Source organism: Mustela lutreola, chromosome 6, assembly GCF_030435805.1.
Source record: "Mustela lutreola isolate mMusLut2 chromosome 6, mMusLut2.pri, whole genome shotgun sequence".
Lineage (NCBI taxonomy): Eukaryota > Metazoa > Chordata > Mammalia > Carnivora > Mustelidae > Mustela > Mustela lutreola.
Window position 1 is genome coordinate 151,097,987 of NC_081295.1, and position 143,491 is coordinate 151,241,477.

Below are 143,491 nucleotides of genomic sequence, written 5' to 3' on the forward strand. Positions count from 1 at the left end.
TACCATAGCAAATGCATTGCATTTTTGAAAGTTGCTAAGAGAGTTGATCATAAAGGTTCTACCCCAAGACAAAAATCTGTAGCTAAGTGTGGTGATGGATCACTTCACAATATATACAAATACCAAATCACTATGGTGTACCTCTGAAACTAATATAATGTTATAGGTCAATTATATATTAATGAAAAAAAAATTGTCCATTTTCTGCCCATGATCTATTGGATAAATTTATGTGGGCCTCCCATCATCCAACCCCTGCCTCCCTCTTCAATACGGTCTTGATGCTCCCTTCCCCAAACGCAGCAATGAACTCCATGGGATTCCAATCACACTATTTTATTTCTCCATATCTCGGCTCTTGCCCCCTCCCTAAACCAAGCCTTGGCCCAACTATCTCACACCTGTACTCTAGGGCCCATCTCCACTTTGTTTTCTCTAAAAAACTTATCTGATCCTTCCCGAGTAGTTTCCCTCCCCGGTTAGGTACTAGTTTCCCCTCCCCAGTTAGGTACTGGTCTCCTCAAAGACCCACAGGATACCTTTAATTTGTCCATCCAGGTCCGCTCTACCCTCCTCCTTCCTGCTCTGTTCCAGGAGGCCCATGTGTAGACGGCATCCACTGACTTCCTCTTCCACTGGTTTCCAGTTGGTTGGGAAAGGGCATTACAGGGTGAGGAGAGTGAAGTCAAGGTGTTTATTCCCCAGCTTCCTCCTTGCCAGGTTGCTATCCGCTGACCGTGCCCTTGAACTAAGGCCGCACTGTCCCTGCACAGCTTGCTGGTACTTCTCTGTTTCCCGTGTTCCAGCAGCTATGCCTCCCATCCTCCCCTCATTTCAGGTCTAAGGATGGTCATTCGCACTATTATTAGCCTTAGGGGACTACACTACCCCATGCTGTTTCCCTAAACTCGACATTCTCCTCAGATGACCCAATACGCAGTGCCATCTCTTTTCTGCTGGGATTCTAACTGCTACAAGGACAAAGAATGCCTCTTATCTATCTCTGGAGCCTCAAATTCAGTATAGAGCTTGGCATACAGTAGGTGCTTGGTAATGGTAGAATGAAAGACTGTGTCATCTTGCTGGAGTTTACCAAGTCGTGCCCAACCCAGCTGTGTTTGAGGAAACAGAAAGTAGTGGTAATGAATGAAATCCTTGAACATAGGTTCAAGGGAAGACAGAATAAGGTGCTTCCAAAAGCACCAGAAGGGGGTGAGCCTCAACAATTGGTTAGGACTAGAGGAAAGAGGGGAAGGTCCGAATCTTCTGGTAAATTTAGAACAGAAGTTCGCCTTTGGAATGTGAGGGAGTTTGTGAAAGATAGACAGAGAAAAAACAAGTGTCCGTTCACAGGGAAAGTGGAGTTAATGTTAGAATTTTTTTCTTTTGCATCTGCATATATTTATAGTAGGTCAGGACAGCAATTCTCTGGCTTGGATGCAGGAACAGAATTCAAATAAACATTGTACTGAACACTCCCACGTGGCCGGCATTGTGGCAGGATCTGGAGTCACAGACATGAATGAGACAGTTTCTATCCTTGTAGAGAGAGGGAGACAAACACATAAACAGATCTTTAAGGCCACCTGGTGAGTATGGCAGTCTGTGGAGAGCACAGACAGACTCAGGAAGGGTTATCCAACCCAGCCTGGAGAAGGAGGCAGCGTGACAGAAATCCAGAAAGTCTTCCTGAGCAGGTGAGCTTGGAGAGGCGTCTTGAGTCAGCCAGGCGAAGAAGGGTGGCCTAGATTGGGGCATAAAAAGAATGAGCAGAGGAGAAGATCAAAGGGGTGAGAAGCACAGGACCCACACACCCGACATCCGCCTCGAGATCTAAACACTGTGACCTGAGTGGAAAACTGTTGTGTTTTATCATTAGTTTTAATTATGAAGATATCTTTTTTTTTTTTTTGAGAGGTGGGGGAGAGCAGGGAGGGCAGAGGGAGAGAGAGGATCTTAAGCACGTTCCATGCCAAGCGTGGAACCTGACGTGGGACTCGACCCCACCACCCTGAGATCATGACTTAAGCTGAAACCAAGACTTGGATGTTTAACCAACTGAACCACCCAGACGCCCCCAAAAGATATCATTAAAATATGTCCATAAAAAAATCTAAAGAAACCAAAACAAGCTTTCAGAGCGAAAGTCGTCTGCTTTCTCCTCACTATCAATCCCCCTCCATTCCTCACAGGTAAATCCCACTAACACCCAGGCAGGTTTCCTGGATTTTCTTCTGTGGGTATTGAAATAATATTTTGGTATATTAATCAATGTGGTTTTGTCCTTAATATTTGTAGTAGTTTCTGTTTTTTTTTTTAAATTCCTGGGATTTTTTTACTCTTTCGGTCTACTCCCCATATACACTCAGCGTGAAAGCAGGACTAAAAGGCAGGGAGGTTGCAGGAATCAAGATGACACATGATCAAAGCTGTGAATCCCAAAGACCTGAAATAAAGTTCCCAATACCCAAATCTTGATGTTGTGTGTCTAAATCAAATCCCTGAAATATTTGCAGCACAAACAGGGGTTCAGATATAAAATGCATGAAGAGGCCAACTTCTTTGCCACCAGAGACTGGTTAGGAATTGGGGGGACAGAAGGGACAGGACGTGACAGGGGGTCTGTGGGAGTCAGGATGAGGGCAGGACCTGAAGCCACCACATCCATCCAAGAGGAGAGATTCCATCTTCCTCCCTTGTGAGCAACAGAAAGTTCCTGGGGGCCATGGAGGGTCTCCACGTCTGCAGAGGATTCAGCAACCCTTCAAGTAAATGGAGCCAACAAACACTCTAGTTGTTCTTCTGGTTGTCCTGTGGCAAGGGCTTTCTATAAACAACAGCCAGCTGGACAGCCACCAACTATGGTGGCTGTTTGTGCCTTAGAACTTTGCCCTTTCCAAAGGTTCAGGCCATTTATAGACCTCCAAGATGGAGCCAGGATACATAAGGAATGGTGATGTCAGAAAGCAAGCCCTCGCTTCCATACAAGGTGGCCTGAGGACAGCCAGCTTGAGACCCCTTTACCACCTGACAGAGGCGACCACAGCCCAGGAGATATCCGCACACAAGTCCGGATAATTGTCTAACATAATTGTCTAATGCATGGGTCATCCTACGCAGACAATCCCATATTTTAATAGTTTTAACTTTCAGCACCTGGAACAGTTTAGGCAAAGTCAAGTCCTCAATAAATATTTGTTGAGTCAATGGACCATATATGGGTGATCTTTCCAAGTAGAGTGTACAGACTTCCATGATATTTTAACTGGCGGCCCCATGCTCTATGATATGATACCATCTATTCAACTATTTTCCCCCACTGAAGAACGTTCTGGCAGGTGTATTTCTGTAGGTACAAAGTACAATGGCTTAGCCAAAGTACATAGACATTTTGAAAGATACTGCCAAACTGTCCTCTGAGAAGGATACACTGATTTACACTCAGCAAAGGTAAATGATATGATAGCCAATGTTGACTGAGAGTTTATTGTACTCAAGGTAACTTCCCAAATATTCTACACGGATTGCTTAGTTTACTCCTTAAAACAGCCCTTTGAGATAGGTACTTCTGTCTTCTTTTTACATTTTATGTAGAGATGGAAGCATAAACAAGTCAAACAGCTTGACCAAAGTCATGGATTAGTAAATTGGACTCCAGACCATGTGTCCTTATGCATGTGTTTCTCTAAGGAAGGTTGTCTGCTATCCTACATCTTCAAATAATCCTCAGATTATGTACTTCTGTCCATCTTTTAGGAGACAATGTGGGTGAACAGACCATATGAGTTCAAATGTGGATGTGAAGGATAAAAGATTAGAAAGCTGATTCCATGCAGCTATGTCTCCACTAGACTGAAGCTTTAATATTTTTGTGATGAAAGAAAAAGTTCTAATGTTCTTGCTGACAAGGTAGAGTATCAGTCAAGGATCTGAGTGGCCAACTGCGGAGTCCAGTTTTTTGAGCTAGTTTCAACAGAAATGGATTTATTGTTTGCTCTCTGGACTTGCTGAATTTCTGAGAGGGTCAGAAAGAAGTTGGTGGGCACACAGCCAGGAACAATTCCACCAGGAGGAATAGCCAACCACCCTTGGAGCCCGTCCGACACCAGAGAACCTCTTGGCTGCTATTGAAGACTTGGGACAACGGAGTTGTGACCATCAGTCCCCACCGCAAGCTCCTAGCTCCCGATGGGCTGCTAGTTCATCTTGTTCATACCACCTTCCAAGTTTCTGGTGGAAGCTATTTGCAAAGGAGCCTGAGAAATGGATGTTTAGCTTGCTTGCCTTGGCAGTACAGTCCAGAAGGGTTTGGAGTATGTCCTACATGAACGGTAAATTCTGCTACAAGCATACACACTTTTATCCCTAGGGATTCAATAAAGTTTTGCCCTCTGTGGATAAGGGGACAGGGAGTAGATGTGATCTAGAAGTATCTTTATTTTTCCTTGATTTTCCCTCTTGCACTTTGTCCTAAACATGGGGGCAGGATGGGAACTAGAGGGTCACGCTGTAGAGGGAATAAAGAGAAGAATGGGACCAGTAAAGATTTCACATTCTCAAAGCAAGATAATTGATCACGTCCTCATATCGATGACTTCTCTGCTCCTGACAAGTACACTCCCCACCACCCTTCCCATTTGCACGACTTCTATCTAGGACCTTTCTTACTCACTTATTCTCCTGATGATTCTTTCACAACTACATATCCCCAGCCAAATGTGGCTGTCTCAGGACAGGTACCTGACCCGACAGGTACCTTGAAGACAAGGAGTGCCTCTCCTAGTAGTTTGGAATTTGTGTCTCAGTCTGCAGAGCCCGGAAGATACAAAACTTAGAAGCTATTGGTAGCCCCGTGTCTCCCATGCCAAGGAAGCCAGTGTGCAGTGAAGGAAATGTAGCCAATCCAAATGAGGGAAGACATTTGGACAGAGAGTTCCAGTAGAGTTTGGGCTTCTGGTTCAAGTAGTTCCTGAGATTCAAGTGCCTTGCACTCTCCTGGTGACTTGCCCCTATCTGATCAAGTTGAAGACGCCATCAATTAAAAGATGTACCAGTTCATTAGTATGTATGTTATGTAAATACAGTTGCAGTTAACCATAATAGGCTATCGAGTGGTAGACTCATTTTATTGCAGAGATATTTAAAAAAATTGTCAGGCAAATTTTAGAACCAATGAAGTAGCTATTCGACTCCTCCTTGGAGTTTAAGCAAATACAAGTTGGCTTGCTTGAGTCACAATCACAGCAAGTACGGGCGGATGCCATGGAAAGAGAGGTTCTGACCTGGGAACAGGATCATGTGAAAAAGACATGGCAGTGAGGGAGAGGAAGAGAGAATCTCAAGCAAGCTTCACACCTGGCGTGGAGCCCAACGCGGGGCTCGATCTCACGACCCTGAGACCATGACCCGAGCTGAAATCAAGAGTCAGGGGCTTAACTGACTGAGCTACCCAGGTGCCCCTGCAATAAGTACTTCTTCAGGGAAGAATGATACCATGCAAGAATTACAAAGAGCATACATCTCCTCGAAAATACTGGAAATTGCCACTGCCCTCCTTTATTCCACCGCTGTTACTAGAAGGAGCGACCCACCTGGAGGTGAAGGAAGACTGACAGTGATGATGGTGTCAAGCAAGTCCATTAAGGTGCTTTCCTATAATTATTATTCATAATTACAATTTTGAACATTGGTTAATATACAGGGGCATCTTCTCAAGCTAGAAGTTAGCAAGTCCTCAGAATCCACCCTCCTAATGTAACTAAATTGTTTTCTAATTAGTGATAAGTGAGTGCTTTAAATGGAAGAAAGCTTCGAAAGTTCACAAATAAGCAAACTTTTCTTGGGTAAACCAAATGTAAGCGCAGATTTACCTTTGTCAGTGCAGGTGAAGGACCCTATCTGAAGGCTATGGAAATGTACACACACTTTACAAACGGTTGTCCCACTGCAAAGTTTCCGGAGTTTACATGAGAATTTTTCCTACAGACTCAACTGTCCTGTAGCCCACTTCTACTTTAAATTTGGCTTGTGGTATTGCTTCTGCCGTAGTGTGAGCTGTGAACTTACATAGTCTGCCAGATGGCAGTGGGAAGCCCATTAGTTATGCATCACACATCCTGATCAAAACTGAAAGAAATTATGCTCAGATTGAGGAGAGATGCTTGAGAGTAAGGCAATGATTAGAATTTTCTGTATTTTTACAGAAGATTTCACATAATCATTGTCCATAAATAAACTCATTCTTATGATCCCGCAGACCCAAATCTGGGATAACTTCCAAAGGAGCTCCTCTCGTGCTTTGGGTCAAAACACGCACGTTCCCATGATATTCATTAGAGAACACTATAGAGCAGATGCCCTTTCAAGGTTATCTCAAGAAGTCTGAGAATCAGAGTGTAAACTAATACATTAAATGTTGTGCCTTCCAGAGGAGGTCTGTTCTTTACTAGGTCCTGGAAAGGAAATAGAGGAATTCAGTTACAAAGGAAGCTTATTAGAATCTTTGAGAGAACAGGCTTGATGAAAATAAATGGGAAATGCAGTATATAAATACTGTTGACAGGAAAAGTCTAAGTAGTATTTTGAAAGGGGCTGAGGGGCCCGAAGTGTATAAAATAACATTATCTGATTGTAAAGTTTATCATCTCTGAAATAAAATATAAGATGGTGTTTGTTGCTGAACAAAATCACGAGATCGTATCATAACCATACATTACCAGCTATCTGTGGAGTAGAAGACATTTATATTAGGGCTGATTCTAATGTACTCTTATGAGAAAAGATCTTCGTTTTTATGGCTCAAGAGAGCCAATCACTGTAAATATGTCCACGGAAGCCAGTCCCAGCTCTGCTTTGAATTGTCTTTTTGGCAAGGGGTAAACTGATCTATTTTTCTAGTTCTTGGTTTCCCCATCTATTAAATAAGGGAAAGAAATACTTGTCTTTCCCCATCGACTAGAATGCTGGGAAGAAAAATGTCGGAAAGAGACGTTTCAAAGGGGGAAAGTTCTATCTTGGATGAAGAAAAGAAAAAACCTTTCTGCCCTGTCCCCAAATTTTCTGAGAATGCTAGACTACATCAATAGACATTCACTGGGCATCTCTGTGACTCTCACAATCCTTGGAATCCAAAATCAGCTCTGAGGGAAGCTTGGAAGACCATGAACCTATAGCAGCAGTAGAAGAAACAGGGGACACAGTGTAGGGAGCTCCAGTGAACGTGGCCCTGGAGTTGTGAGGGATAAAAGGTGTAGACTCCCTGCTCTCAAGGTGCATCCAGTCTAGCACCCAGGGGAGTCTTGGAGCCGCACCTTCCCAACCTGCCTCTCCATCCCCTCCAAACACCTAGATCTGCCTCTCCCCAGGTCTAGCGAACTGGAGCGTCTGGAAAGAAGAGGACAGAGCGGGAGAGGAGCTTGGATGACAGCATTGAAGGTCCCATTTGAACTTGTATTCGAGTGTGATTCTGCCATTATTTACATTCAGCAAGATGTTGTTTGAAAAGAGAATTCTACATCTAAAACAACAAAACAAAACAACCCTTTGATTTAAAAAAAACAAAAACAAAACAAAACGTGGGTCTAACGGGTTTCCTCACAAGCAGGAAATCATTTCCAGAGTTTCTTCTGTTCCTTCCACAAATATTTATCGTATGCCTGTTGTGGCACTAGGGTCTAAGAAGAGTGTACATCCACTTCCAACATGGAGGGAGACCGGGTTCGGTCCCACAAGGCTGCCCCCACACCGCACCTCAGATGCCCATCACACACCCAGGTTTTCCCCTTTGCCTCTGACCAACAACTTCCTCCTTCGGTTTCATTAATTTGCTAGAGTGGCTCACAAAACTCAGGGAGACAATTTACTTACTAGAATCCTGGTTAATTATAAAAGGAGGCAACCCAGAACAAGCCAGATGGAAGAGATCCATAGCGCAACGTGTGGGGAAAGGGCACGGAGCTTCCATGCCCTGTCCAGGCCTCCCACTCCTCCCAAATCTCCACGTGCCCACCAGCCCAGAAGCTCACCAAAGCCCATCCTTGTGGGTTTCTACTGGATACTTTGTTACTTAGCCGGGATTGATTAAATCATTGACCACTGGTGATTGATTCAACCCACAGCCAAGGGGTAGGGCTGAGTAGGAGCTCTGTGCCAGGAACAGAGACAGAGACCAAATACACATTTCTGGTGATAAATATCACCAGATAGCCCAGGTCTCAGCTGTGACAAAGGACAAAGTCCCAGCTCTCACGAAGCTATCATCCACAGAAACCGAACCTCCGGGCCCCGAGGTTTTGTTTTTCTAGGTTTTATTCTTGAAGAGAACCAGATGTTCCTCCCATAATTCACATTCTTTCTTACTCCACCCCCCTTTCCACCACCCTCTTCTCCCTCCAGAAAGTCATTTCTATTTCTTTGCAAACACAGATTTTAACGTTTGCTCATCTGAAGGATATTAGTCCCTGCATATCTGTGCCATTGGTTCTGAAGCCGGCGGTGCATGAAACAAGGACTTGTGCTTGTTGCCTGGCTTGATTTCCTTCTGTTTTATATTCAACATGACATGTCAGAAATGGGTCTAAGAGCAGGATGTTTATATGTACATACGTTGGGTGGATTTGACCTGATGGGCTGTGTAGACATAATCAATCCATCGGCAGACATTTCTGGAGATGTTCCTGAATGTATAAAACAAGGCCCTCCTTCTCAACAAGCCCCTCCACTTCTTGTGAGGATCCCACAGGTCTACCCCCTCCCTGTGGTCGACTGAAAAGAGAAGGAAGGATGTTAAAGGTGACAGGCAGATTATCTCCTCTTGTAGTTCACAGTCAAAAGGATGACTACCTCAGAGTGAACAGTTTTGTAGGGGGTCCTGTGTGTGTGTGTGTGTGTGTGTGTGTGTGTGTTGCAAGAACAGGACTAATGGGTACCTAGAGAGATCAACTCTTCACTCTTCCTGGTGGATATCTCACCAGCTTTGGGCAGGATGAAAAAAGTTAACTCTAGATAAAACCAACTACAGGGAAGGTGGTTCTCTGAGGGTCTCTTTCTCCTTTGTTCTCCCTGTCCCCTCTCTGCTGACCTCGCTCATCAACACCAACTCCCATCTTTCTGCTCCTAGAATACGGTTACTCAAGGCCCCACTCACTGTGTGTCCTGCCTCCTTACTACGGTATGAAGACAGCATTCGTAGCCATCCCCACCGTCATTCATCAATGGCATGGCTCCACCTGCTCTTTGACGGGTGGACCTCCATTTTTACTTGTTCTGGAACATCATTCCTAAAGCTGGTTAGCCCGAGGGAGGGGATGACCTTTCCAGATAGTGAAGGACCACTGTGCAGGTAAGAATGTCGTCCAGGTAAGAATGTCATCTGTCGAAGGACATTATCCACATGAAGGACGTTGTCCAAATGAGGAGTCTACTGGTCTCTCCAACAACCCTCCATGCTCTTATTATTGTGCCTTCTCCACCACCAAAATGAGTCTCTCCCCAATCCAGATTCTTTGACATTGCTGGTAAATTTTAGCAGATCAAGTAAATTATTCCATGCTCACCAGTTAATGACACAAGAGCCATGGAGAATCGAAGCCCTCATCTTTTACCTCTCTCAGGAGTCCTAATTATTACAGTCTCTGCAGAGAATCCCCTCATCTTTGTTCTCTAGCCCAAAGAAATGACTCTAAGGGAAGGAATATTAGGCCACAGTTGTTAAGATAGGAGATACATTAAAACTAGAAGGACCTTTCCCTCATACTATTACGTACAGGTCATTCCCAGCACAAAACTAGCTCAATGAAAAAAATTCAGTGACCTTCTTACAAGCCCTCTTCTGCAAGGAGGGAAAAAAATTAATACACACTTCAAGTAGCATTCATGTTTTGTAAATTTTCTGCCGTGGCTCAAGTTGAAAATGTTCTCATACAACAATAATGTGTACATATTTCTTTATATGTTTTCAACAAAATAACTGCAGAGTTAAAAAATTTTTATAATAAGATGTTGAGGAAAATAACCTCAGGGATTAAAGATCGACTATTTTCTCTTAAACCAAGGATGTATTCTTTTTCTTTGACCTCTTAAATTCTCGTTGAGTACTGAAGAGATAAGAATCATACCATTTCTGGCCTCTTAATGAGCTTTTGCTTTGTTTTGAGCAACTTAAGATATAAACAGGAAATGTCACCCTTACCAAGAGAATATGATCAATTTTTGTAAGTTGTTAGCAAAGCTTTTACCTCTGTTACGTAGAATTTACCTGGTGTAGTGGTATCTAGAGACACTGTAGCTTGACGGGTTAAAAACAACAGAAACTTATTGTCTCACAGTTCTGGAGGCTAGAAGTCTGAAATCAGACTTTTAAAGAGGACCACACTCCTCTTTAAAACTGAAGGGAAATCCTCTGTTGTCTCTTCTACCTTCTGGTAGTCAGCAGGCAAGCTTTGGCATTCCTTGACTTGTAGTTACATGCCCCAATCTCTGCCTTCATCATCAGAGGACATTTTTCCTCTGTGTCTTCATATGGCCATTTTCTTAAAAGGATACCAGTTGTATTGAATTAAGGGCTCACTGTCCTCCCGTATGACCTCATCGAATTTAATTAATTCTATCTGCAGTGACCCCATTTCCAGATGGAGTCACATTCTGAGGCTTTAGGGGTTAGAACTTGACACATCTTTTTTAGGGGGACACAATTCAACCCATGATATTTGGGATCTGTGATTTTATTAGAGAATGATTTGGAAACCAGGCCTTGCTCTCTAGAGAAGCTGGCCTCTCAGGTTAGACTAGTGTTCCACTTTCAGAGCATGTCTATAGGCCACTGGGCTCCCCTTTAGAGTGTCACGGTGTGTAGAAGGATCACTGAATCAAGAGTATGAACCCCTGGGGGCACCTGGGTGGCTCAGTGGGCTAAAGCCTCTGCCTTTGGCTCAGGTCATGATCCCGAGGTCCGGGGATCGAGCCCCGCATCTGGCTCTCTGCTCAGCAGGGAGCCTGCTTCCTTTCCTCTCTCTCTGCCTCTCTGCCTCCCTGTGATTTCTGTCTTGTCGGAGGCAGGCCCCTGGCCAGGGCGGCCTCCGTCATTAAAAGATGGCGCCTGGCTAGTTGCCAGGTTAGGATTGCCTCGAGAGACTAAGCAGAATGCCCAAAGAGGAAGTAAACAGCATTGGTTGCTAGCGAAGTTGTTTGTTTAGGTGCGCAGCCTGATTCGCTCCCTCCTGTACCCTGCTCGCTGATTGGTCATGTAAGCGTATATAAGTGTGTAGACTTGCGGAAATAGAGAGAAGAGAGAGAAGATGCATCTGAACCAGGGTGTCTTGTCGTCCTTGCGGGGCGAGGGCGATACGGTCTGTCAAAATAAATAAAATCTTTAAAAAAAAAAAAAAAAGAGTATGAACCCCCGAATCAGAAACATTGCCATCTAGCACATATGACGCTTTGTGCTTGACATAATAGATCTGTCATCCGCTGTGTTAGAGAGGGTAAAAACCTTAGGTTTTTAGAGGATAGAAGCACCTAGCCTTGCTGTTTATTATGAATATATATTTGTTTAAGCTTTAAACAAGAATGTATCTGTATATTGCTTGTAAAATAAGAATATTTTAATGTAAAAGCATAAGGCTTTATCATTGTAAAGTGCTCACAAATTAAGATATTTTTATATTTGATAAATCATAACCAATGTCTTAAAAATATTGAGATTCCTTCCAAAGTACCTACTGCTTATCTTAGATTTTGCTTGTGCAAATAAATGGCATTTGAGACAATTGTCCAGAGCACTGTCATAGGTCCACATTCTACCTCTTTCTTTTCTTCCTCTTGGCTTCCACTTGTTGCATTTGCTCTTCTTTTCCTTTTCCTGTTTCTTTCTCTTAGAGCTCCTTCTCCACCCAATGGCATTCCAAAGAGCACACAGGATGCTCCAACCCACCTGCTCACCCTTGACATTGGGTGTTACACGTGTGTGTGCATACCACTTAAGAACAAGACTAGTGAGTACCCAGAGGGATAAACCTTCGCTTTTCCTCATGGATATTCTTCCAATTTGGAAGGATGAAAGTTAAGGTCAGCTCTAGGCAACACTCAGTTAAGGGAAAGATGTCCCCATGAGTTTCCAAGCGTTGAAAGCAAAGACCTGAAAAAGACTTGCTGGACAGGCTTGGATTACATTCCTACCCCTGGAGAAACTAAATCACATGGTTTCTGGCAGTGAGGACTAGGGGTCAGCAAGCAAAAGCAGTGAATGCTTTCCGATATCTACAAGCCACACCCATATAAATCTACATATATCTATTTCTCCAGCAAACACTGACCGAGCAAGTACAGTGTGGTGAGTACCAAAAGTCAAAGTTAACTGAAGAAAAAATATCATCTCTCAAGATGTTCACAGTTCAGGGGTGCCTGGGTGGCTCAGTGGGTTAAAGCCACTACTTTCGGCTCAGGTCATGATCCCAGGGTCCTGGGATTGAGCCCCGCATCGGGCTCTCTGCTCAGCAGGAGGCCTGCTTCTCTTCCTCTCTCTCTGCCTACTTGTGATCTCTGTCTGTCAAATGAATAAATAAAATCTTAAAAAAAAAAAAAAAAGATGTTCACAGTTCAGTGGAAAAGAAAAAAGAAATCAACGGATTATCATTTTAAGTCATATGTTATGGAAAAGAGAAGACATCTCCATCTGCCTGGGTGGTCTGGTCTAGTTCACTATGATGTCTCACTTAGATCAGAGGTTGGCCAACTCTTTCTGTGAAGGGCCAGACAAATATTTTCAGCTCTGTGGGTTAAATTATATTGCAACTATACTCAACACTGCCCTTGGAGCTCCAAAGCAGCCATAGACAATATGTAAACAAATGGGCTTGGTGATGCTCTAATCAAACTTTATTAACAAAAACCGAACTTCGAATTCCATTTAATTTCTCATGTGTCATAGGATATATTCTTTTGATATGGAATATACTCTTTTGATTTTTTTCAACCATTCAAAAATAGAAAAAGCTAAAATATCATTCTTTGATTGCAGGGTGTATAAAATCAGACCTAGGCCAGATTCGACCCGGAGCCAGGGTTCGCTGACCTAAATTATTGCCAAAGTCCTGGTTCCTCCAATACATTCCCCATAATGCAACCAGAGGGGCCCTGTTTAGACCAGATCTTCTCATGTCACACATTGTCTCAGTAACTAGTCATTGCCCTTGGGATAAACTCCAAATGTCTTGATACTGGTTTATAAATGTCCTCCACAATCCCCTGCTGAACCCCTCCCATTCCCTTTAAGAAGCCATGCATTCACGTTCTCTGCTCCCATTCTATATTACCTAATTAATTCTTACTCATTCCTCTATTTCCTCCTCCAGGAAGCCTTCCCTAAGTTCTCCCTTAAGTGTTTGGAAAGCACCATGTACTGCCTTACATTACAGACTTATAATGTATTATTACATATAGTTATAATGACATCATTATTATTCTGTATTAGCTAGCCTCTATCTTCAAGCCTGGAGAAGACACGTTTAAGTCTGTTTCTCACAGTCATAGTTTCTAAATTGGAGTCTGGCACAAAGTAGATGCTTGATAAACATTTATTGGCTGGATGAAAAACATTGGATCTGAGCAGAGGAGGTGTTCCTTGAGCTGAGTCTTCAAAGATGAGTAACAGTGTATAACTTTGACAGGAAGGGACAGGCATTTCCAAAGAGACAGCTGTAGCCGTCATGGAAGAGGAAAAGAGCATTTGAGGAACTCCAGGTCGTTTGGTTTGGCCGGAGTGCTGGTCACCAGTGGGGGAAATGATGTGGGGTGGGACTAGAGAGAGAACCTGAGAACTTGTAGGCTGAGATAAGAAATTCAGTCTTGCTTAATTCCTCAGGTAATGGGGAGCCCCAGAAAGACAAAGTTGGTCAGACTGACATTTTAAAAACTTCACTTAGATCTCATTGCCCGTGGAGGTAGTCTAGATCCAATTAAAGTGTCTGAGATAAAGTAGACAAGATCATCTTGGCAGTAGAACTGACTGGAGTCTGGTGCCAGGTTCACGTTAGGAACTGAATTTGGAGTCTGCAGTAAGAGTTCACAAAAGTAAAGACCATGCAAATTAAGGAACACATTCGTGGAAACCCAGTGGAAGTTTCATACTTGAAACTCAAGGAAAATGGCCAGGTTGGAAATAGAGAATTGGGAAAAGCCACAGCCTATAAGTATGTGCCCACTCACTAGCCTATACTAGATTTACTAGCCCATGCATGGCTATTTAAATTTGTATTTAGGGGTGCCTGGGTGGCTCAGTTGGTTAAGCAACGTCCTGCGGCTCAGTCCTGGGATCGAGTCCCGAATAGGGCTCCCTGCTTGGTGGGGAGTCTGCTTCTCCCTCTGACCTTCCCTCTCATGCTCTCTCTCATTCTCTCAAATAAATAAATAAAATTCTTATTAAAAAAAAAAAAAAAGAAAGGAAGAAAGAAAAACTCTTAATCCTAGAGAACAAACTGGTGGTTACCAGAGGGCAGGAGGATGGAAGATGGGTGGCGTAGGTGATGGGGATTGTTGAATCACTATATGGTGCACCTGAAACTAATATAACACTGTATGTTAACTAAAATTAAAATATAAACTTAAAAAGAAAGAAAAGGAAAGGTAAATCAGAAGATGGTGAGGAGGCAGCATTGTTCTTCAATCTCCCCTTTACGCCTGTATGAAAAGAGAAAGGACATCTACAGAGGAAAACCAGAACCCCATGAGCAATGTTGATGACAAAATTTGGTGACAGAGTAACCCCCTGAGTCCCAAAACAGAAATGAGAGGGAACAGACCACCAAGTGCCATTGAGAGCTGCATGGTATCAGCGCCTGTGTCTGGGAAAGGAAGAAAGAACAGGGTAGTGCCTGTTGGACCTTTGAACAACACCCAAAGAGCCATCAGAACTTCACAGAAATGTGAGCAAAGTGGCATGGTAACAGTGGCTGAAATTGGGGGGGAGGTTCTGCCCCCCCAAGAGCAGGTGAGAGCAAGGGCCGTGGTAGGATGGTCTGGTAGGAACAGTCTAGTTTCTGCCTCTCAAAACCGTCGGGATTCTCTTTCAAGACGGAGAGACACCAAATAGGGCGGGCTAGGATGGATACAAAACTGACCAGGAAAGGGGTCTCTGGGTGGCTCGGTTGGTTAAGCGTCCAGCTCTTGATTTCGGCTCCTGTCATGATTTCAGGGTCATGAGATCAAGCCCCAAGTTGGGTTCAGCACTGGGCGTGGAGGCTGCTTAAAATTCTCTCCCTCTCCCACAACCCCCTTCACAGGCTTGATCTCTCCTAAAAACAAAACAAAACAAAAACTGACCAGGACAGGCACAAGGCAGAAGAAGGAAAGGGAAGGTTTACACTAGACTGGAATAGGGGTGGACAGGTCGCCAAAGGAAATCTCAGAAAGTAAGCCTCCTTCCTCATGACAACATGGAAGATGGAGCTCTGTGAAGACAGACAAGCTTATCTGAACGCTTCTCACTCAAGTCTGAGAAAACAAATTTCACAGACAGAAAAGTACTGAGGACAAATACGGTGGGAAAAAGAACATAAGAAGCATGAATGATGGCTAACAGGACGAAACAAGGGCTCAGATGGCCTTGGGCGCCTCAGATTTGCCAAAGGAATCAAACTTGAGTCCAGTCCATACTATGGATCCAGCTGCAAAATCTGCAGGAAATGCGGAAGACAGAGCAGAGGGGGTAACTGCACCGGGAGGGCGCATTCTGCCGAATTCAGGCCTTGAGGTTAAATGGCCCAAAGTCCTTGAATGAGTTCCTGGAGCTGATATAACAAATGCCCACAAACTAGGAGTCTTAAAACAATAGAAATTTATTCTCTCCCAGTTCAGGAAGCCCAAAGTTTGAAATCAAGATGGCGACAGGGCTGTTTCCTTCTGGAGGCTCCTGAGGGAGAATCTGCTCCATGCCCGTCTCCCAGCTGCCGGTGACTACGGGCAGTCCTTGGTGTGCCTTGGTTTGTGGACACATCCCTTCGTTCTCTGCCTCTGCTCCTGTATCTCCTCTGCGTGCTCTTCTCCCCTCCTCTTCTAAACTAACTGACCTTGGATTTAGGGCTCATCCTAATCCAAGGTCATCTCCTCTTGAGATCCTTACTTTCATTATTCTGCAAAGACCACTTTTCTAAATGAGGTCAAAGGTCAAAATCAAAGGTCCCAGAGGACATATCTTGTGGGAGGGGCCACCATTCAACCCACTCCACACGCCCAGATAAATCCTAAGGAAAATAAAAGGATGGTTGTGGAACCATAGATCAAAAGAGACTTAAAAGACATACCAGCATTTTCTTTAAATGGGCAAGATGAAACTATCATTTCTAAAGATGCATATTTAAATGATGAAAGTTTAAAAAACATAAAGGGAAGTAAAGACTAAAAACATCAGGCTGGGGACTCCTGGGTGGCTCAGTCGGTTAAGCGTCTGCCTTTGGCTCAGGCCATGATCCTAGGGTCCTGGGATGGAGTCCCACATTGGGCTCCTTGCTCGGCAGGGAGCCTGCTTCTCTCACTGCCTCTGCCTGCCTCTCTGCCTGCTTGTGTGCACTCTCTCTCTCTCTGACAAATAAATAAAATAAAATCTTCAAAAACATCAGGCTGATGGTTAAGTTTTGGTGGGAGGCCGGGAGCTGTGGTCAGGATGGAGCATATGAAAGGGACTGCAGGTCGATGTCACAGTTGCCTAAGAAGCCAATTTATAAGGCAAGAGATTGCTAGGTCATGGATGGACGTCTGTGGGAGTTTCTCCAATTGCGTCCTGAGGACTGCCCGCACCCCAATTAGCCTGTTTATAATAAGGCACATCCCTGGGCTCCAGCTGGAGAGGCAGATTCACCAGAGGGGACTGAGAGCCACGCTCTGTGACGAAGCTCATCCCAGATTTATTTAAAAACACAAGGGTCGGCTGGGTGGGTCCGTCCATTAAGCATCCGACTCTTGGTTTCCCCTGAAGTCATGCCCTCCGGGTTGTGGAATCCAGCCCAGAGCTGGGCTCTGCACTCAGTGCAGAATCTGCTTCTGCTTCTGCTCCCCCTCTTCCTCTGTCCCTCCCCATTCACACACACTGTCTCTCAAGATTAAATAAAACCTTCAATAAATAAACAATAAAAACACAAGAGCTCAATCCAAACAGTACCTTCCTGAACAAAGAGCTGAAGACAAGAAACTCGATGCTGATATCTAACCCACAATCTGTAATAACCATAATGGTCGATTTTCTAGGATAAACACCTAGAAATTTTGTTATTAGTGTGGGATGTGGTGATGGCTTACGGACAGGCTCTTCCTAACCAGGAAGAGAAAACGGAGAATATTATTTCTATGTGGGCAACTAACCGAACTGCACTACAAAATCCCTAAATTCTTAAACTAGTCTTCTCCAGACCCTCAAATTTTAAAGCCGTATACTGTAAACCCAATGTGGCGACCGCGTTTGGAAGAACTGGGATTAGAGGCACAATTTAAACCTCCCACTGTTCCAAAGACTTTCTGGGCTTAGGAGCTGTTCCTTTTGTTTCCTGAGCCTACGGTTTTTCTATCTGAAGATTCAATATCGAATTGCCACAAAACTGTTTAATGGTACTGTTTCTTGGGAATTACTTCTATCGGTCTGAGGGATGCGGGCAAAACTGTATTTTGAAAATGAGGGCTTTTATAATCAGAGAAAGACAATTATCATATGATCTCTCTGATAATGAGGAAGTGGTGATGCAACATGGGGGGTTTGGGGGGGTAGGAGAAGAATCAATGAAATAAGATGGGATTGGGAGGGAGACAAACCATAAGAGACTCTTAATCTCACAAAACAAACTGAGGGTTGCTGGGGGGGAGGGGGGAAGGGGAGGGGGTGGGGCTATGGACATGGGGAAGGTTTGTGCTATGGTGAGTGCTGTGAAGTGTGTAAACCTGGCGATTCACAGACCTGTACCTCTGGGGCTAATAATATATTATATGTTTATTTAAAAATTTTAAAATTACAAAAAAGAAAATGAGGACTTTTAGAGAGGATTAAACATCCAGCTTTATAGATAGATAGATAGATAGAAACATATCTATCTATATAGTATGTGTGTGTGTTTGTGTGTGTACGTGAGTGACTAGGAATTCCGAACTTGTTCCATTAACTGGCAGGATGAGAAGGGGCAGGAGGATGAGAAAGCCCCCCTCAAGGCATTTGGGCACAGGAATGGCAACTCCAGCTGTAGCCAGAATAGGAAATCAGGGGAAGAAGGCCAAGGTCACACAGCTGACTCGGGCTCTCATCCTCTAATACCTGAAGATATTAACCTGGAGGGACTTGTTAAATAAGATTCTTGGGCCCTGATTCAAAGGATTCCAGCTCATTAGGACTGGGGAGAGCTCAGGAACCTGCATTTGGACGAACTCCTGCAACAAGTCTGCAACAAGTCTACTTTGGAAAGTCTTCAGCAGGGGCTCGAGCCCCGGCTGACAATTAGTGTCACTGGTATCCAGCAAGGAATGGTCCCTTGGCAGCAGCACAAAACAACGTGAGTAGTGGCGAAGAGGTTGGAGATTCGGGTAGGCAGGCTAACAGGTTGAATTAGTCCCCCAGGGCTGCCATAATAAATTATCACAAACTGTGTAGCTCAGAACAACAGAAATTTATTCTCTCACTGGTCCAGAGGGCAGAAGTCCTAAATCTGGGTGTCGGCAGGGCTCTGCTTCCGCCACAGGCTCTGTGGAAGATTCTATCCCTTGCCTCTCATGGCTTCTGGTTGCTGCTGGCATTTCTTGACTTGGAGCTGCTCATTCCGGTCTCTGCCTCCACCTTCTCAAAGTCTCTCCTCCTCTGTGTCTTTCCACTGGGTGTCTCTTCCAGGGACATTGGTCACTGGATTTATTTGTCACGGGACTTTGGGCTCGCCCAAAAGGATCTTGAGATTCTTGACTTAATTAGATCTGCAAAGATCCTTTTTCCAACTATGTTCACACTATGGGTTCTGGGGGTAAGGATAAAGACATGATTTTTGGAGGGGCCACCATTCAAACCAACTATGCAGGCCCATTTTGTAACAGCTAGCTGCCTGGGCCACTGTCGAAGCAAGAGAAAGGGGGTGCTGATTGGCAAAAGCAGTTTGGCTCTAGTCCAGATCGGTCTGACCTTCCAGAGAAGGATAGGAAGGCTCAGACTTAGGAGCCAGCCAGGAGCCACTGAGATGGGAGTGGGACAGGCAGCAGAGATGACTTTATTTTATTACCCTGAACTTCTGCGTCAGGATTCCGGAATCCCTACTAACCAGAACATGCCAGTGCTCCTACTCTGGGACAAAGCTAAGCTGCGTGGCCAGTGAACATCCAAGGGCAAAAGGGAAGATTTGAGGCTGGGAGTCAGATTGGACAACACAGAGCTACAAAGCATAGTCACACAAATAAACAGAATCATAAATAGCTCCCACTTATCGAACGCCTGCTATGCTATACGCCCGGTGCTTAACATTTATTATTGCCTCTTTCATCATGACCTTGTAATATGGGCACTGCAATAGGAGTTCCCAGAGAACATATGAGAAAACAGGCTTTTAGAGATTAAAGTTATGTAACTAGTAAGTGGCTCCAAAGCCCATTATCTTTCTACCAAAACATGCTCCCTGTCCACAAATCAATAGCCTACCTCAAATTTTAGCATCTTATTTTCTGCCGCAAGACCTAAAAGGACAAAACGTTTGCTTTCGACCAAATACCCTACATTAAAAATATAGCTTGGCTAAAGGAGAAGGGTGTCAGAGCTTTCTAAACCAGAATCACCAGTGTGGATCTGGATTGTGTGAACACAGCCCTCTGTGGATGTCATCGTAATCCCTCGCTGGGCGCTCTAGCTGGGATTTTGCATACAGTTCCAAACCCTGGGCTTGTCTCTCATCATAAAAATGCAGGTCCGTCACGACTCCCCCACAACCCTCACTGCCACCACCACAAGCACGCCGCCAGCCATGTACCACAGCGGGTAATATCCACCTAGTGACAGTACTAGGGTTCTTTTCCCACCCATGGTGGAAAGCAGCATCCATGGGACAGAATCAGGGAAACTAATACATTACACCTCTAGTCCAAAAGAATTGATGCCCTCTGAGTACCATCTAATCTGCCCTAAAGAGAGTGTCAGTTTTATGATAGGTGTCAGTAAATGTTTGGGGACTAGGCCACGTGTCCTCAACTAGCCGGCATGCAAGCGCAAAACCTTCCTGAGCCAGAGGCCAGGTTTGACCAGGTAATAGGACTGAAGTATTTAGGAGTCTGAGCCTCCCTCCACTGACCTATCTGTCCAGGCCTTTCATAATACTGAGTATATGCGTTTTTGGAAATTACTATTAATAATAAGAATCATAACCATAATAAAGTTTTGGGTCGGGACACGAAGAATCGCAACCCTCATCACCCCGTGAACACCAGCTTAGCGGCTGTTTTGTACAATTCTCAGCGACTGGAATGGTAAATGACGACTGACACGTACACCTTTCCCCACACTCCTGCAGGGGTCCCTTTTCCTGTGCAGTCTCACAGGGGCAATCTTCGATTTTAAGACCCATGAACAGTTGCATCCATGCAGAAGTCCATTCGGCCATATAGACTTTGGGTGACCACTTATGGTATGCTAAAATTAAAAAAAAAAAAAAGTCTTTAAAAATGTTTTGGAATGAGTCTCGATCGCCGCGTTTGCTTTCTGACGGAGAACTTGGTAGGAAACCGAGATTGTCAAGCGCCGGTGTCTGGGCGCGCAGCGTTGGCTGGGAGCAAGACGTCACCGTGCGAAGCGTGCACTTCTTCGGGTTCCTGCCTGGCGGATTAGAAACCCGCAGATCAGCCCTAGGTTAGCCCTGATTAAATGCCCTGGGTGCTCCCGGACCGGGAGGGGTCGGGGGGGAGGGGCATCCGCGGGACTCAAACCAACACTCGTGGTAAGCTTTCGCTCCAGACCTTGCAGAGTTAATTGTCACTTCGACCCCATCCAGGCTCCTAACGAAGCCACCAGGAAGGATCTGGAATGCTAACTCAAGTGGTGCCCGCAATAGCGTCAGCCCAACCTTCTGCCCCCACGATCCCGTCTGCCCACATGCTTCTGTCGATCAGCCTGGGCCTCGGGATCAGCTCTCGCCGCGGCATTGGTTGGAATTCAGGAAAAGAGAAACCCACGATTTAAAGGGCTCCGAGCCCACCTGCCGGGCATCGTCCGCGTGGTCCAACTTTGCCTTTGGAACGTATTTGGGAAAACCTCCAGCTCGTGCACATCTACTACACTGACTGGCCAGAGGAAAGAGAATTCCAGCGAGTGTCCCCTTGGTCACCTTGACGATTTCTAAAAGCGAAACTTGCGCTCCAGACCGGATCCTCACTGAGTCTGCGGGGCGCTGAGCGCCTGCCCAGGTCAGCAGCCCCCGCCCGACGCGCGGGCGGGGACCGGGCGGAGCTTGGACAAGGCGTGGTTTTCCGTGGGAGAGAAGGGAAGGCTTGGCCCCACCTCCTAAAAAACCCTGCTCTCCCCCGACCAATCAAGGAGGCCTATGCAAATAGAGCCTCTGTAGCCCCGGTAACCATGATGCACGGTGGCCAACGGAAACCGGCAAGTCGCGGCCCTGCGCCTCGATTGGGAGTTAAGTGAGGAGGCAGCGGCCCAATGGGCTGTGGGAACGGGCCTCGCCGGGTTGGAGGGCGGGGATATGCAAATATGGTTTGAAAAGCCGGCGGGAAATCTGAGTTTCGCGGGAGGACCTTGGCGCGTAAACCGTATCCCTTCATTCATTGTCAGCAGCAGCTTCCTGGAGCCATTTTTCAGCTGCCGGCCGCAGCACCCGGGCTGCCGCCGCCGCCTCGCAATCCGTTGCATCGGCCGCCCCCGACGCCTCCATCCCCCCTCGGGGCCCGATATCCGTGCGGCCGGGACCCTCCTCTCTCCAGAGCCCCGATTATTTTTGGCCCCCGGGGCCCGTGCGGTGCGGAAAAATAAAAAGAAAAGAGAGAGAAGGGGCTCGGAAGCGCCGGGCGGGGAGGAGAGAAGGAGGAGAGACTTGGAAACTCCGACTGCAAATAATAAAGAAATTGAAAACAATACATTAATATACCATAGCAATAAAAAGAGCAGGAGCGAGAGATGAGAAAGGGGATCCAGCCCGCCCTGGAGCAGTACCTGGTGACCGCCGGGGGTGGGGAGGGGGCGGCTGTCGTCGCCGCCGCCGCTGCAGCCTCCATGGACAAAAGGGCACTGCTAGCCAGCCCCGGCTTCCCCGCCGCCGCCGCCGCCGCCGCCGCCCCGGGCGCGTACATCCAGATCCTCACCACGAACACTTCCACCACCTCCTGTACCTCCTCCCTCCACAGCGGCGCCGTCGCCGCCGGCCCCCTCCTCCCCAGTGCCCCCGGCGCGGAGCAGACCGCCGGCAGCCTCCTCTACACCACGCCGCACGGACCCTCCAGCAGAGCCGGGCTGCTGCAGCAGCCACCAGCGCTGGGACGCGGCGGCAGCGACGGCGGCGGCGGCCCTCCGGTAATGCCCTCCCGTTCCCACCGTCCCCAGCCCGGGCGGGAGGTGGGCTCGCAGGGCGCGGGGTGGTGGGCGCGCTGCGGGCCGCCCCGGGACAGCGCGGGGCCGAGCGTCGCGGGCCTCGGCGGCTGCCCCTCCGGCTGGGTTTTATTGTTCGACTTGTGCACTCCCCTCCGCGCCCGGAGGGTCGGGGGGCTCCGCCGGGCGCGCGGGGCGGCGGGGAGCGCGTTGGCGCGGACCACGTCAAACACTCCGAAACTTTTGGCGGCCCCCCCGTTCTTTTCCTGCACTTTTCCCTACCCCCACCCTCCCCTCCCCTCCAACTCGAAGCTTCCTCTTTCTCGGGCGTAGGAAGGGGTCACGCCCCGGATGGAGAAGGGGGTGGGGGAGGGAGTCGTGAACTGGGGAGTGGGGGACTCTGGGGGCTGGAAACTGGGAGACTGTGGGGGTGATGGCCCCCCGCCGGCCTCGGAGGCCCGTTGGCTGCCGGGGGTCCCCAAAGCGTGCTCGGGGCGCAGGGGCTCTGCCATGCGGCGCTTGACACATTTGGGGATCTGTAACTCCCGGCAACAAAGGGGCTGGGGGAGGCGGAGAGAGGTGGCGAGGGAGGTGGGTCTGGAAGCCGGGTGCGAGCTGGGGCGTGGGCTGTCCGGGGGTGAGGGACTCGCGGCCAGGCGCCCCGGCCTGGGCGCATCCTGGCGGCGTCCGCGGCGGCGCCCGCGTGGCCCGAGCGCCCGGGCCTTCCTCGCCGGGCCCCGGGCCTGCCCTTGACCCGCCTCTCCCCCTGCCCCTTCCTTCCCCGCCCTGTCCCCCTCCCCGCCCCCCGGCGACGGAGGGCGGGGGCAGCCGTGTTCCCGTCCCGCCGCCTGGGTCTGTCCCTCTCCCCGGGACCCGCCGGTGACGTTTCGCACACGTGCGCGGAGGACGCGCCTGTGACTGGGGAGGAGGCGGCGGCGGGAGGGGGCGCTGGAGGGGGAGAGGGGGGCACCCACTTCCTCCTGCTTGCCGGCTCCCTGGCCTGGGACGGTCCCGGCGCCCTCGCACCCGCCCCCGGCACGGCCACCCTCCCTCCGCTCGCCCTAACCACCCCCCCACCCCCCGGCCACGGGCGCCCGCCCTCGCCCGGCGCCGCCGGTCTGTTCGGCCCTCCGGGCCCCCTCTCCAGCCGGCCCCCCCCCCACCTCCCCCGGAGCCAGGCTGGTTTCGGAAATGCCCTTACAGCAGCAGGTTAGTGACCGGGACGGCTCGGGGGGCTGCGGCCGCCGCGGGGGCACCGGATTCTGTTGGGGGCTGAAGCCGTGGGGGTAGGCGGTTGAGCGGGGTTTTGGAGTGGGAACGGGGGGTTGGGTGCTTGAGGGAAATGAGTAAGCAAGAAAAATCTAACTAAGTAAATGCCCCGGCCTCCGGTCTCGGGCCGGGAGTGTCCGCCCCGGGGGGTGGGTATGGTGTTTACGTGTGTTATTTTCTTAGGGGTCGATGGATGGGCGATCGAGAAGCGGAGGGGGGGCTGCTCGCCAATGGCCGAGTTGAGCTCTGTTTTCTGTCTTGCTTCCCTTGTGCTGGAGGGGGAGGGGGGCGGGTCAGAGGGTAGGGTGTCTGTAGGATTCCCAGGCCACCCGCCGCCCCCTCCCTTTGTCCCTGTAATTTATAAAGCGCCTTTGAGAGATGATTTAGGTCAGTATGCGGCTTCTCTTTTTGTTGATACTAGAAAGAAGTGTGGCCTGGAGCTCTCTCCCCTTTCTCCCTTTCTCTCTCTATCATTCCCCTCCTCCATGCCTCCTGTCTTCACCCTCGTGGTGAGGCTGGGACCCCACGAGGCTAGAAACGAACCCGAGTCGCCTGTGGTTGAGAATACCAGTCGTTGACCTCACCTTGTCTCAGTTCCAAATGGGTGTATTATTATTATTATTATTATTATTTTTTTTTTTTTGGAGAATCGGGATTTTGCAGAGCTCTTTAAGGAAGTCAGCACCTAGGCAGCACTTTGGGAAATGAGATGGGCTGTGGAATAATGAAAATTTTGTAATTCCCTTACTCTTTCCAATTTCTCCCATGGTTGGATCCTAACTGCGTTCCAGTCCGGCAGATACTTGCTGAGGATGTGTGATATAGTCTCATATAGTCTCAAAGAAGCTCATCGTTTTTTAGTGACAAGGGTCTGCCAGCAGGGGGGAGATAGAGTGCGGTGCCTGCTCACATATTGTATCCAGGATGCTGGATCTCAGGCACAAGAATATTCCATGCTTTTAGCATCAAGTACTGTTAACTTCGTCTGACCACCTCAACACGTTTAGCATATTTTTTCAAGCTTACTGACCCCTTACACAGTTCTCCTACTATATCATAAACCTAATCTGAGACAGCCAGCTTTTGACATGTTTCTTGGATTGCATTCAGATTTATGGAAGAATAGTTTTGATAAGGAGAAATTATGAGACCACCAGATTGCTGGGTTTTTTGTTTTTGTTTTTGTTTTTTTGAATCTTAGCCTGCTTGTCAAGACTCCAAAACTGTCTAGCCAAACTTACATGTAGTTCATTGTCTTTAAAGTATAAAAATGATCCTGTCTTCCAAGTTATTTCAAAACTTTTACTTTCTTTCCATGAGATTATTACTCCACAGTCAGGAGCGCTGAAGATAAGGTTTGAGTTTCTTATCAAAATTATATTAGACTTTTATTTAAGTCTTGAAATTTTGTTCATCTTCTTTCCCTGAGGCAGAACATAGCTTGGGGATAGCTAAGTGATTGGCTGAGCACAGAAACCATTTAAACACTTTGTGTCCAAGAAGAGGTTGAGAACTCTGTTCTGCTGGCCAGATTTGTAGACCCACCTGGTTCCAATTCTCAAGGATGTGTAACAACTTTTTACAGGAACAGATCCTGTTCCTTTAGTGGGAGAAAATATATGAGTACTCCTTACTAGCTATCTTACTGCTATTATTTACAAGTTTTATGATCTTAGGCAAATCAGTTAATTTCTGCAAAGCTTTCCTCTTCTGTAAAATAGGAACAATAGCAAGGTTTAGACTGAGGTTCTTTTTTCTTTTGAAGGGTTCAGTATGATATGCATGTAAAACTCTTCCCACAGTGCCAGGCAAATAGATATCCAACAAAATCAGCATTCAAAAATGTTATTTCTTTTATAACTTAGAGAAACAGTGCAAGACTTTGCATACATGCCCTTCTTTCCATATGAGAGTAAAAGGGTTGAAAGTTTTCTAAGGTGATATGTAATTAATGATACCGAATTCATTTGGGTTTTTCTTTTTTTTAAGATTTTATTTATTTGACAGAGACCACAAGTAGGCAGAGAGGCAGGCAGAGAGGGGGAAGCAGGCTCCCCGCTGAGCGAGAGCACGATGTGGGGCTCCATCCCAGGACCCTGAGATCATGACCTGAGCTGAAGGCAGAGGCTTAACCCACTGAGCCACCCAGGCGCCCCTCAAGCAGAACCTGGCTCTTGAACCATGGGTAAAACAGGGACATGTCCTTAGGACAGGACTATATAGAGATAGTGTTGAACGGCCTGTACATGTTCTTGTGCCCCAAGCAGTGATCAATTTAGATCAACTCATCCTCACATTTTCGCCGGGCCTCCACCTCTCCCCTGACCCCACGGACCTGCTCCCTTGTGGGTGCCGTCTGTGCCCCCTGGCTTTCAGCTGTCAGCAAGGCCGAGGCGTGCTCTAGGTAACCTCCTTTTCAGCGGGTGGACTATGGGAGATGGGAGCGCTGTCGAGGACCGCAGCCAGAGTGCTATTTCCTGAAGCAGAAGGGGCTTCCTCATTTCCCACCTCTTCTAAAAAAGCAGGTGCAATTTATTTCATCCTCCTTCTAGAAAATTTGGGATCTATTCATGCGAGAGACTAGTAGCCTTTCACATCTGATTTAATTTAATGCAGTCACAGCAGCCTCCTGATTATACTTGGGGAAAGAACCCACAGCACTTGAAATCTCGGTGCGAGAATGGGCAAACCAGAGATGCTATAGCTGGGTCTGCTTTTTCCTGTGCAAGTATGAAAGAAAAACGCCGGGTTCCTGTGGTTCTATACTCAATAATCTTGTTTCTGCTGAGATATATGGTTGGTGCCAAGTTTAAACTAGGAGAGAATTTTTAGTCACTACATACCCCAAAAGGGAAGTTTTAACATAATGCAGTGCTCAGACTTGGGCAGTACAAATAGCTCCTCTATAATCAGTACCAAGGGTGCCCCTCTAATCATCCTCTGAAACAAAGCACCCTTAACTGTGCCACTGTGAGCCAAGGAACCCAAGCTCGCGAACAGGAAAGGATTTTTTTTTTCCCTATAAGTCGTCACTTGTGTAACTCTTGGAAGAGTAGATTCTGAGATTAATGTTGTGCCGTGTAAAGCTAACTTGAAAACAGAAAATAATACTCAAAGCTTAGGCGTGAATAAACAGCAGCACCTGGAGATTTAAAGGCTGGAGGGGGGTGGAGGTGGGGGAGTTGCTGTTTTCTCCTTTCTCAGAGATCTCACGCAGTAGTTTTCTTTAACCTTTTGTGTCTTGGGGCGCCGGGGTGGCTCAGTTGGTTAAGCGTCCCACTCTTGATCTCAGCTCAGGTCTTGATCTCCAGGTCGCGCGTTCAGGCCCTGTGTTGGGCTCCACGCTGGGCTGGGCATGGAGCCTACTTTAAAAACAAGACAAATGAAACCTCCTCTGTCTTGATTGCCTTCCCCGAAGGTATCCCACCTGTGCCTTCGACCCCCTTTCCATAGGACTGGGACCCATTTGGCAAAGCTTCAGATATCCATCGTTTTGTTTTTCTGATTTCCCAAGATTTACTTGTCCTCCATCTGTCCCCTTCGCCAGGGTCACCAGCTCCCACTTCTTTGCATCCACCTTGTTTCTCGCTAACGTTGTTGAACCCAAGATGAGAGAAAGCCAGCAATGGGCCTGTGCTTGGGATATCGAGTTCCGTCTCCGTGCGCATGAAACCGCCCCAAAGAGTGCAAAGCGTAGAAGCAGATTTCAGTTCTTATCAGATCCTCTGTTTCCATTTGGTTTTTAAAGAGAGGAACTTTCCTGAATTCTTGGAGGTACTAAGCATGTGGTTTAATGCGTATTTTCATGCTTGTTAGCAGCTTAAAAATAGTGTTTTAGGGACTATATTTACAATTACTAAGAACCATTTTTTTTTTTTTACTAATCATTTTTCATGAGACTAAGAAGGGAAGATAAACTAGGAAAGCAGTAAATATAGGAAACCACTAATGCTATCTCTTTCCTCCGACTCTGATCCGCTCTTTTGGCTTATAGAGTGACTTGGAAAATGTATCTTACGCAAAGAAAAGTTAGACAACAGAAAGCTTAGAAAAGCAACAGCTGAGGTGGGGACAGGAAACCCAGGAGGGGGGTTAATGTCGATGCATAAGGCACAGCGCTTTTCTCTAATAAAAAGGAAATTGGTTCATTTTCTGTTGTCACTTTGGTTTCAAACACTCTCCCCTACCCCCATAAAGCAGTGTGTCTTGAGAACTCCAGGAATGTACGAGTTGCAAGAATGCATTCTTAGCCTTCCCTGGACCTTAACTGGGGGGTCAGTCTTGTGGCCATGGCGGCCACAATCACCTGCAGTATCGCTTTGAACAAGAGGAAATAAAGCCCACTGGCTGCCAGATTGTATCACCAAGGCCATGCCCTTTGCTTTGCTGGAGAGAACCTGAGCAAAGCAGACCATGACTTAGATTTGAGAGCTAAGGCAGGGGTCTGTGCCCACTGGAGGCTGATGGGGAGGATCGACAGCTGATGGGATAGGGAAGGAATGGAAAGGAAACTATGGTTGACCCTTGAACAGTGCGCACACACGCACACGGACACGCACACGCAGTCAGAAATCTGAGTAGAGCTTTCGACTCCTCCCCCCAAAACTTAACTACCAATAGTTAATAACTGATTCCTAGTAACACAGTTTAAGCTTTGCGCAGTGGCAGCATCGTAGCCAGTGCGGTTTATCCGAGGCACGATTGTTGCTCATTGAAAACTTTTCCCTAATAACACAGTTTACATGGATTTTGCCCGTGTATTACATACAGTGTTAAAATAAGGCCGAGGAAGGAAAATGTTGTTAAGAAAGCCCAAGGAACAGAAAAAGACACTGCAAGCACTGCAAAGAAGAAATAAGTAAAAACTCGTAGAAGTGGACCCTTGTGCTTCAAACCTGGATTGTTCAAGGGTCAACTATAAGTGACTATGGCCCAACTGTCCGGGGCTAGCTGTGGGGTCCAGGGAATATTCTTTCTGATAACGCCACAGTCCCAAAGAATAAGGCTCCAGGTGAGCTCAGGCAACAATCGATGCTTCCCATGGTCTTCGTGCGACTCGTGGCGTTCAGAGCCGTAACGCGACCAGAGTCCTTCTCTGACCCGGTCCCCTTCATTTTGCAGGTGAAGAAATTCAGCCCCAGTGGAGTTCAGTTACTTGCCCAAGGTCACAAGCTAGCTCATGGCCAAGCCAGGACTGAAACTGGAGACTTGAATTCTTAGAGGAAGCCTCATTCACCAAGAAAAAGTTAACGATGTCTCTATGGGAAAAATTGGATGTATAGAGTACATTTTAGGTGGCCTTCAGGAGGGGTTACTTTTTTTTTTTTTTTTTTTGGGTAAACGTGCACATATGGAAGTATCCTTTGAACAGTTGGTCTTGGAGTAACAACTTATTGTCAACTATTCGGAGTAAGCGAAGTGACTTTAGATGTTCAGTGAAAGGGAATTTTTTTAAATGGAAGGAATGACGGACTCTTACAACAACGTGATAGTGTTTTTAAAGCTTTGTTACTGACAAGCGCGTTCTTCGTGTATCTGACATTTCTGGTCTGGAAAGGGGAAACTTGTACAGAGACGAGAAGCTAAGAGGACTTTTGAAAGTTTCTTCAGGGCAGGGGCACCAGATGGCTCTGGTGCTGGAAGTTTCGTCCGGGGCCGTCCACGTCCAGAGTAACTGGACAGGTTTTCGGAGGCGTCTGCTCGGTCACGCGGGACTAGAGGCTCTTCCCGCAGGAGACACTCCTGATTGAACCGAGTGGCTGGTCAGTTAACGCTTTCGGAGGAAGTCCCCATCCCCTAAAACCCAGAACCCGTTTCATTAAAATGTCTTCTTTTACGGGTGGAACTGAGGAAACTTAAAAATAGAATCACTTCAAGCCCTGGAGCCTAAAAGTGAAACCTGATCTGAGGTGAGGCTGTAGTTCATCCCGTCGTTAGGGGCTGGGATCTGTGGCCTGTGTGTCCCCCACAGACCCGCGGGGGCCGCGTGCAGAGATGGCCGAGAGGCCAGGAGTGCTCAGGAGCACCGAGACCGCAGTTCTGCTTGTCAGGGAAACTTTTTCCCAGAAGATATTTTGGTAAACGGAGTCCGTCTTCCAGGCAGGGAGAAGCCGAATGCCCTTGGTCCGCCGGGCCAGCCCATGCCTGGCTGTCCCGGAAGCCTTCTGGCTCCGTGGGCATGCTCTAATTTTCGTGACCCCAGTGGCTGTGGCTCTGGACACTGGGGTCACTGGAAGGGAACTCAGCCCGGAAGGCTCACCCCCTCTGCCCACTGCTGTTTCTGATGCTCCGAGGCTCTAGAGCTAGGAAATCAGAGCTGTAGCCCTGGGGGCCCAAACCCCATCCCCTTTGAGCCCTGCTGGGTCCAGTAGGCCTTAGGAGAGAGGGAGGGGGAGGCTCGTGTGTACCACAGGGTACCCTCACCTTGAATCCAGGCCAGAAGGGAAGGTATGAGGGTCAGATGGTGGAAGCCAGAGCGCCTGGGTTCTCACTCTGGCTCTGCACACCAGCTCTGTGACTTGGGACTTAGAACCAACCCCTGCATCTCAGTTTCCTCACCTGTAAAATGGGAAGATCATAGTACCTAGTACAGAGTTCCTAACCCCTGGGGGTTTAGGAAGACTGCATGAGTTTCTATTTGTGAAGTGCTTAGGGCAAGGCCTGGTGCGTGGGTGCGCTGCTGAGAGTGTCCCTAGCTACACGGCAGGACCCGGCTCCCCTTTCACGGCCATCCCCTGCACTGTCCTTTGTGGCCTGTTTTCTTAACTAGCCCGGTGTTCCCTTAAACCCAGTTACAGCTCTACAAAAGTGGTGACGAGGAGGAGGCGTGATGCGCGGGGCGGTTTTCTCCTGACCTGGTCATTAGGGTCTGTGTCTTTATAAGCCGTGCATCAACTTGGATTGAATAATAAGCTTCTTACTATAAGAGCAGTAATCGTGACTACTCTACTACTATCCTAGTAGCATCATGACGAAAATCTTCATTTCTCCAATTAAATGTGTTAATAAAGTTGCTCTGCTAACATGAATTGCGCCGTGAGCGTGATTTCGCTTCTGCACGGTAAGCCATGGCTTGAGACTGAATGGCAAAAATCGGGGGTCTGAGCACCGCGGACCCCGGCCAGCGTGGAGGCCCTGTCCGGTGGCGGGAGGAGGGCCGCATTGCTCTCCAGAGTCAGGCAGCCTGCCCTCTGGGCCTCCCTGTCCCCTCCCCAGCTCGCTCTCACCTCTCACCTCTCCCTCTGGCAGGCTTCTAGAAGGATGCCAGTATTGAGCCTTCCCTGGCTGCTCCTGTGACTTACCAGGTTAATTGCAACCTTTTTTCCCCCCGGCGTTTGAGGTCCAGTGAAATCTCGCCTTTCCCGTTCTGCCTCCCGGCTGGCCCCGCACAGCGTTTCAGCTGGCTGCAGGGTCCCCTCGGGTGCCTTCGTCTGCTCGTGGGTTCCGTGTCCTCCCAGTCCACCCCGCTTCTCTGCTGCCCTCGTGCCCTGCGGCCCCAGGAAACCGGTCGGTGGCGTCGTCCCCACAGTGCCTACCACCCCGTAGACCCAGATTGCGGTGACGCGTTTGCAGTGGACACTCTGGTGCTCTCGGCACCCCCGCTGTTCTGCTGGGGATGCCGAAGTCCGAGGCGTGACCTGCCTGCTCTGGAGTTGACGGTCTATTTGGGGAGACGGGCTTTAAACACAAGGTGCTCTCGCGAGCAGGATGGAACAGGAGGAAAACAAGACTCATCTGGTCCTCAGTGGCGCAGTGTCCACGGGAGGGGCTGGCCGGCCCGGGAGACGGGGAGCTCTTGGGCCATCAGCCCCGGAGGACGGAGGGTGCACGTTCCGTTCATCTGGGCACTTTCAAAAAATGCCAGAACTTGCCCCCCGGCCCCCATTAATTAGAATCCCTGAAGGTGCGATTCGGACATGGGAACTTTCCTCTTTTTTTTTCAAAGTGCCCCAGCTCGTTTCACTGCGCGCTGTCCGTCGGAACCGCGGAGCTCGGTGGAGAGGCAGGATTGAGGAGGCTGTTGGTGGCTGGGGACGCATCCTGAGGCAAAAGGCAGGGAGTGGAATATAGGTCACATAAGGAGAGACCAGCTGGGCTGAAATGAATATGGCGGAGTAACAGGACCTAACCTTGGCCGTGTTGGTAGTCCTGGTCCAGCCTAGGGACCTGCCTTCCTACGAGGGTCAGGCAGGGAGGTCGTTGCGGGGGGGTGGGGTGCAGGATGAGTGATGGGGGGGGGGGCTGGGCTTGAACACAGAAGAAATGCCCTATCCAAAGGGGGGCCCCGGGACCCAGCCCTAGGCAGTGTCTGCCGGAGGGGAAGGCAGGCCCTGGCGTGTTGTCGTATCTGCAACCTTCTTAAAATGCCAGAAATCTACAGTTTTAAAATGTTGGCTCGATTAAATAGGAAAATGTGCAGGCCAAACAAAATAGGTCTCTAGGACAGATTTGGCTTAAGGGCTGCCACTCAGCAGTCTCTGGTCTTTGGGATAATAATAGCTAATGTTTATTGAGTGCCCGCGTGTGTGGAGGGCGCTGAACTAAGTGCTTTCCCCACATTAGCACATTATCCGCATAACAGCCTGTGAAGTGGGTATTATCATCAGGCTCGTTCTGCACAGGGAGAGACCGTGAGGGGTTAATGAGGGGAGCCGTGGAAACGGAACCCGAAGGGCCTGCCTGCAAAGTCTCAGCTCATTCTTGGCTTTTATCCTCCACGGTCTCCGACGTGGTTTTCATTCTATAGCAGAAACTCAAGATGCCTGTCCCTGAGAAATCGCCCGGTGTTTTTCCAAGCTTACCTGATAGTAGGAACTGCCTGTAGCACTTGTTCCAGGCTTTTCCCTCTGCCCTCTTCAATTAGAGAAAAATACCAAGATCTCCTGATCTTCTGAGATGTTTGGCAAAGACCGCTGCAAGTAGGGGAGCACAGGCAAAGGTTCTGGAAGCTGGAATGGCCAGGCGAGGGCTAAAGCTGCCTGCAGAACCTATGTCGGGTGTTCTAGGGTTCTCTCCACTCCTTCCGCATTCAGAGGGAATAGGCCAGCAGATCCCGGAAACCTGGGCCAGGTGCACTGGATCCCAGGCCCGCCCCTTGTGGTTCCTTCACCTGTATTTCCAGGTCTTTGCGGAGGCAGACCATCTGGATGACCCAAACCCCAAAGTGGGTGAAACCAGAAGGGGCTCCAAAGCATTGAGAACCTTGGCTTGGGAGGTCAGAGTGGGTATGATTGCTGCACGCTGGGTACCAGCGCAGGCTAGGAGCATGGTGTACCATGTGATAGGCTGCATGTCGTGCCCTCGGAGGATTTACTTGACCCTGTAGTAGGAAGGCTTTTTTGGGTCTAGGCTGCCTGGAATAGGTTACCAAGGGAACCCAAAGCCAAGAAGCTTCCCTGGGAAGGGAACCAGGTCACACCATTTAGGGCAGGGGCGCCGTAGATCTCATGCGTCTGGGAGCAGGACAGCAACAGTGACCATTTCAAGAGACAGGATGAAAGTGAGGGCGATTCTTAAAAAAAGAAGGAAAAGGACTGTAGACGGCCCTGAGGTTTCGCTCCTGGGACTGTGGAATGGATGCGGCTGTGCGGGTCTTCCATCGCGCCGCACGCCGTGGGGAGGGAATGGTTATCTGTGCGTGACGCCACAGGCCATCCAGTTTCCTACGAGGCTAGGGCCACGCACTGCAAACGTGGCTTCGGAAAAGAGGCCACGATGGGCGTCTTGAAGAACAATGACGATCTAAGAGCTGGTCTCCCTCACTTAAAAACAAACATACAAATAACAACAACAACCAAAATGAATATGGTGCCACAAACACCTTTCTCTGTTTTCACTTCTCCCTGTGTAATATGAAAACAAGACAGATCCATCAGGTTGGTTCGGGGATCAATACTGTCAGGGCTCCCAGAGACCAGCCATCAGACGTTATTTATCCTGTGCTCTACATGGTCTGGGCCTGGCTCCTGGCTGCTTTGAGAAAGCCCCCAGTTTGCACCCTCTCGAGGGCGAGACCCAGCTAGAGAGTGCTGCGCATAAAAAGATGCCTCTTTGGACGGTCATTTCCCAGGCTCTCTGATTTTGCTGATTAAAAAAAAGGAAAAAAAGAAAATCTTGAACTTTCTTAAGCTCTAGCACATTAGCATTTAAAAATGAGTCTTTGAGTACTCTTCTGAAGGAAAGACTCCTGTAAATTCCAAGTATCTTTATAATTAATTTTTAAATATGTAACGTGCACTTAAGCCCATTTGCAGCACTCCATGAACTGACCAATTTAGTGGCTATGTCGGGCAGCCACACTGGTGACGATCACGCTGATCATGTAAAGTTTCCAACCTTTCACGTTGCTGTTTTCCCTGTTAGCATCTCCGACACCCTAAAAATGAGGGACTCTGTAGGAGACAAGGCTCTCGGCCCCAGAGCCCGGGGCCGTGGCGGTGGGGCAGGGAAGGAGCACAGGCTGGAAGATGTGGCCTCAGAAACAGGCTCTGTCACTTACCAGCATGTGACCTTTTACAAATTAGACATCTGAGCTGAAGGTACCTAAAATAGTGTTTCCTGTCTCCTTCAGTGGTTTGAAGGATTAAATGAGATAGCGTTTATAGGAAACGTGTGTTCCTGATTTAGTCAGTGCCCTGCCTCCGCCTCCACATTAGGAACTCCTGAGTGTTGGTGAGTCTGAAGTCTCAGTATCTTTACCCGCCTCCAGGGAAACCATGGTGTTGGACAGATACACACCCTCACTTTGTGCAGAATGCAGTCCCCTGTGTTCTGAGGCATTCAGAGGCAACCAGGATACCCTTGCCCTCATCAGGAGAAAGGCAAGATGGAACATGTTCTTCAGTCATAAAGGCAAGATAAAAGACAGTGAAGGCCGGATGATGGTATCGGTGGAGTTTCTTAGGCATCCAAACTTGGAAGACGACAGAAAGCTTTGAGGGTATTTGAAAATGGAGCAGGATGTCAGGCACCACTGATGTTTTGGTGGGAGACTGCCTCCCTCACTTGAAGCCAGCAGCCCCTCCAGTTATGATGGTCAAGGTTGTCTCTGGACATTGCCAGGGTCTCCTGGGGGCAAACTCGACCCCACCCCCATTGAGAACTGTTGTACTAGAGCTTGAAGGTAGGGCAGAAATGGAATCGCGCAGATAGATACGTCTTCTATATATTAACGCTCTAAAATATGGTAGAGATTTTCAAAGCAAATGGTTTCTCATAGCTTGATTTTAATTTCGGGATGCCTGCCCTCCCGTGGAACCCCAGAGCTTGTGCTCCTACCCTCGGGAGATGGTATAGAGAAAAGACGGTGTGCGTAGCCTGCAGAAACCCTGCCTGGTTTCTCGCCCGGTGTACGGTGAATTGGCCCCTCGAAGCCTCCCCATAACTTGGAGAAGAAATTTCGGATCAAAATCTGCCACTCAGGGAAGGCCGAGGAAGTTTTGCATTTATCATGTACTGACCGGGGTCATCAAGACAGACCTCAGGACCTCCTTCGCAGCGTGGTTTTTGGTCCCTATGCAACCGCACCATTCTTTGATGATCTGGGCGCATAATTTCCCCTCTCACTCCCATCTCCCTCACCCAAACTGGGGTTCCTACCTCATGGGGCTCTTGTGAATGAAGGTCAAATGCCTTGATGTGTGTCAAGTGCTGGTCAGGGCCGGCCACCTGGTCAGCTCAGGATTGGTGGCCGTCATTGTATGACTGTTGGTAGCGGTACCTTCGTTAAGTAGTAGGCTTCCTTCCAGCCTAGACCAGCTGTTAGCAAATAAGGTGAAGTGGATTGAGAGGTACAAACTTGCAGTTATAAAATAAGTTAGTCAGAAGGAGGAGAAGTACAGCTTGGGGAATAGTCAGTGATACTGTAACCACTTCATGCGGTGAAGGTAGCTACACTTTTTGGTGGTGAGCATTTCCCAGCGCTGGTAACCCTTGAGTCACTGTGTTGGACACCTGAAACTATCATCATATGCACCAACTGTATTCAATTAAATACAAAAATAACAGGTCGCCCAGGTGGCTCGGTCAGTGAGGCGTCTTAACTCCTGGTTTTTGCTCAGGTCATGATCTCCGTGCTCAGCATGGATCCGCTTGCGATTCTCTGCCTTTCCCTCACCTGCCTCTCTAAAAAAAACAAATAAATAAAAATAAACGCTCAAAATAAAATAATCCTAAATGTGCATATCGAAAAAGAAATTAGAAAGGTAAAACTTTTGGAAAAAAGAATTAGGAGTCTAGAGATTTAAGAAACATCTGTTCGTGTGTTATTAATAAGCCAGCAGATGTGAATCAATGTCAACTGAGAAATATTAATTTGCATCAAATACTTAATAAGAAAAAAATGCACAATATACATTTTTCATCATATATAGTAACTGCAATCCAAACACTGAAATATATGAGCCAACCAGGAAATTTACACATTGCTGAAGACAAGATTACATTTGTAAATGAAGAGAAAAACCTGGTGGTTTTTCTTTTTAACATCTTGTTTATTATATGTTGCATGGGACAGCATTAACTGTGGTGCACACGGGAGCTGATAACAGAAATGAGTCAAGCTCTCCATCCCCTAGAAGTGACCCAATTTTCCCTTCTACTAATAAAAAAAAAAAAAAAATGATACAGCTCAGTCTTCCGTTCAGACTTGCTCGCTGAAACATGCAAAATCTGAGTTCTGGGTTTTCAGAATTAGATGCTTTAGCAAGAATATGCATATCAATCACCTCACATTCTGAAGTAGTATTGGGCTGCGGGGCTGGAAGGACGGGAACACGCCGAGAAGAGTGCACTGGGCGGCCTGGCATGGGCTCCGCACAGCACTGGTACCCCGGGGGTGCTCACCCCTCCCGACTCCGTGTCGGGCGACTCCACACAGGTGGCTGGTAATTGACCGTGGTGGAAGGATTTAGGCCGGGGAACACGGCACATGCCACAAATTCAGGCTTTTTTTTTTTTTTTTTTTTTTTTCCTGGAGAGCTGGTTGTGAAATATTTTAAAATGTATACTGTTGTGACCATGGAAAAAAAACCAAGCCGAAAACAGTTAGCAGCCATTCCCTTTGTAGCTGGCACGTCTGCAGCCTCTTTCTCGGACTCACTCGCACCCACCATGGAGCCTACTGACTGCTTTGACTTCCCGGGGTGGGGTCTGTAGGGCACCCGCTGTAGGCCAGCCCCTGTTCTAGGTGCTAGGCATACAGCAACAGACAAAATCCCCTGCCCTTGGGTGGCTCAGATCAGACCTGATCAAGATTTTGCCACATCATAAATAGCCTATTCCCATCTTTGATGGATTCTGGTCTTTAAAAACAAACAAACAAACCAACAAACCGTGGTCCTTGGGTTCTAGGATGTCAGACCAGGGCAAACACTTGGGAGCATGTTAGACCTGCAGGCTTTCCGGTCACAGCCGAGACCTCCCGTGTCAAAAACTCTGGGGTGGGACCCGCAGTGTGGGGTTAAACGGCACCCCCTCTGCCCCTCCCCCCCCAATCATTCTGGGGCACCAAGTTTGAAAGGCACCGTTAGAGAAAAGCCAGCTCTGAGCTGTCAGCAAGAACGGGCCGGGGAATACTAGGGTCTTGTTTGTGCCGCAGCGTCGCTCACGAAGTGCCAGTCTCCCGGCAGCCGAGCTTACAAACCATACTCTTGGGTGTATCAAGACCGTTCGAAACTGGCAGTACCCCTTGATCTCTCCCTGGGCCTGGCATCCCTCCCTGAAACCGGAGGACTCCGAGAGGATCCTGCCCGCCGCAGCCCAGAACGCTGCAACAGAAATTCTTAGCCTTCTTTGGGCTTTTCATCATTCAGCAAACAGGGAAACTGCTCCCCTCCCTTTTCTCCGGAGACTGTTGACATGTTTGGTCGACAAATATGTTCCTCCCTTTAATTCCCTCCCTCTTAATGGTCCTGTTCTCTGGCACCATTAAAAATCTTTATAACCGAATTGCCGGCCCGATGTCCAGGGCTTATCTGGAAACGAAACGGTCGCTCTCCTTGTGTGTCTGGTAATTTGGGTATTTAAAGATATTGTGAGGAGCAGATGAAATGAGAGACCACGGGAAGGTGTCCAGCCTGGAGCCGGGTCCGGAGCGGCCGGGCACTCGGTGACTGTCTGCCGTTCCTGCCCCTTCCCCGGGAAAGGCACTAAACAGCTGGTGCGCTGCTTTGTGGGAAAAGTTTGAAAACACCCCCCCCAGATGGAAATGGGTATGAATCACCATGGAATAAATTATAATCAAAACCATGGAATCAGAAATTTTGATTAGTTAAAATATATAGAGATATATATACACATATATATGTATATGTGTTATATATATATAAAATAAAACATATATATATATATAAAATAAAACTTAGAAACTTGAAAATAAAAAAGATGTTAACCTGATTTTTTTTTTCCCCTTCATGAGGAGGGATTCTTCTGCACCAGCCCAAACCAGGGTTGGCTTCTAAATAAACCTGTGTTCGGTTTATAAATTCTAATCACCTGCTACCCATGTTAAAAGGAGTGTTTGGGAGGGAACGATAGTTTCTTTTGAGAACAGACTGTCTGGAAAATGCCCGCATAGGGTCATGTGGCTTGATTATGGCCCAGGTTTGTCTTGGTGGTTCTCTTTCTAAAAATGTCTCCCTGGCCCCTTCGGTGGGCAGCTCCGCCCCCTTTCCATTCACCTGCTGCCAAAACAACCTCTGGGGACTGGGACGGTTCTAAGTTTGACAGTTTAAAGCTTGCCATTTGCGGTCGATGGCATCACCGAGGTCGAGAAAATACGGCAGGCGCGACTCATTTCTTGCTTCCTGCTTTGCTCGAGAGTGTGAAGATCAGCTTTTCTGAAGCCCCTGACTACCGATGTCTGTTGCTCCGGGTCGCGAGGGTGGCCAAGGTGTGGCCCTTCAACGCTGCTTCTGAAGGTCTAGCATGACTCAGCCGCTCTCATCCTTCCCAAACCAGGCCAGGTGTGGTCCTCCTGTCCCGCCTTGGGGGGTAGAAGAAGTTAGCCACGACGTTGTCTACCGTTGCTGAGTTTTACAAATATTTTTCAAACGGACCCGGACGTTCGTTGTTACATCTGATGGGTCCGAGTTGCCCAGAGATGAGCTCTTTTGGGTCTTGCTTTTACCTTTGCTGTGATACAAGAATGATGGGGTTGAAATGGCCCGCTTCTTGGCTGTCCTTTTCGGGTCAGGAAGGTCTCCTGCTGCTTTTGCCCCTCCGAGAAGGGATCTCAGTAGGAATCCGTGTAGGTTCCCACTTGGCATGATTGGGACCTCGGATCTCTTGCCGGGGAAACTTCTCTGTGCAAACCAGACTTGTGAAGACTGATCAGTTAGTATGGGAACTCATTCGCCCTCCCTGAGACTTGGAACAGCTGGTTGCTGGCTTCACTGTTGTTTGCATTCCTGACCCCGAGGTTATTAGAGACCTCAGGATCAAGTTGAATGATCCTGTTAGTATCCAGCTGGGGTAACCCCTCTCTGGAGCCCAGCTCTTGAAGGACCCTAATGGACCCCGTTCTTTACTCAGATGTCCACGGATGACTGCTGTGGAACACTGACTTTGCTGCCTTTTTTCCTCTGTTTGAAGAAAATACTTGTTTTTAGTACATGCTTGCTTATTTAAAGAAATCAAAGACGGTCCATGAGGTTAAACTTTAAATACCCTCTCCTCCCTCCTCGTCCTGCTTCCCTTCCTGGACGTAACCACAATAACAGCTTGGCCTGTCCCTTTTTTGTTCATTTGCAAATATATATTTTATATGAAGGTGCAAATTGTGGCTTGCAGTCTCGGCTGAGTGGGGCAGCAGACCCAATCCCGCACCAGTACTCCCCGCCAGGCCGCACTGCTGCCCAATGAATGGAGTTAGTTCCTCCCGTGTGGCTGCGCTCTCTGTTCCTGCCAGTTTTAACTGTCCTTGTGCGTGTGTTTTTATACATAGTGTGTGTCTCCTCCGGGCAGGTGCGGAGCACGCCTGTTTTCCTGTGCTCTTTCCAATATTGGGTATAACATTAGTCTTTCTGCAGTTTTGCCCAGGGTGCTAACTGGCGATCTCTGATTTTTGTTTTGTTTGTTTGTTTGTTTGTTTCTAAATGAATACTAGTTACCTCCACCTCGGGCAACTTCCATTACTGCTGCCGGCTGATGTTTATGGAATGTATTTCTGTGCCGGGATGGTTGTAAGCACTTTACATGGAATTTACTGATTTCAGCTTCCGCATCCCTGTGAATTGGGTAGGATTATCGTCCTCATTTTCCAGATAAAGTGAAGCGTCTGTGACCCGATTTGTATTTCTGTGAGTTGCCTCCTGTAATCCTTTATCATTTCTTGTTTACAAGGCTCTTTATAACTTTCCTTTGGAATTATTGGAATTTTTAATGCATTGTAGATACTGGGCTTTCTCAGATGTGTGTGTGTGTGTGTGTGTGTGTGTGTGTGTAGTAAATAGTTTCCCCTTTTTGTCACTTTCCTATTAATTTTGCCTGTGAAATATTTCTCTCCAGCAAAGTTTTGCTCATTTTTTTAAACATATAAAACTATAAGCATAACAGTTTGTGAGTTTGATGGCTTGTTTTGGAAAGTCTTTCCTAATCCCTAAATGATAACAATATTCTGTATTTTTTTTCTCCCGACTTCATAATTTTTGTTATTTTGATCTTGAACCTCCTTGGCAGGGGGCGTGTTGTATTTGTAGGTTAGAGACCTGACTTTACATTTCTCCGAAGCGGACAGCCAGTCATACCAGGGCCCTTTGTTGCTGGCTCCGCCTTTCCTCGTGAGTCTGAAATGCCACTTTTGGAGCACCGGGCAGGCTTGGTCGGTACAGCACGCAACTCTTGATCTCCAGGTTGTGCATTCAGGCACCACACTGGGAGTAAAGATTACTTAAGGGGAAAAAAAAAAAAAGAAAGAAAGAAAAATGCCACATTTATCCTACAAAAGTGTGTGTGTGTGTGTACACGCATATGGATCCGTATTGGTCTGATTCTGGACCTTCTCTGCTCCCTTGAGCACACTGGTGTAAATACGGTAGCTTTATGGTATGTTTTGCTATAAATAGGGAAGATCTCACCCCCTCTCATCTTATACCTTTTTTTTTCCCCTTTCATTAAAATTACACTTTTCAACCTTATACTTTGTTGTAGTTTTACCACCAAGCCTCTCCACGCCCCATCTACTATGAATTTCCGGTAACGAGAAAATAACCATTGTCTGCCCTATTGAATAGCTTTCCATGCCAGCCGTGGCCGTGAGCATCTTGTGTGTGTTACTGCTTCTGCCACAGCAACCTTCCTCACCGGTAGACAAGCACAGGGAGGTTCGGTGGGGCTCAGCACCTGGTCCCAGCCAGCGAGAGGCCTCCCAAGCACTCCCACGGTGGGGCAGCAAGGGTTGAAAACTCCGGCCTCGCTCAGGGTAATTGTTCCCATCCAGGACCTGGGTCACGGCGGGACCCCGGAGTAACACAGAAATGAGAGGAGGGGAAATGGCTTAGCTCCATGCTTCTTGGGCCTGGAGTTGTTGAACTGCCATGTCCCTCAGCCCCGACATTCCAGGGCATTCTGGCAGGAAGGGCCCTCGTCACAACCCCCGTCCCCTACCCACCCACCCCCACAACTGCCAGTGACTACCTTTTCAAAGAAAGGGCAACACACATGTTAGCTCTGCGTGAGGAACAAAGGTCTTGGCGCATCTGGAAACACGTGGCTGGAGAGGAGAACTTAAACTGGGGCATTTTTTCCTCCACGTCTAAATCAGTCTCCCGGCCCGGCTGAGCCCGCCTTTGCAGGCGGCTGCCCCTTGATTCAATTTCTCTCGGGTGCCTCCTGTTCTTAAGGGTGAACATCAGGGAAGTAATTTTCTTTGGAGAACTTCAGGTCGGCCTCCCAAACAGAAGTTTGAGCGAGCGCCCACCGGGAGCCTTAGAAAAGTAATCTGATTTATTAGTAGGAGTATATTGATTCTGTGTGTCAGAAGGGCCCAGAGGCCTGTGACAGTGAGTCCATCTGAAATTATCATTTAAAATACCTAACAGACGAGCCGGGCTGAAATATTTCTCGAGAATGTAAATGATGAGGTGTTCAGCGAATTTCACGTGTACGTGTAATTAAATTGGCAGTTGGTGGGTCAAGTTTGTTTTCATATCCTACATCATTTAATTTACTTTTTCTTCTAAAACTGTCACCGGTGGTAAGGAGAGAGGAATCACTATTAAATCTTACAGGCCTTTGTAAAAATAGATCATTGTGCCTCCGTCGTTCATTTCTCTGAGTGTCTGCATTCCCCGATCTTATATTATAAAGCAGAAGGCTCCTCATCAAAGAATTCTCCTTGGGGCGCCTGGGTGGCTCAGAGGGTTAAGGCGTCTGCCTTTGGTTCAGGTCATGATCTCAGGGTCCTGAGATCGAGCCCCGCATCGGGCTCTCTGCTTAGCAGGGAGCCTGCTTCCCTTCCTCTTTCTCTGCCTGCCTCTCTGCCTGCCTCTCTGCCTACTTGTGTTCTCTGTCTGTCAAATAAATAAAAAAAAAAAAAGAATTCTCCTTTTCACTGCATGACGGCCGTCTTAATTTTGTGGAAGTCGGCCAGGTTTCCTTCGCGACGGAGAGGTGAATGTGTAGTCATCTTATCTGTTCAGCGCCTGCCGTGTGGCCTTGCTCCTTCTGTCTGCCGTTAGGGCTGGGGCGCGTGGCTGCAGTTGCGCCCGCCGGGGTCGCGCTGGTGGTGACCGCTGCCACTCGTAACGGTGGCTTCGCCTCCGCTGCTCTGGGCGTTGCGTCCCTCCCGGGCTTTAAGCTGCGGCTCCGCCGGCTCCGTTAGCGGGCGTTCTCTTTCCTTCCGAATGTCTTCTTCCTTCTTCCAGTACAGCTGCCCTGGCCTCCTGGATCTTTCCATTCTTGACAAATGATCTGTCCGCTCGCTGCAACTGTAGTTCCACCCGTGCTGGTATCTGTTGACATTAGACCCAGAATCTAAATGTGACTTCTGGAAACGGTGGGTGGGACATTTTTCTCTTCTGCTGGTCCGCGGTCTTCAGGCACCCAGACCACCCAGCTGTACCATCTCCGCTGTGGCGCGTGGGAGGAGCGGAGTTGCCTGTGTCTGAAAGTGGTTTAGAGTCCCAAGTCCCAAAGAAGGTGCGAGTTCGCCGTGTTCACATCTGTAATGAAGTAGAGCGACGTTTGCCACCAAGGCTGCCGGCCTCCCCCAGGCACGGTGAACTGACCTCAGACTAATTGCATCTCTGGCCGCATAAAAGGAATCCAGAACCTCCTCGGGTTTGCTCCCACAGCTACTCCTTAACCCTAACGAGACTTTGTAACCCAAAGATTAAATGTTTTATTTCGGCTTCCTGGACCGGGTTACCGACACACTTTATATGTGGTCCTTTTTCTCTTAGAAGGTTCAAAACAGTAATTTGGTCCAGAAACTACTGCAAAATCGGTCCCTGACAAATGTGACTCTGGGCTGGTGGCGGGCCAGAGTGCGCGGTGGTGGCTTACAGTGGGGCGGGGAGGTGCGCCAAGGAGAGTGGGTTTGCTGTGTCTTCAGACTCGGGGTGGGGAGGGCCTGGTGTCTGGCAGGGGTCACAGCCTGAATGGACAAGGTCAATCAGCCTTACACCTCTAGGCTCCTGTTCCTTGTCAAATGTGACTCATCTTCAAAGCCTCCTCCTACTTAGACCTTGTGTGATTCGTCCATTCAGGCCACAGGCACCCACCCCACCACCATGGCCCCTGGCTTCTTGGGGGCCTCAGGGAGGTTTCGCTGCCCCAGGTGGCCACTCTTCTGCCGCTGTGCATTTGGGGCCCCGCTGGAGGTGACTCAGACCTTGTGCAAAGGGGGGAGCCCCAGAGTGCGAGTTGCCTCCCTCTCACCCCTCGCCACACCCCTCCGCTTCCAGACTTGGTGTCTCTGCCTTCTCCACTTTTCAAAGTCCCAAGGGTTAATTATGATGTTTACTATTTACATTTGCATTCCTGATAGTGCTCTTTCAACTCCAGTGGCACTGGTTCATTGTCAAGTCTAAGTAGATCTCACACTCAGGGCGTGGTTCTCCCGGCCTTTGAGATGGGCCCCAGGCCAGTGCAGCAAGCCTGGTGAATGTACACTCACCCAGAAATCGCTGAATCTCATTGCTTGCCGGTTGCCAGGACTTTGGTCCCTTCCCTCCAACAACCCAGGAAACGGCCTCCGAGATCTTACAACAATTATGACAAATACTAAGAGATGTCATTTCCAGGTTCCAGGTGAGGAAACAGAAGGAAGGTCAGAGGCATCCAGTGACTTTCTTTTCCCCTCCAAGCAGAGATAGGATTAGACTTTTGTCTAATCTCAGCAGTTTTGGGGGCTCGGGCAAACGGTTTCACCTTTCAAGGCCCTCAGTCCCTTCATCCATAACATGGGACAGGTAATGACCAGGGCAGAGATTAAAGAATGAATGAGGACGCAGGCCCGGGAAGTGGAAAGTGAGCAGAAAGGTTCGCGCTTACTCTGTATGGTTAGGAAGTTGGAGAGACAAGCCAAGAACAGGTCTCGGATCCAAACGTCATGTGAGCGCACGACTCCCTGTGTATACAGACATCCAGAAGCGTCTTTAGACAGACAGACCTGTTTATTTTAATTAGATCGTACGTATATTTAGAACCATTTCCATCAGTGTGGCTTTGGTGCAAATTCTGTTGTGGTTCTCTCTCTCTGTCTTTCACTCGTGTTATTCTAAGCTGTCCTGCAATGGTATTTTTAAAAATTGCTGGAACTCAGGACGGCGCAATTGCCAGGGGAGAGCCAGGACACCGAAGGTTCTCCGAGGCCAGTGGTTCTCAACTGGGGACAAGTCTGCTCCCATGTCTGGTGGTCGTAACTGAGCAGAGGGAAGGCGGGCATGCTGCTGGTATCTCGTGGGTATTGGCTGTTAAGCCCCCCACAGAAGAGAGAATTATTGGAGCCCAAACATCCTTAGTGCTAAATTTGTAAAGCCGTGCCCTGGGGTGATTCTCTTCCTATCTGAGGCAGGCTTACCCCCTCCCCTTTACTGCGAAGTCCTCAGTCCTCTTCTAAGTCCTCTTCTAAGGGGTATTGGTTTTCCTTATGAAAAATCTTCAGAATCGTAAAAATCTAGGACCATCTTTCAAACTGTAAGGGGCAGAGGAAGCTGGAGAGGAAATGGATTAGTTCTGTCTTCTAGCTTGAGGTATAGAAAGCTCTCAGATCTGCTCAGAAGTTCTTGCAACAGCTTTCTTTTGGGTATGCCTGCCCTCCCCTCCCCCAGCAGTGTCATTGATATTTTCGTTTTTGCGAGCACTAAGTAGACAGTGGCAGGCTATATGAATAAAATGTTCTTCTTACACTGTCAGTTACTCTTCTTTATACAAATGATACATGACTTCTTGTTCTTACACACGCTGATTTCTAGGCGAACTTTCATAATTTGTTTTGAAACTTTTATTTCTTTCAAATTGAGCGACCCAATTGTTGGAGTGAACCATCAGTTCTAGAATGAATCCCGACTGTTAGAATAGCAGCCTGTGCTAGCTACTCATGCTCCGAACATTCTGCTGTGCTTTATCAAAGTGAAAACAGGAAGTTCGTATTTTAAATAGAAATTCTACTTTAAAATTCTAATTTTGCTAATTTTCCATTCTGGAATATTAAGATCGGTAGGCTTGCCATAGAAAACATGGATGCCAAGTTCAATTTGAAATTCAGATAAACAACAAATGCCTTTAATATAAGTATGTCCTGCACCGTGTTTGAGATATACTAAAAATTATTTGTTGTTTGTCTGAAACTATAATTCAGCTGAGGATTCTGCATTTTTATTTGCTAAATCTGGCAAGCCCAAAGATAGGACCTAGGACTGGAAAACACCAGGAAATACCACTCATGTCTGGTATCTCCCTGCATAAATTTATCTTGGATATTGGACTTCGTGAAAGTGTTCAGTAATAAACCTGAGGCAATGATTTGCTAAGAAGAAAGAAAGAAATTTCTGAAGGGAATTTTAAAAAGTTTGTTCTGCGATCACATTCCTTGGTCTTTGAAGGTGGCTCGAATCCACCAGTTAGAAATCTCTTATCTCGTGTTCCAGAAGGGCCCTGTATTTGACCTCAGAACTTGATTCCAGAGGCGGAACCTGGATGGGAGAGAGAATCCTTTTTCTGGTTTGGCTTCCGGGCATTACCTAATAAAATTTAAGTGAGATCATACAGTTTCTAAGCATGTTCTCTTCACTGTGGGCAGAATTCTTGTTAGAGCTCAAAGGCTGATTGCAACCAAGGGGATGGGTTGATTACAAGAGAACTAGATTAGCTTTAGGAAATGGCCCAAAAGCCCAACAAGAATTCTCATGAAAAATACAGAATTGTAGGAGTCTGCTGAAAGGCGGTGTGCCTGAGCAAGGAGCCCTCAAGCTCCCCTCTCTGTTATGGGGTGACGTCCAAGTTTACCTTTATGGGAGGAAAGCTGTTGTTCCAGATGCCGGCGTCGTCTCGTCTCTGTGGCCTCAAAGTGGCTCCATCCCAGGTTCCCTGCTGTCCCGAGCTGCCCTAACGGTGTTTCTGCTATGTCAGCTGCGGTCAGGCATCTGCATGTTCCCTCTGGTCATTGCACATCGCAGTGACCTGCCTCTAGCTTCAGTCACATCTGAGTGCATCAGCCAGTGTCCTTCGGGCTCAGATTCTTCCCCCGGTTGAGTGTCACTTTCTGCTTTCTCCCAAGGAGCTTCTCTAGGGTTACTGGTGCAAAGACCGCACCCCCCATGTGGAGGGCGTTAGCATCCCTGGAGGAAACCCTGACCCTGTGGGCGTGGGAGGAAGCCAGTGGGTTAATCTCCCTGCCTTCCAGAACAGTTCCTGGGGGCCCACGGCTGAGTCAAGCCCCCGTCACCCACAGCCATGATTGGGTTCACACGCCCTGAAGTCTTACCCCTGCCTCACATTCCCTGTGCCCCAACTCCCGCTTCCTGGGATCACTTCTGAATGAACTGCCTGCACCCAAGTCCTTGTCTTGGTCTCTGTTTCCAGAAACGTCTACATTCAGACACCTGTCACGTGAGCTTACCTGGGGTGCCCTAACAGAACACCACCTACCAGCTGGCTTACACGTCAAATTTATTCTTCACAGTTTTGGAGCCCGGGAAGTCCACGATCAGGGTTGGGTTAACCAAGGCCAACAGGGTTGGTTTCCTTCAAGACTGCTCTCCTTGGCTGGCAGATGGTCCCCCTCTTGCTGCCTCTCCACGTGGTCCCTTATGCGCGTGCGAGGACACCCGTCTCTTTGGCCTAGAGTCCACACTGACCGCCTCATTTCCACTTTGTCCCCTCTTTAAAGAGCCTGTCTCTGAACGCAGTCCCATCGTGAAGTGTCGGGGGGTTAAGGGCTTCAACATACGAATTTTGAGGCGGGAACAAATTGAGCCGGTAACACCTGTGAGGAAGAAAAACCGCAATCTAGAATATAGGCTACCCTGTCATAGTGGGTCTCAAGTTTGTGGCTGTTTCCACAAAACTTGCCTGGCTTGTAGGGCTTTGGAGAGGTGGGTCTGTGAGCTCGGAGAGGAATAATTACATTAGCTGCCTTCCTTTCAGTTCACCGAGCAGCCCGTCTCGATACATTCTGGAGAAGAAGGCAGGGTAAGGGTGCTGCTAGCCAGAAGGAGCTAAAAGGCTAAATAAGAAGACAAGACCCTTAGTCATACATCAGCAGGGAACAGTGTGAAGTTCGTTTGAGACCAACTATGATACAGATCATAAACTTAGAAGTCTAGGGCGGATGGGCCACTTCAGGGGGATTCAGTTTCCTGTCACTGAAGGTAATAGTCAGATTATTAGATATATGGTTGAATGAGGTGGTTTATGGAACCTCTGCCCTGAAACCCTTTGATGTGAGAGGTCAGTGTGGCCTGGAGTTTGTGAAAATGTGAGGGAAGAAGGGAAGGGTCCAGAGGACGTGAACACCGCCTCCTTTCCAGGGTCTTGGAAGAGGCCAGAGGGTTTGTGTGAGGGAGGGGAGTCAGGGGAAATGTTAAACAGGGTGTGGTATGGTTGGCCATATTGAGGAACAGGGAACTTTTTCTGTATTTGAGTGAGGGGCCCGGAGCACAGGGCCCATGGGAGAGGATGGCCTGGGCCGTGTTGTGCTGCTGGGAAGCCAGGGCCTTCAGAGGCCAGCTTCCGAGGTAGGAAGGGCCTGCGCCAAGCTTCTTCCTGCCTCGCAGTCTTTGCGCTTGCTGTTCCTTCCTCCTGGAATGGCCTTGCCCCACTTCCCACGCGACCTTGGCTCCGGGTCGTCACAGACTCTGCCGACACCTCAAAAAGGCCCCGCCACCATCCAGTCTAAGATGCCTCTCCCCCCGGCCTATCGCACTTCATCCTCTTGGCGTGTTTTATTTTCCGAACATGAATCACTGTCTGAAGTTAGGGTCTCGCATCCGCTCAGTGCCTAGAACGCTGCCTGACCCTTACTGGCTGCTCCGTGTGTATTTGCTAAAGGAACGGAGAGGTTGAAGTCGGCTGGCCATTCATGCGCCAGCTGAGGTCTGGAGTTTGGAACGTCACCCAGCAGATAAGTCAGACTTACCTACTGACTGGGTTCCAACATTCACGGAGTGTCTACTTTGTGCCATGTCTCCTGCTCATTAGATCTCAGGAATCGTAAGTAAGAACTCATGGGGACCCTTGTCCAGTGTGGGGTCCTTCACCTGGGTCTCCAAATTGGATTCTAGATCTTGCTTCTTTCTATTACGACCCTCCAACTGAAATGTTGCATTTCCTCCAAATCAAGACTGGCCTGTGTCTTGACCACCCACAGAAATCACAGATCTCTCCGTATCACGTTTCGCTATCACTTATTGGCAGATAACCTCGAAATACTGTGTACTCTGTGCACACTCATCACCATTGCAAAATTACAGTAATTTGGGGGCGCCTGGCTGGCTCAGTGAAGTGAGTGACTCTTGATCTCAGGGTCACAAGTTCAAATCCCAGGTTGGGCGTGAAGCCTACTTTAAAAAAAAAAAAAAAGAAAAAATTACAGTTCTTTTTAGACCTGCTACTGAGTCTTTTTATTTATTGCATTAATAAAAAGTACATAGATGACTGTATCATGAATTGCTTTTTAATATTTTGAATAGCTGTGTTTCAGTACAGAGTGTTTTCCCTTACAATCCTATGTGCTTTGTTTTAGGTCTATAAAAACATTAGTCTGAGAAGGGGTGTGTAGACTTCAGAATGCCAGAGGAGTCCGTGCCACCAAAAAAAAGGTTAGGAGCCCTGGTGGAATTATGTAAAAATAAGGAGTTCCTATCACCTTGGCTGACATTGTATTAGTGAGGATTCCTATGAGAAAAGATCCCACCCCTGCTCCAGGCTTATTGATTCCTCTAGAATCTCCTCCTCGTCTTCCTTTTCTCTACCTGTTCCCCCACCGCCGTTCTTTTGGAAAATTTGAGATGGACTTTCTGCGCAAGATTCTTTTTTTCGTAGTGTGGTCACAAGAGGCACCGGTCCTTGTCAGGACCGGACGAGCGTATCACAAGCCTTAGTGACGAGCAGGAAAATCGGGGGACAGCTGGTCGGAACAAGCCTGTCCGGCTTTGTGGGAGGGACAGAGCTTTCCAAACCATCCCTTGGTGAAGACCGTAATTAAAAACAGCCTCAATTCACTTGCGGCTAGAATTTATTAAAGGAAAATAACCGTGATCCAGTCCCTGTTGTGGTTTAAAGAAAGGAGCCCAGTAGTGGGAGTTGGGAGGCTTGGATTCTGGTGAGCAGCAGGCAAACCTCCGCCGGGTCCGTCGGTTTGTGATCCATGTAATTAGGGGGTGGATTGGCCACTGAGATCTAAGCATCTCTGAACCTGAAGACACTGTGATATGTGGCGTAATGAGATACCGTTTATACTGTGATATCAGGGTGTCGGGAGAAAATGCACGAGTCATGTACCAGCCTCACTTCTGTGCCCCTGAAACTGCTGAAAGCGTCTGCATGTGGCAGTGGGTTTTTCAGCATTACCCAAAGCGCGCTGCTTGCTGTTTCACTGGGAAGTCTGTTGAGAGACCCAGGTTTCTTCCAGAATGCCTTTAGGGCGTTTATTAGTTCTGGGACCTTGGAGCTCCACTTCTTTAAGACCAGAAGGGGGTCAGGGAGCCGATCATTCCTTTCTTGTCCAAATACCCCATTCACGGCCACAAACTTGATGATGCTCATGGTCAGCTTTGGTGGGAGTGACCGACCCACTGAGCATTGGTTTCTCTGCTCTTCGAAATCAGCAAAGGCACATGCATATAACCAGAGCACAGCAGGTGAAGAGGGGCGGGGAATCGGAAGGGGGGCCGGCATAAGGCTTGACGTTTAGGCAATGAAGGGGCAGGTTCAAGAAAATGGCAGGAGGGCCAAATCAGGGGACACCTGCCCTGGACGTTCTGCACAGCACAGGTGCGCAAGTGGGTGTGGCCTCGGCTAGGTGAGGTCGGGATGGACCAGTTCAGAGTATTTTGGGGTCGTTTTTATTTTATTTTATTTCCCACTTTGTAGTAGTTTAGTGGAGTAGCCCCATTTTTACAGAGAAAGAACTTGAGACCTGGGTCAATTATAACTTGCCAAAAGTCATGTATAAAATTAACAGTGAGCCCCCAGTAGGTGGTAACTTGGGTATTGCTTGGCCTTCGAAGGGATGGTGAGCCCAGACCACTTGAGTGTAATCAAGTGTAATCAAGAAAGAACTTCACCAAGCCAATTTGCTAACTTTAAAAAGGGGGGGGGGGGGCAATGAACATCACTAACACTCACTGAAATACCAAATACTGTAATTCAAGGGAGACCGGAGGTAAGAAGCATGGGCTCCTTTTGTTATTATAGAGCAATAATAGTAACAGCAATTTTTTTTAAAAGGATTTTATTTATTTATTTGACAGACAGAGATCACAAGTAGGCAGAGAGGCAGGCAGAGAGAGAGGGAAGCAGGCTCTCCGCTGAGCAGAGAGCCGGATGCGGGGCTCGATCCTTGGACCCTAAGATCATGACCTGAGCCGAAGGCAGAGGCTTTAACCCACTGAGCCACCCAGGCACCCCAGTAACAGCAATTATTAGAGTTCTTTCGCTTGTGCCTCTCAGCCTCCCCTGTGGAAAAAGAGCACTTTACCAAACAAAGATTGTATATTGAAGAATCGTCTTCACAGAAAAGGAGTGTTTTTCCTATTATGGTTAAATGGAGGTCCTATCTCTTCCTCTTTATCCGTGCATGAGATGCTTTCCCTCGATGAGAGTAGCCCTTCCCCCGCCACACACAAAAGTACCAGGCGGAAGGGAGAAAGCGTGAAGATGAAGAGAGCACACCGCCCACCCTTAAGCCCTTGAATTCAAGCAAAGCTCAAATACAGACTTAAAAGCAAGTATAACAATTGAGACCATTTAGGGAATGGGAACATCTTCTGTACTTTTGAAAATAAGTCTATATTCCCAGGTGGGATGAGCTCCTGGGAAACAGGAGTCTCCTGGCGTCTAGGGAAGGTAAAACATGCCGTTGCCCATTACAGGTGACTGGTGCTTTTGGGTCGAATTTATCAGCAATGGAAACGGCGTTGAGTGAGAAGGAGTCATGTTTGTCTCTAGGGAAGACTGTTCTTATAAGAGCTTCCGCTTCCCTAGATCTACCCTAACTTGGCCGGCACAAATCAAGTGTGGAGGCGTGGCAAACATAGTCACCTACAGAAAACACTGAATAATTCTAAGCATGTTTGTTCTGTAGTGCTTGTTCAGTGTTTACCTCTCACGTTGGGCAAAAGTTAGTCAAATGCATTTTGGAACCCTGTTTTCATGTAGTCAGGGTGGGTCGTGAGCCGTTGACTTGGACACACGCGTATTAGTCCAGAAGGAGCTGGAACGTTGGTTGACACCAAATTCTGGGTAGGTGGGAACAGAAAAAAACTGAAGCCAGTTAACGTTCTCATCAGCTTGATGTTGAGAGGACTTGGGGGTTCTCTTGTCGGTCGTTTCTTTACTGATTAGGAAACCGAGTCCAGGTGCAGACCGAGCTAGTGGGGAGCCGCCCTCACCGTCTGTGCTGTGTTTTCGAGCCGGGCCTGCTCATACGATTTCTCTAATGGCATGTGTTGACTCTAAGATTCTCCGGGATGGCGAATACCACAGATCTGACCGGGTAACCTGATCGTTTTTATTTGCGTGAACTTGAGCCCTTAGCGCGGCACAACGGAAAGGGCACTCAACTTGGACCCGGAAGACTTGGGTTCAAGTTTCAGCCTCGACATTAGCTCTGCATCAGCAAATCTGAGGGCCCTGTTTTCTTAATCCATAAAATGGGAATAACACCATTCCTCCTCACAGTGGTGAGAATTAATGGTGGAGGGCCTGGTTTAAAGAAAAAAAAAAAAGACACAAAGTGCTACTGGAGTGTGAGAGTTGTCTCACACTTTGGTGATAAGCTAAAAGGCACATTTTCAAATTTGGGCTAACTCTCATTTGCATAATCTTGCAAATTCTTTCCCTATTTTTACTCTTGGTATTTTTTTTTTCCTTTCGAATTCCTGCGAGGCGTTAGAGCATCTCCCTCTCCTCGTCCAAACTTTGTCTCCACATGTATACTTTAAAGCATTACCTCCAGTGTAATTTGTCAATCCCTTGGCCTATCGGAAATTTTTGATATTTTTTTCAGTGTGTAGGATAACTGAATCCTACAAGGCCATGAGACACTTGAGCAAATGTTCAGGCTCAACACTGAAAATCCAAGCATGTTCCGCAACTGAGGGAAAGGGAGGACTCAGGACAGTATGTGATACACCCATCACCTGGGAATAACCCACCTCGGCACAGCCTTGACAGCACAGACTGGAGGGAGATTTGGTAATTATACTCTTTAGTTCTTCTATGAATATAGCCAGTCTGGGCAATTTGGGCACCAGAGTGAATTTTTAGGCATGGATTATCTGGTTAAGTTAGCCAGATAATTGCCAACTGTCTCTCCTCCGCCCTCTGCTCCCAGACCCTGGCCTGACTAATTGTCTTCTATTTCCTCATGCAAGCACGTTGCTTGTTTCCATTTTCAAACAAAAACGAACTTACATATCAGGATGGTATTTTAATGGAGCTATTTTTGCTGCTGATTCAGAAGTCCTCCATCCCTTGCCAGAGGAGCTGCCCAGATCAGAAGCCATTAATTTACTTGATTGGGGGGCTTCCCTTGTTGACTTGGGGGAAGACGTAAATAGACTGACGGAGGTTTGGAAGTTGATGGGAGGAGGGTCTGTGAAACATTCAAAACTTATCTCAAATTCTGACCAAACATTTTTTTACTAATTTTCCTCACTAAATGGAGACTCCAGCTGTATAAATAATGATTTTTGTTTGGAAATATTTCTTCCCTTGTTTTTAGAACCATCGAGGGAATTACATTATAAGTAAGTAGCAGTGAAGAACTACTTTGCTAGTGCAGAACAGAACGCAAAATGGCTGTGATTCTGGAACCGAGTTCTAGAATGGAGAGACCACCTCTGAGCAGGGGTTGACCAAGCAGGCTGCCCGTGGAGGGGGAGGAACAGGCTTGCTCTGATGTTCCTTTTTGTTTGTGTCTTTCTGTCTTGATTTATTCGCCCATTTCTCTGGTGCATCTGATTTGAACACCGCCATTCCTTCCATAGACCCACAACTGATTGCAAATGCAGTGACGTGGGCCTCCGCAACCATCCCCCCCCACCTCATGTTTCCTTTTTAAAAAAAGAAAAAAGTGGGGCTGCCTGGGTGGCTCAGTGGGTTAAGCCTCTGCCTTCAGCTCAGATCATGATCTCGGGGTCCTGGGATCGAGTCCCGCATCAGGCTCTCTGCTGGGCAGGGAGCCTGCTTCCTCCTCCCTCTCTCTCTTTCTCTCTCTCTCTCTCTCTCCCTCTCTGCCTACTTGTGATCTCTCTCTGCCAAATAAATAAAATCTTTAAAAAAAAAAAAAGGGAAAAACAAACACCAAAAAAAAAAAGAGAGAGAGAGTCCACATTTCACTCACCTCACAAGCATGTCTTACTTAAGCATGCGTAATGGAGAGGTTTAAACTTCTGACCAGTCCTCATACTTTTCCTTCGGTGTGCTTGGGTTTGGGCTGTCCATTCCTCAGCCTCACTGGGGCACACGCTACCCTGAATCTTGTCTCCTGACCCTTCACTGCACCTCCTTGAACCCCCTCCAATGTATCCATGTTATTACACTGCGGGCCTCATTACATTTTGTTGAAGGGAGTCATTTCCTCACTGTCTTTATCCCGCAAATCCTTACCCAGGCCGTATTTTGTGATAGGACTATTACTACCAAAGAAATCAGAATTATGTCTGTGGGTTACCCGAAAAGATGATAATAACTTAGTATCTTCCATTGGACATTTTCCCAGAATTCCTCAGTGGAAGCAAATGGCCGCCATGAATTTTCACCTCGGCCCCTGCCTACTTGCGATCAAGGCCGTGAGAGCTGGCGAAGCATAGCCGTCCGCCCCAAGAAGACAGGAGGAGGTGTGGCCTCCGAGCTGGGGAGAGTGGACGATTCCCTCAGGGGTCATGGGAGGCTTGGCCCCTTTTCTGTCTCCCTGGCTTCTTGGAAGGAAGTCAATGATACCAGTCAAAAATTCCCACTTTTCCTACTTGGGATTTGCTCTGTTCTCTGGAACCTTCTGGAAAAACTGAAGTTTTCTTTCCAAAATAATCTTTTTTTTTTTTTTAATATTTTTATTTATTTATTTGACAGAGATCCCAAGTAGGTAGAGAGGGAGAAGGAGAGAGAGGAGGAAGCAGGCTCCCCACAGAGCAGAGAGCCCGATGTGGGGCTCAATCCCAGGACCCTGAGATCATGACCTGAGCTGAAGGCAGAGGCTTTAACCCACTGAACCACCCAGGCGCCCCTTTCCAAAATAATCTTAAGTGTTGGTAGTTACTGTCTGTGTGAAAACTCATTCAGGAATGACTTATTTTCCTTTGGAAGGGGAGGTCACAGGCTGGGGCCACCAGGGGAACACAGGAGCGAGGATCCCAGGCCTCCTGCTGAAACGCTGGCTCCCAGATTCATTGGAGCTACTTGTGCCAGGATTCGTGTCAGGGAAGACGGAGAGGGAGGGTGACCAGAGGCAGGGTTGGGAAGACCCTGCGATCCAGTGTGGACAGGCAGGGGTGAGGGCTTCCCTCGGGAGTCCTTGTTTGGTTTGTCTTATTGTGGTAACTTCTCATTTTTAGATGTATAACTCGGTGACATTAAGTACATTTGTAATGTTGTGCAGCTTCCCCCAGTGTCCCTGTTTAGATTTTTCCCCACCACCCCTCCCCGACCCCCTGCAGCACTCCATGAACGGTCACTCCGCGCTCCTCCCAGTCCCCGGCAAGCATCGTCCCGCTCACTGTCGAGCAACCCGATTCCTCCAGAATATTTGTCTAAGGGGAGTCAGAATATTTGTCCTTTTGTGTCTGTCTTATTTCACTTGGCATCTTCGAGGTTGGTCCGGGTCGTACCATGTGTCGGAACTGGGTTCTTTTCTAAGGGCTGAATGCCCTTCCGTGGTGTGTATATGCCCTCCTTGTTCGTCCGTGCTTCTCTCGAAGGGTCATTTCCACCGCTGGGTCGCTGTGAAGGAAGCCGCTGTGAGCCTTGGCATCGAAGTATCTGTTTGAGTCTCTGCTTTCAGTTCCTTCGAGTATAATCCCAGAAGTGAGATTGCTGGACCGTCGCTATGTCTCTGTTTAACCCTTTCAGGATTTGAGGAGCCTCCCCACTGTCCCCCACAGGGCTACCCCATTTCCCATTCCCAGCAGCAGGTGCATGAGGGGGAGACCCTTGTGTAGACCCCCTCTGGCTCTCACCTAACCCGTGGCCTCACCAGGCCTCATTCGTCACAGGGTCTCCCAGGGGTGACTGCTTTTGCTCACTGGCGAGTTGACTTTGGTTGGGGGAAGGGGTCATTCCTGTTCTGTCCCTTACTGGTTGAATATGACGGCCTGTTCCTGGGGTGCCGGAAGGCTGCCCGTGGCTGTGGGGTCCAGCGGGGATGCTCTTTGCCCTCCTCGCTTGTAAAGGGAGCCGGCCTGACGTGTGCTCCCCCGCCTCCTCCAGAAGCAATCTGCCCGCGAGTCTTTTCATTATCCTGGTAACCAGCTTCTTAATAGCTGCTGGTTCATCTAAATGAAAAATTTATCTTGTGCCGCTTACCAAAGGAAAGGCTCCTCGTGTGTCAGATATTATTTTACCCATTATCTTGGAAACTTCTGTGCTCTTTGTTTCTTTATTTCTTAAAGCGAAGTTTGGAATTACTGGAGTTTCTCTAACATTCAGCTCTTTATGCCTTTTTATCATTATGTAGTAACAGTAAATCAAGCAGAGTGTAGAATTATTTGAAAAGTTGTAACACCTTCAATTATGCATGTGTTTGTGTACCTGCGTATTTACATCTGGTCGCGAGCGTTCTCGCTGACCAACATAGGGAGAACCTTTAAGTAAACATTTCGGTTTCTCGATTAATCATTTTTATTAGAAACCTCAATCTGCTTTTTATTTAACCTTTGAAACATCGGTGGGAAGCAGGTGACTCATGAACACCATTCTCTTCTCTGGGCAGAGAAGGAAACCAGTCAACGAGGAACTTGGGACCTGCCCAAGAATTCCGGTGGGGGTGCAGTGTGGAGGGGCGGGGGAGCCTGGACAGCCTTGGAGCTCCGCCCAAGGGGAGGGGGGACCTGCGTGGGGACAGAGATGTCTGCATGTCCCTGTGCTCATTCTTCCTTTCCTCCTGAAGTTACTGGGTCACATGTGGACGCGGTTACCCTGCACTCTAACTCGGGGCTGGCCCAGACCTTCAGCTCTGCACAGAACGTGCACTTTGTGCCCCTGAAATCCCCAGCGTGGTTATTGATCATTGCTTGGAAACCATGGCGCTCCAGATCCTGTCTCAGCCCGTGGGAATTCTGGTAGCTTGATCACCTATGGAAATTAGTTGTTAATAACAGTTAACTGTGTCCTCCAATAGTGTATGTCTTCCATCCAACTAAAAATTAGTTATTTTATTTTATTTATTTTACTTCGATTTCCTATTGCTACTTTATCCTTGTTTAGCTTTTAAAATAATTGGGCGCCTGGGTGGCTTAGTGGGTTAAGCATCTGCCTTCAGCTCAGGTCATGATCCCGGATCCTGGGATCGAGCCCTGAGTCAGGTTGCCTGCTCAGTGGAGAGCCTGCTTCTTTCTCCCTCTGTCCCTTTCCCCCGACTCCTACTTACTCTCTCTCTCAAATAAATGAAATCTTAAAAAAAAAAAAAAAACTAAACGAAAATGATAGAACACTCTCCCCACTAGATCGTAAGCTTTCTAGAGCTAAAAGCTACACAATCGCATGCCCGTGGGGTCTCCAGCATCATAAGTCCCTTCCACATATTTATGATTCGGTACAGTGCTTTTAGGTAAGGAGATTTGCAATACTAGCTACTCACGATTCATAACAAGTTCAGTCTTTGTGAGACAAACTCACTCCAATCCTTGAGGTGTCCATTTTTTTCAGCAGAGCTGCACAGTGGACACCTTGGACAGGTGAGAGGCTTGCCCGTTTCTGAGGTCCTTCACGAGAGAAGAACATGGAGCATCCAGCACGCTCCCTGGGGGGCCCTCCGCATCCACCTGAGGTCAGGCTGTGGCCCTGTTCCTCTGTCTTCCCTCGTTTGAGAGCTCCTTCCCGCAGCGGTGCCCAGACCCCGATGGGGGCAGGCGGCTTGCGTGCTGACCCCATCGTTCACCGCGGCTTGTCCCCCACATCCCCACCCAGAAGCAAGAGCCTTAGAAAATATGAAAGTTTATGTCAGACAAACAAAAAAAAAAAAACACGATGCAGAGAAAGCATGTTTTCTTAACCATTCAACACTTTATTCTAAGTCTTGGGAACAACGGGTTCGAGTCTGCCCGTTGCCACTTTGCGGCTGATGCTCAGGTTCCTCATCTGTGACTTGGAAGGTGGGGGACAATGTAAGAACGGTGTCTAGCACCGCGATCTCCCTCTCACCAGAGGCTCAGCATGTACCACCTGTGATCATTTTGCCAAAAGGGCAGGGACTCTACTTGAAGGCACCGGGAGAGGAGGGCATACAGGCCACCTTCATGGGCAGCACCGAGGGTCAGAATCCTTGTTGAGCCCTGACGGAAAATGTCCATTTCTGGACGAGGAAATGGAAAGTGACATTGGTAATCAACGCTCTGTAGTATTTTTGACAGGATAGACAACACATGTGGTTAGAGGGAAACTGGAAAGTTAAAGCAGATAAATAATCAATTCCCAAAAAGCAGTTTCCTATAATGTCTCTGTTATACTGCATCTTTATAAAGAAATGCAGCCACCTTAGACCGAAAGATGACTGCTTTCTAAACTGTCTTCCTTGGGTAATATCAGGAGGCAGTGTAGTAAGTTAGATTTATGTATTAGCTTGTGTCTTCTTTTCGGCTGAAAGGTAGGCCCGCAGAGCAGAGAGGACAGAGGAACCTTCCTGTTGCCCTGTTTAATGTCATTTTGAAGGGGACTAGCTCCTCACAGTGCCTGGTGGTCTGCAGACGTGGGGGCAGGGCACTGCCTCTCTTGTGATGTTTCTTGCCCAAGGGACAAATGAGCCAAGCAACATTGCATTATTGTGTATGTATGGGAGCGAGCGAGAGAGAGAGAGAGACACACACACACACAGGCAGAACCAATAAGTCTCGCCATTTTGCTTTGTCTCTGACAACCCACCCCCAGCCCAGAATGTAATCCTAACTCCAAGCTACTGCTTTGTCTGTTGGGTTTCCAAACGCGAACTGGTCGTGGAGGCCATTCGCCCTTACACCAGATGGAGAACCACAGCAATCTTCTGGGAGTTGGGGTTTTTTCCCCCAGAATGTCTGTGATTCGCACTGATCCAGTCTCCCAGGATAGGGGACAGATGAAATAGAGAATTTATTTTTATATTCTGTCATCTTGTATGGAGACTGCTGTATAATCAGGAGCCAGAAATCTAAAGGATTAGGCTCTGAAGTCACTTTATGCACACTTTGGGTGACCACACACCCATTCATCGCCAACGGTCACCAGTAGAAGAACCCACAGTCACTGACAGAATTTATTCTTGCCAGTAACTGGGGATTTCAAGTGACAGAGGACGCTAGCAGAATTAAGCCACCTAAAGTTCCGGTCTCTGTTCGTGTGGCTGGGAAAGAGCTTCCTGAGACCTCAGGGGCCACCCCTGCCTTTTGGGAAAGCTCCAACAGAGGCCCAGAGAGGGGAAGTGACTTGCCCAGGGTCACACACCGAGTGAGGACTGGAAAACTCCTTTCCACTTTCTGGTGACACAACTGCTAGGATTTTACTCAAGTGTCAGTCTCAAGGTGGACAGGGAAAGTTTTTCCCTTGTCCAAGCCCATTCTCTTTTTCCGGGGGGATCACAGGTGGTAACATCAGATGCGGCACAAGGGAAGCCGGAGAGCTAGCTTGTGCAGTGGGCTTTTTGGGCCGGTTGTCAGGGGTGCTGTCCATGCATTAGCTTAGAAACATCTCCAGAGGAATGATAATCAGGTCTCCAAGGAGCGCTCGCGGGACTGGCATGTTTCCGGCCCCCTGGCATACATTTCCGACCTCCTGGAAATTCCTAGCATTGGGATTCGTCAGTCCTGGGGAGGTCAGCAGACTTATTTTCCTTCATTGATGATAGGACAGACAGTCCTAGAATTGTAACTCTGGAGCCTTGGCGTGTGCCCAGAGTGAATTAAATGTGTTTGTCTTTATTTTTAAAAAATTTTACATAACATTTATATAAGACTTATATTAAATTTTTATATAACATTTATATAAGGCTTATATTAAAATTTTATATATTTTATATAGAACAGTCTAAATATAGGGAATGACAGGACAATAGGATGTTTTAGGGAGTATGTAAAAGTGGGCATCTCCCCCGGGAAACACAGAGGTGGTACCCACAACCCTCAGTTACCGTGACATTTGTACACTCCTCGTGCTGTACTTCGTACGGGTGTCCAAAGGTGTTTCCTCACTCTGAGTTAGGTAAGAGACAGGCTGGGGAGGTGGGGGAAGGGCAGATCGTATTTCTTGTCTGATCTGGGGAATTTTATGTTCCTGAAGTCTATAATCAGGCGCCGATGTTGATGGCTTATTTATTAAAACAAAGGTGGGGGTGGAAAGTAACCGTGAAGTGAGACGCATTCTAGGGCCTGAGACGCATTCTAGGGCCGGTATCTGAGCTTCACTTAAAAGCATAGGCTCCAAAGAAATGTAAATTCATTGGCTTAATTGGAAGAGAGTATTTATAGAAATTGAATGATCCAGTAAAACGAAAAGCCTGGCTTCTTTCATCTTCAGAGGCCCTCATAAATGCTGTCCGGAAAATCTCTTGTATGCAGAGTGGACTTTGCTGTGGATGTCTGGCCTCCTGGAGGTCAGTAACTTTGGCCAAGCCCTATCACTTGACTGGTATTTACTAAGTACTTAGGGACGTGCGTGCATGCGTGCGTGCGTGCGCATGCAGGGGTGTGTGTGTGTGTGTGTGTGTGTGGCTTTGAATTGTGCTGAAAGCATGTAAAGAAAAAAATGTTCAGATATACCGTTTTCTCATTGATGAAATAGCTAGCAATTCAATTCCAATAACTGTTATAAAGGAACTTGCTAGGAAGGTGTGCTGGAAAATCCTGCTCACAAGCCCATGCCCCACCTCCCCCGAAGCTTTCCTCCTGTGCCTTTTACAGGTCATCATTCCTCTTACTCTTTTGTGAATTCATCCACTGTTTATGCAAATTCAAAAAATTAAATATTTCTTACTTTCCGTCTTAGAAAAAGATAACTAGGGACGCCTGGGTGGCTCAGTTGGTTAAGCAGCTGCCTTCGGCTCAGGTCATGATCCCAGCGTCCTGGGATCGAGTCCCACGTCGGGCTCCTTGCTCAGCAGGGAGCCTGCTTCTCCCTCTTCCTCTGCCTGCCATTCTGTCTGCCTGTGCTCTCTCTCTCCCCCTCTCTCTCTCTGATAAATAAATAAAATCTTAAAAAAAAAAAAAAGAAAAGAAAGAAAGAAAAAGATAACTATACCTTCTTTTCTGCCTCCCTCTTACTTCTAGTGTGTGCTCTCAGGAGCCTTCTAGACCATGCAGAACTGCCTGGTATTTTTTATCTGCCATTGTATGGCTGCCCCGTAGTTACCAAGTCAGTCTCTGGTTCTGTCGGCCTTCGGCTGTTCCTAACAAAGTGGTACGTCTACCCGTTCCTATAGAGCAGGTGTATCTGGGCGGCCATGGACTGCGAGGGGAATCTGAATTCTGGCCAGAGGACGTGTGCGTGTGACTCTGGGGTGGTGTTGATCCCCCTTCCTGGATCATTCTGCATTCCTACCAACAACTCAGGAGAGCTTCACCAACAGAAGGGGTCATTCCCCTTTTGGTTTTGGGGCAATCTGATATGCAAAATAGATCATTGATACGGTCTGAATGCGTATGCTTCCTTTAAAGTGTGAGGCTGGACATCGGTTATGTGTAAGGGCCACTGGTATTTGTGTGTGTGAACTGCGTGTCCCTGTACTTAGCCTTCTCTTGGTCTGTTGATTTTTTTTCTTATTGATCTGTAGGGCTCTTTCTATAATAAGGAGGCTAATTAGCTTTAAATCCCTGATACGATCCCCAAATATTGTTCTGTTAGTTTTCTTAGTCATTGAGGTTTTATATGCCCCATTCAGTGATTTGCATGAGCAGAGTTTCTGCATTTTTTTTCTTTTATGGCTCCCAGACTCAGAGTCCCTTAGAAAGCACTCTTCACTCTGCCCCTTCCACACATGCTTATAGAAGTTGACCCCCCATTTTTATTTATTTTTTTTTCTTTGCAGAATTTCTGTGGGTATTTTTTTACATTTAAATATTTGCACCATTTGAGGTTTATGCCCTGTTCTATAAAGTATAGGTTCAACATTATTATTTTTTTTTTTGTCCAGTTATCTCAGTTGCTCCAATCTCTGAGTTAAAAAGCCCACGTTTGGGGCGCCTGGGTGGTTCAGTGGGTTAAGCTGCTGCCTTCGGCTCTGGTCATGTTCTCAGGGTCGTGGGATCGAGTCCCGCATCGGGCTCTGTGCTCAGCAGGGAGCCTGCTTCCCTCTCTCTCTCTCTCTGCCTGCCTCTCTGTCTACTGTGATCTCTCTCCATCAAATAAATAAATAAAATCTTAAAAAAAAAAAAAAGCCCATGTTTGCCTCCCCCTAAATGTTCATTATAAAATAAACATTTATAACAAACAAATATTTATAAAAATAAATATTTTTATCAATGAAAAAGAGCCCCTACTGCCCTGTGAAACAAACCACGCATGAACGTATTTGGGGGAGAATGTTTAGGTCCCTCTCTTAAGACAATTCTTCCACTTTCTCCTCCAAGGTGATGTTTAGTCACAAGCGAATGAATGAAGTAAGCGAATGAATGAAGTTAACCAAACCCATCTGCTCTAGGGAAATGATACAGTTTTGCCTCCTGGCCTTTCAGGATTTAACCTAAGACAATGTGTCATTTCACTCAAAGTAATTTGTGTCTATCACAAAGCCTGAAGCAGGGCAAAAACATTTCATGACACTGCTCAAGAAACATGTGGCTTGTGAGCCCTTAAAACAAGGGTTCTCGAAGGTGGCTCCCAGACCAGCAGGCTCGGCGTTACGGGGGGGACTTGTCAGGAGGGCACACTCCTGTCCTCCACCTACAGAGCAGAGTAATCTTGATACTCTGCACCACGTAACCAGCCTTCCAGAAGGTTCTGAGCTGGCCCAGGTTTGAGACCGGAGGCCTTCCAAGTTACATTTCATCTCTTGGTGGAACCCTACAGCCCCGTGGTGCTGTGCTCCTGGTCGATGGGCTTGGGTCCTTATCCTCTTGATAAGGAAACACAGAACAGCCCTCACCAAACAACGACATCTGTTCTCCGTCCACGGTGTTCTTCGAGTAGAAAACTTCCCTGGGTTTTTCCAGAAGTCACAGAGATATCTCACTCGTGCTTTGGACGAGAACGTCTTACATCCAAAATTGTGCGATTGGGTCAGTGATTCCCTTTGTCCTATAATAAAAAACCAGCAAAACTGGTTTCTGTAATATGTTAGGAAGTGTGGTAGCCTCGAAGCCTTGTCTTACCTCCACAAAAGCGTCATTGTTCCTTGTCGCTCTTTGCCCGTCTGCCTTTAAAAATAATTCGATATCTGAATGCAATTCATATTTGCCTCTGATGACTGGTAGCCACACCCTAACTGTGCTTACATTTGGCAGGGGAAGGCGGGCTTTGGCACAAACAGCAGTACCTTCTGGACCGAATTGCCAACCCGGGTTCAGCTTAGAGCAGTGGTTCAAAACCGCTGGATGGTAGAATCAGCGGGGTAGCTTTTTTAAAACCCTGCCTCCCAGACCACGCCCATACACCTAAACCGGGATCTCAGGGTGGGTGGGACCCAGGCATCAGACTTTTCAAAGCTTCCTACGGATTCCCGGGTATATCTCACCCAGCTCAAGAAGCAGGACTCATGCACTTGTCTTCAAGTGATTTTGATTGCGACGGGAGCAGACAGCATGTGCTAGGAAACGGTCCAGAAAACGGCAAATGAGATCAGGATGAGACCCTTGTAGTCGAAATAGCAACTTGCTTGAAACAAATCACCTCCTTTTTGGATAACTTTCTCATGTTCTGGAGAACCGGTGTAGAGGCAAGCTTTCCTCTCTGCATCCTCTGTATTTCATTATAATAGTCTTGCCGATTTTGTTAGCTCCAGGGAAAGTGATGGGGGGTGGGGGGGCACAGGGGTCGGTATCGGGCTGTCCCACTGGCTCTGCTTCGGTGCATTAAGCAGATGGATTCAGACCCTCTCTTGGAAACTTTCCAGCCCCAGCACCTTCTGCTATCTGAGCTGTGGTCCTTGTTGGACCTTTTCCCGCCTTTTTTGCTCTGGAATACTGTTTTGTCCAGAGCAGTAGGTAACAGCCCCTCCTAACGACTGGTGATTCTCTTAATCGAACCCTGCTGTATCAGTTTCCTCATATGAGTCAGAGTTCGCTGGAAAGGGAGAGAAGGATGAAGGGCAAAACTTTCTAAACATGCTGCTTTCCCTGTAGACAGGGCACTGCTCAAAAAAAAAAAAAAAAAAAAATTCAGTGTTCTTTCACAGTGGCCCTGGGGCAAGGGTATCCCAACTGCTCTGACAAAGGTGCCATCTGGTCATAAACACTGTGGTCATAGAGGTGGGGACAGAAGGAGAGTCTGTCATCCCTTTTACAACTCCTGTCAACTCCAAAACCAGACTCTTTGGAACCCAGAGCTCACAGGGATCTGGGGTGGGTGCATGTGTTGGCCACACCTCAGGAGAAGCTGGGGAAGGAGCAGGGGAACCATGAGCTTCTGTGTTTGGCCACAAACTAAGCCACAGATCAAGAGACTTGCAGTATGAGATTTTTCCTTAGGATTCTACGATGGTTTTTGAAATCGATTTCCCTTAACCTTATGTTGGTAACTAATCAAGTACAAATTTCCAGCGAATTTAATACTTTCCAGGTTCTGGTCTGTACACCATGGGGCAGGGCGTCTTGCTCAGAGATGGTAAGTGCATGTGAACAAGAAGTAAACTTTATTGATGGGCAAGGCTTCCCGAGACTCAGGGATATGCCTGGTCTTCTGTACACTTTGTACAATGAGGAAGCTGAGGCCCTGGAAGGTTCCGAGTCTCGCCATTTCTCCACAGCCTGACAGGTGGAAAAAAGGGTTGTTTGGGGCTTTTTTAAGTTACATTTTGCAAACTGTCAAAAAGGATTACATAATATGGTGGAAATAGCACTCATTTTAATGTATCTGTTCGTCTAGTTTCTTATTTTGCTCACCTTTATAAACCGCTCTGAGAATATCATCATAAAGAGTGTTCTCCTAAATTGAAAGGTAGTTCATACAGTCCTCTTTTCCTCTGTGATTTTTATGAAGTCACTGCCTACATGTGTGTGCATTTTAGTGAACAGTACTATCACCGTATGAGTAAAAATAGAAATAGATTCTGTAAAAGATTGTCAGTCCATTAGTTGAGAAAAGTGCCGAGGTAATTACAAGATTCATTAATCGTGATTAATAAAACTATCGAGGTAGGGTTTTTTTTGGATTGCCTAATTTTATTTTATAAAGCTAATATTCTCAGATAAGTAAATGTCACCTGATCTGTAGAGATCTTGAAGTTTTGTTTATCACACAGATAAGCATTCATTATTTTTTTTTCAGTAAGTAGGTACTTATTTTGCCTTTGTAATGATTAACTGCAAAATAGTTGACACGGGCAATAGAAAACTCGAGATGAATTCTCAGGTGAGACCTCCTGTGGAGGTCTTTGAGGTTTACTTGGGGTCATTCATCAAGAAAGCATTTCAGGTTCGGGAACTCCCTTTGCCTGCAGGTGAGCTTTCCAGGTAGAGAGCCAGCGGGAGAAGAGACAGTGGGAGGAGCTGATGGATGTGGGGCTTCAGAGAGGAAGGGAGTTTCTCCTTGGTGTGCTCCCCACCCCTTGCCTACCTCTAGAAGTAAGTATAGATTATATTTATTGTAATTATAGATTATAATTATTCTCCAGTGTGACAGGTTCAAGTGGACTACTTTGGGGTCCTAAGATCTCTCTTCAATTTCCCAGTTAACAAATATCAATTGGGGTAACATCTCGTGCCTGGAATGACTTTTTTAAAGATTTTTTTTTAAATTAGATAGTTATGTAAAAAAAAAAAAAAATTGTTTATTTGAGAGAGAGAGAATATCAAGCAGACTCCATTCTGAGCGTGGAGCTCGATGGGGCCTTGATCCCAGGACCCTGGGGTCATGACCTGAGCTGAAACCAAGAGGCTTAACCAAGACTGAGCCACCCAGGCCCTCTGCCTGGAATGATTCTAAGGTATATAGGCTAAAGGAGGAAGAGGTAAATGAGCAGGGGGAAAAAACGCACCTGTAAAAAAGGAGGCAGGCCATCAGAGTGGTCCCCTCGCTGGACCTGCCACTCAGTCGTGTCCCCCGAGAGGGTCTCATTGGATCCTCATTGGCTCCTTAACCTTAACCTATTCAGGTCAATTGTTGCTTTCCGCGTCATCACAGAGCTGCTGGATAGACTCAGGTCCTTGATAAACTTTCTAGCTTGTTACTGATTTGTTTTAAAGATTTCATTTATTTGAGAGAGAGAGAGAGAGAGAGAGCATGAGCAGGAAGGGGAGAACGAGAATCCCAAGCAGACTCCCTGCCCAGCACGGAGCCAGACGTGGGGCTCGATCTCATGACCTGAGCCGAAACCAAGTCAGACGCTCCACCGACTGAGCCAGCCAGGTGCCCCTGTTACTAAATTTTTTAATTAATAATGTTAACGTGGTCATCATCCCTTTCCTATAGCACACTAGCCTAGCATTTTGTTCAAAACTCATTTGAAGAACATTTTTCGGGACGCCTGGGTGGCTCAGTTGGTTAAGCAGCTGCCTTCGGCTCAGGTCATGATCCCAGCGTCCTGGGATCGAGTCCCACATCGAGCTTCTTGCTCGGCAGGGAGCCTGCTTCTCCCTCTGCCTCTGCCTGCCATTCTGTCTGCCTGTGCTTGCTCTCTGCCTCCCTTTCTCTCTGATAAATAAATAAAATCTTTAAAAAAAAAAAAAAAAAGAACATTTTTCTTCGCATGTTTGTTTAATTCCTTTTTATCCAGTTTGTGTCTCTTCCAAACTATTGCACCATCACTGCATTGTACCATCACTAGCATTTACTCCTAGTACATTTCCAGGACCATCTTCTGTGCGTTTGGAAAATGAACACGATTTCATAAGCATTCAGTGGCATTCATAGAAAACAGACCTTTCTAGTCAGATTTTCTTCTCTGCCTCAAAGGCTGCAGCTCCTTACAGTGTAGGAAAAAGGCCAACACCTTCTCGTGAACCTTTAGTGGGTAAGTCAGAGGCTCCCAAGTCATGATGTCTATCAGAATGTTGGCCCCCTTAGTCCAAGAGGAGTCAATGTCCGAGTCACATATTGGACCCCGTCATCACAGTAAGGATGCTAGTAGAGCCATGTGGCTCCTTTCAGAGAGCTGCACTGCTTCTGCTTTGATGGTGGTATTGTTTTGCCATATAGACCAAGAGCATCCACCCTTGAGTTCTCTGGGTTGAGGGGTCTTTAATAAGTCTTGGGTCAAGCAGAAGCAATAAGTCCTAGCGCAGGAACCCTGGGAGCTACAGCAGCCTGTCCTTGGCCCTGCCTACCTACCTTCCTGGCCTGGTCTGGGTCTTCTCCACTACCCCCTCCTCGACCATCTCCTCAGCCTCAGAAAGCTCATGGTGGTCCCATTGGGAGGCAAATTTCTATTCCCTGGTGATTGTTGCTTTTTACACAAATTGAAGTCTCGTCTTTGGGCTAATCCATGTCTTTTTGGTGTAATTGACTCCCCTGTCCAGGTTCCATTCCATCCTTGAAACTCTAGGAGATTTCCCAAAAATGGCCGTCAGCCTGTCGGTAAAAGCCTGCCATGACCAAGGAGCCAAATTTCCTTCTCTGTGTGGCTGGTGCTTTTTTAATATTCTTTTTCCTGGAAAGAGGATTCTAGGATGCTTCTCTGGAAGTTATTGAGGAAAAACCAAATAGGATAATGGAGGGTCCATCATCTGCCTCACTTTGGGTGTTGTGGGGTGACTCACCCACTACCAGAATGGCCTAATCCTTTTATATACCATGTTGAGGATCAAGTGATTTGGGGTCTACGTCAGGTTTTCCAGTTGTTTGCTCTTCCGTGATTTGCGGGGAAGACCCCAGGGAGAGGACTGGACCCACAGGGATTATCTGTGGGGACTCACTGATCCCAGGAACACCAGCTGTGGAAGCCAACTATCATTCTTACCGTTAGACGAAGAGACGAATCTGCAATCCTCCTGTTACCAACAGACTATGTTAAGCATTGCTTCCAAATAGTCCGTGTGTCTGAGGACTGACATCACTATCTTGACATCAGTTTTGTTTTGTTTTGTTTTTTTCATTAAAACTTTTCATCCCCAGGACTTACTTATTTGTACCTGGAAGTTTATACCTTTTAATCTCCTTTGCCTATACACTAATCTTTTCAAATACAAAGAAATTTTCCTCTTAACAAATTAAAGGTCCACTAATAATGTGGATTTTTCTTCAATAAATACGGTATGGTACTTTTAAAAGTATTTTCTCTTCCTTACGATTTTTTTCTTTTCCAGAGCTTACTTTATTGTCAGAGTACAGTATATAGTACACATGGCTACAGACTGTGTATTAATCAACTCTGTGTTCTTGGGCGTCCAATCAACAGTAGGCTATTAATAAAGTTTTGGAGAAGCCAGAAGTTATATGTAATTTTTGGCTGCGCAAGGAGGGGTCTGTGCCCTAGCTCCTGTGTTCATGGGTCAACCGTACACGGAAGTACACAGTAAGCACTGGATACATTTTAGTTTCTTCTCTAAAACTTGGGGAGTTAATCGAATTATAGGGAGGTATAGAGATGTGAGACTGTAGAAACGGCCACTAATTCTAAAATCTGAAAGCTCCCACCCCCATTCCTTCCTTCCTTCCTTCCTTCCTTGTGGCCATCCATTCATTCTTGCACTGAACTTTGTCCTTTGCTGTTCTTTGAGGAGCTCCCCACCCCGCCCCCACGCTCTCCCTACTTTCAACTTCTGGTTTATCTGATTTCTCATCATTTCTTTGGTGCCTAGGTTGTTATTGTGTTTTTAACCTGTGTTCCCTTTGTTTCTATTCTTTTTTTTTTTAATGCTTGATTGATTGATTTCAGCAAGAGTGAGCGCACGAGCAAGGGGAGGGGCAGAGGAAGACGGAGAGGGAGAGACTCTCACGCAGGCTCCCAGCTGAGCACAGTCTGATGCAGGGCGTGGTCTCACCACCCTGAGATCACGACCTGAGCCCAAATCAAGAGTTGGCCGCGTGATGGACTGAGCCACACCCAGGAATCCTCCTCCGTTTATATTCTATTTTTCCCAATTTAAAAGGAAAGGCAGAAATACTGTCTAATTCTTTTTTTTTTTTTCCTAAGATTTTATTTATTTATTCAACAGATAGAGCACAAGCCACAAGCAGGGGGAGCAGCAGGAAAGGCAGAGGGAGAGGGAGAAGCCGACTGCACTGAGCAGGGAGCTCAATGCGGGGCTCCATCCCGGGACCCTGGGATCATGACCTGAGCCAAAGGCAGATGCTTGATGAACTGAGCCACCCAGGCACCCCGAGTTATGTATTCTTGCACACCTTCCATCAGTAGAGGACACTGGACTTCCTCCACACTTCGCTGCCCTCCTAGCTAACAGATTGCCAGGCCTTGCCTGGTTTTGTTTTTCCATAGGCGATCCTACCGCCAATACTGTCGTGACTTGCTTTTTGTTCTTACTAGCAAGTCACTAGATAAAGCCAAAGATGGCTCTCACCATAGACTTGCAGTGTTCTCCAACGTGGGTGTATAATACAGAGTGGTTTCCTTAATTATCCTCCTGTTAATGGACACTGGACATGGAGGGTTGGCTTTTTTTTAATTTCCCCTATTAAATAGAATACTGTTATAAACATGTACATGCCTCCCTGTGCATGTTTTTGTAGTATTTCTCTAGGATAAGTTGATTTCCAGAAATACAATTTTGGGGTCAAAATGATGTGCATGTTTAAAAATATTAATAATATTTCCAGATTACCCTCCAGGTGGTGGGTCACACACCCATACTTCTCCCTGACTCCTACTCATCTTACATTTTTAAAATTCTGCTAGAAAATATTTCAGAGAATAGCACCATATAATGACATCAACAACAATGCAGTTGAAGATTCTTGTTTCTCTCCCCAATGGCTTTTTCTTTTTCCTCTCTCTTTTCTATGTTTCTTATTCTTTTCTACCTGTGCCTTTTGTGTGTATAATCATACTACGTATGGAGTACCCTATTGCTATTTAATAAGGTTTTCAAATTTTATGTAAGGAGACCATGTCTGTTCCGTAGTGGGTTTTGTTTGTTTGTTTTTACTCAAAATTTCTGTGATATACCCATGTTGATGACTACAGCCTGGTACTAATTCTTGTCCATGCCTCCTTGGCATGAGTGCAGGAGTTTATGGTGCATACTGAGCTGTTGATGGCTTTCACTAAGTATGGACAAAACTTGTATCCACAGGGTACCCGTGCACCTCCAACCCCCACACCCCCACCCACTAAAAAAGTGTAACAGTTTTGCATGTTTACAACACCTGGTATTTCCAGACTTTGTAGGTTTTGCCAATCTGACAAGCGTGAAACGTTTCTTTTGATTTTATTATTTTGTTAAGATTTTATTTATTTATTTATTTATTTATTTATTTATTTAAGAGAGAGGGGGGCAGAACACAGAGAGTGAGAGGGAGAAGCAGACCCCACACACACACACCTGAGCCGAGGGTCTGATGTGAGGCTTGATCCAAGGACCCTGGCATCATGACCTGAGCCAAAACCAGATGCTTAACTGACTGAGCCACTCAGGCACTCAGGATTCTTCCTTTTAATTGACATTTCCCTGATTATGTATTTTAATATTTTTGCCATTTAGTACCCTCTTCTGAGTACTGTTCTTGTCTTACATCTGTTTTCTCTTGGGTTATATTCCCTTTCCTTACTAGTTTCTACTCATTCTTTTATCTTTTTTTGAATTATAATTCTTTGGAGATTATGTGCATTGCATGTATCTTCTCCTAACCAGTGGCTTGCCTTCATTGTGGTCTTTTGATGACCAGAGTTAATTTTAATGTATGTATAATCTGTGCATTTCTTTTTTAAGAAAAACTTGAAGCCAGATATTTCCTTTGTTTCTTTTTGTAACTGTAAAGTTTAGTCCCTTCATTTAGATCTGCAGTGGAATTTTGTCTGTAGAGGTAGAGGTCCAGTTTTATATTTTTTTCTTCTCAGATCAGTAGATGTCCTGGCACCCTTTATTAAATAGTCCTTCTTTGGTAGGTACACTTGGGTTGAACATAACAGGATGTAAGGAGTTGTTGAATCCCTATGTTGTACGCCTAAAACTAATGTTGTGGTGTGTGTCAATTGAATATAACTCAATTTAAAACAAACAAACAAACAAAAAAGACTTTCGGACACTTGGGTTAAGCAGCTGCCTTCAGCTCAGGTCATGATCCTGGGGTCCTGTGATCAAGTCCCACATGGAGCTCCCTGCTCAGCAGGAGTCTACTTCCCCCCTCTCACTCCCCTGTGCTCTCCCTCTTTCTCTCTCTCCGTTTCTCAGATAAATAAATAAAATCTTTATTTAAAAAAACAAAGACATAAAAATAGTCATCCTTTCCAGCAGTCTGGAATTCATGATATTTCCATGTACGTGTGGAACTGTTTCTGGGTTTTCCCTCCTATTCCCTTCGCCTTTTGCCCCTCCCTGTGCCAGTACACATTTCATTAATGACTGTAGTTTTGCAGTACACGTTTGGATACAATACAAGGTCTCTCTACCTTGTTCTTGTTTCTTCAGAATTGTCTTGGTTATTCTTGGCTCTTCGTTCTTACCCCGACTCTTGCTTAAGATTATATCACTTACCTCCCCTTCTAGCCTTGATGCTAGTATTGTCATGTATTTTACTTACACATATGTTATAAATGCCATGTAATTTATATTTTTGTTTAGGTAGTCAGTTTTCTCACAGAGATTTAAATATAAGGGGAGAAGTCACACATTTACCATGTAGTTACAATTTTTGAGACTCTTCATTTCTTTGTATAGATCCATATTTCCAGCTGGCATCATTTCCTTCTGCCTTGAAGGTCTTCCTTTAATATTTCTTTTATTGTGGATCCACTGGTTTAAAAAAAAAAAAATCCTTCAGCTTTTGTATCACTGGAAATGTATCTGTTTGCTTTTGGATTTCCAAAGATGTTTTTGCTGGGTATGGAATTCTAGCTTGACAGTTTCTTTTCTTTCACTTTTAAAAACATGCTGCTCTACTGCCTTCTGGCTACATTGTTACAAATGAGGATTCTCAGTTTTGTTTTTTTTGTAACCTATTCCTCCACTAGCCCCTACTGGCTTTGGAGATTTGTCTCTTTATTACTGATTATGAGGAATTTTTTTTTTTTAAGATTTTATTTATTTGTCAGAGAAAAAGGGAGAACAAGCGAGCACAGGCGGACAGAATGGCAGGCAGAGGCAGAGGGAGAAGCAGGCTCCCTGCTGAGCAAGGAGCCCGATGTGGGACTCGATCCCAGGACCCTGAGATCATGACCTGAGCCGAAGGCAGCTGCTTAACCAACTGAGCCACCCAGGCGTCCCTGATTATGAGGAATTTGATTGTGATGTGCCTTGTTACAGTTTTCTCTGTGTTTCCTTGTATTTGGGATTCGTTGAGCTCATTGTATCTGTAGGTTTAAATCGCTGAGATTTCCCCTTAAGTTTTTGAACATATGGAATATAGTCACATTAACTTGTAGGTTTTTTCTGTCTTTGTCAACTGAGTCTTTCATTTGTGTTGGTTCTAGGTCAGTTTTGATTGATTTTTCTCTTGAATCTGGGCCATATTTTCCTGCTTCCTTGGAAGCCAGTTTGGTTGAATGATAGTCATTATTGTGTGCTGGACATTTTTGTATTTCTGTAAATATTCTCCAATTTTGTTCTGAGATGCTTTTAGGTTTTCTTAGAAAGAGTTTGATCTTTCCGTTCTTGCTCTGGAGGTTAGGACCAGAGCAGTATTTATTCTAGGGCTAATGTCGCCTCACCAATGGAGAAACAGCCTTCTGAGTACTCTACCTGTGCCTCTGTGTTATGAGGCTGCTTTTTGTTTTGGTTTCACTTTTTGGTGTGTTGTCCCATTGTCCATCCCCTCCCCCCACAAAGTCTGTCTGCTAGGAACAATTGCAGGAACAGTGTGCCTACAATTTTATAATTCCAGGCCCCATGGGAACTCTGGGCACGCTCTCTTTCTTCTTTGTTTCAGGTGTGTTTCCTGGCCTTGGGGAGTTACCTCACACACATACACTGTATTCTGCTGGATTCTCGAGAGGGACCCTCCACAGGTTTTCAAGATTGTGCCTCTGACCAGTTCTCCCCTTTCAGGGCTCTGTCCAAATTTGAGCTCCTTTGATTTCCCTGGACTCTCTGTTTCATCTTCTCAACTCAGGGAGTTTATTGGCCTCCAACCAGGTTCCTCCTTACTGTGTTACCACCCAGAAACTCCCTAACTCTCAGAGACAGGAATTAAGTTTGCCACTAAATGAAAGTTGAGTGCATGGTATGTAGCAGTCTTTGGTCTTCAAGTCAGTTGTACAAGGATTGGATGGTAACACTTTAACTCTTTAAGAGGAACTTCTTAGTTCCTTGGTTCATAAATCTTTCAAAAGTGTTCTTCCTTCTTGGAGTCCACTTATCATGCTTCTGTACCAGGGAGCAGTTTGTAAAACTGTGTCCACCAGGACCAAGTGCCCTGTCTTTTGGAGCCACAGCGATCATTAAACGTGTGCCCTTTTTCTTGTCCTGCAAGCTGTTTTGGCAACTACCTTCTGAAGTCTGGTTGAGATTCAGAACAGTTAGTCTGATGTTTCTACAATAACTCAATGGGACAAAGTTTGCTGAGAGATTTTTTTTTTTTATTTAAGTCATGAAGCAGTTAATCTTCTCTAAAATTGATCTGTCAAATCCATAGAAGAATTTGTTTATAGCTCATCATTGCACCTATAAATTATCTCTTTAGCTTTTGAAGGTTGCGGGCATAAAACAAAGAGTATGTTCATGTGTTTAATTATCATTGTTTCCTGTGGACAGGCTGAGGTTCAGCTATTCAAACGGATAGCTCAAATTTGCTTGTATTTTTCATACTTCCTTGTTATATATATGTACATATATATATCAAGGAAGTACAAAATATATATATATATCACATATAACATAAAGTATATATATATATATATATATATATACTTTATATACTTTATATACTTTGGTGTATGTGTGTGTATATATTTATATATATATATATATCACATGTAACACAAAATATGACAGAGACAAAATTCCATTACCCAAAAAGATGATTGGCTTTCTTCATAAAATTTCAGTATTTGGTATGAGCAGTATAAATACCCTTTAAGAAAAACATAAATCAACTTGTACAAGGATAATGGTTTATCCCATGAGTCCACAAACTGTGGCCTGTGGGCCAAATCTGGCTCCCGGCTCATTTTGTAAGTAAGCTTTATTGGAATAAAAGGAAGCCCATTTATGTATGAACTATGGCTACTTTGAACAGTGAAGGGAACTACAACAGGACTGTGTCCCACAATGTCTTAAATATATACTACCTGGCCCTGTATAGAAAAAACATCAACTCCTGGGTTTTTTCCATTGGTGTTGAAATGAGGTAAATTCCTAAGACCAAAAACTAGGAGTTGGAAAGGAAAGTGGAGATAAACTGAATAGTACCCTAGTGGGAGACTCAAGTATGCCCTTTCGGGGAGGTATGTGAGCAGCAGAGCCTACGTACGCTTTGTAAGTGGCCATTACTGAACCTAGTGTGAATCCTTTGTGCCAACCTCCAACCTGGAAATGAGGCTGTCAGAAGAGAAGAATTCTTGAATTCTGTTTTATGGGCAATAACTATATCCTTAAGGTTAGCAATAAGTTAAAAGAAAAACACATGATGAACTGGGTAATGTGACTGAATTTAAAACTCTCTTCTCAGGTAGTGGTTTAATTGCAGTTGGCCATGTTCGCCTTCCTGCAAAAGCATGTGAGGTGCAGGCTTTAAAGGGAATAATAAAGCTTGAGCGTTGTGTGGGGAATTCAAAACCTTTTGCCCTCTCTGTTGTAGAGACCACGATGGTTATGCTAGGAAAGGTCATCAATTGTATTTCTCATTATTAAAAATAGTACTTATTTTTACCTCATTTGCATAACATTTAATCTAATTTATTAATCAGGCCCTTCTCTTAAGCTTCTTATTCATTTATTCTTTATTTGGTACAGATACAGAATTAATCTGTAAAAGGCTTTCAGAGGTTTTTGCTTTTTTATAATCCATATTCAATTATTGGGGTAGAGACTTAGGTAGGAAGGATGTTTGGGCTTCAGCTCACCTTGCATGCAAAAGGAGCCATTGCCTTTATCGTTGGGAGGGCTTAGCTCGGTGCCTTACACACGGTGTGTAGTCGGTATCACCTGCTGATAAACGAGAATTAAATACACAGACACTTCTGGTTCAGAAAGGCACACTGTCAAACTGAGGTATCTCCTTTCCCTGGAAGAAGATAATAGTAAACAGTTAAAAAAAATCACTGAAAATGAGAGTGGGGTTTTTAGTGGACACGATCACTCAGCAGATTTCTGGAACACAGAGAAAGGATGGAGGAGTGGAAGTCAGTAAAGTAGAACAGAGAGGGGGCGCCTGGGTGGCTCAGTCAGTTAAGCCTCTGCCTTTGGCTCAGGCCATGATCACAGGGTCCTGGATTCGAGTCCCGCATCAAAATCCCTGCTTAGAGGGGAGCCTGCTTCTCCCTTTCCCTCTGCCGCTCCCCTGCTTGTGTGCACTCTTTCTTTGTCTAATAAATAAAATCTTTTAAAAAGAAACAAACAGGCACGCCGGGGTGGCTCAGTTGGTTAAGCGACTGCTTTCAGCTCAGGTCATGATTCCAGGGTCCTGGGATCGAGTCCCACATCGGGTTCCTGGCTCAGTTGGGAGCCTGCTTCTCCTTCTCCCTCTCCCTGTGCCTCTCCTCACAGCCCGTGCTCTTTCTCAAATAAAAATGAAATCATAAAAAAAAAAAAAAAAAACAGAGGAAGCTAGGGCCAGAGAGAACATTGATCTGCCTTGGAGAAGCTGAGGTATGACAAAACCAAAAATAAAAACAAGAGTTGACAGGAAGGACTTTATGTAGAATCTGGGAGTCTTTTCCTCAGCCAGATAGGTTTTGAGAAATCTTCTCGAAATAAACGGATTAGCTCCATTCTGGCATTTAAGGATATCACCTCAATCTGAGTCACACAGCCTGCAGGTGTCACTTAAATAGGGACTAGACATTTGAAAAAGGACTGCAACAATTACCGAGTGGGGCCAAGATTTCTTTTTTCTCTAAGTAGGAAAGAGGACAGTGGAGAAAATAGATTGAACAGGAAACAAAAGCAAACTTTAAAAGAAATAATGAGTGACGAAGGAAGGACTCTCCTCTTCATAAAAGAACAAGATGCTATAAAAATAGATTGATCGGAGAGCAAAAGCAAAACAAATTCTCTTGGATATTAAAAGTCTAGTTGCCCAAACTTTAAAAAAAAAAAGAAAGAAAGAAAGAAAGAAAGAAAAGAAATTGAGTGAATGGAAGCTAAATCTGATGTAAGAACAGCTAAGTAGCACAAAAAGGCAAAGAAATGGAAAAACAGAAAATGCGAGCTTTAGAGGATCACTCTTAAGAGGAATGGGAATTCCAGGGAGATGACAGGAGAGGGGAGGGGATGATTTACAACATAAATATTTCTTGTAGCTGAAGGCCATGTGGGTGGGTTCTAGGAGCCCAGGAGTCCCTCGCACCGTGAGCGAGAAAAGGTACACAGCTGAGTCGCTTTTATGAAATGTCACAATGAGTGTGAGACAGGCCGGAGGCTTTCAGGGAGGACAAATCGGATAGCTTCAGCCAAATGAGAATCAGTGGCTGCAGGTTTCTCATCATTAACACTGGGTTTAAAAACCACCAGAACAGTGACTTCCGGGTTCTGAGGGCAATAGGTGCTCCGCGTTAAGTCCTTGACTTAGCCGACTCGTGGAGCGCGGGCATGAAATTCACACTTCAGATCTGCAAGGACTCGGATTTTCTCTTCCGGACCATCATTCGGGTGTGTTCCCCGAAAGCCATCGGTTAACAGCCCTACGTGACTGAAGCAGAAAGGGCATTTATTGGAGGATATTGAGGATGAGAGCACCGAGCTTGGAGAACAGGCAGGAACGAAGGAAGGATCAGTAGCCAGAGCCACAGCCCAGATGTCGAGCCCCAGAATGAGTCCAGCAACCCCAGTGATTTCTCCCCGGCGCCAGCAGCCATCACCAGACAGCCTGCTGGTTTACCAGAGCAATCCAGATTCCAGGTCCGGGGCCGGTGTGTCTGTCTGTCTGTCCCATGCAGGTAACGGGCCTGGCCCTGGTTCTGGGCGAGCGAGGAGGGAGTGCGCGGAGCCTTCAGCATCTGCGATAGAAAGGCCACTATGCCTCCCACCGAGACTGATCGAGTCGGGAGTTTGCTAACCAGAGGAGGGAAGGTTCAGATGCTGGGCAGTCAAAGTGACAGGTGTCCCCGTCAGGCTTCAACACGGTACAGGGAGTGGAAGATCACAGCACGGCAGCTTTGCAACAAGCTTGCAGAACAGTCAAGAGTCTCAACAGAGGTCCAAGAGCTTCAGGTGGGAGAGGAAGTGGGGACTTGACTTGAATACCTGAGAGGATGGAGAAAAAAGCTATGATGGGTGTACACAGGTGACGTCATCTTTGGTTGGGTGTCGGTCATCACTGGGTGCTGGACATTTTTGTCCAAAAGTAGCTAGCCAAGCTTATTCCTTGGAGATGCTGAGTTGACCGCCTGGAGAAAGAGGAAAGTTGATTTCCCTGGGGAGGGAGCCCCTAGAAGCTGCCTGAACTAGTGGATTTTTTTAAAAATCAAGTACATTGATTTTTCTTTTAAACTGTCTTAAATTATTCTTTTTCTCTTTTTAGTAGGGCTCCACACCCAGCGTGGGGCTTGAACTCATGATCCCGAGATCAAAAGTCTTGGGTTGTCCCAACCGAGCCAGCCAGGCTCCCTGTCTCCAGTTACTCTTAAAAGTAAAGCAGATGCCTTTAGAAAGGGATGCTGTGGCCAGTGTCTAAGTTAACGGCGTCCGTCCCACAAGTCAGGCTTTCTTTTCCCTGAGAAGCCCTCCTACATTATGTGGTCAGATTCCCAAAACCAGTCCACAAACATAAGTTATGGTGAAGTTAAGATGCCCTAGATCTGTAGTTTAAACATGAAAAGAAGAAAAACGGCCAAATTTGGGGACCATTCTCAGTCGGCAGTTGTGGGGGGATTTGGCGGGGGCGGAGGCCTGGGGAGGAGAGAGACCTGCGCTCCCGGCTGGTGGGGCTGGCGTGCAGGATGGATGGGGCGTTCTTCCCCTAGGGAAAAGGCACGCTTGCTACTTCTGTTTCCACATGCATCGTCGGGGCCTTCTGCATGCCCGTGGGGCTCACCAGGTCTTGGGGAGAATTCGGGTTCTGATTCGCTTCCCACCTAATAGCTCAGAGACAGACCCAGCTCTCGTGGATTCTGAACGTGCCCCTGGCTGAGGGAGGCCGGAGAGGACGACCTTGAGCTGTTCGTCCTAGGTACCCTCATCTCCAGGAAAAGGAGACACGGAGTGTGGTTCAGTAGCCACGCGGCACGGAAGGGACTGACGATGTGGCTCCTTCTTCACCCAAACCCCTCCCTACCCACCAGTACCCCTGACCAGGGGCCCTACACATCTCTGCACCTCTGCGCATTCATGGACCCGGACTCCCACTCCCTTCTGTGCAGTACAGAGCCCCTTGCCTCCCTGGTCGTGGTTCAAGCTCCACCCCCTCTAACTGCCCTCTCCAGACCTCCACCCTCTTGTCCATCCAGGCCCCCTGCCTGCCTGCCCCCAGCCGCGGGCTCCTTGCTGTCCAAACCATGCGTTTCCCGTTCCTGGTTGGGTGCCGTCCCTTATGGCAGGGGCTACCATATCGCCTTTTACACTCAATTATCTGCCTGTGCAGGGCTTGGTACACAGCAGGCACTTAATAAACATTGAGTTCAGGGGCGCCTGGGTGGCTCAGGGGGTTAAAGCCTCTGCCTTCAGCTCAGGTCATGATCTCAGGGTCCTGGGATCGAGCCCCGCATCGGGCTCTCTGCTCGTCAGGGAGCCTGCTTCCTCCTCACTCTCTCTGCCTACCTCTCTGCCTACTTGTGATCTCTGTCAAATAAAAATAAATAAAATTTATAAAATTAAAAAAGAAACATTGAATTCCTATGTAGGACCTGGAAGCTTTGTTGTCCTTTCTTAAAATCCTCCTGCCCTAACCTACCGACCTAATGACCAGAATCCAGGGAAGATTCAGCTGTGGTCTGGTCTGGAGCTGGATGGAGAGTCTGTCCTTTGGGTTGTTTCACTAATGAAACTAACCTGACCCTCATTTTTTTTTTTTTTTATCTAATTTCCATCTTCAGTATCTCCTCTTCCTCTGTTCAAAATGCCCTGTCTCGTCTTTGGCCGTGAGATGGAATGTATCGTAGATCCTGTTCTTTCCCTTGCTGGGATCTCTTATGAACTGGGGTAAAGAGAGTTTATTTTTAGGGCTCAGTTTGTGAACTACAGCAGGCTATGCCTTTTTCTCGATTTAATTTTTTTTTCCTATGGTTCGGTCTAATGGTAGATAAGAACCCCACTTCCCTCCCCATCATGAGCCTAGGATGCCTTTCTGATAGTGTATCCATCCCATTTCTGCTGAGAACTCATACACATACCTACTGAATGATACATAAGATTTTCAACAGCCTAAAGAACAAACCAGCATCTTTCTTTTGTCTAACCTCAAATGGCAAATGGAAGTGATTTTTGTCTTGTGATGCAAGTAACCCGCACACAAAAGCAAAACCACTGTAATCCTATCACCCCAAGATTATTACTCTTAAATTGTTTGCTATATATCCTTTGATATCCATTCTTTCTATGCATATAATATACCCACAAAAATAAAATTTTACTACTCACACCTACTTTTCTTTTAAACTTATATATAGATGTACGTCATTATTAATTGCATAACATTCCGTTATATAAATGTACAATAACTTAGTGAATTTTTCTCCTGTAATTGGGTGTTCATGTTGGACATATGTGGCAAAACATAAAAATATTCAAGAAACTGGCTGTGCTGTTTTTAATAGACCCTAGAACCAACATAAATGTTCTCCGAATATACTCCGAAGAGCTAAGTTGCTAGTTTAGAAGGTATAACTTTAATATGTACACATTGCTTTGTAAAATACAATCAAATATGATAGAACTATAAACATGAAATCATTACCCTGTATTTAATTTTATTTCTCAGAGATAACCTCCATTAACATATGATGTGGATCTTTCCAGACTTTCTTCCTCTCTGGGTACTTGGAAATATTTAGAGCAAAGTGTATGTTTTATCGTTTTTCTTACCCTTATAAAATCCCATTTTATGTATCCTTCTGCAACTTTAATTTTTCCCCTTTGCACTTCTTGAAAACCTTTCCAAATAGGTAGAGCTTAATCTCCAGCATATGTATATGTGTACAGACACATACATGTCTGCATAGACACATGCATTACAACATACATGCCAGCCTCGCAGGTGAGTAATGGCAGAGCATTGTGATTTACCTGCCAAGTGGCTGTGGGAATTTATTGCTTGGTTCATTCAAAATAGATACGTAAATCCAACTGCGTGCATGCCCAGTGCAAGGCTACTTAAGACCTGAGCTCATGGTCCATTGAGGAAACCAGGAGCATATATGTGAGTTATGATGGCAAAATGAAGCCCTGGCGCCCTGAAAATTGCTATGGCAACAGAGGAGGGACCTTTCCATCAGTCCAGAGAAGGCATGGGCTCCAATCCTGGTGTCTGTGACTTCACGGAGACATTAGGTACATCCTTACCTTCTCTTCCTCGGTGCAAGGTGGATATGGTAATAATTACCCCAAATGCTTCATGAATGCCTACTGGGAAAATGTAGTCATTTCTAGAAAAGCGTCGGGTGTCCGTTAGTGTTTGGTTAGGTAAACAAATCATGGTGCACTAATTAATCCAGTATTCTGTAGCTATGAAAAATAAAGTCATTCTGTGTACCGATAGGTCAAACTTGAAGATGTATGAAGAGTAATGTGTGGTTTACTATCATTTGTGTACAATTTCTTTATAGGTTGCAGTGGTATACACCTATATACATACTTGTAATTCTGTAGTCTGTCTAAAAGGATATCAAGGGGGGAGGGGCCCCTGGGTGACTCCATTGGTTGAGCGTCTGCCTCTTGATTTCACGTCAGGTCATGACCTCAGGGTCGCAGGATCGAGCCCTGCATCAGGCTCCCTGCCCAGTGGGGAGTCTGATTCTTCTTCTCCCTCTGTGCCTTCCCCAACCTGTGTGTTCACTCTCTCTTTCAAATAAATAAAATCTTTTAAAAACAAATAAAAGGTTATCGAAGGAACTGAACAGTCTTACCTTCGAAAAAGGGAGCAGAACCAGGAGCAGGGAGAGAGACGTGCATTTCTCATAAGCACATTTGCGCTCTTTGAATTTCCTCGTGTGTTTATTGTGTAAAGGAGCGTTCTTAAAAATTACGAAACAAGTAAAAGTCTATGTTTATCATAGAGTAAGGTGGCATCCGTTTAGTGAAACTTTTCAAATATTCTTATGTGGCAGGTTTTCACAGTCATTCCGTAAAGCTGTTGTAGGCATCAACCTTGGAGTATGTGTATTTACTGACCGTGGGATCTCGGAAAAGTTCCTTAAGCACTCTAAACCTCCACCTTCTCCTGTAGGATAGGAAATAATAATAACAACTACTTTCTGGGGATGTGTGAAAATGAGATCGCATGATGAGATGCAATGAATGGTGCGTGACAATGTGTCGTCCTCAGCCGTTCCTCGTGTTCTAGCTAATGCTGGCAGGGCTGGCTCTTGAAGGACAAGGGGTTGCAAATGGCGGTGATCTAACTCAGTCTTCTTCTGCAAGAAAGGGAATGTGTTGGTTCGCACAAATGGAAGTCTTGCCTGCTTCTGGGCATGGCTCTATCTAGCACCTCCCTCGAAGGTACTGGGACTCAGTCTCTCTCCATCTCTTTGCTTCCACGTTGGTTCATTACCCTGGTGGCTCCAGGCTTACATCCTACCAACTCCCCGTGACAAGAACCCACCGTTTCTAACCAAAGTCCCCGCACTGGCCAATTCTCCTGCCTTGGTCGTAGGTGCATTAGCCAAGGCGTAGGCACTTTAGCCAAGGGACTGGGAGGCAGTGATTGGTGGGCCCAGATTGCAGTCCTCTCCTTTGAGCCCCTGCTGGGAAGGGTCAGGCTAAGATGTTGATCATCAGGGTTTTTGCTTGTCAGGCTGAGAGACAAAGAAACCACCTGAACCAAGGACTGTGGAGAAATTTCTTCCCCAAAGGGAACAATAGGGGCCAGGCTGGCAGAAACTGGATGTTCCCCCTCACGGCCCACTGCTTGGCTGCCTGACAGTTATTCCTATTATTTTTATATATACATTTTCAGAAATTTAACAGTACAACTGTTCATTACAATAGCACGTCATCTCCGTTTGGGCTGAGGTTCTCAAATTAGCACATGGTTCCTTTATAATAAAAGCCGCCCCTGATAATGCCTCAGGAACATAGCAGTGGGGGTGACCCACGGCACAGCCCTCCTGTCTAGCCTCTACTCTCAGCGAGGACCCGATAGCTTGGCCTTCTGCTGAGCACCAGGTAGATGCGTCGCTTTACCAGTGGGGCCCCGGATATGAAGGTCTCTTTATAAACGGAGTAACTCCCAGTTCAGGGAAATGGTCACCCTAAGCAAACAAACATCTCTCTCTGACTGAGAGAGATTTCCATCTGCCCTGGTGTGAGCAGAGACGACCTGGACTGCTTAAAACCTCCCATCCAGTTTTTTGGGTTTTTTAACCAGACGTGCATGCTTGCCTTTGTTAAGGTAAGCGTTGACATAACGCTGCTCCGTCAGAGACCACAGTGTTTGGCCCCTTCCCAAGAGAGAGCCCAGTTACTGTGCCTGTCCGTCCCCAGGTCTGGGAGCGACAGGTAGTAAGTACTGTGTGTTCCTCTCAAAGCCGTTCAGCCCCTGCCACTGCACCCTGGACGAAGGCTCATGGGATAGCCTACCAGAAGCGTCCAGTGGGAGAAGGAGATGACACAGTGATCACCTCCCAAAGCACGCCCTGTCTCCTGCACGGCAGTAAATTCCAGGCGCTGGGAGACTTGGTGGGATGATGACTGTTGGTGCAGCCCATAGGACCGCCTCAATCTCTACCCCCCAGGAGGATTTGCTGGGGCTGCTCTCCCTCCGCCGCTCATTTCTTGCTGTAGACATAGGGGCTTGGTGATTGATTGCCTCAGAGGCTGAGCTATCTTAGACCTTTGCCTTCTGGACTTAAGGATTCTCTGGCAGTAGAATTGCCTTCAAGATTTTGTAGATTTTCTACCTAGTATTTAGATCAGATCAACTATCCAAAGGCACACCACCTGCCTAGTCCTGGTCCTTGAAGTTGGACCTCTGTTTCTTAGCAACAGATCTCCGAGAATTTCCCCAGCCTACAGTTTACGGCTTCCATAGGCCTTTGCCTCAAAGCAATTTGGAACAATAGCCTAGATGGGAAGACAAAAGTAATGTGCCCCCAGGCGGCCAGCCTGTGGGTGGTTCTTTCTTGCCAGTGTTCAGAGAGGTAATATAGACTTTGAGACTTCAGGGCCCCCAAGAGTTCTAGGTCCCAAGCTCTTCCCACTCGGCTTCTTTCCAGGGCCCTTCACCTGGAGGGAGTCCAGCTCTGTATCTCTCAGATTGCTTTCAATGGAGAGAAAAGGCCTCCATAGCGAAGCTGTTCCCCTCTGACTTCCAGGCAAGCTTCAAATGAGGTCTCTTGTGGGTAATTTCCTGAAGGCCCCAGAAATGACCCACCCACTCTGCCGCTCCCCGTTGCACCAGGGCTCAGCCTGACTCCGCCTGTCCCACAGGCTGGCGCTTGCAACACCACACTTCCATTTCCCTAACTCGAAGAGCTTTAAGCAAAAAGGAGATGTTATGGGCTAATGCAACGGAGAAATCTGAGGCAAAGACCAATCGTGGCCCCTAGCATATGACCTTGATTCAGACTTTTGAAGGACAGACTCAGACCCTCTCTCTCCATTTCTCCACTCCACTGGCCCCTGGGGGCTCTCCATTCTCCATGGCTTCTGGCTGATGTCAGCCTTCCAGGGAAGGCACAACACCTCCTTGCCAGGAGTTCCAGAAAAATCCCTGGGGTTGGCCTTTTTTTACCCCACTTTGGTCATATACAGCTCACCGTGGTCATTTTCCAGGGGGGCAGGGGGCGGGGGGGTCATCCAGGCCGGGGTCTCGTCGGGGCACAACACACTTGGGCTAGCACCGGGGACGACTGCTCCCCCAAAACAATCAGGGAGATTTTGCCTCATCAAGAGGGCATGTTTGGTGGCCAACCGTCACAACAGGCTCACACAAGGATTTGACCGAATATTTGGGAAGGGAAAATGATGTTAAGAAGTCTGCCAGATGTCATTCCTAGGCCTTCAGAGTGAAGTTCAGCCCAGCATTGCCCAACAGAAAAAAGGCAAGCCACGGGGTAAAAATTATATACATAGATAGATAGAATAATAATTGTCATACTATCTGATTTAACCATATTTCATAAAGCCAAAATGGTATCATTTTAACATGTAATCTGTGTAAAAATGACTAGTGAGATCCTTTACCCTTTCCTGTGCTGAGTTTTCGACCTCCAGCGTGTATTTCCTTCTTCAAGCACATGCTGCCGGCGGGGGGGGGGGGGGGGGGGAGGGGCACGCGGCTGGGGACTGGTGGAGAGAACAGAGCAAGATTCGCCGGTAACTTTCTCTAGAGAGGCTGCATCTCTGTCCTCAGCTGATAAGTTATCCCTCCGTTTCCATGTCATGAGGGGTTAAGTTGAAATTGTGCGTGCCCTCCCGAGAAGAACGTGGCCATGCCGGGTGTCTAGTCGGTGGCCCTCCTGTCCAAACACCCATCCCACCGTTCGGTTAGTTAGTCCACAACAGTTACTTAATGATCTGTCTCCTCTCCAGGACTCTATAGGCTAGGGAGGCAGACGCACTTACCCATCTTGCTTTACCTCTGTTCCCTAAGCCCAGTGCCCAGTCCACAGACACTAAATCGATATCTTTTAAGTAAAATTAAATTAGATGAAAAACGTGGATGAAGGGGTGCCTGGGTGGCTCAGTCGGTTAAGCGTCCGACTCTTGATTTCAGTTCAGATCATGATCTCAGGGTCTGAGATCAAGCCCCATGGGGGGCTCCATGCCAGGCATGGAGGCTGTTTAAAATTCTCTCCCTCTGCCCAGCCCCTCCCTAAAATAAAAGAAAAAACTGAATGAAGACTCCTCATTTGCCTGGTTTGATGACAAAATTGGAGACAGGAATACTAGTGGAAACCCAAGATTGAGCATTTGCGTTTTTGTTATTCTGATGAATGACCATTTGCAGTCTGTGACTAGCTGTGTTACTGTTTAATCACTCTTTCTTCAAACATAAATATATGTATAGAGAGAGAGTGATTGAATACCTACAGAAACCCAGGCTCCTTGCCAAACCCTAGGTATACAAAGATAAATGGGAAACAGTCCCTGCCTTAAAGGAAATGAGAAACAGATAAGTAAAATAACCCTTCTATCCAATAGGTGTTATAATACACAGAAACACAGTGTTTGGGGGGAGCATAAGGAAGGAGATCCAACCCAGATCAGAGATGAGTGAAGGTCAGCAGCGGAGTGTCACAAGGGAAAAGCGAATTTATGTTCCAGGGTGCCTGCTGTGGTCTGACTGTCTCACCCCACGCCTGGCACATAGTGTTGAATCAGTGAAGTGGGTAAGCAGAGTGGCCCGTGACCTAACCCTAAAGGACCAGAGGAGGGATCCGTCTGAGCCTAGACGGGTAATCCCTTGCAGGTGAAGAGCGTTTTGGCGCCAGCGCAGACCTGGAGCCAGCAGCTGGCCAGCAGCCCGTTTGGCTGGTTTGGGTCCCCCCGGCAGCCCCACTGCTTGTGATCGCCCACACGACCGGTGATGAATGATTGCACTTTCCCGTTGCAGGCAAAGCGAAGGCTGGAGCTCGGAGAAAGCGGTCACCAGTACCTCGCAGATGGCTTAAAAACCCCCAAGGGCAAAGGAAGAGCCGCCCTGCGAAGTCCAGATAGTCCAAAAAGTAAGGATCCATTTGGTCTCGTACTCTCCTTGGTGTGGGCTTCCTACCTTTCAAAGCTGCTGGCTGCGAGGGTGCCACGGTGGGGATAATTGTGGCACGTTGTGTCCTTTTCCACTTCTCTCTCTGTTCCCCTCCAGAAAATAACCGAGTATCTGCAGACACCCCACAGACACTGCAGGGTCCCTTCGGTCCATGAATACTGACTCGGGAGGAGGCCTTTTTAAATGTGTGCAGTGTCATTTTTCAGCTCGGAATACAAGCTCCCTGGCACCATTCTATAATCAAATTTAATTTTAACTTCTCTTCATGGACATCACTTTGGAGACCGGGCTCCCTGGGCGTAGAATTGTGCCAAGGTCAGTCAGGTCTGCGCCCGCCTCGTCCTCGGGCTCCGCACAGGGCGCTGTCAGAATGGACCAAAACCCAACCATGGCAGCTCGTTTTCCTTTCCACTGATTGTTTCTTTGACGAGAGAGAGAGAAGTAGGTTGGAAACAACGAAATAGCCCTTTAAGTCTCTGGTGTTTAATGGAGATGCTAAATTAGCATCTCCCCTTTCCTGGAGTTTACGAATCAGGCCTTCCCAAACCCTGTGCAAGGAACCCCCGCCCTCAGCTTAAATATGGTATTGAATGAGGACCTAACATGCAGGAGGGACAGGGCGAGTCGATGGAAAGGCTGGTTGGGTATTCTTCATTGACATGAATGCCGGTGCCCAGGTTCCAGACTCACACAGACCATGGACCCTGCAGAGCTGGTTGCGGGGGGTCAGGCTGAGCCCCTCTCACCGCCCCCATCATGAAAATGAAATGCAGGAGAGATTCGCAGCCCAGGCCCTCGTGGGTTGGGCTCTGCACGTGCTGGTGTTCAGAGACCATAGCACGGTTTCATTCGTTCAACAGATGATGTTGAGGCCTGCCTTGTGCGGGACCCAGGGAGGAGGGTGAGGCCAAGTCGGAGCTCCTGGGAACATCACAGCACAACGCTTTCATCCAACGGGAATTCGTACTGTCCCTTTCTTTTCTAATAAAGCCATTTCATAGCTTTCTGTAACTTACCGAGAACACTGGCCGTGGCTTTGCTTGGATGCTAATCCTTGGGCTGCAGCGGGAAACAGGGCTCGCCTACCTGCGGAGAAACCCTTCATTTCTTTACCTTTCCCCCTATCCCCCCCACCCGCTCGGCTTTTGTTTTTCTTTAAGCTCCAAAATCTCCCTCAGAAAAAACACGGTATGACACATCCCTTGGTCTGCTCACCAAGAAGTTCATTCAGCTGCTGAGCCAGTCCCCCGACGGGGTCTTGGATTTGAACAAGGCGGCGGAGGTGCTGAAGGTGCAGAAGAGAAGAATCTACGACATCACCAACGTGCTAGAAGGCATCCACCTCATCAAGAAGAAGTCGAAGAACAACGTGCAGTGGATGTGAGTACGAGCCACGGCCCCGGGCCCCGGCGCCACGTTCACACCCGCGCTGCTTCCGCAGGCTCCTCCCCGCTGCCCCTGAGCCCCCGGCCGAAGTCCAAGGGCTCTTTGCCCTTTAGATGCAGTCGGAGACATTGGGTTGGCCTCAGGCAAGGGGGTCCCTGCCCACTCCATGAAGGTGCTGTTCCTCTGCACCCAGGAGGCCGCGTGTGCTCACGTGTGTCATCTGAAGGATGCTGGCCCGTGTCTGCGGCTCGTCTCTAACAGGGGTTTGGAAATGAACCACAGCTCAGTATGAACACAGCCATGTAGCTGTCCCATGGCCACGTATCCTCATCCGTGGCTCTAACGGCGGGTCAGCTTGCTTTCTGTGTAAAAATAGAGGCAAGACTTAGAGGCCTCAGTCCCTCCTGGAGCGCAGGGATGATAACACATGTCCCCTGTCCACCGACACGTGTGACTCAGCGTATGGTTAGTCTCGTTTGTGAATTGCGGACGGAGCACTCGTGTGGCCGGTATTTTAGGAGGAACGATGAAGGCATTGAGGGAAGGAACAAATCTGTTATAGGCTGGCTTTGAGAAAAGACTCCCTCAAACATGATTTGAGTGCAGGGAACGTTTTGTCCTTTTAAGGAATTTTGTGACAATTCAAGTGACCCATTTTGGCCTGTGGTTTAGAGAAACCTGTTGGGTAGTGGTCTTTGTTCAGTGTACAGTGCACACATCTGTTCCCTTAACCTCCTTTTCCCTTTCCGTGGTTGCTAGAAGACCCGCAGGAACTACCTAGGTCTTTTGTGCTTCCCGAATGATATTCTGTTGAGTTTGAACCAGTCCTCTCTTCTTTCACATTTTTCTCTCTCTCAATATCTCTTTATCCTTTTTTTTCCACCCGTTGTTTCTCTTTCCTCCCGGGAGGCATGTGGCAGGCAGGGGCTCCTCCTTTTGCCCTTTGAAGTTGAGCCTTCCGAAAAAACCGGCCTCCTGGAGGACAGAAACCTGGGAATTACAGTGTTGGCGGTTTATTGGGTTTTCTTGCCCTCCATTTAATTTCTGTAGTGTGAGAGGTGAAAGACTGTGTGGACAAAAAGTAAATACAAAAGTATAAATGTTCTGATGTTAACACTCGGCTAATAAGTGTGTCCTCCTGTGTCAAGGGGGCACATCTTACTCAAAAGGACATTTCTAGGGCGGGGTGCCTGGGTGGCTCAGTGGATTAAAGCCTCCGCCTTTGGCTCAGGGTCCTGGGATTGAGCTACCTACTTGTGATCTCTCTCTGTCAAATAAATAAATAAAATCTTTATTTTTAAAAAAAAAAAAAAAAAAGGACCATTTCTCGCTGCCCCTCCCCCGCACGCTCTCCCCCTTGGCCCCTGAGCAGTTACGAAGAGTCTGTGTTTGGGTTCCCAGGGGCTGCAGTCTGTCTGAAGATGGGGGCATGCTGGCCCAGTGTCAAGGCCTGTCCAAGGAAGTGACCGAGCTCAGCCAGGAAGAGAAGAAATTAGATGAACTGATCCAAAGCTGCACCCTGGACCTCCAACTGCTAACCGAAGACTCAGAGAACCAAAGATATCCTTTGTGCACCTGTTCCTTGGGGGTTAGTGCCTTCTAGAACACAGCCAGTGTTGACAGGCTGACTCTTCTGCACAGGTAGAATTTTACTCTGGTTAACGCGTGTTCTTCACGTGTGGTTGGGGACATACGGATACACACAGCGCGCCGGGCGGCACTGTTCTAAGATAGATAAGGTGTCAGCGTTAACATTAATGACAACAACCAGCAGCTCCCTCTCTGCCTCCCCAGATTTCTGGTGGGCGTTCACTGTCACTGTTGGGGTTCTCACATTCTATTTTCTTTTCATCAGATATTGGAGCAATAGGAATTTGTTGAATCTGTCTGAGCTATAGCTGAAGGAACGAAGAGCCTAGAAAAATCATTCTGTAGCCTCTACCCGTGTGTTAATGCTGATGCTCAACACCAGAAACTGATTTCTGAATCACACGCCCTCCCACCCTCGATGCCTGAGGCGTCTCGGTCTATCCATCCATTTACAGACATTGGTCCTTAGAAATCGTTTTAAAAGCCAGTTCTTGTCAACTGGCTGACAATCTGTTGGCCGTCACAGGAAAACTCGCTCTCAGCATCTCACTCCCCACAAAAAGGGAGAAAGATGACTTCGTCGCGTTGACAAGAAGTTTTTGCAGTATTCCCAGTTACGCGTAGAAGATGAAGCCCGTATTTTAAGAAACTTCACCTCTTAAGTTGTGTCCCCCCCCCCCTTCTGATTGTTCCACATTACCTTTTATGTCTGAGAGGCTTTCCCTTGGAGGGTAGGGGGACATTTATTGTTCAGTTGAGGCTGTTTTTTGAAACCGCGATTACTCATTTTCTGTCGACCACAGGATTGATCTTGCCCACTGATAATTAGTGAGGTAGAGAAGAGGTGTGGTGATTTGAACCCCCAGTGGCAGCCAGAGTGGGCTTATGAGGGAAGAAACAAGAATAGATCTAGTTGAGCTGTTTCATTCACCCTTTAGCTGGGAGCCCCGTGGAGGACGAGACAGGGTGGTTACATGTGATTGGCAGCTCTCTGGAATGTGCAGCTTACAACCTCGTTGACAACATCAGCTTCCTCTGGGGCCTTTGTTGCAGATACTGAAAGCTTCCTTGCGGGGAGCTGCTAACCCAAAAAAGCAAATTCAGGAGGGAGCCACAGTGGAAGTACTTTTAAGTTTGTAAGATTAGAAAACGTGTTTGCACAATTTATTTCAATTCGCCATTCGGTTCCGAATGTGGTACAGCTTGTTCACAAATGTGTTGAAATTTTCCTTCCTGCAGGATGTTGAGTAACTTGTAGATGAGTTTTTATTTTAATAAGTACTTGTCACGTAGCTTTTTGACAGTGGACTTGTGGGGTAGGTACCTGGTTATCAGTTTTTCCATGTTCTCAGTGAAAACTCAGAACTATCAAGTCTCATGAAGACAACAGTTGGCTTCCTTGACGAGGTACATGGTGACCTAAGACCCAGACTCTTGCCTGAGCTGTCCTGTCAAGCTCAGTGCTGAATTTGCTGTCGTCTCAACCATTAAGACTTAAGGAAGACAATCTGTGATAGATGTCCCTAGAAATACATATAGATTTGGGGTGAATGTGCTTTTTTTCTGCACAGTAGGCTCCTAGCTTCCTTCAATTTCTAATTAAAAGCCACTGTTCTAAGAGAAGCATTTCCTTCTAACTCTCTAAACCCTATTTCTGTATGAAATTTGTTAGATCACAGACTCAATTTTCTAATATTATATTACCTGCAGAAAGGCCTTCATTGAGTCATGTGATTTGCTGTTTTATCCTAGGCATTTTTTGTGTGCTAACATAAAAAACACAACAGGCTAAAGACATTGTACGTTATTTATGTCACTCCGTGTCCCTTATAGAAGAGAGCTATGTGACTCTTATAAGAGAGCTATGTGAACTCCTTTAGTGCCAAGTAAAAACTCGTCTCTCCAGGCAAGCTTGCATGAATACTCTTTATCATGTAGTTAAGTACCATAGCCTTTCATGATATCCTCTTAGGCTCAGCCACCAGGACACTTAAAAGAATTGTTCAGCGCCCAGAAGTCATGACCAAGGGTAGGGAAATACTCTTTCACTCTCGTTTCCTGCAACAGTGTTTCTCAAATTAATTCAGGTTGCAGAGCATTTAGAAGCTGCTTTCCCTCCTTGTGAACACTGAAATAGTGATAGTGATATTGTAGAAAGGATAACTTTTTTCTAACAGAAATGATGACTTTCTTATCAATAGGCAGTATGCAATCACAACTAGCCCAAGTGCCCTTAAGAAAACAAGCTGTCTGCCTGACCGTCTTCTGAGTTCTTCCACCTCTTTATCTGTTGGCTACTCATGTGTTCATGTGCGTAGCTACTGACGTTTGCTAACAGTCGAGCAGCAGACAGAAGTTACCAGAGTTCCAAAAATTATATGGGCAAAGAGAGCTTAATTTTTTTTTTCCTATAAATTGGGATCTGCCATCTTTCAACTTGAGTGACAGAACACTTCACCAAAGTTCACTGAATGTCCGTGCTCCAGAGGAACCCAGCTAGGAAATCCCCACCAAACTGGGTCTGGGTTTTCTTCTGATAATTTAACTATTCTGTTTCCATGTTTAACATTCTCCATCACCATGGGCTTTTTAGAAATGAGTAGGAGAACGCTATGGATTTGTCTTGTTGTTTTGAGTATCAGAAAAGGTTTGCGAGAGATCCCGTGTGTCTAAAGATCGAGACAGAGAGACCAGTATATTCTTACGAGTCATAAAATACTTGAAAATTTTTCCATGCATCTGTTCTGTCAGTCTTCTAAATGGTTACATTCCTTAACACTCACTACGTTAGCTTACGTTACATATCAAGATATTCGAAAAATTAGTGGCCTTAAAGACCAAACTGTTATAGTTGTCAAAGCCCCTCCAGAAACAAGACTTGAAGTGCCTGAGCCAATAGAGGTAAGGAGATAACATCTTTGTCCATCTGCAGAGATCTTTTTGGAGTGCCCGAAGTTAAAGAATCATTGACATGTGGTCAAAGTATGCATTCTCCTGACACTCGATAGTTCTTTCCCATCCCTTTTACCTAACTGGAATTTCAAAAATATTTCAACTGCTCAGTACATATCGAGTGTCTCAAAAGTCTAATATTAACATCGTGGGGCCTTGAACGCAGGGTATGGTGCCCTGTCCCTCTAGTACTTTTTCTTTCTCAACATTTGGTATCTGGAGGTTCTGACTGATTTCAACCATTGGGGAATTTCATGTTGATTGCCTTGGATTTGTTCCCCACCAGGAATAGAGACATAAATGTTTTAAGGTATCTCCCTAACTTTAATTAAAAAAAAAAAAAAAAAGTATCTCCGTAACTTATCTTAGCACATTTTAAGAATTTATCTTTTAAAACATGTTTACTTTTAAGAAATCACATGTGACTTTGGCTGAATGGGTAGACAAGAATACTATAAGAAAGTAGGGAGCATATTTTTGTCATTAGTCTCTGATAATCTTTGCTAATATACGCCTGGACCCTAACTATAAGATAAAGAAATGTAGCAGAAAGAAAATGCATAGAAAATAAAAAGAGAGTGAGCGTCACAAGCTCCCATCTAGGGTAGAGTTCTCACCTAAATGATAATAATAGAACTATGACCCAGATGAAGGAGAATTTTAGTAGTTAGTGTGCTGCATCCTCTTATTAAACACTGCTCCTAGCACTTAATACTCTTCATCCAGTGGTTATTAAAGTTCACATAAAAATGCCCTGCCGTAAAGGGATAGCAATATGGAAATACCGCCTTTGAAATACTTGAAGGATCTTTTCATAGTTTGCATAGAAGGAATATATTTGAAGAACACAGTTCACCTCCTCTTGGGCAGGGGTCCCCAAACTTTATCTTTAAAGGGCCAGAGAGTAAATAAGTTTGGCTTTGTGAGCCATAGCTCTGTTGGTTCTACTCAATTGCACAACTTTGCCATTGGAGCCCAAGAGAAAAAACAAAAAACAAAAACAGCCAGAGGCAATCCGGAAACAGTGGGAAAGGGCATGATTCTCTGCCAATAAAACTTTATTTACAAAGCCAGCTGTTGGACTGGATTGGGCCCTCGGGCTGCAATTTGCTGGCCCCTCCTCTAGAGGATGACCGTCATCACCTGATGGGGGGAGAGGGGGGAAGAGACCACCGGGGAAGAAGCAAAATGAACAATGAAAAGTACCCTCACTTCCCATTTCTGGATGAAAAGTACTATAGCTCTCATGTCTCAGTTTGAACTTTTCTCACTTGTTCTGTCGATAGAGCCTACAAATACATTTGGCAAGTACCCAAGGGCCCATTGAGGTTTATTTGTGTCCAGAAGAGACAGAAACACACAGTCCAATGAAAACAAACAACCAAGACCACAATGGGAATATCCCGAAACCCCCTTCCAAAGGTAAAAATTCCACTTTTGTCATTTGGAAAGTATATTAATGAAGGTGACCGGAAGGATCCGGTGCCGGAACCACATGCCTAGGCAAGAACCAAAAACTTCTGCTATTTAGCGCTATTAAGGTAACTTTTTTTTTCTTTTCAAAGGCAGTCTGAGTAGTTACAGAATCAAATCATGGTCTTGAGCCAATGACTCCTCCGCCCACAGACGGAGTCCCTCAGGCTTTCGCTATGGGCAGAAATCGCTTCCCTTACAGTGTTTTGGAAAGCCCGCTGGGGTGCCGAGTAAAGCTGTGAGCTGTCTGAATGAATCATCAGTTACACTTGGCCACACACCTTCGCCTGATGCCTCTGAGATCATGTTAGCAAAAAGGAAAGAGTTTGGAGCCAAGAGCCTTTTGTCAAAGAAGTTGAACTTGATTTCCGCTCCTCTCCTCAATCCCACCCCCTGGGGTGATGGGGACAGGCTACGGGAGGAAGACCCTGGGAGTATCTTAAGTTCTCCCCCGTTTTCCACTTTCAGACTGGGGATATGTCTTCAGCCTTTCCCGTTACTGTCTCCCAATATAGCCGCAAGAATTGGAGCGATTTAAGTGACTCGGGTCTGATTTGTAACACTGAGCACTGTGATTGCCACGGCAGCTCAGATGGTAAAACGAAAGATCACCTTTTTTTGCCACAGACATTCAAAGTGGTGATGTCTTATTACGTGCATTTTTAAGAAGTATCTTTAAAGACGTTATTTGTTAAAAAAAAGACTAAGTGAAAATCCATTGAATCCCTACGAGGAAGCCAGCTTTTCAGCATGTATGTTTTGTTTTGTTTTGTTTTCCTTTAAATATTGACCAGCTGATAGCCGAGAGAAGTGTTTGAACTTGTTAGCCTCTAATCTTTGAAACGATTTGTATTCTTGTTTGCTAACCGTAGGCATCCCAAAAGTTGAGTGAGTTAGACCAGAACAGAGAAAAGTTGTCAGTCACGGTGCATGAGGTGGGCTGGACCACAGTGGTATCTGATTGTCCTTCCAGAAGGTCCTGGCTTTAATAACAACCCCATGCATAGTCTTCCAACAAGTTGGTGTGATTTGTCTCCTAACTTATTTTTCGGTTTCCTCCAATTTTTTTTTCCCCCCCCTTCAGACTTGGCTTCAACCAACTCAGGACATAGCGATTGTTCGATTTCTATGGCCAATCTTTCTCCTTTGGCCTCCCCAGCCAACCTCTTACAGCAGACTGAGGACCAAATTCCTTCCAACCTAGAAGGACCATTTGTGAACTTACTGCCTCCCCTGCTCCAAGAAGACTATCTCCTAAGCCTCGGGGAGGAAGAAGGCATTAGCGATCTCTTTGATGCTTATGATTTGGAGAAGCTCCCGCTTGTGGAAGACTTCATGTGTAGTTGATTATGCTTTGTGTGACCTCCCCTTATAAACCAATATTTTTTTATTATGGAACCAGAACATCTGTCATGCAGTGTTGCCCCTTCCTAACTTCTTCCTCCGAGATAGTATCATGAAGTAAACTACAAACTTCAGAACAAAGCTGACATTTTAATGAATTTAAAAGGGGGGGGGATTGCCTTTTTTTTTTGGGGGGGGGGTTGTTTTTGTTTTTGTTTTTTTTGTCTAAACGCACAGTCGCGGGCTCCCTTGGGAAAGCCCTGCTTTGCTCCAGGCTCCAAAAATCTCCTGGATGAGTCAGCAATTGAGAAAATGTGCAATCAGGTGTCTCTCACCCGTATTTTTCTTCCCTCCCTCCCGGATTGGCTTGCTGTGCCTGACGGATGCGCTGTGGAATGGGGTCTGGCCACCTGGCCCACTCAAGAACAGCAATCTTCCTTAATAGCATTTCAAGCCGTGCCTTCTCCGCGGATTGCATGTCTTTGGGGTCTGCTAATATGGAACAGAACGGCAGGAACTGTAAACTTGAAGTCATGCAAAGTATGAAATGGATTTCTTCAGCTCTTCTTAGGAATATTTAAATTACTGTCATAATTCAGTGTAAGCTATGGACCTTGTGTCCTGTAGGAGGTCAAGAGAACCTGCACAGCCTTTCAGACGAAGAACCTCTTTTCTGATATTTGTTGCAGATACAGAAGAACAGTAGAGTTCTGCCACTCGGAAGCTGTTGTGGATTTTCCTGTCTCCATTAACCACTCCCATTCCCCTACCCCCAACGTATTTGTTAGTTTAAAGTTGATTTGTAGCAAATGCTTACTTAGGAGTTTTCTGTGGATTGTTTTCGCCTTTTTATTTTTATTCTTTTTAAATTTTTTTTTTTAGCTGCCATTTAAGCATTCCTGTGGCACCCAGCACCATTTCAATTTAATTGTTTACTTTGAAACGGTTTTTGCTAATTCACATTATTTAAGCAGAGACGTAGAGGACCTCTACTGATCAGAGCATCTATACGTGTGTGATCTAAGGTTTAACAGCCTCTGCAAGAAGTGTCACCCCACCTTGCTTCCTTTCCCAGGACGGGAGCTCGGAGCCAGCTGGTCCTGGGGCTCCCTCGCGGACACGGGTGGCCCGTTTGAGAGGAGAACCAGGTCAGATGACATAGCAGTCCCAAGGAGCAGCAGGTGTGGATCCCTCCGTCCTTGGGCTTCCCGGCCCTGTGACTGGGGCAAGGGCTCTCTTACTCTGCACTCAGGGAGACCACTTCTCAGGATGGGGTCAGATGGAGAGGCCTCTGGGGACAAAGATATCCCCACTGTGTCAGTGGCATTTACTTAAAAGCTGGTGAGAACAGGGCACTCCCACTGCATCGGGGGCTGCGATCGTCCTGGCCCAGAACCCATTCCCCTTCCTCTACGAAGGAGTCAGTTGGACCAAGGGAAGTCAATACGCGGAAGGAGAAGCGATAGAAGCCAGGGCGTCTCCTACTTTACTCTTCAGGAACGGTGTCCCCCAGTTGGAGGCTTCGTGTCAGCTGCAAATCCTACCAGTTAGGTCCAAGAATGGCTTTCCCATCGGCCCTGGGGAGGCACCCTTCTCCCGCTGGGCACATGGCATGGAACCTCAGGTCCATTGCTTGGATCCTGAAGACCACGGAAACGAGGGAGTCAGGTGAAAAAAAAAAAAAAAAAAAACAAACCTCAAAACGAAAACAGTTAAATTGAAATGCTATGTGCCTGACACTGTAGCACTCAATTCGTGTGTTTAACGGAATCGAAAATAATCCCTTAGGAAAAACACAAAACGAAACAAAAACAAAACAAAACAAACAACCAAACAAAAGACCACGAAAGCCCCAGCCAGTTTACTCAAGGTAGATTTCCACAATATGCAAAGTGGTGGTGGGGTCAAAACGAAGGACACCAGCACTTTAAACTATTTGTGTGGGTATGCGTGGGTGTGTGTTTGGGAAGAAAAACAAAGGTGCACATTATCCTCCTTTTTCTTCTTCGGCCTCCGTCCCCAGCCTCCTCCCTCACACACACTGGCTTTGGTACAAACAGCAGTGTGGTCTGTGATGAAGCTTTGGGGTGGGGGAGGGAGGGGGAGCTTTGTGTCAAGTGCCTACTGGAAATGCACTGTGGGGTTTTTTCCTGTATGGGAAACCATTTATGCCAAGCTTTTCCCCAGTTCCCATATGTATCTCATCTGGTTAGCTGCCTCTGCTTCCAGCTCTGTAACGATTCTCTTCGCCAGCTGCACGAAGCTGACTTGTTTCCAAAGTCTAAAGACTGAGCTCTCACCTGGCTAGGTTGTTGTGTGTTTTGTTGACTTTCTCGTTTCGCCTTTCCGTAATGTAATAATGCCGTATTTATTGTTTTGAAGATGAAAGGAATACTAATAAGTCTTAAGAGTTCCTTCACGCATAAGATTTTTTCCAGTTAGTGGGCTGAGCTTGGTGTCCGTGAATTAGCCGTCCATGCTGTGTTCTGTTCGCATCGCCCATTTTTCCTTTCCGACATAGATTCTGGCACCCAAAGTGGGTTAGTGCTACAGTATTTGTGTTACTTTGAGTACTAAGTATGCAGGTTTTTCTGGTACCATTGAGTTGCTGCTATTAACGCTCACACATGAAATGGCTGAAAGTTACACGTGTGCGAATTATGACTGCGTGAGCCTTACAAAAGAAAAAGTGTACAAAGGGCAACACATGAGCTGTCAAACAGTATTAGGTGTGTGTTCACGTGTACAGATCTGTGCATAGCGATTGTTTTATTTAAGTTGATACGTAGTCTCCTCACACTTTCATTATCTAGCGATTTTGTACAAAAAAAAAGAGAAAAAAACAGCAATTAATTTGTAAACACTGCCAGAATATTTTCTAGCGGGTTTGTAATTTTTTAAGAGTTGTTCTATTTTGTTTCTGGGTTTTTTGTTGTTGTTGTTGTTGTTGTTGTGGTTCTTGTTTCCGTTTTTGTTGTTTAAGTGTAGATCTGTAAATAAAACTGCAGTATTTAAAGCTTTAGCTTTCAGGAAAAAAAGAAAATAAGAACTCAGATGCGTGCATGACAGCCTGCGTGTGAGAGGAGGGATTTGAAGGAACATGGCTTGCAGAGTGAGTCGAGTGGCAATTGTCAGATTGTGGGAATTTCTTTTCCTACGGGGTACGTGATTTTTGTCAAGAGGAAGTATTTCTCCCAAAATTGGGAGTAGGCAAACTACTAATCGGTTTAGCTTTGTGTTGTATGCTAGTTTAAAAAAAAAAAAAGAAAATATGTAATATAATGTAAAAAAAAAAAAAAAGCTTTTATGATGGATTTTGTAAATAGATTTGTTACAGGGTAACCTGTTCTCTAGCTGTGATCTTATCACTTCAGATGGGTGTAATTTGAATAAATTTTGTATGGTAAAGGATCAATAAAATGATTTTTTTTAAGAGTTCAGACTTGTAAACGGCTTTTCTTAATGGTATCTTACGTTCCTGCATTAACTTCATTCTTAAAGACGTGCTTCAGCATGGAGAAAGGTGGCCTCAAAGCCTGAGAACACACCTGTATGTGGGACTTGAGGAACAGTGCCCGGACATTTGCCAAGCACCTGCGGTGTGCCCGGCCCTTGGGGAAATGGAAGAAGTCACCACGTCTCTGATCAGCAGCAAAAACCACTTTCAGATACAGAAGGATTTTTACTCTCCGTGGCAAGTCCAGTTTTATTTTTCATAACGAGTTACGAAGCCAAGACATTTTAATTCTCACGATGGGTAATTAACCACTCTTGTCCTGGATTCCATGTTCCGGGAAATGCCACCTCTGAGCAGGCTGGGATCTTTGGATGGCCATCGTGCCCTCTTCACCCTGAGCTCATCCTCTAAAATTCCAGCATATTATGTATGGTACATACACGCGCAAGCCATCAATCAATACGCAAGGGTATAAAGTACGGAAACAAAACCATCCCTGCCCCTCCAACCTATTCACCCCGAAGGAAACCACTATCCTCATCTTCCCTATGCATCTACTTCCAGTCCAGTTTTTTCCAGGCATAGGACTCATGTGTGTGCATGTGTATTTTAACATAAATTGTACCATGTAGACTCCTCCGCAGCTCTTTTTCTTTCTCACTGTAGATTTGGACATCTTTCCATGTTTGCACTTACAGACCATGTTCACGGTCTTCAAAGCCTGTGTAGTGTCCCAGTGATTAAAAATGTATTTAATAATTGATTTCACCCAAGTAATTTTTAAATAAAAGATTTTATGTATTTATTTGAGAGACAGAGAGCACAAGCAGGGAGAGGGGCAGAGGAAGAAGCAGGCTCCTCTCTGAGCAGGGAGCCTGACGTAGGACTCGACCCCAGGACCCTGAGATCATGACCTGAGCCAAAGGTAGAGCCATAGAGCCACCCAGCCCACCCCTAGGTTATTTTCTTTTTGAATTTATTGAATGCTTATATTTTGCCAAGCACTATTTCTTTTTTATGTGGCAAAATACCCATAACATGAAATTTACCATTAGTGACATTCAGTACATTTACAGTCTTGTGTGATGACCACCACTATCTAGTTCCAGAACAATTTCATCATCCCAAAAGGAAACGCATACCCATTACCAAACCCAATACACTTGCACCCAACAAACCACCCCCCGTACCCAGGAATGTTAATCTGCTTTCTTTCAATATGGATTGGCCTATTCTGGATATTTCCTGCAAATGGAATCATAGAATAAATGCCCTTTGGTATTTGCCTTCTTTCATTTAGCATAATGTCCTCAAGGTTCATCCCCGGCCCAGCATGCGTCAGTACTTCATTCTTTTTTTAATGCTTTACTCGTGCTCCATGGTGTGGATAGACCACATTTTGTTTATCCATTCATCAGCTAATGGACGTTTGCATGGTTTCTACCTTTTGGCTATTGAAATGCCAGGTACCATTTTTAAGTGCTTTATACGAGGGCTCTATGTTTTCTTGAAGCATGCATCACTAGCTAATATATCTGTTGTTTCTCTACTTCTAAAATGTCAACTCAGTGAGGAGAGGTACTTCGTGGGGCTTGAACTCACAAACCTGAGATGAAGACCTGAGCTGAAATCAAGAGTCAGATGCTCAATCGACTGAGCCAGCCAGGCAACCCTAAATATTGTTGTAGAGATGGGTTGTACTTGAGACAGTTTGAAGTCAGTCTCAGGAATATTAAGAGATAGGAAATAATAGAGAAGCTCATTGAACTCACTCATTCAGGATCCATTAAGAGAAATCATTAACTCATTGAGTCACTGAAGGATTCTGCAATTACTATATGCCAGGCACTGTTGTAGTTTCTGGAGTCCAAACAGAAGAAGGCACAGGTTCTATCAGCAAGAGGAAGCTTACAGTCTAGTTGGGGCGAGAAGCAAGTTTTCGCTGGAAGTAAATACTGAAGCCCAGATCTTGAATAAGGAATTTTTCTTTCTGAAGCCATATTTGAAAGACTTGGAAGGACAGATGATATAGAGGCAGAAACAGAAATGGAAAGAGGATGTAGCCTTACTACTGGAGAGCTTTACAGAAATGGGAGATTCTGATCCAGGATGGTGTGGGCGCAATTTCCAGCCCTGGACCTCTGCATCCAGATGTGGGAGTGCTTACAGTCCATTGCCCGGGTAAGCATGACTCAAATGTGAATAAACCAGTGGATTCATCTCCTAGAAACTGGGGAGCCTCCATCTAAACCAGGACAACAACCCCGAATCGAGAAGGGAAACAATAAGTGTAAATGGTAGGTCATGCAATGGGACATTTAGTGAGAATTCTCATACAGGCTTTTGAGAATGAATCAGCCAGGAGTCAATCAGAAGTTAAAAAAAAAAAAAAATAACCTTTGTAGCAGCAGATTGAGATGATCTGTAGAATACACAGAGAAGACTTTCCACGGTGCCCTTAAATCTACGACTTGAAGGCGGAAAGACGAACAGAGCAATTTATTAAAATATTCTAAAGTATTTTCTAACACTAAAAATTACGATTATGCTTTTCATGTGTGTGAAGAGCACTATCTAAAAAGTTCTGGAGTTCCTGATGCTAAAGTGTCTGAGAAGTGCTATGGGAAACAGAAGGGACAAAGTCTCACGTTCTCAGAAATGTGCCTCAGGAACGACATTCGTGCTTCTGTTGGGAGATTTTGCGACTTCGGTATGGACCACATCACGGAATAGGTGGCAGTAGTTGTGAGGGGAAAGAGAGGTTGTGTCTTCTCTTTCCTTCATCACCTTCAGGGACTCTACATACAAGCCAGGACCACAGGAATGGGAATTAGAACCCAGGGAATTAAGAATAACAAAGCCAACCATTAATCAAGCCCTAGTGTTTTGACTCAAGACAAAACCATGTCAACCGGTAATGATGATCACATCACAGAATTTGAGCTGCAAGGCAACCTCCTAAGAAGGAACTGGTTTCATCATGTGACAGTACAGCAATTTATTGTTTTTCATCAGGGGAAAAAAAAAAGTCTCCAGCATCCTAGTCCAAGGCTCTTTCTGCTATGTCCGTAAGGTTTAGTTGCCCCACTCGGGCATGCACAACGGAAACCTGCCTCGTCCAAGTTTTAGCCCTGGAACCATAGGCTGGCTGTCATGGTTAATTCATCATTTTGAATTCACATAGCTTCTGAGATTTCCTCATCCAGATTGTCCACGAGCACTATAATTTCTTCTACTCTTCCACACCACGTTTCAGAGGTGCCTGTTTCTAGATAGGATGTCTTATTTCCCCCTTGAAAGACTCAGACCTCTCTTCCCTTTCTCCACTTTTCAGCTTCAGAAGGACTTAAGACAGTTTTTTCAAATAACCAAAGTCAGGACATTTGCCTCAGCTAACACCTAAACTATATTGTATGTCTTATGCCTGAATCATCCTCAGTGTTGTACAGAGCTTTATAGTTTACAGAGTATTTTCCTATACCTCATCTAGTTCATCTAAAGCTATTCATAACTGATGGCGACAAGGACAGAAGTAACTAACCAACCTAAAAGTGACAGAACAAGCTATGCACCATGATGTAAACTGAGGAAGAAAAGCACTTAGCTTTAAGCCGTATTCTGTGGAGACCCAAAGAGCAAGAAAGAACATTGTGGTTCCACAGGAAGGAACTGAAATAATGACAACAGTGAATAAAAATTGAACCATGTCAACAAAGAGATTGTGTTTAAGTAGGTTAGGGCTGAGAATAGATGTTGTGTGTGTTTAGAAATGGGAGGAAGCAGGAGAGCTAAGATGCTTGAAAAGAGCCACAGCTAAATTCTGTCCTTGGCAGGAAACCAAAGAATGGGTGTTTCTCTGGTCGAAGAGAAGATACCATCTTTATTGACTCTGAGCTTGGGTGTCTGTTAAGGGGATAAAATAAGTGCTGAAGACATGGGCAGACACAGGGCTGTCACTAAGGAAAGGTGAAGGTAGAAAGTATGGAAATAACTCCTTTACCTTGTCTTAGGAAGTAGATAAACTAACAAGTGGGGGCCAAAATTAATCATAAGGGTAGAACAAAGAACTGGATAGGACTTCCGCCCTACCAATATGGCAGATTAGATAGCCAGGAAACCCTCCTGTTATAAAACATTGAGATTGCATAAAAAAAAAAAAAATTGTTGAGACTACATGAAATTCCTAATTGGCTAGGAGAATAAAAAAGAAAACTGAGCAGAGGAAAAAAAAAAATGGAGGAGCATACACATGGGAAAGCGAAGTGTGCCTAAAGACAGTCACCAATTTAGTTGCCAATACTGATGCTGGAATGGAGGGAAAGATGTCTCAACATCATGGGTCAAAAGAGAAAAATTGGAGCACTGAACCTCAGATTCTCAGATTAAGCCAGAAAAATTGGAAGAAGGCTCTAGTGCTCCAGGTGCTAATCATCCCCTGGCTTCCAGCAGAGCAAAATCCTCTCTGGACAGGTCCTTAAATAGGACCACAGACTTGATCTACCAAATCTGAGATCACAATCAAAGATCATCAAATACGTAAGGAAATGATCCAACACCAGGAGCAGAAGCAGAGACCTCAGATTTAGATGTCAAGGGATTCAAACGGAATTATCAGGTACAGAATATAGAATAAACATACATGAAATGTGTAAAGAAATAAAAGACGGTATCACAGAAATTACTTACTCAAAGCTTAGTAAGAGTTGATCAAAACCTGCCACATCGATTAGAGAAAGGATAAAATACAATGTTAAAACTTTTAAATAAAATTGTGGAAGAAAAGGGGGGAGGGAATGATGGCTAAAGCAGCAGATTAGATACGGCTAATGAGGTTATAAAAAACTGGAAAGTAAATTACCAAGAATGTAGCACAGGGAGAAAAAGAGATTTAAAAAATATATAAAGAAATATTAAGGGGCACCTGGGTGGCTCAGATGGTTGAACATCTGTCTTTAGATCAGGTCATGATGCCAGGGTCCTGGGATGGAGCTCCACATCAGGCTCCTGGTCTGTGTCTCCCTCTCCCTCTACTGCCCCCCCATCCCCTGGCCCACTTGTGCTCTCTCGCTCTCTCTGTCAAATAAATAAATAAAATCTTTTTTTAAAAAGGAGGGACACTCCAAAAGGTGACATTGCAGTTTGAATAAAACATCTTTAAAAAAAAAAAAAAAAAGAAAAGGAAAGAAAAAATTAAGTGATAGGGAGCAGGAATTAGATTTTTTTTCTCCTCTGTAAAGAGCCAGATAATAAATGTTTCAGGCACTGTGACCTCAAGGTCTCTGTCAAACCATTCAGTTTTCTGTGCAGCATGAAAGTGCCCAGAAGCAGCAGGTGCATAAGTGAGCATGGCTGTATTCTAATAAAACAATGATGGGTCCTAACACTTGATAGTCATGTAATTTTTACTAGTCGTGAAATAATATTCTCTTTTAATTCTTTTCAACCATTTAAAAAATGTGAAAAATTGTTTTCAGCTCACAGCTGTACAAAAGAAGGTAGTGGGTGGTTTCTAGTCCAACATGTTAAGAGTGTGGATGTTGTCTCAGAGCAAGAATAAAGCAGAACAATGTGAAAATCAACAATTCTCCTTGGATTCATCAGAAAATTGAGATCCGGAACAAATCCCTGCCCTGAAAACTGGAGAGAAAGGGAAATACAGAGAACCAGAGCATACCCAGAACACAAATGGCCACTGGAACTAGCAAATAGTATGAAAACCTAAAAATCAAGTGACTAATTGTGGGGGTCTGAGCATCAAGATAAAAGTCCCCTGAGGACCCAGTCTTAGGAGGATGCTTCCCACTTATACCAGTTTTTCCTTCCCACCAGGTTCTGAGTGAAGGTCAGAGAATGTTTCCTTTCTGCTTCTAGCAGGCAGAGGGGAAAACTAGCTATTTTGAAATATGTCCAGAGCATTCTAGTCTCCTTAACAAAGGCCTGCTCTTGAGGAAAACAGTTTAGTCAGAGCCGAAATGATGTGGGGAAAAGGACATACCCAATTCCAGCCACTTCTAGTCTTCCTGTCCCACCTAAGGGGCAGGAAAAAAAAATGAAGAAACACAAACAACAACAACAACAAAAATACCTGAGATCCTGGTGGAGGTCTCAGTCCAGGGACACTGAAAGAATGATACACAATCATAGGATTATAGGATGCTTTCCATCTCCCACACCTTACCACCAGATCAGCAGGACTGTGTATAATAATAGGGAACTACAATGGAAAGACTTGTAAACCACAGCCTTTATCTAAAAGGGAGGGTCTCTAGGAAAACTGAAAGACATCAGGAAAGACAAAAACAAGGACACAAGAGGAAATTTTAGCCACTGACACCACCACTATAGGAAATAGCACCACAGACTACAGGACTCCTAAGCAGATAAACACAAAAGCTCATGCTAAAGGCCTCTCTACCTCAGGTCTTTTTATCCTAAACCTAATGTCTGACTTCTGGCCAAAAGAAAAAAGAAAAACAAAAGACAAGGAATGTTAAAAGACAAAAAGAATAAAGTTTGAAGAGACATCAGACCCAGACTCAGTTTGAGAATTATGAGACTGGGATTTTAAAATAACTGTGATTAACATGGAAGGGCTTTAATGTAAAAAAGTGGGCCTTAATACAAAAACAGATGGGCAATGTACGCAGAGAGATGGGAGCTCTAAGAAAGAATCCAAAGGAAATACTAGAGGGGCACCTGGATGGCTCAGTTGATTAAGTATCTACACTCAGCTCAGGTCATGATCCTAGGGTCCTGGGATTGAGCCCTGTGTCAGCATTCTGAGCAGGGGGCCTGCTTCTCCATCTTCCTCTACCCGCCCACCCCCACTCATGCTCTCTTTCAAATAAATAAATAATTGTTTTAAAAAGGAAATGCTAGAAATTGAAAACACTTGAAACAGAAATGAAGTACATCTTTGATGAACCCATTAGTAGATTAGACATGGTTGAGGAAAGAATCACTGGGCTTGAAGATAGGTCACTAGAGACTTCTCAAGCTGAAAAACAAAAAGAGAATGAGAAAAAGAAACAGATGATCTGGGGCTCCTGGGTGGCTCAGTGGGTTAAGCCTCTGCCTTCAGCTCAGGTCATGATCCCAGGGTCTGGGGATCAAGCCCCACATAGGGCTCTCTGCTTAGTGGGGAGCCTGCTTCCCCCTCTCTCTCTGTCTGCCTCTCTGCCTACTTGTGATCTCTCTGTCAAATTAATTAATTAATTAAATCTTTAAAAAAAAAAGAAAGAAAGAAAGAAACAGATGATCCTAGAAGAGTAGGAGAATATAAAAAGTTGCATCATATATTCAGTAAGAATACCAGAAGGAGAAGGAGAGAATGGAGCAGAAGAAAAACTCTAAGTAATAATGGTTGAAACTAATAGAATGCTGTATCTTGATTATATGGGAATTTTTTTAATTAAAAAGAATAATGGCAAAAAAAAAAAATGAATAATGGCTGAGAACTTTCCAAAAGTAACAACAAACACCAAACCATAATCCAGGAAGCTTATAGGATCGAGGAGGAAAACAGATCCTTATATACAAGCTGCCAAAAATCAAAGACAAAGAGATCTTGAAATAAGCTAAAGAGTGGGGAACCTTATTTGTAGAAGAGGAAGGGTAAGTATTACATTGAACTTTTCAGAAATCATGTGGGCAAGATGAGAGTAACTTGAAATGTTTAAAGTGTTGATGATAAAGTGTTGAAAGAAAAAATTAGCAACCTAGAATCGTATATCCAGAATAATTATCCTTCAAAAGTGAAAAGAAAAAAAAGAACTTTCTCAGACAGATAAATATTGAATTTGTTGCAAACAAATCCCAGCAAGTTATTTTGTGGATTGCAGCAAAAGTGGGTAATTAAAGTTCATATGGAAAGGCAAAATTCCCAGCATAACCAGCACAATACTGAAGAACAAAGTGGGATAATTGAGGCTATCCAGCTTGGAGACTTACCGTCACGCTATAGTAATCGAGTCAGTATGGCACTGGTGGAAGAATAGACAAATGGATCTGGAGAACAAAATAGAGGGTCCAGAAATAAATCCATGAGAACATTGTCAAGTGATCTTTGACAAAGGCCCAAAAGCAACTCAATGGAGTAAGAACAGATTTTGTAGTCAATGGTAAGAGAATAGTAAGATCCACCCACATGTAAAATTTTTAAAAAATAAAAAATAAAGAAGAAGAAGAAGAATCTAGACATGGCCTTCACATCTTTCACAAAAATTAATTCAAAATGAATCATAGGCCTAAATATATGAAACACAAATCCATACGATGTGAAAAGGATATAGAAGAAAATCTAGGTCACCTGGGGTTTGTTGACGACCCTTGACGTGCAACACCAAACAGGATCTGGGATGACCCTTGACATGCAACACCAAACAGGATCCAGAAAGACAATATCAATCAATAGCAATTGTGCTTACCTTACCTTGGTGAATTCACAGGTCTTGTTTTATTATTAAGTATCAAAACTTTCATGCTACTATGTACCTGTTTAAATGTAAAATTATTATATCATCTAAAATGTTTTTAACATTGAACCCCAAAATGCCCAAGAAGAGATAGATCGGGTCTTTGACAATGAACTGGTCTTCAGAATACCAAACGGGGAATTTCATAGCCCATCATATTGCTCATTAATAGAGAGGAATAACACACCACAGGTTCAAGTCATCCTTTTTTTCTTTAGCTTGCTGTGCGCCACAGTAAAGACCTCTGATAGATAAACATTGAGAATTTGGTAGAATTAAGAGAAAGGCAAAGCTTTACAATTATTATTTTTTTTTCTAAGCCAAGAAATAAATCAGAAACATTAAAGAAGAAGAAGAAGCAGCAAGGAGACAGAAAATTTTAGTTTTACTATACCAGGCCTATAAAGTGCTGTGCTTAACCTTTCTCTGAAGTGCTGTTGGGTGCAGACAGAGGGCTAGGAACTGTCCTTGATGAAAGCTGCTTCTCCTCCGGGGCCCTGTCCAGCGATGTCCAGCCACCTTCTCAAAGGCCCCAGCCTCCACTTGCTCATGGAGAGGTGCCGACAGGGGAGAGCCTGGTGAAAGTGGGAAGAGTTGACGAACAGCGATCTGCCCTGTGTGTTCTACTGCTTTCATAGTCATTTCTTTCTTTTTTTTTTTTTCCCCCTAAAGATTTATTTATTTGACAGAGAGCACACACGTGCACGCCCATGAGCAGGGAGGGGGACGGAAGGGTCCCCGCTGAGCACCGAGCCCGACAATGTGGGGTTCATCCCAGGACCCTGAGATCATGATCTGAGCCAAAGTCAAGAGCGGGCTGCTCAACTGTCTACGCCACCCAGGTGCCCCACTTCCACGGTAATTTCATGAAAATACCAGGAAGTGGGAGAGGCTGGAGTGAGAAAGACCTTCCTGAGCCATTCTTGCTGCCTTATTCCTTTGTCTCGGTCTCACCTCCAAATTCCACAGCTTACTTCGCAGCATCTTTGCTCTCTCTTACTCCTGCCCTCTCTGGGGCCCCCTGTGTCTCGGGCTATCACAGTCTGTGGGACCTCAGCTTAAATACAGCTGTCCCACCCTGCCAGTCCCCCAAGCCCAATTCCCTCCCACCACCCAGTGTTAGGAGTTGGTATCTTGGTCCTTGCTGTTTCCATTCTGGACATCACGGTACGTGCTTCACAGAAGAACAGAGACAATAAAGCAATATTCTATTAAATATTTGTGGAAATACCCACCCAACTCAGTTTAAAACCTTCCTTTTTCTATCCTGTTTATTGCACTTTGGGTGGAAAATACGTAGTGGGAATGTATGAACTTTCAGGAAATATACGTATTTTCGTCTTTTAATTATTTAGCTTCTTAAATTAAAATTACAAAGATACTCTCTTGATGGAAAAACTACCAATATTTTTCTCTCCTATTTCTTTTGGCAATTATTTGGCATAACTGAAATAGAGAGTGCTAACCTTATCATGGAATTCTACGTTATTTATGAAAGCTTCTCTTGTTTGAGGATGACTGTTTTCCTTACAAGGGCAAGGGGGTGACATAAAAGAAACCGTCCTCTCCCTTCTCCCACCCCTCAAAGCTGCCATGCCCTGGACCACTTTCAGGATACTGCATGAACACAAGAAAGCCTTAACTCTCAAAGTTAAGTATAAAAATAAAGTTTCTATGGCTTCAATTATCCAAAATAGAGTGGTTTTGAGGCAACCTCCCAAAGTTAATTCTATAGCAGCACAATTAAGGAGGCTTTCCAGACTGTTCAGGAAAATTCTAATGCCAGCCATGGTTTTTTTCTGCACAGATTCAGGTATTACTACAAAGAGCCTTCTCCTGGCTCTGTTTTGGCTTTCAGTAACTCTTGCTGTGCCTCCCTTTTCAGCTCTGCCACCACTAGACAAAGGGCCTCTTCCAAGAGTCAACGTTTTTGAAGACCCGAGGAAAACAGCATAAGTTTTATTTTTTTTTCCAAAGATTTTTATTAATTTATTTGAGAGAAAGAGAGAGTGCCCACATGTGAGCAGGGGCAGAGGGAGAGGGAGAGGCAGGCTCCCCACTGAGCAGGGAGCCTGAGGCAGGGCTCGATCCCAGGACCCTATGATCATGACCCGAGGCAAAGGCAGACCTTTAACCGCATGAGCCACCCAGGTGCCCCAATAGTGTAAATTTTAAGATGGTAGAAGAAGAGTGTTTTAAGCTGGTTGAAAAAAAAAAAAAATGATGCCCAGAGGTATTTTAACAACCTACTGGAGCGTTGAGTGCTTGACTCACATTATGCTTTGAAAGGTGAGAGATGAGTATGTGCTGAGTTTCTTCTAAAACCATAAACAGAAATGCCAGAATGGCAGGGATGAGGGGATCAGATCATAGGATGATTCCTGAAAACATAAACTGCTCATTTCAGAATCACCCAAATGAAGGAAGTTGGTCTTTGCTCTATGAGAAGTAGTAGATCAAGAATATTGCGAGTGTTTGCTTCCTTTCCTTACTAATTCATATTCTTTTCATACAGTGCCGTTAAATAAAATCAACCGAAAAACAAATTAGTGAGGGGAAGACTTTTGCACTGCTGGTGGGAATGTAAATTGGCACAGCCGTTACAGAAAACAGTATGGAGTTTCCTCAAACAATTAAAAATAGAACTACCATATGATCTAGCAATTCCGCTTCTACGTATTTATCTGAAGGAAATGAAATCACTGTCTTGAAAATATATATGCAGGGCACCTGGGTGCTCAGTGGCTTAAGTCTCTGCCTTCAGCTGGGGTCATGATCTCAGGATCCTGGGATTGGGCCCCACATCGGGCTCTCTGCTCAGCGGGGAGCCTGCTTCCTCCTCTCTCTCTCTGCCTGCCTCTCTGCCTACTGGTGATCTCTGTCTCTGTCAAATAAATAAATAAAATCTTAAAAAAAAATACATATGCATCCCCAGGCTCACTGTAGCATTGTTCACAATAGCCAAGACATGGAAATCTCCAAGAGTCAACCCACTGATGGATGAATGAATAAAGAAAGTGTGATATATATTTAGCCATAAAGTTATTCAGCCTTAACAAAGAAGGAAATTCTGCCATTTGCAACAACCTGGATGGCATGTGAGGGCATTTTGCCAAGTGAAATGAGTTAGACAAGGGAAGAGAAATACAGTTATGATCTCACTTACACGTGGAATCTGGAAAAAACCAAACTCATGGACACAGAGACAGACTGGTGGTTGCCAGAGGCAGGAGGTGGGGAGGTGGGTGACTTGTGCGAAGGGGGTTGAAATGGGGTTATTTATAAAGTAAATAAGTTCTGGGGATGTAATGTACAGCATTGTGACAATAGTTAAGTTAAAAAACAAACAAGAAAACAAATTAGAGAGGCAATTAAGAAATGAAAAAAGAGACAAACCTGGCTGGTTCAGTCAGTAGAGATTGCAGCTCTCGATCTTGGGGTTGTGAGTTTGAGCCCCATGTTGGGCACAAAGATTATTAAAAAAAAAAAAAAAGAAAGAAAGAAAGAGAACATAAAATGAGAGTTGTCTTAAAGATAATATGTAGATAGCGATGAGATTAGCAAGCATGATGCATCTATTGAGCGCTGCATGTTTGCTAGAAAAGAAAAACTAATTCAACTCCAACATCTTTAGAACCAAGACAAAGAGAGAAACCTGAGTGGCTCAGTGGGTACCTAAGTGGCTCAGTGGGTTAAGCCTCTGCCTTTGGCTCAGGTCACAATCTCAGGGACCTCCGATCGAGCCCCTCATCAGGCTTTCTGCTCAGCAGGGAGCCTGCTTCCTCCTCTCTCTCTCTGCCTGCCTCTCTGCCTACTTGTGATCTCTGTCTGTCGAATAAATAAATAAAAATCTTTAAAAAAAAAAAAAAAAGAGCAAACAGTCACATGGTTCAGGGTTTATAGGATAAAGCAAACCAGGGCTCAGGAGAAGTCCTAGCTATTCCTCGGTTCTAAGATCCTGAAATCACAGTTTCTCTGAGAATCTTCACAGAAATAACACTGTGTAAATGTCATAAACAACAAAAGTCATTCAATTCAGCAAATGTTGGTGGAGCATTGATCATGTAACCATTCTGGAGTACTGTATAGTCATCCACCCCAGGCACGGAGTAGCAGAGAAAGCCACTGCAATGAGAAAAGAGAGGATTCTAGCAGTTTGGAGAAGCAGGGATAAGAAATGAAGAGAGCAATCAGTTCCATATGCTTCCCGCAGCCAGCTGCCCAGGAATTCTCCTTACAATAAATGTTTCGTTGCTTAATTGGGCTTGGGTTTGTTGTTTCTATTACTTGCCACCCAAAGAGCCTAAGGAATATAGCCTAGTCACACAATGTGTCAGCCACGAAGGATACAGAGATTAAAAAAAAAAATAAAATAAAAAGATATGGTTTCCATGCCACACTCCCACTGCACTAACTCCCCACCAAAAAAAGACATGGTTCCTTCCTGTAAGAAACTTCCAGTACCCAAGGGAGAGGTACACATGTCAGCAGATAAATCCCATACAGTATAACAAGTGAGGAAATGTTTAGTGTTGCCAGATTCGGAAAAGAAAAACAAAAACAGGATGCCTGGTTAAATACGAGTTTCAGATCAACAATAGACAATTTTTAGTAGAACTGGTCCTCAAGTATTTTATCTGGCAACCTCAGAAATATACTGTACACAGATGTCAGGGAAAGTGGGGCTTAACCCAACGTGAGATGTCTCAGAAATTTTATTTTATTTTTTTATTTAGTTGGTTGGTTAGTTCTTTCCTGGAGAAAAAAGTGCTTTGGGTTGAGTTCTGAAGGATAAGTAAGAGTTCACCAGAGCAAGAAAGGTGGTAAGGGTTTTTGAGTGAAAAAAGAGAAAATCACTCCACCAAAGGCATAAAGCATGGCCCAGCCACGTGTGCGTGCAGAAAACTCCAGCGTCTTGGTATCGCTAAAGGTCACGAGCTCTAGGCAATGAGATGAAAAATGTCAGTAAACATATTGGAATTAAGATGACATGCTAAACACAAACAATGATTTCCCTTCCTGTGCATATGCCCATTGGAATGTCAGGAGAGATATTTTAAAAGCAGTTAATTCATGACACTAGAAATCTAAGAAGGGCTGTAGGCAGCAGATAAAAGAGTTAAAGAATTCCTGGAAAATAGACCACTGATAGCATCAGATTAACAAAGAAATAAGACAGAGAAACTGTAGCCAAAATACATACAGGAGAGGGTCACTTCCAGTGATATTTCAAGGGTAAGAAAAGATTTTCCTAAGGAAACCCCAAGTTCATTGTCAATAAATAGGAGAAAAGAGAAAAGCCTGGACATGGCATTATTACAATTATTGAATGATCTGACCTGGAACAGATCATTGGATTTCTTGGATTTCCCTTCCCTCCCCATGCTGCTAGCCAAGAGTTTGCTTCCAGAATAAAGGCCTGAGGATGTTTTTTCCTAAGCCTGTCAGAGAAGGGTCCAAGTTAGAATTGTGGGTTGGAAAGCCAAGGGGGAGCCATTGGTGACTCAAGATTATGCAGGAGGGTAATTTCCAAACTAAAGTCATGAACACTACTCTCTAAAGAGAAGGGGGTGCCTGGGTGGCTTGCTTGGTTAAGTATCTGCCTTTGGCTCAGGTCATGATCTCAGGGTGCTGGGATTGAGCCCCAAATCGGGTTCCCTGCTCAGTGGGGAGTCTGCTTCTCCCTCTCCCTCTGCCTGCTGCTCCGCTTGTTTGTACATGTGCTCTCTCTCTCTCTCTCTCTTTCAAATAAATAAATAAATAATAAAATCTTTAAAAAAAAAACAAACCCAACTACTTTTTAGGGGATAGGTAGAGGGCCCCAGCTAAGAGTAAGCTATCTCCATAAGCACTTGCTCTCTCTCTGTACATATATTTTATATGTACATGTACATGTATATATATTATCTTTCTACTTTTACAAATTCTCCTGAATAACAAAACATATTTTTGAAAATTTTTAAAGATTTTATTTATTTATTTATTTGTGAGAGAAAGAGGTGTGGAGGTGCAGAGGGAAAGAGATAAACTCAGGCAGACTCAGTACAGAGCCCAGCACAGGTCTGGATTCCATGACTCTGAAAGCATGAACTGAGCAGAAACCAGTAAAAATAAAATGTAATCTTTAAGATGTACAAAATTTACATTGCATTTATCAAAATCTGTAAATTAAAGTAAATGTGATCATTATTTTTCATACATTTTCAAAAATGCTGTCTTCTTCTAAAATATTTTCAGTTGTCAGAATTAAATGACAAACTACAAAGTTCATGAGTATTGGATTTTTTACTCAAATTATTTTAGAGCTGAAATTTAGATTTAATTTTTAAAAATTTCATTTAACCATTATTAATTTTTAAATAAAATACACCAAAAGCTAGTTAAAATTTTAGTTTTCACTGTCCATCTAGTTGTCAATAGAAAGAATCAGCATCATGTTACACGCCTATTACGTTCTAAACATATGTATAGAAATTTAAAAGCAATATGAATTATTCAACCTTGTTAAATTTTATTCAGCTGTCATGTACAAGTGTTTCAAATATTGAGCTAATTTTGATCCTAGAGTCCTGGAATCGAGTCCCATACCAGGCTCCCTACTCGGCAGGGAGTCTCCTTCTCCCCCTGACCTCTCTCCTCTCATGCTCTCTCTCTCTCTCTCATTTTCTCTCTCTCTCAAATAAATAAATAAATAAATAAATATCTTTAAATAGTGGCTAATTCAAGAGAACCTTCAGATTCACAAAGGCAAGCGAGAAAACGGATGTTCAGCCTTCTTAGAGAATAATTCTTCATTATGTAAGAAACTATTGCATTCATCTTGAGAGGAAGGATTTGTCATGAAAATTAATTTGTATTTTCTCTTCCTTCAGTGATTCTGCCTGTCAAATCTTCCCTGCTGAAACAGTACCTATTTCTGAACTCGATAGGGCACAACTCACAAACCTTCATGGCACTGGGACAGGTTAGTCTCTTTTTGTTTCAAGGTTGCAGACCAAGGTGAAGAGAAGCATTTCTCTGGGGTTTGAATGGGGTTAGCAATGGGAGCATATGTTGAGAGGGTACAGATCTCACTGTGCCAGGACCAAGTGCCTAGCCTGAGTGGAAAAGGCACCTATGAATTCTTTAACCGTTTATTTTTGTGCAGTGCCTTTAATGTCTGCTCTCAGAGTGTGGATGTCCCCACACTTTGTCACACGATTCACCTCTCACCTACAATCGTCAGAATCAGTGTTCTGTGATCAAAACTTGAACCCACTGAGGTGCCCAGGTGGCTCAGGTGGTTCAGGGTCCAACTCTTGGTTTCGGCTCAGCTCATGGTCTCTGGGTCATGAGATTGAGCCCTGCGTCACACTCCCCGGCATGGAGCCCACTTAAGATTCTCTCTCTCTCTCTCCTTCTTCTCCTCCCCATCACTCACTAGCTACCCCCCCCCCCGCCCATAAAACAAATCAAAATGTAAACTCACTGGGATAGGTGACCAGAAAGCCTGATTTGGGCATGGAAATAAGCTGTTGAATCTAGACCCACAAACAAATATTAGCAAGAAAAAAAAAAAAAATAAAAGCAAGAACCACCAAACTCTTAAGAAAAATCAATGCTGTGGAACAACATTGACAACAAAGACAACAAATAAGAGAACTGACACTTGAGACACATGTTATTAAGAGGAGAAGCAGGCAAAGGCCAGATCCTGACCGGTGTTACTGGTAATGCTGAGGAGATCGGACTTTATGGAGTTGTCAGAGGGCTGGGGGAAGTTTTCCACCAGATAATGGCTTTATCATATTTGGGTTATAGGTGGGCCACTGGTTGCAGTGTAAGAAAGAGTTTTGAGAGGAATAGGATTAGAGGCAGGAAACAAGTTAGAGGTATATTTAATAGTTCAGATGGGATTTGATGGAGGCCTGAACTAAGATATGGGATGAAGAAAATAATCTGAAAGTACTCAGTAGATATAATCATTAGGACATAATGATTAGATTGAAGGTGAGAAATGAGAATAAAATCAGTCAAGGATAATATCCAGGTTTCGGGATCATTGTGTTGCTAATTGATTTTGAAAAATAAGAGCAGAAGCAGATTTGGTTAAAATTAAAATTTAAAAAATAATAGTCACAACAGGAAAAAAACTGAGGGCAAGGTCAAGTGACTTGCCAAAATTCATTATTATCATTGTAGCAAATAGCATGTTAGGATTGTTTCTTATCATGTCTGCTTTAGTTTACTGCTACATAACAAAACACCAAAAAGTATTGGTTTAAATCAACAATAAACATTAATCATATCGTGCCTTTTTGGTGGATCAGGAATTCAGGAGCTGCCTAGTTAGGTGGTTCTGGTTTGGGATGTCTCCTGTTGTTGTAATCAAGATGTCAGCCAGGGCGAGAGTCATCTGAAGGCTTGACTGGGACTGGAGGGCTCACTTCAAGATGGTGGACTCTCATGGTCGGCCGCCTGGCACCATGATTGGGAGGATACTTCAGTTCCTTCCCATGTGGATCTCTCCATAAGGGCTGCTTGATTGACCTCATGACGTGACCACTGACTTCCACAGAGTGAATGATCCAAGAAAGAAAGTGATGGGAGCTACAATATCTTTTACGTCTTAGCCTCAGAAATCACATAGTGTCATTTCCTCAGTGTCTTCTCAGCCAGATTCAGTGTTGCAGGAGAATGGAGAGAGACAAGCATCATGGGAGTCATCTTGATACCAGCTGCCATGTGTCCCTTAATTTGGCTGTGTGGCATTAAGTCACAGCTCCTTCAACAGTGCAGTCCGGCTCTCAGTTCTTCTGACTTAACTGACGGATAGATTTCTAGAGACAAGCATGTGCTCCATACCCTGAAGGCAATCCTTTATTAATATTGTATCTGTCAACCAAGCTTTAGTCAATGTTGAGCATCAGGAAGTTTGACACTGTAATCCCTGACGAGTTCCTTGAGGGCAGTAAGCCTCCCCTGATGGTGAGTTACTACTATAGAAGGCCTAGCATAGGTGGTCTCTGTTTCTCATCCCTGACCATTCTCTGCCCACTCGTAAGTTCTACTCTCCCTTGTCCTTTTCCCCGCCTTGGAGCCTTTGAAGCTGCTGTTGGCTCTGTCTGGAATGCTCTCTCGTGCTTCCTCCCACTCCATCTCTCCCTTGGCTTCTTATTCTAGACTTCAGCGTCCTTGTCATTACCTCAGAGAGTGTCCCTGCTCACATGGGACTCAGACGGAGCCATGGGTCCGTCTCATAATTGGGGGTCCTGAGCTATGTTCTGCCAGGAAGCAGGTGAAAAGAAATCTATTTTACCTGAGGAAGGCGGCTACATTAGCGTTCTCATGGGGGAAGAAAAGGCGCCATTTGTTATGGTTGTCATGAATAATAAAGACAATTATTGCTACCATTTTTCAGGAGTTAGATAGCAGTCGTGTCCTGGTCCGCATCTCCTTCAAGAATTTACTTGCATAAACCGATAGTAAATAAAAGGGACTTTACTACAGGTGTCATGGGAAAATGAGAAGCAAACAATCTGAAAAAAAAAATTTCCCTTTGATGTTCCTTTTGTTCTGACACAGGGATATTTCTGTTTTTTGTTTTTTTTGTTTGTTTGTTTGTTTGTTTGTTTTTTTTGGTGGTGGTTGGGGGGAGAGAGTTTCCACTCTTTTCTTCTTCTTTTTTTTTTTTTTTTTAAGATTTTATTTATTTATTTGACAGACTGAGATCACAAGGAGGCAGAGAGGCAGGCAGAGAGAGAGAGGAGGAAGCAGGCTCCCTTGCTGAGCAGAGAGCCTGATGAGGGGCTTGATCCCAGGTCCCTGAGATCGTGACCTGAGCCGAAGGCAGAGGCTTAACCCTCTGAGCCACCCAGGCACCCCACCACTTTTTTTCTTGAATAGGCTCTATGCCCAGTGTGGAGCCCAATGTGGGGCTTGTACTCACCACCCAGAAATCAAGACCTGAGCTGAGATCAAGAGTCCAATGCTAAACCAGCTGAGCCATAGACCCAGTCTATGAGTGACTGAGCCAAAAGACTTTATTTAACTTTCCCAGGCGGCTCCCGAAGATGGCAGAGGGGCAGGATGGCCCTGGTCCTGGATGGCCAGGTCATCTCCTGGGCCACCTGGCAGCCATCATGGTCAAACAGGTGTTCCTAGGTCAGAAGGCTGTATTCATGCACTATGAGGGCATCAACATTTCCGGCAATTTCTACAGAAACAAATTGAAGTACCTGGCCTTCCTCCACAAGCACATGAACACCAGCCCATCCCATGGCCCCCACCACTTCTGAGCAACCAGCCGTGACTTTTGGCAGACAGTGCAAGGCCTGCTGCCTCATAGGACTAAGCGAGGCCAGGCTGCCCTGGGTCGCCTCAAGGTGTTTGATGGGATCCCACCACCTTATGACAGGAAAAAGAAGATGGTGCTTCCTGCTGCCCTCATAGCAGTGCACATGAAGCCTACAGGGAAGTTGGTTTTCCTGGGGCGCCTGGCTCACGAGGTTGGTTGGAAATACCAGGGAATGGCAGTCACCCTGGAGGAGAAGAGGAAGGGGAAGGCCAAGACCCATTACCAGAAGAAAAAACTGCTCATGAGGTTATAAATACAGACCAGAAAGAATGTAGAGAGGAATACTGATAAATATTCAGAGGACCTCAAGATCCACAGATTCCTGGTCTGAGCCCATTAAATGCTGTTTATTAAAACAACATTATAAAACTGTTTATTCCTCAAAAAAATTTATTTATTTGAGAGAGAGAGGGCACACATGCGGTCGCCAGCTGCACGAGTGGGGGAAGGGGCAGAGGGGGAGGGGGAGAAAGAGAGAATCTCTTAAGCACGCTGGGCACTCTACATCAAGCCCAAGGTGGGGCTCGATCTCACAATGCAGAGATCATGACCTGAGCAGAAACCAAGAGTTGGACACTCAAACAGCTGAGCTACCAAGGTGCCCCCAAAGTGAGTATTAAATAAGGAAGTTCATAAGACTTTTTTTTTAGCTTGTGTCAATAATACATGGAACCAGGTAGAGTTGTGGATATAAACCTGGGACCTAAGACATTTTAAACATTTGTAGAAAAGCAATGAGTAAGTTGTCTTGGACCAAATCTCATAGGATGTTTTATGTGGGGAACAACCCAGGAGATAACCCAGGAGTGAACCTTGCAAAGCTGTAATATGTCAGGTGGGATCCTTAGAAAATAGGTTCACATTACTTAAACTCAGTTTTTGGTGGCCACACTCCTTTTACCCTTCTTTTAATAACAGTGTGAATTTTGTTCTAGAAGAGCTTGCCTCCTGAATTTTCAGTCCAGGTGCTCTAGGTGGTATTCATTCAGTATTCTACTTCTAAAGAGTTCATGTGGGGTGAATTTTATGGTATGTGAATTATATTTCAATAAAGATGTTATTAAAAAAATAAAATTCATGAGACTCAGTCTGGCTAATTAGAATATTACATTCTCCTGGCCAGAGTGAATCTGTTCAGGGACAGTTATGTAACCCAATCAAGCTAATAAAAAGAAATGAGACTTTTGCTGGGATTGTTGAAAGTCACACCTTAACACATTTTTTTGTTACTGAATTGAACTGGGGAGATGATTCGAGAGATAGTTCTCTCATGGGGTCAGAGAACAAGCCCAACCTTCTCAAGACAAACATTTAGATGGTATTTCCCGATGACGTTTTGGTTTAACCTTCTTCTGAACCCAGCCTTGATTGAAGCGAGATCTTTCTTCTTTTTTTAAGTTTATTTATTTAGGTAATCTCTATACCCAATGTAGAGTGTGAACTCATGACCCTGACATCAAGAGTTGCATACTCTACTGACTGAGTCAGCCTCATGCCCCTGAAGATCTTAAGACTTTTTTCAGTACCATAAGCCAATAACTTATCTTTCTTTCCTTAAGCCAATGTGGGTTGTGGTTTTTGTTATTGGCAACTAGAAAGAAGTTCTAAATGATAACACAGCTCATACCAAAACTGGAGTGTAATAGACACTCAACTGTAGAATTATCTAAGTTAAGGATAGTTTTGGTAAGAGTGGACACCCTTCTTTCCTAGACAGGAAAGTTGGCCACTCTTATAGCCCTTAACGTAAAGAAAGAAAGAGCTGGTTAGATGACTATCATGTATTTTATCTTGGGACTAGAATTATTTATTGCCAAAGGATGGAATGTTAAAAGATACAACACAACCATGAAAGAATTCTGTTGTGTTGGCTGTTTCTTGTGGCCTATGTGATGGTGCTCCAAAAAGGAGGGCTTAGGTTGAAAGTGGCTCAATCTGATATCTAAGCACTAAAATCAATATTTTAAAAACACTCCTAATCCTACAGGTCCCATCCAACCAGCTCTCCTAATGCACTTCTGCCTGACAAAGTGGACAATTCCTAGTTACAACAACGTGGTCGGGACCCAGGCCTGGAGCAGATTAGCCTCACCTACCTACCCAAGAATACTATTTTGAGTTTCGTAAAATAAATGTAGAGATGAAGCCCTTAAGCTAAGGGTTGTAGTAGAACAACAGAGCTCTGTACTCTGTTGCTAAGAAACAGAATCCCATAGGTCCAGTTCTAGACTCGACTAGTGGTCTGGCTTTGGTTATTAGCTCAGAGAATTGCACAGAAGCAAGAGCTAAACTAAACTAAGTCTGGCATAAAGACTAGTGATCATTTCACCCCTAAGTCTCTTGTCATACTATTAGTAACTGAAAAGGTATAACCTCAGGAAAGGAAACCCTCCCCAGTGCCCATCTTAAATGTGACCTTGGAAGAAAAGGGACTGTTTTGGCCAATTACTTCACTTCCAAGATTCGGGACTTTGCTCTTTCTGTCAGCAGTATATGTATGATACATGCTACGGTTTGGAGACAACTCTCTGTTTTTCTCTACTCATCTTTTTTCCAAAGAAGTGTTGATGGAGGTTGGGAAACAAAAAAAAAAAACCAAGATGATGGGCAGATCACTACTCCACTTTATTACTACTATTTTTTTTTTTAAAGATTTTTCATTTTTAAGTAATCTCTATACCCAACATGAGGCTGGAACTTACAATCCCAAGATCGAAGTCACATGCTTGGGGCGCCTGGGTGGTCAGTCAGTTAAAGATCCGACTCTTGAATTCAGCTCAGGTCATGATCTCAGGGTCGTGAGATTGAGCCCTGCATTGGGGGTGGGGAGGGGGGGGTCCAAGCTCAGCGGGGAGTCTGCTTCTCTCCCTTTCTCTCCCTCTCCCTCTGTCCACCCCCTGCCCTCACCTCCCGCTCACATGCACTCTCTCTCTCTCTCTCTCAAATAAATAATATATCTTTTAAAAAAGGGGGTGGCATGCTCTACTGACTGAGTCGGTCAGGTCCCCCTCACTCCATCACTGTTATGCTTGACTCTGTTCCCCGGGCATTTTGATGCTGGGAATAGCATGGTGTCAACTCCCGTCTATTGGAAAGCAGATGCTGGTGAAGTGAGAAATGCAAAAAGTTTATTAGGCAGTGGGGGAGGATCCACAGGACATCTGATACTCTAAAAAAAGGGATTTATCAGGAGCAATGTCTCTAAAGGATAAAAGGGGAGCAAGCTGGAGTGGGTGGGTGAAGCCTTCGTGCAGATCATACAAAGCCTGAGTCAGTGCAGTGGATGTTTCTGTAGCAAAACTGCAGTTAGAGTAGCCTGCCTTGCACAGAAACGGCTAGATATGAATAAGCCTGTCATGCTTCATCATTGCCTGGGACGGTGGCCCAGGAAGAGCATGGCCTCAGCGGAGAAGCTACCCAGCTGAGTGCTGAAGGTGCTGCTGAAGGAGGCTGCTAGCTAGCTGCCGTCTTCCCAGCTGGGCAGCATGTTCTTCCTCGAGAGCAGACCTGATGGTCGCTCTTCCACAGTCGACACACTTCTTGGTTCTTTTTATTACCATTATTACCATAATACATCAGGTATGTTGGTGGGTGCCTCTGTTACTTTTACCGTTTAAGGTGGGCTTTGCTGGATTATGTGAAGTCACCCGGAGAGCTGCGACAAGTATTCCAGGGGAGCCACGAGACGGAACTTGGCGCGTCCTGTTTTAAGGGCGGTGCGGTTGTGTTTCGGTCACATACGGTATTCCAGTATGGAGGTGTGGGCAGGTTTTAAAGCATGTGAATGGGAAGAAGGGTTATGTGGGAATGTCAAGAAAGAAAGTGAATCGTGAAAATCCATTTTGCTACCCAGCACACGCTTATCGTTCTTCTGGCGAAGGTGTTCCAGTGCTCCTCTCTGTTGTCGCTCTGGCCTGCACCACCAGCCCCGAGGCTTTCCAGGGCAGCTGGTTCCAGCCCCGCCTCCGGGGGTGGGCGTGGCTCGGCCTTAGCCAATCAGTGCATTGCATTCTCCATGCCTCTGATAATGCTAAGACCCGCACGAGGTCCAGAGTCAGTAATACACGGTGAGACTTCTTTGTTGTTTGTTTGTTTGTCTTGAGATCATTGAGCGAAAAGCACATGTTTTCGTTTTCTTCTGGACGGGAATCTGGAAATCCGGCCTTGAAGCGGTGACAGCCAACTTGACCCCTTGCAGAGAGTCTGAGAATGAAATCAGGCAAGTCAACATGAATGATGGAGCCAAGAGGCTGAGCGAGGTGGGTGCTGGCTGAAGCTATTTGAGGTTCTAAATCCATTTTTACCTGAGGTATGATCCCTCCTAGGATTTGAACATGTTTGACCTAAGAAAATCGGTACATCTACATACGTTCTGTAAACACACATCTGTACACATTAATATTTACTTCTGTGTCTACTGTTATGTTAACAACAAACTTATATAGAAATCTCCGATTCAAATTCAATACCACAGGGTTCATTCTTCTTTGCTTTTCTTTCTTTTCCTTTTTTTTTTTAAAGTCACCTCTGGGGCGCCTGGGTGGCTCAGTGGGTTAAGCCGCTGCCTTTGGCTCAGGTCGTGATCTCAGGGTCCTGGGATCGAGTCCCGCATCGGGCTCTCTGCTCAGCGGGGAGCCTGCTTCCTCCTCTCTGCCAACTTGTGATCTCTGTCTGTCAGATAAATAAATAAAATCTTAAAAAATAAAATAAAATAAAGTCACCTCTGGGCCCAGTATGGGGGCTCAAACTCATGACCCCAAGATCAAGAGTCCCATGCTCTACCAACTGAGCCAGTCAGATGCCCTTATTTTCCTCTTTCTAATTGTCTTGTTTGACAGTAAGAGACTTGCCTCCTGTTATGATGGTTTATTAACTTATCTGCTTCATCCTCCTGAACGTAGCTGGTCTCTCATGATGACCACCGTGCCTGTTCCCGTCATAGAGCCCTCCTCACCCCACTTAGACATCCTCCCTGCCTTGGCAGACTCTGTTCTTACTCCGCTCGGGCTCCGGTACTCTGTGCCTGGCTGATATTGGTGCCATCCTACGTCGATATTCTTTTCACCCAGCTCTGACTCGGACATCCTCCGCGGGGTCACCCCTGCTGGGTGGTAGCCACAGGGTGGAGGTACCATAGATGAGCCATTCACCTGTGAAAGGACATGTGGGTTACTTCCAGTGTGGGATATTACGGATAAAGCTATTATGAATGGTCGTGTATGTGTTTTTGTATGAACGCAGCTTTCATTTCTCTGGGATGAAAGTCCAGCAATGAGATGGATGGGTCATACGGTAAGGTCAAGTTTCATCTTTTAAGAAATAGCACACTCTTTTCCGCAATGGCTCTTTCACTTTATACTTCTCAGTCTAGTGACTTTTCTTTTCTTTTTAACCAGGTCTTTCAGGAAGGCAGAACAAGGAAGGGAAGACAAAAGGAGAGAAGAGAAGGAAGATACTAATAAACTATTACCTATACTGATGTTTGTGTCTGGTTTCTCCAATTTTTGTCTTTTGATCTTGCTTTTTGTTTTCAGACCATTGACACAGTATTTAAATTTTTATTGCTATGTGATATTTTCTTGTAAAAGCACTTTTTATCTGCTATTTTTAGCATTATTCTTTAATAGTTTCTCTATTAAAACATTTTAAAAGCCGGGACACCTGGGTGGCTCAGTTGTTGGGCGTCTGCCTGAGGTTCTGAGCTCTGCATCAGGCTCCCTGCTCGGCAACGGGAAGACTGCTTCTCCCTCTGCCACTCCCTTTGCTTGTGTTCCCTCTCCTGCTGTCTCTCTGTCAAATAAATAATCTTTTAAAAAAGGTTTTTTTAAAGGTTATTTATTTGACAAAGAAAGAGAAAGAGAGGGGCGCCTGGGTGGCTCAGTGGGTTAAGCCGCTGCCTTCGGCTCGGGTCATGATCCCAGGGTCCTGGGATCGAGCCCCACATCGGGCTCTCTGCTCAGCCGGGAGCCTGCTTCCTCCTCTCTCTCTCTGCCTGCTTGTGATCTCTCTCTGTCAAACAAATAAATAAAATCTTAAAAAAAAAAAAAAAAAAAAAAAAAAAAAAAAAAAAGAAAGAGAAAGAGATAACAAGTAGGCAGCGAGGCAGGCAGAGAGAGAGGAGGAAGCAGGCTCCTTGCTGAGCAGAGAGCCCGATGTGGGCTCGATCCCAGGACCCTGGGATCATGATCTGAGCTGAAGGCAGAGGCTTTAACCCACTGAGCCACCCAGGCACCCCTAAAAAAATTTTTTTAAAGCCATGTTATTCAGGTATTATAAACATACAATAAGTTTCATGGTTTTTAGTGTATGATTCTTTATTTATTTATTTTTTATTTTTTATAAACATATATTTTTATCCCCAGGGGTACAGGTCTGTGAATCACCAGGTTTACACACTTCACAGCACTCACCAAAGCACATACCCTCCCCAATGTCCATAACCCCACCCCCTTCTCCCAACCCCCCTCCCCCCAGCAACCCTCAGTTTGTTTTGTGAGATTAAGAGTCACTTATGGTTTGTCGATTCTTTTTTTTTTTTTTTAAGATTTTATTTATTATTTTAGAACGAGAGAGTGAAAGAGCAGGAGAGGAGCAGAGGGAGAAGGAGATGGTCCTCAACAGACTCTGCACTGAGAGCAAGCCCGGTGTAGGGCTGGATCCCAGGACCCCGAGATCATCACCTAAGATGGAACCAAGAGTCAGACGCTTAACCAACTGAGCCCCCCAGACCCCTCATGCATTTTTAATTTCTGATTTACTTACATCTGTTTTAGTTTTACTTCACTCAGGATTTATAAATTTTCTTTCTAAGATCTTAAATTGAATGTTTATTTAGGTGTCTATTAGTAATAAATTAATTTAAAAGCCTGCATTTTTTCTAAGAGTTTTCCTGCATTTCAAAGCTTTTAAGAAGTATTTTTTTACTGTTATTTTCAATGAATTACATAATAACATTGTGAATAAGTGTTGAAGTCCTTTTAATATTATTTTATTTTATTTTATTTTAAAGATTTTATTTATTTGACAGACAGAGATCACAAGTAGGCAGAGAGGCAGGCAGAGAGAGAGAGAGGAGGAAGCAGGCTTTCTGCGGAGCAGACAGCCCAATGTGGGGCTCGATCCCAGGACACCGCGACTCTGACCTGAGCCGAAGGCAGAGGCTTTAACCCACTGAGCCACACAGGCGCCCCTAATATTATTTTAAAATAGACTTTTATTATGTTCTCAATTTTCCCATTAGTAAGTCTGTTATTTAGGAAAATTTGAAATTTTTTCGTGTAATTAAATTTCTTGTTTTATGTTGGTACTATTAAGTTCCTTTTTTATCACAAGTGATGGCCTAGAGGACATTTTGTATGTACTATAAATAGAGGTCTTTGGCTTCATTTAATTGATTCCAAATATCAATTAATTCTCTATTTGGAGATGTCACAACCCTTTGCACAATACTTCATGCTCTCAGTCTCTCATTATTGACACTGGAGAATTAAAATCTCCAGTATAATTTACATTCTGTCAATTGCCCATATTTCTAACAAACACATACACACAGGGCTTTGGTTCACACTCTTCTCTACCTAACTACGACCACTTTCCTAGGTAAATTGTACATTCTGTCTCTTACTGCCAGAGTTCCTGAACCTCTCTACTCCAACCCTTCCTTCCTTTCAACAACCCCCTCTCCTAGCCACATCCTGGACCTTGTTACAGTTTGGGACTCTTCTACCTTGGGTATCTCACTTTGAGACCACATCCTTCCTCTCCATTCCTGACTCCCACAAAGCAGCAAACTCATCTAACCCTGCCCTCCAGCTCTCCAGGCTTTTCCCTTCCTCTAGTTGAGTTTAACCCATTTTGGATACTCATTCTTCGCAACCTCAACTCGACTCTCATTTTCAGTCACTTCAACTTTGTTCTCCCTGGTACCTTCAGTTTCCTTTCCTGCTTATCCCTCTCTACTCAATCTGCCCTACAAATTCCCAACCCTCGGTCGCTATAGTCATCTGCCTTCTCCTCTACTTACCTTCAGGGGATGCAGAATTTAATAAAGATTCTTGACTGACAAGGAGAAACCAGCTGGAGCTAGCTTCAAAGAAAGAAACAAACCTGAAGATTCTAATGTGTACCTTCAGAGGACCAAGGGTCAAGAATGTCTGCCCGAGGCACCTGGTGGCTCAGTCAGTTAAGCATCTGACTCGTGATTTCTGCACAGCTCATGATCTCAGGGTCGTGAGATTGAGCCCTGTGTCAGGCTCCACTCTGAGTGTGGAGCCTGCTTAAGATTCTCCCGGGCCCTCTGCCTCTGCCCCTCTCCCTGCTTGTGTGTGCCTATGAGTTTGCTCTAACTCTCTTCCAAAAAACAAAACAAAACAAAACAAAAGCAAATGAAGCCTGGGCTTGAGAGGACCAGAATCACAACTTCTCCTGGCCTTGAGAGGACCAGAATCACAACTTCTCTTTTCATTTTTCATCTCTGCTTTTCTCTTCCTGACTGCTTCTTTCTTCTAGAAGGTTTTCTGTTCTCCTATAATCACATGGAAGACCATGTGGACTGGATATTCTTAGTCTCAGTTTTGAAATCATGGGGAAAGAACTCTGATTGGCCCAGTTTTGGTCAGAAGTCAATTCTAGGTCAACTAGGGCCAAAAGTGCATAGTCGTATTTTATAAAATGGCAGCAGGCGATGCGTAGCACTCATCTATGAACCTATGGCCAGGGAGGACAGGATGAGCTGATGGACTTGGCCAGAGTTGAATGTACTCCTGAAATCCAGTACTGGGGTCATCATAGTTATGTAAAAAAAATCAGCTTCAGGGACTATAGTTTTGCTTTGAGCAAATTCATGTAGATGTGAATTCTGCCCATATTTATGCATAAAATAATTAAATATGCTTTGAAAATAATGTTATAATTATTCACTGAGTGCCTTTTTACTAAATACTTTTTCCTGCCTCCTTACAAATTATTTATTGAGAAATCATAGAGGGTAAATATGAGAACACACAAAAAGTAAGACAAAAAAAAATCTTGTTTATTTTGTACTGGCTTAGTTTTTCTTTTTATTTGGCTCTTAACTCTCCTTGAATGAGCAAAAACCCCAATGGGAGTATTTGAGAAATTTAGAATAACAAAATACACCAAAATTGAATAATAAAAAAAGTGAAATACTCCCTCTCCTTCTTCTCCTCTTAGTTGTTTCAATGTAAACTTGGTCTCTCTATAGTTTCAGAGTAAAATTATCATAAGATCAGCTGCTGCAAGTGTTCTGTTCTCTGGCAGAGTTTCTGAGGAGCAAAGCCCTTAGTGGTCTACTATTCACACTCAGAGAGATTTGTTCTCAGAGGAATTGCAAATCTCTGAATTTCCCCTATAGATTTATCATTTGTAAGAAAATATTTGGAAAGAAGACAGTGAGAGATGTGGCTAATAGCATTAATGATGCATTTTTCTTATTTTTAAATACAAGTCATGAATGTCCTATGGTTAAAAAAGAAAAAAAAAAAAAAAAAGGATTATCTATTTTCCACATCTTCCCGGAAGTGACCACATTCTGATACTTGCCAGGGAAATATATTTTCAGCATAATATTTTAACTGACTCTTTTTTAAAAAGATTTTATTAATTAATTTATTTAAGTAATCTCTCCACCCAACTGGGGGGCTCAAACTCACAACCTTGAGATCAACATCATGTTCTTTTCACTTAGCCACCCAAGCACCTCTAAAAGTTTAGCTGACTTTTTAAAAAAGTTTATTTGTTTATTTATTTTTAAGTAATCTCCCACCCCCCTACAATGTGGGGCTGAAACTCAGGACTCTGAGATAGGGAGTCACATGCTCTTCCAACTGAGCTGGACAGGCACTCCTAGTTGACCTTTCATTTTTATTTTTATTTTTTTTAATTTTTAAAGATTTTATTTATTTATTTGTCAGACAGAGAGAGAGAGAGAGAGAGCACAAGTAGGCAGAGAGGCAGGCAGAGGTAGAGAGAGAATCAGGCTCTCCACCAAGCAAGGAGCCCGATGCGGGACTTGATCCCAGGACCCTGGGATAACGACCTGAGCTGAAGGCAGCAGCTTAACCCACTGAGCCACCCAGGCATCCCTGGACCTTTCTTTTTTAAAAGATTTATTTATTTGAGACAGAGAAAGGGAGAGGGAGAGACAGACGGAGAGGAGAGGGGGAGGAAGAAGCAGACTCCCTACTGAGTGTGGAGGCAAGGCAGGGCTCTAATCCCAGGACCCTGCGATCATGACCTAGTGGAAATCAAGAACCCGAGGCTCATCCAGCAGAGCCACCCAGACACCCCACCCTTGCTGGTCACTGCTAATATCTCCTTAGAGAGCGCTAACTTTGTTTGTTTTGTTATATTTTTTTAAGTGTGACTTTTAAAATGACATCAGCCAAATGTCTTAGATTTTTTTTTAAGTAGGTGAACAACCTTTATTTATTCCCCAAATATTTATATTTCAAGCACTGTGATAAGACAATGCTTAGAAAAGCCACTACCTTCCCCCAGGAATATCATTTCAGTGATTTCCACCTCTTCATACTATATCATCAATTGCTCCATTTCCATGACTGGTTCTTATTTAGCATATAGCAATCTTTTGTTTTCTCCTATCTTTAAAAAATAGTCCTTTATTTTTTAAATTTTAATCCCAATATAGTTAACCTACAGTGCTCTGTAAGACAGTCCTTCTTTATGAACCCACTTTCTCCACTGCTACAGTCCAACATTTCTGCTCCTCTTTGCAGCATTTGCAGAATTTTCTATACCTCCTATCTCCAGTTCTCTTCCATCCTTCACCCTGGAATTCACTTTGTTCAACTCCTACCCACACCATTCCACCAAAAGTGTCCTTCTGAGGTGCTCAGACTCATCATTCATTCTCAGTCATCTTACCTGACCATCTGATACTGTTGATCGTTCTCTCCTCTGTGATGCACCTTTATCATTTGGCTTTTGGGATACTGTATTCTTAGTTTTCTTCCTACCTCCCTGGTTGCACCTTCTCAGTTTTCTTTACTGGCTCTTCCTCTTTTCCTTCATCTTTAATTTTTTTATTTTTAAAAAGTTAAAATTTTTTTTTAAGTAATCTCTACACCCAATGTGGGGCTTGAGCTCATGACCCCAAGATAAAGAGTTGTATGTTGTACTAACTAAGCCAGCTAAGCAATCCCTCCCTCATCTTGATATTGGAGTGCACCAGGCCTCAGTCTTTGGTTCTCTTTATTATTTATGTTCATTCCATAGCTACTCTCATTGAGTGTTTTGACTTTATATGTCGGCTATATGCCAGTGACTCCCAAATTAACATCTGCAGCCCAAACTTCTCAACTAAACTTCAGAATCATCTATCTAATTGCCAAATTAACAATCCAGTTGGATGTCTCAAAGGTATCTCGAGTTTAAGAAGTTCAAAACTGAGCTTCTGAATCAACGGCACCTATTAATGATGAGCATACTTGGTGCTCCCATCTTGGTTTGTGAATATCACTTCTCACTAAAAGGAGCCATGCCTTCTTGAAGAATTGGCTGATTTGGAGGGTAGAGAAAGTACAAGATGAGCCTGGAGAATCTTGTGGTTCCGAAAAAATAAGTAAGTGCTAAAAAAAACCCCCCAAAACAAAAAGAAAAAACCCTAGACTTGTCAAAAGAACTCAGAAGCCATCCCAAAGGCCAATGACCAAATCTGGGATAATTGGAGGATCAGAATAATGGTAGTAATGGATTAAAAGCCATAGAATAAAATAGACATCTCTGAGTTCATATTAATATAAATAAATAATTGAGCAGATAAATAAATGATGGGGAGGAATAGCTCATCTAATAATAAAGGTAGAAGGAATGACAGAAATGGAAAATTATCATTTGGCAAACACCACAGTAATAATTGTTGCTCACAAGAATCATTAAGGGGTACTAAAATTAGTGGATGAGTGGATGCTGAGAAACAAGATACTTATATGCTCTCAAAGGATCTTCACACAAGGCACTTACTAATAACAAAGGGAAGCCTAGTAACTTTCCATTGGAGAGATCGAGTGTTCAAAGAGCATCATTGGTAGAGAGACATTCTAACATCATGTGCCTCTTTGATTGCAATGGACTGAAAAGGAAATGGCATGCCTTGTATAGGAGTACTGCCAGTATTTCATACCTGAATTTAGTCATGAGGGAACATCAGACCAACTCAAATTGAGGGACATTTTATAGGATAATTGATCGGTATTCTTCCAAAGTGTCAAGGTCAAAAGAAAGAACGAGGAAGTCTCCCACACTGGGACCGGTCAGAGTATCATGTCAATGTGAATTTTTTGGTGTTGACTGTTGTACTTGGGTTATATAAAATGTTAACATCTGGGGAAACTGGGTGAAGATTATACATAAATTCATTGTACTATTTTTTGCAACTTTACATTTTAATTTAAAATTTAATTTAAATGAATTTTAAATTAAATTTAAAATTAATTAAAAATTCAATTTAACTTTAAACTTTAAATTTCCAAATTTAAGAAATTTGGAAATTCTTTCAAAATAAAAACTGATAATAAAAGGTAAAAAAGAAAGGGAAAGAAACAAGCCCTGAATTCCTGATCTCCTCCTTCAGTAATCTATTCCAAATTGTGATGATTTCATCCCTCTTATAGTCGAGGCTAAAAACTTGGGAATCCTCCTGTATCTCTCTTTTTCACTCTCATATTCTAGATCCAATCTATAGGGAATTCTATGGGCTGTGTCTTCAAGTATGTCCAGAATCCAACTACTTCTTATCACATCTACTGCTACTTGCCTAGTCCAGGACACCATCTGTGTTCCCCTGGATTATTACAGTTATCTCTAACTTACCTCCTTGAGGCACTTCTCTCTTCATAACCCTCTGTGGACTTCCATTTCGTTTAGAGGAAAAGCCAAAGTTCTGGCTATGGCCCATGAAGGCATACATGATCTGGTTTCATTGACTCTTTGACCTCCGTTCTTATTACTCATGCATTCACACACTCACTCCATTCAAACCCTTCTGATCGTATTGCTGTCGCTTGCACACGCCCAGTGTTAGAGCTTTTAGAGCCCTTCCACTGGCAGGTCCCTTTTCCCTCTATGTTCCTCCTGCACGCATTCCCACAAATACTTATAAGCAATCAGGGAGTTAGGCAACAGATACAAATTATCTTTCTTTCCCTCTGTGTTTTTTTTTTTTTTTTTTTAAATCAAGAGAATGTGTAAAACTAAGAAGTTTAGCTAGTACTCTTTCATTTGCAAGTTAGCTTAAGAAATAAAAAAGGAGAATTGACCGGGGCACCTGGGTGGCTCAGTGGTTAAAGCCTCTGCTTTCGGCTCAGGTCTGCTCGGCGGGGAGCCTGCTTCCTTGGCGGGGAGCCTGCTTCCTCCTCTCTCTCTGCCTGCCTCTCTGCCTACTTGTGATCTCTCTCTGTCGAATAAATAAAATCTTAAAAAAGAAAAAAAAAAAAAGGAGAATTGACCTATTCACAGAACTAAATAACTCACAAGTAAACCTAGCTTCAAGCAAGCTGGATATATTAGGGGGGTTAATAGCTGTCCTCAGAACTTACTGATTTCTCCCTTCATCAACCAGATCTACTTTCTTGTGAAACAGTTTGGGCCCCAGGCAGGTGTTCTCCACCTGGTAGTTTCAGAAACTTCCAGCTGCAGGTTCTCTTGGCAGACAGAGAAGGCGTGGGTTACCTGCCCAGCGGCAAGTGGATGTGGGCCTCGTGCTGCTCTGGGCTGGCCCACAGGCCCAGCCCCCAAACCACTCATACTGAGAGTGGAAGAATCAAAAGAGAAAATTAATTACAGAATTGAGTCAAACCTATTTGTGCAAACCGAAAGAATAGAAATAGCTGAATTATTGCAAGGACAGCGCTCTGACCCCTAGTGGTTAGATGACGTGGAGAAAATTCAGCATTTGTTCAAAGCCAAGAGCAGCTTCATTTATTTCACATCACGTTTTTATATCATCTATTTTCAGCTTACTTAAGAATATCAGTGTCCTTCCTTCCTATCCTCTCCTTTGAAGCCGTCACCTGTATGAGGCAAAGTTTCTTTTGACACACGTTCTGTCTTCTCTATCTCAACTGTCACCATCTTTCTCCTTGGGTTGGTATTTAAATGTTGTGATAATGTCCTAACTTATTTCCTGATCTTCAAACTCTTAGGAAAACCAACACCTGAAAAGCCTTCCTAAAAACTGCATTGGTTGTGTAGTTTCCAGCTGGGGAGTTTACTCTGACGCTTAATCAGATTCAACCAAAAACCCTGGTCTAGCCTCAATTTTCATGTGCTCCTTTCATTCTTTTTCTTTTTTTTTAAAGATTTTATTTATTCATCTGACAGAGAGAGAGACACAGCGAGAGAGGGAACACAAGCAGGGGGAGTGGGAGAGGGAGAAGCAGGCTTCCTGCTGAGCAGGAAGCCCAGTGTGGGGTTCAATCCCAGGACCCTGGGATCATGACCTGAGCTGAAGGCAGATGCTTAACACCTGAGCCACCCAGGTGCCCCCCCTTTTATTATTATTATTATTATTTTTGCTGATGAAATTACAGCTAGCTTTCTGTCACAGGAGATGGGAAGCTAATGTAAATAATAATACATTCACGTAATACGTGTTGACCCGCTGAACTTTAAAAACTGAGAACACTCATACTTTCTGATCTCATGTGGGAAATAGATTAATACATTTTAAATCTCATTCCACTAAACCTATCTAATATTCGACACAGAAAACTTCATTATACGTCTTAGTATTTTTCAAGGGTGAATTAAGTGCAGGATTTATTTCTCATGAAAAGACATTGACTGGGACAAATTTTAAGTATACTAACTAAAGACTCAGATTGTAAGCTAACACTAAATAAGATATGTGGACCTAAGTGTTCATCACTTTCATGTTTCTTTCTTTCTTTCTTGGTTAATGGCTGAGATAGTAAAGATTGTAACCTCATTGTTGTCTACGTTTTCTTTTCAATTTTCCCTGTAAAGACAAACATAAAGAATGGAATTGATCACTGAAGCCTTACAGATTTTATTGTACATTTTCCTTATGTTTGCTTTTTCTCTAGTGTTTATCTCTGTGTGAATTTTTGCATTTTTAATGATAGTATACAGTTTCTTTCTTTTGAAGTATTCATATAAAGTTGCTAAGAAAGACCAGGGCAGGACTATCTAAGTTTCAGTTTTCTTTTCTGTGAAAAGAGGATAAGAGAGGGTTGCTTGGGTGGGGCGTTGGTTAAGTGACTGACTTTTGGTCTTAGCTCAGGTTATGATCTTAGGGTTGTGAGATCAAACCCTGCATAGGGCTTCATGTGCTCAGCTCAGAGTCTGCTCGAGTTTTTCTCTCCATCTCCCTGTGCTCCTTACCACCATGTTCTCTCTCACTTTTTCCTCAAATAAATCTTAAAAAAGGAGGATAAAATAATAATAGTACTACTAATTTATAGGATTATTTATAAACCAGTAAATTATAAATTATCAAGTGCCATTTTAATTTTATTTACATACTGTATCTTTATTTTTTGAATAAGTAGTACACAGGCATGATACAAAAATAAAAGTTAAGAAAGGTAATACAGGGGGGTGCCTGGGTAGCTCAGTGGGTTGAGCCTCTGCTTTCAGCTCAGGTCATGGTCCCAGGGTCCTGGGATCGAGCCCCGCATCGGGCTTTCTGCTCGGCGGGGAGCCTGCTTCCTCCTCTCTCTCTGTCTGGTTCTCTGCCTGCTTGTGATCTCCGTCTGTCAAATAAATAAATTAAAAAAAAAATCTTAAAAAAAAAAGAAATGTAATACAGGGAAAAGTAAATCTTCCTGTAGTCAATGTGTATACACACACACACACACAGGTGTGTACTATACACTGTAAAGACTATGTTGCAACTTTCTTTGTCCACTTAACAATGTCTTGGATAGTCCTTTAAAAGCAGCCTTATTTTTTCTTAAGAGAGGTATAGATATACCATAAATCTATTTAACCATTCCCTGTTCAGAAGCCAGAGAGGTTTTCTGGTATTTTGTGATTACAAGCCACATTTTAAAGAATAACCTGGCACATATGCCATGTGATGTAACTGTGAACATTTCTGTCAGATAAATTCCTAGAGGGAGCGTCAAATGGCTTTTCAAATGATTCCTATTAAAAGCGTCTTCCCTTCCATTTCCCTATGCCTCACAGCCAACAACTACATTTAGGTTTTCAATATTTATTCATGTCTGAAGTTTTGTCCTCAAACCCATCCTCCTGAAAGAATCATCTCCTCAGATACTTTCATGTTACCTAATACATCCAAAATTAGGTCCAACGTCTATTGTAGCAAACAAGGCTCACCTTCATGGGGTCCCTGCATTTTCCCTGTCCAGCCTTCTCAACTATCACCCCCTTTACTCTTTTTGGTTTTATAATATACAAAAGTTTATACTTCAGGCCTCCGTGTACTTGCTTTACTATCTCCCCACCTGGAACATCTTCTTCCACTACTCTTTTTCCCCCCATAAGGAGTCATGAGCTCTTTATGTATGTAAGAGGAGAAATTGCTCTGTTGTGCTCCACAGGTCCCTGGGCATTCCTCTTCCACAGTGATTGCTCTTTTCTACTGAAACTATATCGTTGAAGTATCCTTAAGGTAGGGAGTTGTCTTTTTCTCCCCTTTCTAGGGCTAGCTTCCAGCGTCTTGCCTGAGGTCATGTGGTATATACTCAGTAAAACTTCTTTCGTGAACTCAACTAGATCTTGGGGGTCAGTCACTCTTAGTTAAGGTAGCTTACGGAGAGGCTATTAGGTGGAAGATTATGTGCTAGGCAGTGGGATTACAGTGAGAGAGATGGGGCAGCGTAAAGGTACAATTCTGATTCAGCTGGGTGAGGACTGCAGTGGACTCTAGGTCACAGTTTGGATTTTTTTTTTTCATGGATATGGTGAGCAAAGGGTAGCATTGCAATTAGAAGATACACTAGCAATAAAGCTCATGATTTCTGTCTTCTTCATAGCTAATTGTCTTCGTTTTTTATTTTATTTATTTATTATTTTTTTAAAAGATTTTATTTATTTCATTTGACAGACAGCGATTACAAGTAGGCAGAGAGGCAGGCAGAGACAGAGGGGAGGAAGCAGGCTCCCTGCTGAGCAAAGAGCCCAATGTGGGGCTCGATCCATCCCAGGATCCTGAGATCATGACCCCAGCTGAAGGCAGAGGCTTAAGCCACTGGGCCACCCAGGCGCCCCATTGTCTTCGTTTTTTAAAGTGGAGATGCTCTTTTAGTAAACAAGGTCATGCACAGTGTCCTGGGTAAGAAATAATAAAATGAGAAAACACATGGAGGGCAACTAGACCAGAATCAGTGTACTCCATGAAAGTTTTTTCTGCTAAACTGCCTTACAGTGTAGCGGCCTTCCAAGCATTAAAACAAAACAATACAAAACAAAACAAAACAAACCCTTGCTTGGTGTTAAATGATCTATACTGTTTAATCCAACTGATCTTTGTCCTTTTCTACTCTCTTCGCCAATATGATCTCTTTTCATAAAAGATCGAGGGAGAAAGTAAATGTAATGAAAAGAATGGGTTCTTTCAGAGCTGGGCAAAATTGAATTCAGCACAGGGGACTGCTACTACTAGTATAGTAACTTTAGGCAAGTATGTACACTCCTTGTTTCCTCTTTTGTAAAATAACAACAACAACAATAATAATAATAAAAAGAAGAAGTTGGGAGATAATGTTTATGTTAAGCGCTTAGTACGGTGTCTGTCACGTACTAAAAACTCAGCAGAAGATACTATTAATTGATTTTAAGAACCTGAGGTTTTGGCGTCGATTTTCACTCTTGCAATCAAAGGAATTCCGACTGTAATCTTTACCAAAACAAGTTAGACCTGAACTCGCACTTTCAGCGAGGATGCAATTTGACCTCTTCGGGCCACCGTCGCCGAGCATGCGCAAATAGACGTGGCGGGACGTCTGTGTCATGGCGAGCTCCATCTGAAGTGTGTTCCGTATCCGCAGAACAGCGTGTGCTTCCCTCTCTTTGGGCTGGTAAATTGTTGCCTGATCTCTGGCTCAGGGTGGCGGGTGGATCAGTGTGAGGCAGAGCGTGGCTAGAGCTTCGTTAATGGTGGAGCCCGTTTCTCCAGGTTTGGTCTTTCTCGGGCGGCTTGCTGGTTTGTTTCGTCGTTGAAAGGGGACTTGCCAGCTGGGGTCGGGGGCAATTGGGAGGCGGGGAGCGCCGCCAGAAGTGAGGACAGAGTCGTTGGCGTTCGGTGCTGGAAGGGTGTAAGAAATATTTAAGGGGCCTCGTTCCTTATTGTCAAATCTAGTGTCATTCGTTCTCCCCCTGTCTGTGCCGAATTTGTGGGATGGGACAAGGCTTTCGCGGTTAGGTAGCTTGTACGGAGCTGTATTTCCTGAATTTAGACTGAAGTTGGCTAGAAGGACCAAATGTCTTGTGGTCTTTCAGTTTTGTTCCCTTTTACTCCTAAAACCTCCCTCTGAATCTCGGGACGACACGTGTTTCTCTCGTGGATGGTGACCCGTATACCTCCCTCTTTGCCTCGTTTCCGTTTTGGAGTTGGAAGTACTCGAATAACGCAGACGTGTTGTCGTGCTGGGTTCGGGTGCTGTTCATAGCTGTGGCCGGACGCTCCACCACCGAAATGGCAGATGATGGTGGATGTAAACACACCTGACCCGCAAGATCCGTCCGAAGTTGGAAGTAGCGCGGCACCTCGTTCACCTTGCTGCCCCAGGCAGTCTTTAATGACGTCTAATCCCTTTTAACGAGTCTGCAGGAGTTCTTAACTGTGGGTCTGTGAACTTGCTGGGAGCACGCTTTTTCTGATCCGTTTTTATTTTCCAGACTTTCCAGAGGCTTTGAGACCGATTGCAGATAATCAAGGTACTCCTTTATTTCAAACTTTTTACGCTTGCATGAAGTGTTCCACACATTAGAAAGTTCAGAAAGGCAGCCTCGTTTCTAGTAATGTTGCCACCATCATTCTATGGAAAAAACCATTCTCTGCGTATCATGCTATATCACCAAATCTAAGAGACTTTTCATTCACTGTACTTTTCATCTACATTCAGAAGCACTGTCATTGTTGTCCTCTTGGACATGTTCTCTTTGCCTTCTGTAACCTACAGATTTTCTCCTTTTTGGGTTGCTGCTTCTTGGTCTCTTTTATAGGCTGGTTCTCTTCCATTTGGCAATTAAATTTGGACTCCCTTAAGGCTTGGTTCCTAATCCTTTTCTCTTTCTTTCTGGGTGGCCTAATCTACATCCTAGTGAATGCAGGTTTATTTTATTTTATTTATTTATTTGACAGAGAGAGATCACAAGTAGACAGAGAGGCAGGCAGAGAGAGAGAGAGGGAAGCAGGCTCCCTGCTGAACAGAGAGCCCAATGCGGGACTCGATCCCAGGACTCTGAGATCATGACCTGAGCCGAAGGCAGCGGCTTAACCCACTGAGCCACCCAGGTGCCCTAGTGAATGCTGTTTTAATTCATTAATTTAATTTTAGCCATCCTAGTGGGTGTGGAGTGGTAGGTCATTGTGGTCTTGATTTGCATTTCCCTTATAGTTAATCATGTTGACGTCTTTTCATGTGCTTGTTGGCCATTTGTACACCTTCTTTGGAGAAATATGTATTCATATCTTTTGTCACATTTTACATTGGGTTGTCTTTTTATTGTTGACTTTGATAATTATTGCATTCTGATACTGGATGTTTATCAGACATGATTTACAAATATTTTCTCTCATTGTATGACCTGTCCTTTCACTTTCTTGATAGTGTCCTTTGAAACCTAAGATTTTTTTTTTATTAAAGATTTTATTTATTTATTTGTCAGAGAGAAAAGGAGAGAGTGCATGTGCAAGAGCACATAGCTAGGAGGAGGAGCAGGCAGAGGAAGAAGTGGTCTCTCTGATAAGGAGGGAGCCTGATGCAGGGCCTGGGTTTCAGGACCCCAGCTTCACGACCTTAGCCAAAGGCAGATGCTTAACCCACTGAGCCACCAAGGTGCTCCTCATTTGTTCATAGCTTTCAAAAGCGTATCAGGTGAATACAGTGAGCACTCAAGATTGAGAACATCTGTCCAGAAGAATGGTGGATCTCAATCAGGAATGTTTGGTGGAATTACCTGGGCAAGTTTTGCGTTAACATTTTTTTTTTTTAAAGATTTTTATTTATTTACTTGACAGATCACAAGTAGGCAGAGAGAGAGCAGGAAGCAGGCTCCCCGCTGAGCAGAGAGCCCTGACTGTGGGCTTTGATTCCAGGACCCTGAGATCATAATCTGAGCCAAAGGCAAAGGCTTTAACCCACTGAGCCACCCAGGCGCCCCTGTGTTAACATTCTTAAATGCCACTCTTGGAGATACTAATTCAGAATGGAACCTGGATATTTGGTACTATAAAAGCTCTCCTAATAAATCACAAATGGAAATAATACTACTGTAGGATATTTCTTTTTTCTTCTCATCATTTTTAGTAACTCCCTTTTTACTGACGATTTTTACTCTCTTTATCAAACTTGAATTCCTTTATCTTTTGAGAAAAAAGTTTATGATTCTGTTGTTACCTTTAAATATTGTCTTGCTTTCTTCTTAGTCCCAAGCTTTCATTTCCTTATTACTCATTTATAAATTTCTGAGGGCTAACAATTCCTCCTACCAGCTTGTTGGAAATAAAAACTTTATTGATGAGTGAGATTTTTTTTTTTAAAGACTTTATTTATTTATGTGACAGAGAGCACAAGGAGGGGGAGCAGCAGGAAGAGGGAAAAGCAGGCTCCCTACTGAGTAAGGAGCCTGATACGGGGCTCGATCCCAGGATTCTGGGATCATGAGCAGAGCCGAGGGCAGATGCTTAACCAACTTTGCCACCCAGGCGCCCAGAGTGAGATTGTTTTAATTTGCTTGTGATAAGCAGCCAGATTGTTTCTCTGAAGTGAATTTCTAGAGGTGGAATTGCTGGGCAAAGGATATATGTGTTTTAAAGTTTGGTAGGTATTGCTAGAAAGCCTTCCAGAAAGCATATACCAGTTTTACCATACTTTCAGCCAGCAATAGGGCTTTTGTCAGTCTTTTTTTTTTTAAGCAGTGGGGTAGACAAAAAATAATTTATTGTTTAAGCACTTGCTGTTACTGTGCTTGAGCAGTATTTCTAGTGCTTATTGGCTGTTTGCATTTCTTGCGTGCCAGTTTTTCCTGGAGTGTCTTTGTTTCTTAGCATAGCATTAGACTCTCACGTGGTCCGGGCTTTGCCAGTGAGGCACAGCTATGGGAGAGCGTGGTGCTGAGAGAAGGCTTGGATTCTAATTCTAGCTCTGTCGGCGCACAAATCTTTTTCTTTCTCTGGACTTCAGGTCTGTAAAAGGAGAGGCTTAGCAGAGTTTTCTTCTCCCCTCACTGTGTGATACTGTATGTCTACCTCCGTGGGCCCATCTCATCTCTCTTTCTCTGTTCTCTTTCCCTTCTTTGGGTCCATACACAATGCTGTATGGGATGTTAAAAATGTAACTAAGAGGGGCGCCTGGGTGGTTCAGTGGGTTCAGCTTCTGCCTTCAGCTCAGGTCGTGATCCAGCACTGCATCAGGCTCTCTGCTCCGCAGGGAGCCTGCTTCCTCCTCTCTCTCTCTCTGCCTGCCTTTTGCCTACTTGTGATCTCCGTCCGTCAAATAAATAAATAAAATCTTAAAAAAAAAAAAAAAGACTCAGTCCATTTTTCAAAGAAAATTGTAATTAATAAATATGGGTTTCAATTCAGAATCCTTCAGGTGTTCTTCAGTAACATTTGAAGGTACTATCTGGTCTTAGCTTTTGTCATTCACCTTATTTATTTCATAGACTAATAGCGATAGAAGAAACTTTAAGGGTTATTAGATATTTGCTTCAACTTCACATCCAGTGTCAGAATTTCCTCCTGTGTTATAGAGAGACTAGCTAAATTTACCTTAAGCATTTTATTAATTCATTCACTCGGGCAACAAATACCGTGTGCCTGCTCTGGGTGAGGCATTGTTACAGGTGTCATAGATGCTGTGGTGAGAAAGAGGTAATGCCTTTGTTCCTTATGGAGCTTACACTGCAGTGAGAAAGATGGAATTATGTTCTGTAGTTAGGGTGTCGGCTTAGAGGTCATTATGAGTGTGTATGAGTGCTTGGTCTTTTTGTGGTTATTTTATTTGCCTAAGACTGAGAGAGAGAGAACACGCATGTGTACAAGCGAGGGGAGCAGCAGTCAGAGGGAGAGAGAGAAACAGACTCCCTGCTGATCAGGGAGCCCGATGCAGGGCTTGATTCCAGGACCCTGGGATCATGACCTGAGCCAAAGGTAGGCGCTTAACTGACTGAGCCACCCAGGCGTCCCTGTGTGGTTACTTTGGATGCGGTGGTTAGGAAAGGCCTCTCTGAGGAGGTGTCATTTGAAGAGAGAAGTGGCCAGCGAGCCATACAATATTTGGGGCATGATATTCCAGTCAGTAAAAAACAGGTGTGAAGACCTTCGGGTCAGAAACTAGTTTGGCGTACTTAGCGAATATCTTAAAGGTTTAGTTTAGTTGGGACAGAGGGAGTAGCCAGGGGCCCTATCTTGTTAGACTTGGTCAACTACAGTAAAAAAAAAAAAAAAAAAAAAACAAAACTTATTGAGAACCTGTGATGTGCTAGCTGCAGTTTTAGGCACTGCTGGGATAAAGCAGTGAACAGAGCACACAAAACTTTTACCTTTGGGGCTCCTGGGTGGCTCAGTTGCTTAAATGTCCAGCTCCTGATGTCAGCTCAGGTCATGGTCTCAGGTCATGAGATCGGGCCCTGTGGCCAGCTCTGCTGAGTGTAGAGCCTGCTTGGGATTCTCTCTCCCTCGGCCCTTCCCTGTTCCCATGCGCGCTTGTATCTTTCTCTCTCTCAGTAAAACAATAAACCTTTACCTTCGTGGAGTACATGTTCTGGTAGAGAAAGATTAAAAATTAATGAGAACTTCTGAGTGGGTAATGAAGTTGCTATGGTAAGGAGACAAGTCAGGGGAGGGGGAGAGCAAGTGTGTGTGTGTGTGTGTGTGTGTGTGTGTGTGCGAGAGAGAGAGAGAGAGAGAGAGAGCGAGCAAGCGCACGCATGCGTGCACAGTGAGGTGGGAGTTGCTCATAATGGTTTCACTGGTGACATTTGAACAAAGTCCAGAAGGCATCTCCCAGACAAGGCTAAGACGGTGGGATGAGTGTGTACTGGTGGGTATGAGGAAGCTCATGTGTTGAGTGGAAGGCGAAGGGGGATGGTAGGAAAGAGGGTCAGAGAGGTGACAAGAGGCTGATCGTACATGTCCTTCATGTCCTTGCAGACCTTTGCAGCAATTTTTTTTTTTTTTAAGATTTTATTTATTTATTTGACAGAGATCACAAGTAGGCAGAGAGACAGGCAGCGAGAGGGGGAAGCAGGCTCCCTGCTGAGCAGAGAGCTGGATGTGGGACTCAATCCCAGGACCCTGGGATCATGACCTGAGTGAAGGCAGAGGCTTTAACCCACTGAGCCACCCAGGCGCCCCGCGATTTTGGTTTTTTACTGAGAGGGAATACCATTGGCAGTCTGAAGCTTGAGATGAAGTTAGGATTTAAAGAAATCCCTGGCTCGTGGTGCTGAAAATGTCCTTTGGGAATTAAGGGTTGACATAGGGAGACTAATTGGCAATAATCCATGAAAGATTCGATGTCTTGGGTATTGTAAATAATGCTGCGGTAAACACAGGGGTGCATGTATCTTTGAGTTAGTGTTTTCCTTTTCCCTGTGTAAATACCCAGATCGTGGACATACTAGATCCTTGGTATTTCTGTTCTTAATTTTTTGAGGAACCTCCATGCTTTTCCGTGGTGGCTGTACTAATTTACATTCCTACCAGCAGTGCACAGAGTTCCTTTCTCTTCCTCTCCAGCACTTGTTCATTTTTGTCTTCCTGGTTTTAGACATTCTACCAGGTGTGAGGTGATAGCTCATTGTGTTTTCAATTTGCATTTCCCTATAATTAATGATAGTGAGCATCGTTTCGTGTGTCTGTTGGCCATCTGTTTATCTTAGGAAGAATGTCTATCCAGGTCCTCTGCCCATTTTTTTTTTTTTTTAAAGATTTTATTTATTTATTTGACAGAGAGAAATCACAAGTAGTCTGAGAGGCAGGCAGAGAGAGAGAGAAGGAAGCAGGCTCCCTGCTGAGCAGAGAGCCCGATGCGGGACTCTATCCCAGGACCCTGAGATCATGACCCGAGCCGAAGGCAGCAGCTTAACCCACTGAGCCACCCAGGCGCCCCCTCTGCCTATTTTTTAATAGGCTTTTTTTTTGGTGTTGAGTTGTATGTGCTTTTTACATATTTTGTATATATTACCCCTTTTTGGATATATCACTTGTAAATATCTTTCCCATTCAGTAGGTTGCCTTTTTGTTTTGTTAATGGTTTCCTTTGCTGTACAAAAGCTTTTTATTTGATTTAGTTCCAGTACTTTGTTTTTGCTTTTGTTTCTCTTGTCTTAGGGGATGTATCTAGAAACATAAGAGTCTTCCAAAACTGGATCGTGTCATCTGTGAATAATGACAGCCTACTTCTTTACCAGTATGGATGTCACTTATGTTCTCTCGTCTGAGCTGTGGCTAGGATTTCCAGCACTGTGTTGAATAAAAGTGGCGAGAGTGGACACCCTTGTCTTGTTCCTGACCTTAGAGGGAAAGTTTTCACCATTGAGAATGATGTTGGCTGTGGGTTTTTCATATATGGCCTTTATTATGTTTTGGTATGTTCCCTCTAATTCCATTTTGTTGAGAGTTTTTATCATGAATGGATGTTGAATTTTGTCATATACTTTTTTAATATGTCATATGCTTTTTTTTCCTATATCTATTGAGGTAGTATATGAATTTTATCCTTTGTCGTGTTGATGTGGTTCATGATGTGGATTGGTATATAAGTATTGAATCATCCTCGCATTCTGGGAATAAATTCTGTCTGATCAAGGTGAATGATCTTTTTAATGTATTGTTTTATGGGGTTTGCTAATATTTTGTTGAGAATTTTGCGTCTATGTTCATCAGGGATATTGGCCTGTAGTTCTTTTTTTGTGGTGTCTCTGGTTTTGGTATCAGAGTGATGCTGGCCTCTTAGAATGTATTTGGAAGCTTTCCTTCCTCTTCTATTTTTTGGAATAGTTGGAGGAGAATAGGTATTAATTATTGATGTGTTAAGTGTCTGGTAGAGTTCACTCATGAACCCCGCTGGTCTTGTACTTTTATTTCTTGGTAGTTTTTTGATCACTGACTTAGTTTCATTACTTGTAGGTGGTCTGTTCAGATTATCTTATTCTTCTTGGTTCAGTTTTAGAAGATTATGTGTGTTTCTAGGAATATATCTATTTCTTCCTGGTTGTTCATTTTGTTGGCATATTGTTTTTCATAGTATACTCTTAAAACCCTTTGTATTTCTGTGGTATCAGTTGTTACTTCTCTCTTGTTTCTCATTTTATTTATTTGGGTCCTTTTGCCTTTTTTCTCAGTGAGTTTCCATAAAGGTTTTTCACTTTTATTTTTTCAAAGAACCAACTCTGGTTTTATTGATTTTTTTTCCCTATTGTTATTTTAGTCTCTGCATCATTTATTTCTGTTCTGATCTTTATTATATCCTTCCTTCTACTCATTTTGGCCTTTGCTCTTCTTTTTTTAGTTCCTTCAGGTGTAAAGTTAGATTGAATTTTTTTTCTTGCTTCTTGAAGTAGGCCTGTATTGATACATACTTCCCTTTTAGAACTGTTTTTGCTGTGTTTCCTAGATTTTGAATTGTTGTCTTTTTGTTTTCATTTGCCTTCATGTATTTTAAAAATTTTTTTTAAGATTTTCTTTCTTTCTTTTTTTTTTAAATTTGTCATTGTAGTGTTTGAAAGCATATTCTAATTCCTCATTTTTTTTTTTTTTTTTAAGATTATTTATTTATTTGTCAGAGAGAGAGAGATCACAAGTAGGCCAAGAGGCAGGCAGAAGCAGAGGGAGAAGCAGGTTCCCTGACGAGCAAGGAGCCTGATGCGGGACTCGATCCCAGGACGCCGGGATCATGACCTGAGCTGAAGGCAGCCGCTTAACCAACTGAGCCACCCAGGCGTCCCAAGATTTTATTTATTTCTTAGAGTGAGTACACAAGCAGAGAGGGAGAAGTACTCCCGCTGAGCAGGGAGCCCAAGATGGGGCTTGAATCCCAGGACCCTGAGATCATGACCTGAGCCAAAGGCAGATGAGATGCTTAGCTGACTGAGCCACCGAGGTGCCCTAAATTTCTTTTTTGATGACTCTTTTGGCCCATTGGTTGTCTAGTATCATGTTGTTTAGTCTCCCCGTGTTTATGTTTTTTGCATTTTTTTTTCCCTTGTGATTTATTTCTAGTTTTATGCCATTCTAGTGAAAGATGCATGGTATCATTTCAGTATTCTTAAATTTATTGAGGCTTGATTTTGGGCCAAATACGTCATCTATTCTGGAAAATGTTTCATGTGCACTTGGAGAGAAAGTGTATTCTGTAATCTGGGATGGATATCTGTTATGTCCATCTTGTCCATTGTGTCATTCAGATACATTG

General features: G+C 45.0%; 2 protein-coding genes, 1 long non-coding RNA gene and 2 pseudogenes across 6 annotated transcripts in view; 4 read left to right on the plus strand and 1 right to left on the minus strand.

The window, feature by feature from the left end:
• Positions 1 to 18,620: 18,620 nt before the first annotated feature.
• Positions 18,621 to 22,254, minus strand: LOC131834800 (uncharacterized). The gene is made up of 2 exons (XR_009354949.1): positions 22,157 to 22,254; positions 18,621 to 22,050 (listed from the first exon to the last, which is right to left on the minus strand). It is a non-coding gene; the product is annotated as an uncharacterized LOC131834800 (long non-coding RNA).
• Positions 22,043 to 96,359, plus strand: E2F3 (E2F transcription factor 3). Of its 2 annotated transcripts, none has more exons than XM_059179442.1 (7): positions 22,043 to 22,513; positions 85,715 to 85,826; positions 87,028 to 87,247; positions 88,655 to 88,813; positions 91,630 to 91,744; positions 93,082 to 93,217; positions 94,353 to 96,359. In XM_059179442.1, exons 1-7 carry the CDS (start codon positions 22,121 to 22,123, stop codon positions 94,613 to 94,615), a joined length of 1,398 nt encoding a protein of 465 aa, XP_059035425.1. In that variant the 5' UTR covers positions 22,043 to 22,120; the 3' UTR covers positions 94,616 to 96,359. The 2 variants fall into 2 exon arrangements, with proteins under 2 accessions (XP_059035425.1, XP_059035426.1); XM_059179443.1 differs by having other exon boundaries at positions 87,046 to 87,247.
• Positions 28,448 to 28,578, plus strand: LOC131834870 (U4 spliceosomal RNA; annotated as a pseudogene).
• A 20,236-nt stretch (positions 96,360 to 116,595) lies between the features above and the next one.
• LOC131834735 (large ribosomal subunit protein uL13-like) lies at positions 116,596 to 117,210 on the plus strand (annotated as a pseudogene).
• A 17,624-nt stretch (positions 117,211 to 134,834) lies between these two features.
• Positions 134,835 to 143,491, plus strand: part of CDKAL1 (CDK5 regulatory subunit associated protein 1 like 1) — a 640,699-nt gene continuing 632,042 nt past the window's right edge. For 2 of the 3 annotated variants that reach the window (XM_059179445.1, XM_059179447.1), the window contains exon 1: positions 134,835 to 134,926. The gene's annotated coding sequence lies outside the window, so the exon portion shown is untranslated. Of the gene's footprint in view, positions 134,927 to 135,746; positions 135,786 to 143,491 lie in introns of all 3 variants that reach the window. The other variant, XM_059179446.1, reaches the window with a different exon arrangement.

What these genes read in the sequence shown, in the direction of transcription:
- E2F3 (XM_059179442.1), top strand. Translation starts at nt 22,121, where the DNA reads ATGAGAAAGGGGATCCAGCCCGCCCTGGAGCAGTACCTGGTGACCGCC. An exon ending in AAGTCCAGATAGTCCAAAAA is followed by an intron (nt 85,827 to 87,027) that starts GTAAGGATCCAT and finishes TTTTTCTTTAAG; the next exon opens with CTCCAAAATCTCCCTCAGAA. An exon ending in AAGAACAACGTGCAGTGGAT is followed by an intron (nt 87,248 to 88,654) that starts GTGAGTACGAGC and finishes TTGGGTTCCCAG; the next exon opens with GGGCTGCAGTCTGTCTGAAG.